At 44.2% G+C, this 142,186-nt stretch overlaps 8 protein-coding genes across 11 annotated transcripts in view; 5 read left to right on the top strand and 3 right to left on the bottom strand.

Annotated features, from left to right (window-relative positions):
- The window catches only part of srpx (sushi-repeat containing protein X-linked), a 25,084-nt gene extending 21,401 nt beyond the window's left edge, over positions 1-3,683 (bottom strand). The window contains exon 1 of the mRNA XM_061225871.1: positions 3,412-3,683. Within this exon, the coding sequence (XP_061081855.1) occupies positions 3,412-3,478 (67 nt within the window). The 5' untranslated portion in view covers positions 3,479-3,683. The remainder of the gene's footprint in view (positions 1-3,411) is intronic.
- A 27,011-nt stretch (positions 3,684-30,694) lies between these two features.
- LOC133116373 (X-linked retinitis pigmentosa GTPase regulator-like) lies at positions 30,695-47,129 on the bottom strand. Its single transcript, XM_061225844.1, has 14 exons — positions 47,023-47,129; positions 46,622-46,747; positions 46,250-46,342; positions 44,295-44,357; positions 43,705-43,863; positions 43,078-43,227; positions 42,646-42,804; positions 42,114-42,269; positions 41,742-41,866; positions 41,409-41,597; positions 39,932-40,082; positions 38,818-38,918; positions 36,502-36,567; positions 30,695-34,238 (listed from the first exon to the last, which is right to left on the bottom strand). The coding sequence occupies exons 1-14, from the start codon at positions 47,051-47,053 to the stop codon at positions 32,079-32,081; spliced, it is 3,729 nt and encodes a 1,242-aa protein (XP_061081828.1). The 5' UTR covers positions 47,054-47,129; the 3' UTR covers positions 30,695-32,078.
- Positions 47,130-48,078: 949 nt separating this feature from the next.
- Positions 48,079-55,527, top strand: otc (ornithine transcarbamylase). The gene is made up of 10 exons (XM_061225885.1): positions 48,079-48,298; positions 48,608-48,746; positions 48,933-49,014; positions 49,863-49,950; positions 51,289-51,442; positions 52,063-52,185; positions 52,592-52,645; positions 53,121-53,270; positions 53,745-53,882; positions 55,179-55,527. The coding sequence occupies exons 1-10, from the start codon at positions 48,228-48,230 to the stop codon at positions 55,236-55,238; spliced, it is 1,059 nt and encodes a 352-aa protein (XP_061081869.1). The 5' UTR covers positions 48,079-48,227; the 3' UTR covers positions 55,239-55,527.
- A 36-nt stretch (positions 55,528-55,563) lies between these two features.
- LOC133116401 (tetraspanin-7-like) lies at positions 55,564-79,247 on the top strand. The gene is made up of 8 exons (XM_061225892.1): positions 55,564-55,751; positions 73,768-73,956; positions 74,083-74,157; positions 74,289-74,384; positions 75,114-75,269; positions 75,825-75,908; positions 76,329-76,411; positions 77,185-79,247. Exons 1-7 carry the CDS (start codon positions 55,671-55,673, stop codon positions 76,395-76,397), a joined length of 750 nt encoding a protein of 249 aa, XP_061081876.1. The 5' UTR covers positions 55,564-55,670; the 3' UTR covers positions 76,398-76,411; positions 77,185-79,247.
- A 757-nt stretch (positions 79,248-80,004) lies between these two features.
- Positions 80,005-102,507, top strand: chd1l (chromodomain helicase DNA binding protein 1-like). Its single transcript, XM_061225850.1, has 25 exons — positions 80,005-80,168; positions 81,240-81,352; positions 81,838-81,944; positions 83,987-84,101; positions 84,517-84,548; positions 84,943-85,024; positions 85,206-85,368; positions 86,109-86,264; positions 86,839-86,931; positions 87,378-87,474; positions 88,517-88,590; positions 88,891-89,001; positions 91,811-91,925; positions 92,399-92,552; positions 92,972-93,146; positions 93,565-93,710; positions 94,567-94,730; positions 95,359-95,552; positions 96,115-96,213; positions 96,737-96,807; positions 98,357-98,471; positions 99,171-99,279; positions 100,118-100,367; positions 101,124-101,201; positions 101,778-102,507. Exons 1-25 carry the CDS (start codon positions 80,075-80,077, stop codon positions 101,898-101,900), a joined length of 3,030 nt encoding a protein of 1,009 aa, XP_061081834.1. The 5' UTR covers positions 80,005-80,074; the 3' UTR covers positions 101,901-102,507.
- Positions 102,508-102,632: 125 nt separating this feature from the next.
- LOC133116389 (E3 ubiquitin ligase TRAF3IP2-like) lies at positions 102,633-120,759 on the top strand. 3 transcript variants are annotated; one of them, XM_061225872.1, is made up of 10 exons: positions 102,633-104,997; positions 109,869-109,969; positions 113,838-114,499; positions 114,777-114,819; positions 115,345-115,412; positions 116,270-116,367; positions 117,749-117,817; positions 118,178-118,294; positions 119,418-119,492; positions 120,026-120,759. In XM_061225872.1, exons 2-10 carry the CDS (start codon positions 109,932-109,934, stop codon positions 120,170-120,172), a joined length of 1,317 nt encoding a protein of 438 aa, XP_061081856.1. In that variant the 5' UTR covers positions 102,633-104,997; positions 109,869-109,931; the 3' UTR covers positions 120,173-120,759. The 3 variants fall into 3 exon arrangements, with proteins under 3 accessions (XP_061081856.1, XP_061081857.1, XP_061081858.1); XM_061225873.1 differs by lacking the exon at positions 109,869-109,969; XM_061225874.1 differs by lacking the exons at positions 102,633-104,997; positions 109,869-109,969; positions 113,838-114,499; positions 114,777-114,819; positions 116,270-116,367 and having other exon boundaries at positions 115,370-115,412.
- A 4,924-nt stretch (positions 120,760-125,683) lies between these two features.
- Positions 125,684-135,671, bottom strand: clcn4 (chloride channel, voltage-sensitive 4). Of its 2 annotated transcripts, none has more exons than XM_061226463.1 (12): positions 135,627-135,671; positions 133,768-133,922; positions 133,205-133,304; positions 132,774-132,961; positions 132,195-132,317; positions 131,350-131,556; positions 130,866-130,946; positions 129,935-130,480; positions 129,221-129,407; positions 126,878-127,276; positions 126,210-126,426; positions 125,684-125,917 (listed from the first exon to the last, which is right to left on the bottom strand). In XM_061226463.1, the coding sequence occupies exons 2-12, from the start codon at positions 133,909-133,911 to the stop codon at positions 125,827-125,829; spliced, it is 2,283 nt and encodes a 760-aa protein (XP_061082447.1). In that variant the 5' UTR covers positions 133,912-133,922; positions 135,627-135,671; the 3' UTR covers positions 125,684-125,826. The 2 variants fall into 2 exon arrangements, with proteins under 2 accessions (XP_061082447.1, XP_061082446.1); XM_061226462.1 differs by lacking the exon at positions 135,627-135,671 and adding an exon at positions 135,254-135,433.
- Positions 135,672-141,979: 6,308 nt separating this feature from the next.
- The window catches only part of LOC133117032 (putative claudin-24), an 898-nt gene continuing 691 nt past the window's right edge, over positions 141,980-142,186 (top strand). Inside the window, exon 1 of the mRNA XM_061227102.1 lies at positions 141,980-142,186. This exon is cut by the window's right edge and continues 691 nt beyond it. Within this exon, the coding sequence (XP_061083086.1) occupies positions 141,980-142,186 (207 nt within the window).

The following is a 142,186-nucleotide window of genomic DNA, read 5'->3' as shown; positions in this document are numbered from 1 at the left end:
GTCCTGCCAAGAGCCTTCCACACACTTACTGTAAAGGGCTGCTGCCTATACCATCAAGAATTCAGCAGGAATAACACCATCATTGGTCATGCTGCTGAAAATGATAGCCAAGGAATCAGGTGGAGTTTTTTGTGAGGATCAAATTCAAATGATAACAAATGACACTGGGTATGTTTAAGAAAGCCCAAGGCTTCAGATGTTGTGCAAGTCTAAGATGTCTTTTTCATCCAATAATACAGTACCATACCCCACTGGAAACTCCACACAGAAGCCAAGAATCATATTTCTCTACTGCCATGTAGTTTCAGAACTGAGAGATGAACAACACAGAGGGGTAGCACTATGAGGGCTTAACTACTCCCAGCGTTCATATTCTTTGTATAGGCACTCGACTGCTGATGGTACATGTGATATACTGCACTGCTCATTAACAGAGGCTTGATAGTTAATAAGTAGTAGAGATAATGTCTGAACCACACTTAAAAACATGAAAATCCTACTTTTAAATGGACTAGCGGCTTTCATTTGCCACCGTTTGGCTCGTGACATTGCAAGCGGATTTTTTAAAAGTTTGTTTTAAACAAACTAGTTTAGCTAGGTCACTAAGCTAGCGCAGTAACTTGCCACCCAGGACGCCCAGGATGTAAATATTATGATACTAACTACAACACATGCTAGATGCTGAAAGCTGATTCAGTTAGTCTGTGTGTGTGTGTGTGTGTGTGTGTGTCTGTGTCTGTGTGGCAGCAGTTATTTCCAAAGGGTCAGTCGCAGTTGCTGTAGCTTTTCAAATCAATCACCTTTTAATATGACAATGTTGACCTCAAAATATCTGCTTGTTTGGAACGCAAATCTGCATTTTTGTTCTGCATATATTGCAGAATTATGCATTAGTGTGACCACGGATATGAAGATGTCTGTAGCCAGTAAATATAGTGTGTTACATACACCTGACTTGTTTGGCTTTTGCTAACCATTAACTCTTCTCAAAAACTTAGTTGTTGGCTTGAATTTCCAGTCTTTTTCAGCTTTTGCCAACCATATGACATTATCTCTCACTTTAAACATAGTTTTTGGGTTGAATAATAGATTTGTTTGTGATTCGCCCCTCTGCCATGCAGTACAAATGTGATTTTATGTTTCACAATATCTAAGGGGTGTCCATGAGCATGTGCATACAGTATGTGCAGGCATTTGTGAGCATGTAGCCAGGATTTTTGAACCAATCATATCAATAAAAGTGAAGGAGATGCCAACTTGAATGTAGAAATACAAACCGCTCAAATCACTCAGACAAACTGTCCTCTAAGAACCAGACCAATGTTTCAGATGGCTCATTCCTCAGGTGGCCATCACTGCAACAGTTAAATTGTGTCCCCAGACAGCAGTGTCCGGAAATCTTTCGACATCTGTTCACACGTTGTCCTACACAGCCTGCTCCATAATGCATGACCACCGCACTACCAAAACGCTGCCCTATCCATGTGCCTTCCTGTATAAATTGAGTCTGTCCCCCCTCCCTCACGGCTCACAAAGAGATAACCACCCTCACAGGGGCACCATGACTATCCATCCATCCACCAATTTATCCATTCCCTTTTGCAGTGCCGCTGTGTTTCCCTGGAGCGTTGAAGACAACGGAAATTGTGCATTTACCTTACATTACAGTTATTTAGCTGATGCTTTTATCCAAAACCCTGGAACAATGTGGGGTTAAGGGCCTGGCTCAAAGGCCCAATAGCAGCACTGTGGATGCACTTGAGCTTGAACCAACAACCTTCCTGGTCCCAGTCATGCACCTTAGCCAGCAGGCTACACGGTGCCCCTTGCAGCCTGCTGGCAGGTGATGCACGAGATGTCCCAGCAGTCTACATGTGGTCTACGTTCCCCCTGGACGCCAACCATATCCAACTCCATCAGCTGAGGCCCGACAAGATGACAACCCTTACTGAGCCCCCCTTATATCGAACTCCGCCAAAACTGGCATTCATGTCTCAACCCGTGTCTGAAGCTATTCCTCCATCTTCGGCCAAGATTTAGCACCTGCCCAACAGCCATGGTGGAATTTGAATGTTGGCTGCAAGCAGTGATTGTGCAGATATCGCCGATGGGAACTCATTCTGTTGGCATAGGCGGGTCCTTTCTTGCCAGCAAAGTAGAAAACACTTCATGATGCCATCAATGCGAGGTGCTTTTGAATATTTTCCAAACCAACATAAACAAATCTTTCAGGGCGTATGAGGATAAGCGGTTGATAATATTTACATGCATTATGAGTCCTTCAGGTGACTGGCCCCAGGGAACATCTAAATAACCTCAAATGCACTCATTTGGGCATTTGTGCCACTCCTTCTACTGCATCACTGGACAAGTTAATGTTCAGCTGTTTTTTGTTTGTTGTTGTTGTTCTTGCGACATCTGTTTCCCAAGAAAAAACCTGACTACAGGGAAACAGCATAAACTGCAAGCTCATTCCAATATGGCTGGCATTCTCTAGGTCACTCTTTTGTTACACACTCCAAACTGCAAGTGTTAATGTCGTTATGCAGAGAACACTTATTATTCATTTACATCTTGTCCCAAAACCATTTTCTGTCTCTCTTATGAAATTCAGCATCCGAACCTTACAGCAATCAAGGCAATGGTAGTACAGGAAGAATGCAACAGCCAAATAAGACACAGGTGAGAGACAGAGGCAGGTGCAAGATAATTGTATGAAAATCATGCATTCTTCACTATTGTATTGCAAAACTATTGGAGTACATTATTTAATACTGATCATAGTAGCCCCAGTCATTTTACACATCAAATGTTGTGTTGAAACAACTCTGGCAGTGTAGAGAGCATTTGATTATAGCTGGGCTCATAGTCTGTGTACTCTCCAAGTCTCATTCACAGAAGGGCTAATGCTTCATAGATCGACGTGAATGTAAATCGAAATAAATATATCAATAATGGTCTAACAGTAACAGTTGTGACATGAGTACTCTTATGCACTGACAATTGGAACGCTGCCAAATCCTATAGGTGTCCACGTGTTGATCCATCCGCAGTTTTCCAGTTTTCCAGCGAGTAGGGTGCGCTATGAATGCCCTGCTGTAAGACTTCTCGCGGCTACCCCAGCTGAAGTATATTCCACGTAAACAGTGCGAGCGTTGCACGTAGAAATCTGGCCATAGCTACAGATAAAGCCGGATTGTTTATAAATGGCAAATATTAAGTGAAAATTACCGTTCGCAAATGGGACGCCGTATCCGCTCGCAAAACATCCCGCCACGCGTAATTTTTAATAATATTAGACATGTATAAACGGGGAATTTATCTTTAAACCATGTATTTGAAGCGCACTAGAACAAACACACCGTGAATTATGTTGGCACTAACTCGTGAAAAGTATTTGACATTCCTTACCTTCATATCCAAAGCTGTAGGAAAACTGGGCACCAATGAACAGAAAAGCTATAAGCCAGGTGTCCATATCCAAATATGTAACTCTCGTCCACTTCTAAACGGAGTGGAAAAACCTCCAGAACTATCCTACTTTCCTTTGGCCCCGCCTATCCAACCACGAAACACGAGAACGTTCGCCTCCTGTTACTAATCGAATTTGGACACATCCATTGGCAAATTCACGCAATTTGGACGTTTCGTTGTAGCTGTAGGATGAGTATCTCTTGCCGTCTCACAAACACTGTAGAAGTATTGGACAATAGTACATCACTTTTTGGCAAACCGAAACATCCACTTCGCGTTTACCTTTGCAGTTCACAATCCTGCATTCAGCATGGCGCTCTGCAACAGGAAAGTTTGTTGACCCCTGTAGTAAATGACTGTTTACAAGCCGTCCTCACAAGATCCTCACACCCTTCTGATACATCTTGAGGGACTTAGATCCGATTTAGCTAGTCAGTTTAGGCAAGGGAAATATCATAACTTAACTTAGTTGGATAGTGAGTAGTTCACCATTATTCTAGCATATAAATTAGAAGGGACCAAGGATTTGTTCCAAGAACCAATGACTTGATTTTTTAAAGTTGATTCATTATTGTATCCAAATGTTCCAATTTTGAACAGTTTTCCATGTCCAGTTCAAGCAAGACCAGCTCCAGTAGAATATATATATATATATATATATATATATATATATATATATATATATATATATATATATATATATATACATATACTTTTTTTTATTTTTTAAACACAATGAATTTAGATTCCTGACCGATGCAGAGTAATGTTACAGTATGTGGCTGTAGTTATACACTCCGTGAGAACTTTATTAGGTCTTTATAGACTTCTACTGCTGTAGCTGATGCACCTAGAGTTATGATGCGTTATGTGTTCAGAAATGCTCTTCTGCACATTGTGTTGTAATGTGTGCTTATTTGTGTTACTGTCACCTTCCTGTCAGCTTTGACCAGTCTGGCCATTATCCTCTGACGTTTCTCATTAACAAGGCGTTTCTGTTTGCAGAACTGCTCCTGGCTAGGTTTTTTTTTGGTTGTTTTTTACACCATTCTTTCCAAAGTCAAGAGACTAGTGTATGTGAAAATCCCAGGAGATCAGCAGTTTCTGAGATACTCAAACCACCCTGTGTGCCACGAACAATCATTCCACGGTCAAAGTCACTTAGATCACATTTTCCCCCCATTCTGGTGGTTGATGTGAACATTAACTGAAGCTCCTGACCCGTATCTACATGATTGTATGCACTGCACTGCTGCCACACAATTGGCTGATTAGATAATCGCATGAATAAGTAGGTGAAATAAAGTAATTAAAAATTCCTGATAAAGTACTCGGTGACTGTATGTCCTGTTCAAGCAAGACCAGCTCCAGTAGAATATTGATTTAAAAAAGAAGAAAAAAACACAATGAATTTAGATTCCTGAACGATGCAGAGAGTAATGATATAGTATGTGGCTGTAGTTATATGTGTTAGTGCCTGTAACTAGCCCTGTACCACGAGTAGCCAGCAACAGGTGCAGCCTTCCTCATACACAATATCTGCCTTTACTTCACAAGCAGCTTATCTAGTGATTTACCCAGCTTACGTGTTTTTGAAACATGCACTTATACATGGATAATTTGCTGAAGTAGGTCAAATTAGGTACTTTATTCAGTGTCCTGGGAATCAAACTTGCAGTTAAATGCAGTCTCCCTCTCCAGATGATGATGGCCAGTGTGCAAAAAAATGGTACATTCCAACAGAACCAATCCAGATCCAAGTCAATCCACCAGACACAATATCACTATACACAATATACAGCACAATAACTGCTTCAGAGCACCAGGTTTCCTGTTCAGCAGAAACACACATTGTATCTCAAGGTTTAATTATGACATGACATCAATATTACATTTGTCATATCAATTTTTAGACTGTTGTCCAACAGGTGTCCTTCCCCTTTAATACATCAAAAATAATGCACAACCTGTACATGCACAAAAAAAATGTACATCTGACCCTAGTGCATGAGAGAAACCTCTGTATACCATGCAGAGTTCAGGGATTCAGTGGGGCACAGCAAATTCAATCACTGGATTTCTCACTCCACACATCCAAATTACTGACTCCTTCCTAAGGTGAACGATCCCCCACCCCCCCCACCCCCACCCGCTTTCCACGCACAAGCCTGCACTTGGAGATAAACAGGGGTCTTGTCTTCACAGGAAGTAGGAGAGTAGTGGGGTGGGAGGAGGGGGTGGGTGCTGTGCCTGACTGCTGGGCTTCAGTCCAAGATCCGCCCCTGGCCACTCCTCCAAACCACATGTTAAGACTGGCTTCACAAGGCCAGGTTCAGCTCAAACATACCAGCTCAGAAATAGCTTGTTCATCTGACTCCAAACTACACTGGCTTGTTTCTGCCAAGGCACAATATGAAAGAGATGTCCTCATGCATCAGCGCAGTCTTAATCAACGTAACAAAAAAAACCCAATTTTTAAAATGATGTTCCATCTGACCATTTTTGGAAAGGCAGTCACGCCGAGGGGTTAAAGGTACAATAGCTCATTTCAGAATTTTATCAGTCAAGAAAGGAATTGCAGCAACAAACTACCTCAAACCACAACACTGTTCATTCCTCCCCCTTCTCCGTGAACGTGCTGAAGTTGAACCAAAATCTGTTGTGAAACAAAAGTTTTATAAATTGTCAGTAACTTGCAAGAAACGTTATGCTATATTACAGATGAATGTATTTCAAATAGTTATCCAGGTTTGCAAGCTAATAAGATTGTCATCTGGGTGAGGCTGCAGTTCCATAGACTATTCATAGAGGAAGTGGGATTATTCCAGATTTTTATTTTAAAAAAGAAAACATTCACATCCAATTTCATCCATTATACGAGCCTTTCTCTTGAAAATATTTGCCACATCACTGGTACAGGCATATAGAATACAGATGTAATTTAAAGTATTACACATGAAAATATTATTTATGTAGACTATTTAACAGGTTCTTCATGCTTGTATTTTCATTTTCATGAAAGACATACATGATATTTGTTATAATATGGGGGTGGGGGGGGGTTAACAAAAGAGCAGAGAAAATGAGTGTCATTGATCCAATGGAGCCAGGCATTGTAGGCCTCTCTGCTGCCGCCTGGTGGCACCTGCATGTCAGTGCTGCTAATTTTGACATGTAATTTGCTGCTTCTCTTGAGTGATGCTATTATGGGTGGCTCAGTTCTACCCTTCATCTGCTTGCCTGACTCTGGGGAGGAAGTGGCGGTGGGAGGCACTGTCTCTGCTTTATCCCCATTCAAACATTTCAGGATCTTGTGATTACCACAGCAAATAATCTCACTTCCAAGACTTTACCCTTTAATTCTTTGTCTGATGAAATGAGTCAGGAAATACACCCAGTGAGCACTTTATTAGGTATTTATTAGACTTATCCCAACGTGACTTCTGCAATTGTCCAACTGCGGCTTTTTGGCTTTTGACCCATCCTTACCGTGGTCCAAGCTAGTACATCACATATCCAGTAGTTTTAATTTAGGATTTAAAGTAGATACGAGTATTTTCACGCATTTAGCGACGTTTTTATAGTCAGTGCCTGATTTATGAAGGCAAATACCTCATTGCCTCATTTAATTTGTGTGTACTCTGATCTTCCCCAATTTGATGGATGACTAGCATTATGCTGGCTGTACATAGTGCGATATCAGCCGTCTTTTACGATTGGTACACACCACACTGTGTGATGTACGGAGCCAGATTAGAGACTTTATATTTGTAAATGAAAAAACAAAAGAAAAGAATTGTAGTTGAAAGATAATATTTGCATGTTGACTGAAAAATAATAACTTGGTAAACCAAGTCGCGTTTGACCGTATTTTAAAATATTTTTATGATTTTCATTCTCGGTTTGTCATGCGCTTACAATGTTTTTTTCACCCTCGATCAAGTCAACTTTTCAACCGAAGTTTTGAAACTCATCTTGCGTGGAGGGCGGTGAGGAGAAGGGCACGCCTGTCTTTGAGTGACAGCATACTTTAAATCATGTCCGACAGCAACAGCAAATAACTTCCGCCTCTGTTGCCTACTATCATTGAAAAAAATGTATAGGAGCCATAGACTGTATAAAACATTATAGGAGCTGTCACAAAAAATTCTATCCCCCTTGCAAAACCTATCCCCTCCGGGGTCATGTTTCCGGTTCCGTTCCCCTCATGCGTAAGTTAGCGTAAGTTAACGTCAAGTCGCCAGCGTGGTTGCCAAGCTTTCTCTGTTGGTTACTATGATGCGATTTATAAGAAGCACTCACCAACTGCCAAAAATTTAACTCAAGAGTCAGAACAAGCACGTCAGCTTTGTCAGATTCAGGAGACCAGAAAACGGCTAAGCCCATTCTTTTATTTACTTTAATATTACTATTATATATTACATTATATATTATTATTATTATGTAATATTATTCACTGATTGATTTATTCCTTGATTTATTCCGTTTTCTATTACTGACTGATTGACCGATTAGTTAGCTAATTGATTTGACATATAGATATTACATATTTTATATCATTTTCATAACTGACTGACATTGTTGAGTCACTTAATGACATTTTCCTCTATCTCTCTCAGGGGACCTACGGAAAAGAGGTTTCCAGAAATCTCAGGCAGAGAATCCAGACGGCCTCTGCAAAATTCTAACTAACTTACTAACAAATCTCTGCACTCGTCTCAATACCAACACTAGTCTTTCACTGAAATGTTGTGTGTCCTGTTGTTTAGGTGAGTGCCTTTATGGAGACAGGAGGGTCATGCTGATGGAGGAGGAGAAAATGGCCCGCCTGACTGAGACAAATCTTTAAATTCACATGTAAATCACGTGTGGAGGGAAGTTAATTACCAAGTGCGTTCTCCCAGCATCCCAGAGGAGCCCGGGTATGATGCTGGCCTTGGCCGTCAGCGCTGACGGGCACGACCGGGCTGCGTTCGTGCTGCGGGAGAGGGACATCATCACCGTGTACGACCTGCAGGAGAAGAACCAGAGCCTGCGCGTCCTGAGCGAGGTGGACGCCTCCGTGTTCTCGCGTGACTGCGAATACCTCCTCGGCCAATCAGGAGCACCGGACTGGACACTGTTCTGTTGGAGTCTGTGCTCCCAGCCCATGAATCAGGTAAGTGTCAATCACAGGGCACAGGGAGAAACCTCACGCTATAGTTGTAGTTTTATCATGTGCGTTATAAAGAGGACTCCCCCAGCAGGGCGACCCACTCATGATTCATGAACAATGCAAGATTCTTGTCCAATGTCGCAGTTTGGATTTGAGTTGGGCTTGTGAAATAAAATGGAAAGGGGTTTTTAGCTGAGGCCTGCGATCGTACACGTAGACACAGTCTGTGAGAGCCCTCTCTCCGAAGGACAACACAAAGATCTGCTTGTCTGGGAATGGCCAGAATGGCTTCAACCAAAATGGCTAATTTTATTGATACGTTGTGGTGAAGAACATGCACCCTAAGAAAAAAAATGGAACCATTCTATTTCCTGAGAGTGTAGATCAATGCCATAAAGCAGCATCATACATTTTATACAAACGGCAAAGATATCAGTCAGTATCACAGAAATTCATATGTTTGGTTATTAATATATTTTTGAAAAAGTAAGGAAAAAGCGCAACACTGCTACTTTACAGAGTCACCTCAAAAGTTTTACCTCAAAAAAAGCTGCACCTGCAAAAAAAACTCTACCAAGGTGTGCAGGCCCTCTCTGGCTTTGTGGTTATTAATATATGCCTTTGTGTATATATTTCTCAGATCCCCTCAGACACCTACAGGCACGATCCCACTCAGGTTGTGGCCATGTATGTTAATCCATCAGAGGCCACCTCATCCACCTGCGCCGACCAAGGCCAGCTCTACAGCGCCAACCAAGGCCAGCTCTACAGCGCCGACCTGACCGATATAGAACTGAGGACGGACTGAGGTATAAGAACAAGGGTAATGCAGAATATGTGGTCTGCTTATGACGAAGTTTAATGTTGTAATGTTGTAATGATCTAGCTTTAAACTGTGACAGGTTCTTTCTACTGGTGATTGAAAGCAGTTCTAGTCCACTGACTTTGAAAATTATAAAAAATAAAATAAATAATATCCTCATTATTGGGTCAATAAAGAGCCTGCAGCTCTGCAGAACCAGCCCTCATTGACTTTAAATGAGTTATTTAGCTGATGCTTTCATCCAGGCCCCAGTCAAAACACCTTAGCCACGCGGCTATAAGCCGCCCCGTTAACACAGCTCTGAAGGAAAGCGGCTCTACAGCATTTGTAGGCTGAGCGTTTGTCTCGTGGTCATGCCACAGGAGCGCCCCTTCATCGGGAGTGCTGATGACTCCAGGCAGGTGTGGTACGGGACGGACGGCGTTTTGTACAGGTGGGACAGGCAGAGCGGGGAGCTGGAGTCCCAGTGCACGCACACGTGCTGCGTGTACACAAATCTCTGCGTTTCCCCCGATGAGACCATCTCCGCCATGGGGACAGGCTGCGCTCTCACAGAGATCCCAGACTGCCAGGTGTGTGAAAGACCTCCTTTCTTTGCTTTCATTTAGAGATTCTGTCTGTTGGGACAGATCTTGCTCCAAAACATGGTAACTTTTTTATTTTATCCAAAGCAACTTGTAGTTGATTAGGCTAAGCAGGGGCCAACCCCCTTGCTCAAGGGTCCAACAGCGCACAGATCTTATCGTGGCTACACCGGGGCTTGAACCACCAACCTTCCAGGTCCCGGTCATGTACTTTAGCCACTAGGCTACAGGCCGCCCCCCTGCTACACATTTCTATAGTCAACGGGACTTGCCTGAATAAATGGTTAAATAAGTTGAATAAATACTTTTAACTCCAATTTCATTTGCAGAGCCCTTTTCAGTGATGCATAATTCCATTGTGGTTTTAAATAAATTAATCTATCACGTTAAGTGTGCCTGATGTGGACTAAAACTACAGACTGTGGAAGTCACAAACCTTCACATGGAATAGTCACATGTCAATTCAGTCAGTCCAGGAGGCTAGCTCAGGAAGCACTCTTCAACATTACACATTCAATAAACATTCATATTTGTGTAGACATTTGATTTCTGTGTAAAATATTAACATTTAATTTTGATGCAAAATCTATAATGCAGCCATTTGATGTGAAGGTAAAAGGCACAATTGGGTGGAGATTAGTTATGGTGCCAGACCAGATGAAGGTCTTTCTGACCTGAATCTACGCCCTGCTTGTCTCGTTCCGGCCCCAGTGCGAGGACAAGGCGGAGCAGCAGAAGATGGAGTACGAGCTCATGATGAAGATGACAGCGGAGGATGGTGACAAAGAGATCATGGCCATACGATGCAAGGGGGTCATCCCTATGTTCCCACAGCCCTATGTTCCCACATTTCTAAGATTTCATTTTTTTTCAAAATTAAATGTTTATTATTGATTGTGTAAACTGAACTTTATATATTTAGATGTCAAAATAGTCCTCAAAGGACAGCACTTGCAGATGCCTGTTCCTGGCACATAAAAGGTTGAAAAGTACTGAAGTAGAGCCCTTTCCAGTTTTAAGTGAACTGCATAAATAGTGTATTTTTTTTTTTTCTTATTTCGCTTGTTTGCTTGTTCATTAAAACCTTATAGATAATTGAACGTGTACTGTGTCTAAATTGCAAGTACGAGGCCAAGTTAAAAATCGTGAGGGATGTGAGCGCCCAGTACAAGGATGAAGCCTGGATCATGAAGAAACGGGTATGGCAACCGAGCAAACCGCCTTTGCTTTGAGTGGTTAAGAAAAGTTATGGAACTTTAAAGGTTATGGAAGGTTGCTATCGTTTTATATGTACTGTAGATACATATGGGTTATGGGTGTTTGTGAAGCAAATGAGTACGTCTGTTTGGCTGCATCCTAGTTATCAGGTAATACTTGACTAGTGTGGCCAACTGACACAGAGATGAGGTGCGTTCAAGACAGCGAACGCGCACGGCGAAGTAAGTTTGCAGCAAACCCTGACTGTTGAACGATTTTAAATGGACATTACATTTAGTTCGACACCATTTTGAATACACATGAATGCGACGTAGATTTAACCATGCTAGCTAAGATATTCGTTGCTTAAGCTACCTGCGATTTATTTTTTAAGGCAAGAACAAATATTACATTGATTAAAGTGAGTTCAGCCAAATAATTGTCAACTTTTGTTCTCCCCGCGTCTTTCCCGTCGGCGCACTACCTTTTCAAATAGTTAGCTAACGTTCGCGGAGAATAAAAAAAGTTTTTAAATGTTTGTGAACATAATGTTTGCGATCATGAACACACCTCAGGTAATACCTGACTAGTGTGGCCAAGTGACACAGAGCTGTTTAAGACTTATGTTGCGTTCCAGGTCAATTCGGAAACTCATACTGTACCTCCCAACTTGGGAGGTAGGAGCGTTTCCATGGTTACTTCGTAGCAACCGTTAATAACATGACGGTTGGCCAGAAACTGTCACTAGCGCTGGTGCTTTCTGAACACTACAACCATCAGGCTACTTTTTAACATACACTGTTCCTTGGGATTAGAAAAATGATGTAGGAGTTTACTTTTTTTCCCCACTGTCATTGTGTAGCTATACTGTCAATCGAGCCGTTTTAAATGACGTCAGTGTCCTGTTACTTGGCAACTCAGAGCTGAGAAACGATACCCGACTATCCAACAATTCTGAATTAACGGGCTGTTCCAGTAATCTTTCCTGTTGGAAGGTCATGAATTGTTTCCGAGATATCTGGAAGGCAGCATAATAATCAACATTTATTCTTGTGAATGTTATTTCTCAGTAAAGCACCTTATAAATGTGGAGTGAATTTTGTCCCTGTAGTTTGAGTGCCTGGAGGAAAACAGTAGTGAAAAGAAAAACAAGGAGATTGAGAAACTTGAGGCACAGGTGAAGAAGAACCTGAATATCATTAGCAATCTGGAAAATGACGTCTTGGGCCTGAAACAACAGATTATGTTGAGGAATGAAAACATTGAGGAAAAAGTGAGTTTATTTTCAGAGGACATCCATCAAACTCCCATTCCATCTTCAAATAGAATCCAATAGCATACAATCAAACATATCTGAAAAGGTTTGTGTAGCAGAACAGCCCCCTTTTACATTGTGTGTCGAGGAATATAAAGGCCTTTCTCTCTGCAGGAAATTCAGATTTCTGAAATGAGGGAGAGCAACACTGACCTGCAAAGCATGACATTCATTCTGGACAACCACGTTAAAGAACTGACAATGCAGATCAATCCCAAAGAGAAAATAATCAAAGAGCTGAAGGAACAGATAGGAAAGGTAAAGACATCCGTCCGATTTGGTTTCCTTTTTTATTTTCCATTTTCGCAAAATAAAATATAGCTTGGCTACCGTAGGTTAGGGGTTAAACCCTCAGCGAATGGAGAACATATAGCTTCTTATTGTATAGCCTACAGTCAATGATTGTAACCAATGAGAAAACACATGCAGAGTTACGCTCAAATTTTCCTACAGCAAAGCACTTAACCTATGATAAACATCTAAGGGTTTATATGCAGCACCCTCAGGTAACTCTCTTAACTAAGAGGAAATCAACCCTGAAGTGTCAGAGTTAAGGGATACACTTAAGGTGTTTTATGCAACTGGGCAAAATACCTAATCTGTGCTTGTCTCAGAGAGAGGATGCTCTTGTTGCTTATGGATGTATACTTTCGAGATCCACGTTAAAATGACCTTTGCAAACTTTAGATGATTAAACGTATTTGATTTCTGGATGGAGGAGGAACTGATCGAGTCGCAGACCTCAAACTGAAGCTGAATGCCATGCGATACAAGAACTGTGGTGAAAAGATTCAAGGCTGACCTCCTTAGCTGTGTGGGCTTCATACAGGATCCCAAGAGGCTGAAAGAAAGTGTGCTTCAGATGCATGCGCGGTACATACAGCAGTCTGATGTGAGTATTACATTACAGGCCTTTAGCAGATGCTCTTATCCAGAGCGACATACAATGATAAGAGAAAGAGTAAGATGCATGTATCTGTAAGTGACACCTACTTAACCTCATATGTAAATGGGAAATGGTTGGCATTTATATAGCGCCTTTATCCAAAGCACTGTACAATTGATGCTTTTCATTCACCCATTCATATACACACTCACACACCATTTTGTATGATGACCAGGGTAGCCATTTTGTAGCAAAATGCTGTCAGCTGTGGTGCAGGGGGCAACTTGCTGTATATGCCTGAAACAAGCTGTTCTTTCCCTAGAGCCAGGGTCTACTTCATCCCCGCGTGGGCCACTCTCACCCGTAAGGAGTTAGCGCAGGGGTTGATTTGCCGGCAGCGTGCTTAGATCGAACGGCTCCAACAGATCCTCAACCCAACAGGGAAGTGTTCACCAATAACTATCCACAACACCCTCTCACCTACTAAAATACCCTCTTTTAGCCCACCAATACCTACCTACGGCACCCTCTCACCTACTAATAGACCCTCTTTTGTCCTGTAAGGTGGCTTTGGAGTCACCTTGATTCAGAAAGTCAGAAGTTTACATACACCTTAGCTAAATCCATTTAAACTCAGTTTTTCACAGTTCCTGACATTTAATCCTGGTAAACATTCCCTCTATTAGGTCAGTTAGGATCACAACTTTATTTTAAGAATGTGTAATGTCGAGTAGTAGTAATAATAGTCTAGACACCATCTCCCACCCACTCCTTCTGGAGCGCCTAGCAACCCAGGGGGTCACCGGTACTGTGCTAGCCTGGCTAACATCCTACCTTACGGGGAGACAACAGTTTGTCAAGCTAAAACACCATAGGTCCAGGTCAGCTGCAGTTACCCATGGTGTCCCTCAGGGGTCAGTGCTTGGTCCATTATTGTTCATCATTTACCTCCTCCCACTTGGCCGTATCATGCGTTATCATCACATCAACTTCCACTGTTAGGGGCGGTGTCCACAGAAAGCGTTTTTTTCATGGCAGAGCGCTTTGGACATCAAAATCAAAAAATTCCCAGAGCGCTTCCAAAGAGCGCTTTTTGTTGCTAGGTTACGGTCGTCATGTCATCTCGGTTATTAATACAATTAACCTAACCGAAATAACGACATAACGACATAACGGTAAACATGAATACCAGAAACAAAATCCTCGCAATTGCTCTAGCGGCGGATCTCAACGAAGATCCCGCTGTCAGGAGAAGGTGTAGAAGTGTGTGGGTGCACGACATCAATCGTGGTAGGAAGCAGTTTGGGGAGTATCACCGGCTCGTCCAAGAGTTGCGACTGGACGATGCCCGGTTCAAAGCGTACTCCAGACTGAACAAGCAGAAGTTTGAAGAGGTACTCCAGAAGATCAGGCCAAACATCACCAAAATCCAGACCAACTACAGGGAGACCATCAGCCCTGCGGAACAGCCCTGCATTTGTCTGAGGTGAGTAGCTAGCTAAAACGTGAACATTAATTGATGAACATGGTGATACAGTTTAGTGTCTAGCTAGGTAGGTAACGCTGCTATAATACTGCTTTATTGCCATGACTGCATTTGTTACAATGTTGCCAAAGCAAGTAACAGTGAAATTGTCCTATTGCCAGAGACTTTTTAAGTAATCCACAGATACAGTTCCCATGCCTAACAATTAGTTGTCCATCTATCTGTCTTGATAGATAAGTAGATAGATGTATTAGCTATTGATATTCTGTGTCTATGTCATGTCGGAGGAAGATTGCAGGGGACTACGAGAGGCTCTGGGCATTCCCCAACTGCCTTGGTGCCATGGACGGGAAGCATGTGGTGATCCAAGCCCCACCATCGAGCGGAAGCCAGTACTTCAATTATAAGAGGGCATTCTCTATCGTGCTTCTGGCGGTGGTGGATGCCCACTACCGGTTCACGGTGGTGGACGTGGGTGCATATAGCAGGAGCAGCGATGGAGGCACGCTGGCTTCCAGCCTTTGGCACTGCTCTGCGGCTTGGGAACCTTGACCTCCCCGAGGATCGACCTCTGCCTGGAGCAGACCATCTGGGACCCCAGCCGCACGTTCCTCTTCGGAGGAACCTCTTGAGGCCCAGTGGAGGCTCTACAGGAGGGTTCTTGGAGTATCCCCAGAGGTTGCGGAGTGCGTAGTGAAGGCCACCTGTATCCTCCACAACTTCCTGCGCTGGGATTGTGACGGAGAAGATGTCCCCCGCACTACAACCGTGCTAGCAGAGTCACAGGGTGCAGTGCAGAGCATCCCCAGGGTCGGCAGCAACAACGCCTCCAGAGAAGCAGCTGCAGTGAGAGAGACCTTCACCAGCTACTTCTCCTCTCCAGACATGTGCCTTGGCAGGACAGCATCCTCTGAGCCCTACAACTCCCCGCCCCCCTGCTCCTTACCATCGGCAGCAAACCAACTACTACACACATCCATACCCTATACATCTAGTGATAATAATAATCAAATCAAATATCTAAACTTATTTATTTTGTGCGTAGATAATTCAGGTGTTCATATAAAAAAGGTCAAATACAGTGTGGCAATACATTTTTTATTGTTGAACTGATTGTGAGTTCCAATGCAGCCAAGAAAGTAAAAACTGATGAAAACAAATGAAAAATGTTTTGTATTTGAAATATTACGATAGAGAAAAGAGTGTGTGTCTAGGTGAGTTAGCGAGGGTGTGGGTGAGGGTTAGTAGATGGGTTAGACTCTATGGATGGGTAGGACTGTATAGGGCTGTTCGTATTTTAACACCGCACACAATCTGGAGTGTCGGCCAGAACACTACTTCAAGGCCAGAATGTTCAGGGCAGGAGGGGCGCACGTGAGAGAGGACACAGAATGAGGAGACGGGATTGGATGCAATCACTTGTATTATCCACAAGATATCACATTGCAACAAGGTGTGTGTATATTCCAGTTCTTTCTCTACATGGAGTAGATGGCTAGTGTGTGGTTCTGAAAATAAAGAGAAATAATAATAAGCATAGGGCTACAACGTAGCACGCATGCATGTGTCATAGTTAACAAGCTAGTCAGCTTGCAGCATCACCGAGCAACAAGCAGGCAAATGACCAGCTAGATAATACCAGTAAACTATGTCCTTACACAGTACTAAGCAAACTAAGCATACAGATAAACCAAATAACACATTTGGCATATATGCGCCGGATAAAGGTCTGTGTGCTGGCACAATACGCGTAATTTAGCAGCTAATAATAACGTCAGCCAACACGGTAGTAAATGCTATAAGTGCGAACATTTTTCTCCCTCGCTTAAACTAGCAACAGGCAATTCACTTCTCCCAACACATTTCCTAGCTTAACATACAGCCTTAACTTCATTTTAGAAAACTTACTTCGTTCATAGACGCACACTTTAAGCTACCGGGTATACTTTGCTCAGACAACACGGAGAGCAATGAAGTTGCTACTTCAACAGCGCGCCAGCCAAAAGTAAACAATAGGTCTCGCGTCTTAACGTAGGTGCTGGGAATATCAAATTAAAGGTCCATAAGCATGAAAGGAGAAATAAACAGAATAGAAGTCCTGAGCCTTTTGTACAGCCGCCCCCAAATGTACAAGTTACATTTGCACCACTCAAAAGGCTACACTAACTTAAACAAGACTCAAAGGGGGTGGCTGCTGTCTTCAGCCGGAAGGGCAGGCAGGATAACCAGCCGGGCGACTGGCCGTGTGTACGTTCTGTCCTTGACCCTTACATCTGCTGACCTGATGTGGCCATCAGGACTAGGGTGAACCTTTACAATGTGCCCAGTCGGCCACAAGGCCCTCGGCAACTGGGGGTCCACGATCATTGCCACAGAGCCCTCTGTGACATCGGCTGGAGATGACTGCCACTTCGACCGGGCCTGTAGCCCAGGTAGATACAGTCGAATGAAACGGGCCCAGAAGTGGTCAGCAAGCACTTGTGCATGCCTCCACCGCCTACGACTGAGGAGCTCCTCCTTGGGGTAGACGACCTGAGGCAGGGACGCGTCAGGCCGCCCCATCAGTAGGCAGTTGGGTGTCACGGGGTCTGGATCGCTGACATCAGATGGAACGTAGCCCAATGGCTTGGCGTTCAGGATCCCTTCCACTTCGATGAGGACGGTGCGGAGGACCTCTTCCTGTAGGGGCTGTGCACCGACTGTGGTGTACAAGGCGGTCTTCACGGATCGGATCTCCCGCTCCCACACACCCCCAAAGTGGGGGGCAGCAGGAGGATTGAAGCGGAAGTCAATTTTCTGTGGGGCAAGGAGCAGCTGGAGGTCAGCGGACATTGCTGCAAATGCCTCGCTCAGCTCTCTCTCGCCACCTCTAAAGTTAGTGCCCTGGTCTGAGTAGAGCTCGGCAGGTCTTCCCCTCCTAGCAATAAACCGACGTAGGGCCATTAGAAAGGAGTCGGTGTCAATCGAGGTCAGGACGTCAAGGTGTACAGCCCTGACAGTGAGGCATTTAAATATTATTCCCCACCTCTTTTCTGTGCGCCGCCCCACTCTGACCTCAAACGGCCCGAAGCAGTCGACGCCTGTCGAGTGGAAAGCAGGCTTAAAGAGACGGAGGCGGGCTACAGGTAAGTCAGCCATTCTGGGGACTGTAGGCTTTGCTTTCCAGCGGCGGCATTCTGTACAAGTTCTTTGGAAGCGACGGACTGCCTCTCTTCCCCGCAGAATCCAGTACGTGCGTCGGATTTCAGCAAAGACACGTTCTGGTCCTGGGTGCTTCAGACGGCTGTCGAAGTCCTGTATGAGGAGGCAGGTTACTGGATGTGAGGGATCCAGCACCACCGGGTGTAGGCTGGTGTACGCCAGATTTTCGGACCGGCGGAGACGACCACCGACCCTGATGAGCTGTCCGGTGACGTCCAACTCTGGGGACAGGTTCAGGAGGCGGCTGCTGCGCTGAACAGGTTTCCCTGCTTTAAGGAGACGGAGTTCTTCAGGGAAGCTGTCTCGCTGTGCCCTGTTAAGGAGAAGTCTCTCAGCCTGGCGGTAATCCTCTGCATTAGCGCAGCTCTCCTCTGTAGCCGCCCCATGAAGCTCCTGGACAGTGGCTTGTAGCAGTTCCTTCCATGTGCTATGTTGGAGGAGGTCTGAGTCAGACTGATTTGCAGCTACAGATGTCACACCACAGAAAGTTAGTTTGCGCAACTCAGTGGTATCTGGAGGGTCTCCCACTGCATTGGTAGGGTCAGCAGGCCACTGGTTAGGATCCATAAGAAGAAAGGGGGGCCCTTGACTCCATCTGTTGGGCCTTACCAGGTCCTGCAGTGTTTTTCCACGGGTGATATCATCGGCAGGGTTCTGTGCCGAGTCGACGTATCGCCAGGTGTGCTGGTTGGTCATCTCTTGGATCTCCGCTACGCGAGTGCCAACAAAGACCTTGTAGCGGCAGGATTCAGATCGCAGCCAGGCCAGTACAGTTGTCGAGTCGGACCACATGACGGTCTTCTGAACCTCCAAAGTGAGCTCATCACTAAGGAGTTTGGAGAGCTGGGCTCCTGTGAGTGCACCACACAGCTCCAGCCGGGGCATTGAGTGCAGATGTCTTGGGGCTACCCGGGATCGGGCCATCACGAAGGCCAGGTGCGCGGTGCCATCGTTGTCCACCACTCTAAGATACGCCACCGCACCATAGGCCTGCTCAGATGCGTCACAAAAGATGTGCAGCTCTCTTTCTCTCACTGAGGCAGCGATGGCCTTAGGTGTGTACGGACGACTGAGGCTTACTTGAGGGAGGAAGCGTAGCTCTTCTTCCCAGTCTCTCCACTGCTGGACGAGGTCTGGAGGAAGCTGGGTGTCATCCCATCCTCTCTGCTTGTCCCACAGGCATCTCACCAGCATCTTGGCTCTCGTTGTATACGGCAGGATGAAGCCTAAGGGGTCGTATTGGCTGGCGAGCACCTTGTAGATGTTGCGCATGGTGGGCTCACCATACTGGACTGGACGATGTTTGTACCCCAGCATGTCAGTGGAGAAGTGCCAGCTGAGGCCTAGTGTGGACTCTGGACTGTCTGTGTTGTCTTGTGCAAGCCAGAGTTCTGCGCTGTTGGACCTAGCATCTTCGGGGAGGTGGCTAATGACGCTAGGTTCATTGCTGGCCCACTGCCGAAGCACAAAGCCAGCTGAGGACAGGAGGGCTCTCAGCTTGTCCACCAGGTCTCGTGCCGCTGTGGTGGAGGGAAGACTCTGGAGGCAATTGTCCACATAAAAGCATTTCTCAATGGAGTTTCTCACCTCATCTTCTGGCTGGCTGTTATCTCTTGTGTGGCGTTGCAAGGCAAATGTAGCACAGCACGGGCTACATGTGGTGCCAAACGGGAGTACCTGCCATTCATATACTGCCGCCGGCTCATCTTGGCGCAGGTCGCGCCACACAAAACGCAGGAGAGGGCGATCTTTGGGGAGCAGTCGAACTTGGTGGAACATGCTCTTTATGTCTCCACTTATGGCTACTGCGTGTTCCCGAAATCTGAGGAGAACTCCCAGCAGCGATGCCCCTAGGGTAGGCCCAGGTAAGAGGTAGTCATTCAGGTTGTACCCTCGATGTTGGAATGAGCAGTTGAAGACAAGGCGGTGCTTGCCATTATGGCTAACAAGGTGGTGGGGGATGTACCATGCCTCATCTCCCCGGTTCAGTTCTGATGGGTCAAGCCTGACAACTGACCCTGCCTGGATCAACTTTTCAATCTCTGCCCGGTACACCTTGGCCTTTTTAGGATCTCTCTGGAGTCTTCTCTCGACTCCCCTCAAGCTAGGGATGACGGCGTCAGGGGTAGCCTGGAGGCGTGGCATATCTTTGCGGCGCAGCAATGGAGTGGCATAGCGCAATATGCCATCAACCTCCCCACGGGTGGTGTTGTCTTCTAGGAGGCTGACGGCTAAGTTGTCTTGTTGCGAGCGCGTCACCACTTTGCTGCTCCTGAGGGGTATGACATCCGTCTGCCAGAGTTTCTCCACATGCTTCATTAGCTCGCTCACCTGAGGGGGGACAGAGGTCAACAGGCACTGCTGTGGGCTGTTCGATCGGCAGATGACACTGGAGGGGCCCTGTAGCGTCCAGCCCAGCCGGGTGTGGATGGCAGCAGGGCCGCCGGGGGGGCCCAGACGCACAGGCTCAGTGGGGGTGACGAGGTGTGGATGGTCACTGCCTATGAGCAGCAGTGGTTGGATCTTCTTGAATGGCTGGAGGGGTAGCCCGGACAGATGCTTATACTTTTTTTGGAGTGCTTCGATGGGGTAAGTATGATCTGCGAGGTCGATGTTAGCTGCTGTGAAGGCGTTGGTGATGCGATAGCGGGTCTTTGGCCAAGCCTTGGGTGAGATGAGGAAGGAGACACAGTTGCCCTGGAGGGTCTGCACGTCCTGTCTGATGGTGCGTAACGGCAGGTTTTCTGGTGTGCCTTGGAGGCCTAATTTCCGAGCAGCTGTTGGCAGCAGCATCGTTCTCTCCGACCCGTCGTCCAATACCGCATAGGTATGGAGGGTGCGGCTGCCGTGGTGCAGGGACACTGGGATGACTTTGAGCAGGATCCGGCTGCCCTCTGTTGGCCGGTCGAGGTAAAACACACTTGTTGACACCTCACCTCTATCCTGATTCACCACTGCCTGTGTTGTTCCCTTCTGCTGCCCCGTATTGACATCGTGTAGGACTTGAAGATGGCGACCATTGCACAGCTTGCAGGGCTTCTTCAAATTGCACTGGGCTGCTTGGTGTGGGCGAGCACAGCGCCAGCATCTTTTGTTGGACTTTATCCACTCCGTCAGCTGGTCTTTGTTGAGTTTACTTATGGCTGCACACTGGCTTAGGTGATGTTCACGGTTATCACAGAAGGCACAGTAAGGTGAAGGCTTACCATTGGTAGGAGAGCTACTGGGAGGTTTAATTTCCCTCTGTGTGTTCTCTGATCCATGCAGCACAGTGACAGGATGTTTTCCGAATTGCTTGTGAGGCTTCAGACTATTCTGGTTGTCTTTGCCTGCTGTGGAGGATAGCTGACCATCGAAATCTTGGCACCAGGACTCGTACTTCAGCCATTCGGCTAGGTCGTTGAGGGTGTAGGTATTGCCTGACTGACTGAACATGCATCTGCGGAACTCCGTTCGCTGCTCGGGTGGTAACTTGCTGAGCAGGCGAGCAACATGAGAACCACACTGCAGCTCCACTTCTCCATCAGCACCAAGTGTCTTTAACATACCCACCAGCGACTGGATCTGAAGAGAGAATCTTTCGAAGGCAGCCACATTTCCACGCCTGATGTCGGGTGAGTCCATTACTGTGGCAATTCGCTTCAGCGCTAACTGGTGTGGTTGGCCAAACTTCTCATTCAGAGCCATCATGGTGTCAGTAAAGGGTGTACGGGAGTGGAGGTAAGCGTCAGCAATCAGTTTGGCCTCCTCCAGCTTAAGGTGGTCTGTGAGCACTTGATACTTAAACACTTCTGAGCTGTAAGGGGGTAACAAGTTCTCTAAGGCAATCTTGAGGTGGGCGAACTCACCAGGGTCTCGATGTGAGAGGTTGGGAATGGTTGGACGAGGGCCACGGTACGCTGTGTCCAAACTGGGGCTCTGATAAGATGGCCTTGGGTACAAGGATGGCCAACTTGGTGTGTAGAGAGGGTGCTGAGGAGGCTGTTGGCGGCGTACTGGTGGGTTTACAGGCACTTCATATGGCGTGGAGGTGTACCTGTGTGGTGCTGAAGCCACACCGGACCAGGCAGGAGGCTGTAGCGGGATAGCCGCGGGAGCATACATGGGGTGGCTAGCCCTGGTGGGTCTCTGGGCTGGGCCTGCTGGCCGCAGCTGGTCTGGTGTTGACTGGTTCTGCTTGGCTGCTAAAGTTTCAGCTTTCATTTCTTGCAGTTCAATCATAAGTCTGTCGAGGCGTTCAATCTCAGGTTGGTTGCTAGTTGCATCTCCGTCGCATAGCGGCGGTGGCGGTAGGGGCCAGTCATCATCCTCATCGGCTTTCACTGGGTTCAGGTGGTTGTCAGACACTTCTTGTGACTGTTGGAGGCTGCGCGCAGCACTGACCAGCTGTTGCAGGTCTGCGCGGACTTCTTTTAGTTCTTCCAGGTCGGCTGACATACGCTGATGAGACTGCTGAAGCAGGCGCCGCTCATTCTGGATCTCCTCTAACTCTGTTGTGATGACTGCGGCTTGTTGGGTTTCGTGGCGCAGGCCATAACCGGGGGTAAGATGACCACGTGACCTCTCTTCTCCTCCGTCTTGATGTAGCTGGTGGGCTAGCTGTTCCTCCTGGTCATGCAGCAGACCTTTGAGTGCGTAGCATGCTTCGATTTTGAGGGCAGCATCCCGGTTCAGCGGCGGGCGTAGTGGAGTAGAATACTGAGAGGTGAGGGTGGTCTTCTCGGCCGCTCCCTTCATGTGAGTCATCTGTTCTCTGTCGTGTCTGCGCCAGTGCGATCCAAGGCCATGGAGATTGACCTCATAGTCTTCAAAACGAAGAGGGGGGCGTCTGGGGCGCGTACCATAGGCTTCATATCCATGAACATCCATATTGAGCTAGATTGAGTGCAATGTAGATCCGGCTCGAAGGACCATTAATGTGGGTGAGGGTTAGTAGATGGGTTAGACTCTATGGATGGGTAGGACTGTATAGGGCTGTTCGTATTTTAACACCGCACACAATCTGGAGTGTCGGCCAGAACACTACTTCAAGGCCAGAATGTTCAGGGCAGGAGGGGCGCACGTGAGAGAGGACACAGAATGAGGAGACGGGATTGGATGCAATCACTTGTATTATCCACAAGATATCACATTGCAACAAGGTGTGTGTATATTCCAGTTCTTTCTCTACATGGAGTAGATGGCTAGTGTGTGGTTCTGAAAATAAAGAGAAATAATAATAAGCATAGGGCTACAACGTAGCACGCATGCATGTGTCATAGTTAACAAGCTAGTCAGCTTGCAGCATCACCGAGCAACAAGCAGGCAAATGACCAGCTAGATAATACCAGTAAACTATGTCCTTACACAGTACTAAGCAAACTAAGCATACAGATAAACCAAATAACACATTTGGCATATATGCGCCGGATAAAGGTCTGTGTGCTGGCACAATACGCGTAATTTAGCAGCTAATAATAACGTCAGCCAACACGGTAGTAAATGCTATAAGTGCGAACATTTTTCTCCCTCGCTTAAACTAGCAACAGGCAATTCACTTCTCCCAACACATTTCCTAGCTTAACATACAGCCTTAACTTCATTTTAGAAAACTTACTTCGTTCATAGACGCACACTTTAAGCTACCGGGTATACTTTGCTCAGACAACACGGAGAGCAATGAAGTTGCTACTTCAACAGCGCGCCAGCCAAAAGTAAACAATAGGTCTCGCGTCTTAACGTAGGTGCTGGGAATATCAAATTAAAGGTCCATAAGCATGAAAGGAGAAATAAACAGAATAGAAGTCCTGAGCCTTTTGTACAGAGGGAGAATCTGAAGACCTCACAAAAGAGGATGAAAACTTGGTTTGATCGCACTGCAAAGATGCAAACCTTTTCGCCTGGCGATAAAGTCATGGTGCTTTTGCCTATCCCAGGGTCTGCCTTACAAGCGTGATTTAGTGGCCCATATTGTGTTGAGCGCAGGGTGAATGATCATGACTACCTCATAGCATAGCACTTTTCGCTTCTGCACAGATTACCGGAAGGTTAACACAGTCACTAAACCTGACTGCTACCCTCTCCCTAGAATGGACGACTGTGTAGATTGTGTGGGTTCTGCTATTTTCGTGAGTAAATTCGATTTGCTTAAAGGTTATTGGCAAGTTCCCCTGTCGGACCGTGCAAAAGAAATTTCCGCTTTTGTCACACCGGATAATTTCCTACAGTATTCGGTTATGCCTTTTGGGATGAGGAATGCTCCAGCCACCTTTCAGAGGTTAGTTAACCTTGTGGTATCTGGTTTGACAGGTTGTGAGGCATATTTAGATGATTTGGTGATTTACAGTACGACTTGGCACGAAAACGTAGGGCAGATAGAAGCACTTTTTCACCGCTTGACTGCTGCCAATCTAACAGTGAATTTGGCAAAGTGTCAGTTTGGCCAAGCGACTGTGACATACCTCGGTAAGGTTGTTGGCCGGGGGCAAGCTCGACCAGTTGACTCCAAGGTGGAGGCTGTTGTACAATTTCCAGTTCCCAGAAACCGCCGGGAGCTGCGGAGATTCTTGGGTATGGTAGGTCACTACCGTTATTTCTGTAGAAACTTCTCTGCTGTTGCCTCGCCGCTGACAGATCTTCTCAGCACTAAAACGGTGTTCAGTTGGACTGAGAAGAGTCAACAGGCATTTGAAAATGTAAAGGCCCTGTTGGTCAGTACGCCTGTTCTTGCTGCTCCCGATTTTACATGTCCATTTAAGCTTGCTGTGGATGCAAGCGATTGTGGTGCTGGTGCAGTTTTGCTCACAGAGGATGAACAAGGTATTGATCACCCTGTGTGTTATTTCTCAAAGAAGTTTAACCGACATCAGCGGTTGTATTCCACAATTAAGAAGGAAGCTCTTGCCCTGTTCCTTGCGTTACAGCACTTTAACGTGTATATAGGCTCTTCTTTTCGCCCCCTTGTTGTGCAAACTGACCACAACCCTCTAGTTTTTCTAAATCGCATGCGAAACAGTAATCAGCGCCTCATGCGATGGAGCTTGTTTTTACAAGCTTACGATTTAGACATTCGTCATGTCCGTGGACGGGATAACATTGTTGCTGATGCGTTGTCCAGGACGTACGAGTCTGACAATAAATAAGGTGGTATTTATTGTCTTAAGGGTGGGGGTGTTATGTCCTGGTGTATTAAGTTATTGTTATGCTTAGAACTGCCTGGTATTTTGGCCCCGCGCTGCTGTGTTTTGTTATTGTGTTCCCCTATACAGGTGAAGGTGAGGATGGGAAACCTGACCGGAAGATGCGGTGGAGATGGATGCATCAACAACTGTTGCGGGGGAGACACCTTGAAGGATGCGCCGACCGGAGGACGTTGTGATCGTCGCATGGAAACCGGACGAGAGAATGCGGTTACCGGGGACACCGGCACCATCATGGAATAGCATCTTTTAAAATTAATGCGGAACTATATAAGCGCCACACACCGTCATCGTAGAGAGACCTGCTGACTATCTGCGCTAGACTCCACGCCGCTCCGCTTCACTTTCAAGAAGGCCGCTCTATGCTAGATACTATTAACTGCATCCGATACGCAGACTGCCACCGACCATAGACTAAATAATATTCTGTGTGCTTCGAATAACCATTGTCAACTGCTGGGAGGTGAAACCACCGTCTCTCCGGATTTTGGACACACCAGATTAATCGGTGAGAAACTTGCATACTCAACGTATTAGTCTGAATACTTAGCAACATTCAGGCTTAACAATACTCTTGTAAATATTAAACTACTTTTCCTTTTCTAACTACCACTGTGTGCTCAACTCTTTCTGTGAGATCGTGATCGTGGCGGTCTAGTGTTACGACCCATTGATTCACTTTGTTGTCGAAACATTGGTGGAAATTCGGGACGTAACAGTCAGGTCTAGGCTCAGCAACGTTATGTGGCAATAAAATTAAGTCAGCTGAGTACCTGAAAGTACTGAATGACCGGGTTATCCCATCAATGGATTTTTTCTTCCCTGATGGCACGGGCATATTCCAGGACAACAGTGCCAGGATTCATCGGGCTCAAATTGTGAATGAGTGGTTCAGGGAACATGAGGAATCATTTTCACCCATGAATTTCACCCAAAAACACCATACAGGATGGGTGGATTTGGGGGAAAGCAGAAATGCAGCTTTTCTACATGCAGCAGTGCCGTCACTTACAACTACCACAGGTTTCATTGCCTTTGACTCGCATATCTTTTTATGTCACACTGAGAGATCCAAGATAGGCTCACAACGAAAGATTCTTCTACAATTTTAAAATTTTGTCTGGGACTGCAGAATTGTGGCAAAAATCGCACAGTGTATACCCAGCTTAAGGGATTTTGGTATGTTTGCACCCGAGTGAAACAGGAATTTATGACTCGGAGGATCTTAAAATAAGAAGACCTCTTTTGATTGTGCACTTCACAAAATTACACTAATAATTGTCTTTTGTTGGTTTTATTTGTCCAAATACTTTTGCTCCACTAAAATGGGGGGCATGTGTATAAAAATGGCTGTAATTTCTACAGAGATGACACAATATGGATGTGCATACCATCAAATTAAAGCAAAGTCTTCACATTAACCTCATATCCTTTCTTTTATTTTAAAACATTTTCACTTTTTATGTTAAAGTTAACTTTGTGGATCTGATTTTCTCTCTGTTCATTTTATGTTTCTCCAAATCCCTGTCCACATTATTCTGGCACGAGACAGAAGTGACACATGCACATGTTTTTCCAAACATAAACTGCTTCCTTTTGGCAAATAATGCAATGTAAGAACAAATTGTGTGCCATTTGACAATTGCATCGTAACACTGAGAAGAATCATATCTATTCCTTCTGCAAGGGTAGAAATATCACAGAGCAACACCATGTACAAGATGGGATTCCTCATGCTTCTAAGAGGCGTATTTATGAGGGCTCAGTGAAAAAGCCTTCACATCTCTGCGCATTACACCACCAGTGCAATGGGCAGCTTTGAACGCTGCCAGTGTTTACATTACCGACCGTGTTCATTCCTACTCATGTTCTGCAGCCTGCAGAGTAATCAGACGCTCCCCGTTCCCTCCTCAATGGGATGCTTGTCTGCCTGCTGGCTGCAAAAAGGCTCTCAGCCTGACGCTCACACGGCAAGCACAGCAGATTAACTATCAGGCCGGAGAGGGAACATTCCAGTTAATGCCCTGTTTATCAGGGAAAGGAATTCAGAAGGGGTTCTTCTTTCAAACAGGTTTACAGTAACATTCTCTCTTCATGAGATTATTATAATTATTCATTAAGCTCTCCCCTGACCAGCAGCTCTCGTTGCTATGGGTAACAGTCAGATTAAGTTGAAGAAGTGGTGCCGGCTGAAAAGGTGCGACCATTGGCACGAACTGAAAGCAAATGTTCTCTGTTAGAAAAACAGATCAGGAGTATAAAAAACTTCACTGTTCAAAACTCCCCCAGACATAGCCTTGACACACTCAAGTGCTTGTTGGCCCATCCTCTTGCCATAATGAGTTCCATAAATTTGGATGGGTATATTCAGGAGAGTCGTGATGTAACCCGGAAGTGGTGTATTTTAAACAGTCCCCGTACTACATTGCGCCTTGCAGTACATTGAAACCAAGACTTTTTAAACATTTTTGCACTCAGTTATGCAGGTAAATATCTCTGAAATCTTTATCTGGTTAATCATAATATTAATAAAAAACTGAAACCATCTATACAACAACTTTTACAAGGCTTTTTGCTGAGCCACCTGCCCGTTCATATCAGAAGCACTATTCGCGTTGCCGTCACACTTTTTAAAACACACCCGCGTTTTCCTAAAGCACTATACAGTTATACCTCGATTTACGAAAGTTCTATGTACAAATTTTCACATTCATGAACACAACATTTTAGGGACATTTTTTCATTTAACGAATGGAATGTTCACTTTAACAAAATCTAACAAGGATGATAGGTGAGTTTGTGATCATAGGTGAGGGTTGGGACGTAGATCGACCGCGACGGTCCGTTGCAACGCCCGCATTACTGCTGACGCTGCACCGATCCGCCTGTCGATCTCACGCTCCCTTCTACCCTCACTCATGAACAAGACCCCGAGATACTTGAACTCCTTCAATTGGGGCAATGGCTCATTCCCAACCCGGAGGGAACAATCCACCGTTTTCCAGCAGAGAACTTTGGACTTGGAGGTGCTGACTCTCATCCCGGCCGCTTCACACTCGGCTGCAAACCGCTCCAGTGCGTGCTGAAGGTCATGGTCCGATGAAGCCAGCAGAACCATGTAGTCAGGACCGGTGACAAGGGGCAACCTTGGCACACCCATTGGAAATGTGCTTGACTTTGTGCCGAGGATGGAGACACAGCTCTCACTTTGGTTATACAGGGACCGGATGGCTCGTAACAACGGCCCCGGTACCCCATACTCCCTCAGTACCCCCCACAGGGTTCCCCGGGGGGACACGGTTGAAAGCCTTCTCCAAGTCCACAAAGCACATGTGGGCTGGATGGGCAAACTCCCATGACCCCGCCAGGTAAAGCGCTGGTCCACTGGTCCAGGATGGAAGTCACATTGCTCCTCCTGAATCCGAGGTTCGACCGTCGGTCAGAGCCTCCTTTCCAGCACCCTAGAGTAAACTTTCCCGGTATAGAAAACACATTTAAAAGTAAATAACTAAATCACCACCAGAAGAAAGCTAAATTGACCAAATTTAACGTACTACCTTACCACTAGCTAAAATAATGTCCATGTCCATAAAATCGTGACTGCATCCTCCATCCTTACAATTAACTCTGGCATTTTAAATCCTGGATCGTTTATGTCTATATTTATGCAACAATAGTCCAAAAGGCACTGGTGACTTATTTAAACAGTAGGCCTTAACCCTCAAATCAGATTTGTGTTTCAAATTCAGTCTTTTTGGGAAGGATAAGCCCTACAGGGAAGAAACCAAAATTACAAATAACCTCTAACTAGGTTTGTATACAAAAATATTTCCTCAAGACCACTACTAGACTTGGAAGAAAAATAAAACTAAAATAAAAAGGGTGTGCTTTTCAGGGGGCTGTACATTGCCAACCACGCCATTCGCCATTCCCCTATTATAAACTTAAAAGGCAAGCTTATACACCCTATGGCCGATTAACAAATCAAACGGGCATTGGCCATTAATCAAGAAACCAAATATAGACTTTGGGAAACCAAATGCTGAGTTCGGGAAACAAAGTACTGACTTTGGGAAACAATAGACCGACAATAGGAAACCAAATATCACCTTTGAGAAACCAAATATTGACTTCGAGAAACCAAACAGCGACTACAGGAAACCAAACACCAACTTGAATAAATCAAATATTGACTTTGGGAAACCAAATATCAACTTCATAAAACCAAACACCGACTTCACAAAACCAAATACCGACTCCGCAAAACTAAATACCGAGTTTGAGAAACCAAATATTGACTTTGAGAAACCAGACACCGACTTTGGGAAACAAAATATTGGGTCTCATTTATCAAATGTGAGCCGAACGAAATTCACCGTAAATCCATCGGAAATGCATATCCACAAATAATGTGGGATTCATCAAAGTTTTCCGAACAAACTTCATGGGTAGTCTCAGCTGTTCACATCGTGCACGGTTGTAAAGCATGTTCTCTTATTCTTTTACATACTATATATCTTATCAATATAATATATAGATAATATTTCTTCATTTTAATATGCTGATTGGATATTATAATTATTCATATCATATAAAAACGATTCAACATTAAAATAGATGATGTTTCATTCCGGTAATCCTGATTAATCCTGAGTTGAATATAAATTCCATAAAACATGTATGGAGCATGGCGTAGCCTACTACGCCGACGAAGCAACGAACTATAATGGCGAGTTGAAGTTCAAGTTACACCTGCAAACAGGTTATGGAAGTGGCATGACATTTGGCTGATTTTTTTACGAGTTGTTTTTTTTGCCTCATGTTTAATGTCAGAGGTTGTTTTTCCCAGTCGGAAGGTGCTAATTTGTTCATTTTAATGATGTGAAAGCAGCATTAGGCTTTGTTGCTATGACATTTCATTTACAGCTTTATTAAAAGATTTGTAGCATGGCCACATAATCACTTGGTTTGAGGCTTGTGACACCTCCTTCTGGCTCTCTGCAAGGACAAGGAAAATGTAGCTATAGGCTATTGCTGTCACCCACTGGTGGGATTCCAGATAACGACGTCTCCTATGATTTGCCAATGCATTCCTTCAGCCCAGGGGTCGGCAACCTGTGGCTCTGGAGCCGCATGTGGCTCTTTTGCCCATCTCCAGTGGCTCCCTGTGGCTATGGAATATATGGAAATGAACGTTTTTGGGTATTTTTTACATTTTATGTATCGTGATTCTTACATTCTCCAATTGTAAAAATGTGTAGACTGTACACAGAATAATTAATCTTGAGGTTATAATAACATTAAAAATGCAAATCCAGATTTTAATATTTAAAGATTTATTTTAAAAACAGATTATTTTTTCCCCAAAATGCAATAAATCCATGACACCATTTTTTCCCAAACTGCTATAAATCCATTGCATCAATACAAAAGTTTTTTTTCAGATTGAAACTTCAAAAAACAATTACAAACAACAAAGTTGATCTACATGACAGCCTCTGAACTTGGAAAATACTTATCTAATTGTTTGGCCAAAAATACAGTCAATTACATCAATAAAACGTTGCTCATGTGCGGAAAAGTGCTAAATTTCATCATGAACAAGAAGAACATGAACAACAATATCACATATATTAGACCATAACATTTCCAAAATCACATTCCCCTTACATTCAACTTCCAAAATTGCATTCATCGTAGCCATGTTACATTTAGTTGTGTAGTGTATGCTATAAATACGCTGCATGTTTTTTTGTTTTTTTTAAGATTCATTTTGAACACATTGCATTAATTGTGTTGTCTTGTGCATTACACAAATCATTGCATTGATAAAAACAATATTTCTGTATACAATTGTGCAACAGTAGAAATATACTGTAAGAAAGAACACTAATACATGACGATATCCTTGTATTTCTTGTTAATCACTACTTATGTCGAGAAGTCTCTCGGATGCCGGCTGCATACAGGGCACCGCCATTACTGTTTAGACGAAGTGGAATGGCGCGCTGTGATTGGTTGAGTGGATCTGTTGCGTTCTGCAGAAAAGGGGGACTGGCGTTTGTCGCGGTTTGGAAAAAAGGGAGTAAACAGGACGGCGTAACACGGCGAATATGGCGTTTTGCGGAAAATTGAATGTGGGGTTATCAATAGTGACGAAATACAGTATTGATTTTGGCGGTAACTCAATTTTTTTTTTTAAATGGCGCTTATCGCGTTTTGGAACCAAACTCCTCATAGTTTAGTATTTCGTCAACTAAAATGGGCGTCATAGCCCACGTCTATCACCCGGCGCGTTTTCCTCTTATTAAATTTGCTGAACCTCGGGGAGGGCTGACACAGAGGCTCTATGCCTGTTGTGATGTAAAGCATTGTGAATCAGAAAAGCTTTTCCAGGCTGAAATTCCCCTTAAAGGCAGAACCCAAGAGAACTAGACATTTGAGATCAAGATCAAGATAAGATCAAGAGCTGAAATGACAGTTTTGCACTGATGCCATCTGGGTCATTTCTAGTTATGAAGAAAATTTTATATTTGCGATAATGTCATTCTAATTGGCAATAACAACAGCAGAAAAAAAACATAACCAAGACCAGTTTATTCCAATGTTTCTATTCTATTTGCATGGCATTCTAGTCTATTCTATTCCAGAACATTTCAGGTATGCTGGTCAAAGAAACAAATTATGCCTTGTAACACCTTTGCAGAGGAGTATTTTTTTTGCTTTAAAATACTGATACTGGAATGTTTGGGGTGTGGTCAGTGTACTGGAGAGGCTGGTCATTTGAGATTGAGGTACTGAGGCAGAACATCATCCCAGAACTCTTTGGTGTCCTGTGAAGAATTGGGTGCCTGCTTCCTTGATGTGCGCTGTTGTGCCTTGGTGGGGAGCTTTGTAACATTGCCGTCTTTTTTGTTGGTTGTTGCAGTGGATTTAGCTTTCTGTGTCTCTTTGCTTTTGGATTTCCCTGTTGCTGACGTGCTCTCCTCTTCTTCTTCCTCCTCCTCCTCCTCTTCTTCTTCGTCCTCTTCTTCATCTTCCTCTTTTTCCTCCTCAGCCTCCTCCTCCTCTTCTTCCCCCTCTTCTTTATCATCTTCCTCCTCTTCATCCTCATTTTCTTCTTCTTCCTCCTCTTCTTTTTCATCCCCTTCTTCCTCATCTTCATCCTCATTTTCCTTTTCTCCCTCTTCCTCCCCCTCATCTTCTTCCTCTTCTTTTCCCTCATCATCCTCCTCCTCCTCCTCCTCAGATTCTTTGTCATCATCTTCCTCCTCTGCTTCTTCCTTTTCTTCTCCACTCTCACCTGACTCCTCTTCTCCGTCCTCTTCTGCACCACTGTCCTCTTCCCCCTCTGCATCATTTTCATCCACTGAAGACTGTTCACCCTCTTCTTCATCTGATCCCTCCTTCCTGCTCTCCATCTCACTCTCAGATTCTTCTTTGCTCTTCTCATCCTCACTCACTTTGCTGTCTTCTCCTTCATCCTGTTCCTCATCGGCACTCTCTCCACCACTCTCCTCTTCTCCTTCCTCCTCTGCACTCTCCTCCTCTACTCCCTCTCCCTCAGCTTCACTCCCTTCTTCCAGTCCTCCCCCCTCACCCTCTTCAGCTGTCGTCTGATCACCATCCTCCAGGGACCTTGTGCTCACCGCTTCCTGACTTCCCTCCTCCCCTTCCTCTTCCTCGTCATCCTCCTCTGACACCCTCTCCTTCGCCCCTCTCTCGCTCTGTGCCTCCTCGCTGTGGTTGTCCTGACCCCCAGAGCTCTCATCTTTGCTTGTGCTTTCATTCTCACTTTCCCCACCGCTACTCTCTTGCCCCTCCCCCTCTTCCCTCCTGCTCTCCTCTTTTTCTTCTTCATCTGACAGCTGTCCATCATCACCGGATTCGGACCAGCCTCCCGACCTTTTCATTTCACCTCTCAGATGACCACCCACATCGCCATCGTTCAACGTGGCGATGGCTGACCGCTCTCCAGACTCCGGGCCACTGGACCCTGAGGACTGGCTCCAGGAGCGGCGTTGCCTTTGGGGGGTGGAGGGCGCTGCCCCGCCACCCAAGCCCGATACTGCCGTCCCTATTAACACACCCTGCAGCAGGGGCAAAGCACCTGCTACGGCAATGTCTGGCTGGAACGCAGCCACTTCCATGATGGTGGACTTCCTGCTTCCTGTTTCCCCTGCAGAGTCAGTGACCTTCTCAGTACCATCCGTTTTCATTCCCTTCTGAGAATCTCCACCAGGATGCTTTACTTTCTGTTTAAGGCTTGTGGCTGATTTGGACCTTTGCACAGGAGAATCCCATGTTGCCATTTGTTTTTCTGGTGCATCTTTAACCTCAGCATGTTCACTTTGCACTAATATGGGACTCTGAACTCTTACAGGTGTGGATTTCTGCTCTACCTTACGTTTGACTAACAAAGGTGTACTTTTGATCTCTGTGGCTTTATGTTGGTTTCCTGTTTCTGTAATTTTGGGTTTTACAGACGTACTCTTTATGTCACTAGGAGACTTTTCTGCTACTTGTGTCCTCATCTCCTTTTTTTCCCTTTCAACCTCTTTGCTTTTCCTCTCCACCTGTAAGAGCTGCCTTTTTGCTCCCACAGGCTCACATTTCACTGGTTTAGGCCCAGGCTCAGGGACCCCACCCAGAACCGGGACCTGGGCTACTGCTTTTGGTTTGCCACCGCTGCTTTTGGGGCCTGCAGGCTTCTTCCCCTTGCCTACTGTGAGTTTGTTCTCCTTGCCACTGTCAATCCTCCGGAGAGTTCCTCGCCTGGGGCTTTGTTTGAGTGGAGACCCTGGAGCCTGCAGCAATTGAGCAGGCAGTGCCTGTTGCGGCCTGAGGCCCATCTTTCTCCCTGGAGACGCCTGTTCTTCTGCAGGCAGCTTCATCCCACTCTCCACATTCTTACCACAGCTCCTCACAACCTCAGCTTTCTTCCTTTCCATCATACCATGAAAAAGCAGAGTACAAAGAGAGAAAATTAGACATGATGATACAGATGGGGAAAGTATTAGAGATGTGGACATGCAGAGGGATAAATCATTAGAGGTATAAGTATAATTTTAGAATACCTAATTACCTAACTATTATTTTTTTTGTCAAGTAACTGTCTTGTCAACACATATCTGTCTGACTTTAGACCAGGACCCAGCACCATCTCAGCTGCATCACTTTGACATTTAACATTCACTTTGTTGGGTCACTCAATAAAAAAACTGCATTGTGCCACCTTATTTTATAGATCTTTCCACAGCATTTTGATCGCTCTTTATGAATACAAATGCTGTTGGATTAGACCAGAATAGAGTAATACAGTAATTGTTTCCATCACTAACTTATAGATATGTCCAGTGTTCCCAGTCAAAATTAATTGAAGTAACTAAAGGACTTCCACAGGGGTCTATTCTCCGTCCAGTCCTGCTTAAATTGTATGATATTAGTTTTAATGTAAGCAACAGTAAACTTTATTTTTAAGCAGATGATACAGTGATATACACTGTATGCTTCTCATTCACCCATTCATACACACACTCACACACTAACGGCAATTGGCTGCCATGCAAGGCGCCGACCAGCTCGTCAGGAGCATTTGGGAGTTAGGTGATCAACATCATCATATCATTATCTTTTTAAGAAAGCAAAAACTAGCAAACCTGCTCATAAAACCAACTAAAACTACACTGAATTTGAAATCCAAATTGAAAACTAAATAGAATTAAGAACTTGTCAGAACAAATGAGTGTATTCAGATAGTTAATGTAGTTGCATTACATTAAATTACAGGCATTTAGCAGATGCTTATATACAGCAAAACTTAGACAATTTTTCCTTTTTTATTTTTTTTACACAGTACTGTTGGATATATAGTTTTTAGATTTTCACTTTTGAGAGGGAGCCAGTATATTGTAATTTGATATTGCAAACTTGCTTATAGTCCAGACAACATTACATTGTTATCAAATGATTCATTAAGTATGTATGGGCCAGGAGAAGAGGTTTCCCTCCCCTTCTTTCAACCACATAAAATGTGGGTCAGTCTTAGCGGATTGCATCAGGGGAATCCGAGTCTTGCATGTGGGTCTGATGTTTTTGTGTTCAATCTTGCATGGGGTCTGCTCATCTTGCACAGGGCCAAAAAAAATGTTTTGTACAATTAACTGTGGTAGGCGAAGGCGAGACATAGGGACAAGATGTGAACTTCGAAGCTGGAATTGAATGCAGCTGCTCTGTTCAGCCCTAAGTGAGCTGGGGACAAAAGAACCTTGGTTCAATCATTCGCTCAAAGTACTTAGACGGATGGTATCTTTGGAGTGCAAAAGCAAGTATTGTTGGAAGTGTTTTTCGATAATAGCTTTGTCTGGCTGGAGGAACCTTGAATTGTGTTTTGACCCTGGACTACCTGAGAAGAACAACAGGCAATTTGACCTTGGAAGTGCTATGTTTTATGAACTGTGGATTGAGGTTCGGTCACACAGTAGCAAAGCTTAGGGACTATATTAAAGTTTAGTTTGTGTCCTATGGCTAATTGTTTTGCCTCCCCTCTATTTTCCCTTTATTGTTTTCCCTCATGAATTCAACAATTGTTTTGCAACTGTTTTCCACCTCAATTTATTGCACAAGAACAAGTGAGCCTTCACCCTTCAACTTGGTGGAGAATCTGGGCATAGCCCCTCCGATAGGCAAGTGGTCTGTTGTGTAAAACACTGATACAAGTTGCTGTAGTTATCTTGGGAATATGCCACAAATTGCCCTGAAGTAATTCAATGGCTCTGCCTACAATGGCTACCAAAGAGATAGCTGTTCCCATTGTGTTGCTAAGTGAGAATTCCTCATGAGATCCTCACTGGAAAGCCAACTTGCCACATAACAAAGTGTTTCACAAAACAGAGGTGTAAAACCCAAGTCCTCCCCAGTATTTTGTTTTAATAACCTCGATTTGCTAATTATCGGATTTCTTCAGCCAGGAGGTAAAACTATTAGTGAAGTTGTGAGTCATGAGTGGAAGAAACACATGACGGGACTTTTTGCTTTCTGACCCCTGGACTTTCCACCTCAGCTGAAAACTTTGGGTAATTTTTTTCTAAAGCATTTCAAAAAAGCTTTCATTGCATTTCATCTTGCATGTTGATTTTGGACTTAAGCCCTGTCTATTGGCAGTATTTTGTAAAGCAGAAATGCATTCAGCCAGTGACCCACCTTCTCCTTATCAATAGGGGATAAGTTCAGAGTCTTCTCACACTGGTTCACCCTCATCACATGGGTCTGCAACGCAAGCACAGGAAACATCACGTTAAAGTCACTGAGAACACCACTATAGAGGATCAAGATAAAAACAACATTAACAAATACCCATCCACCATGTCACTGTCCCCATTTTATTTAATGTCCTCGCTCTGACCATCTATGACCCTCTATGCAATTATGTCTGAGGCTCTCTGTTCCACAGTATGCATAAGCTAGAGGTTATCCACCTCTTGTTTCATCTTGCCAATAGAGTATGAATTGGATGTATGGATGTACAAAATATAAAATGGTATAAACAGTATAAACTCACAAAGCATATCCTAATTTGAACGCTTTCAAGATTATTCTTACAATGTTCTTCAGAGTTGCTCATTTATTCCTTTGCACTCTCCTTGCAACCCTCTTGGTTTAGCGTAGGCTGTGTAACTTCTGTTCTCTAGAAAGTAGCCGTAACAAGACCACAGTGATTCAATATTGCTGGTGTTTCACTTAGCTGTTCTGGAAAGATCAATACGGCATGTGTCTGGACTGCAGCCCACTCTCTGCTGCCGACTGGCCACAAGCTCAGACGCCAGGCGGATTGGGACGGGGGGGGGGGGGGGAGTTTAGGGTGGAGTGGAACCATCATATGCCTTTTTACTCACGTCATGCCTTGCACGAAAATGCATCGACATCATTTTGGGTATTCTGTGACAGAATGTTATGGAAAATCCTCCCCCCACCCACCCCCAGTGGAAAACAAGGGAACTCAGACGAAAGTAAAGACAGTGGAAAAGTTCTGAAAAAGTAATACAAAATTGCATAAACTGCTGTGCTGCTGAAATCTGCGGCTTGTAGTGTATGGAGGTCCAAGCAGGAAAAGACGCACGACCTGGGAAGCGTGAGATGTCTCACATCACTCAGAACATTTTCCTGGAGTCCTACAGTGTTCCTGCAGTAGGTTTTGGTTTCCAGTTCCAGACAGCGTGGGCTTTCGGCAGGAACTCTTAACTCTTACAAACCGTTCATCAAGTGTGACATTAAACCAAGGTCCAGACTCAATGCGGACATTAGATCCTACTGGAATCTTCAAAAGATTAGGGATAGTAACCCAGAAAAACTATCTGCTTCTGGGTAATTATCATTAGTCATACCCCCTACCTCTGGCTAAAAAATACATTGCATTCCCTCCAGCCTTTGATTCCCAAATTTGTCATAAGCAAATACTACAGGAGTATTGAGTTCTCAATTGATCTACATCCTTAAATGAAGGTAAAACAATATGTGTCACACATAAAGACTATTGTTGTGTAAATGGACAGGATAACACTTATGTTTATGTTTGTGGTTGTGGTTTCCTGCCAAGGATTAATGTCAAACTCCTCTTACTGCTTTGAAGCTACAGTTTTATATAATAGGAAAGTAGCATTTGCTAGTCAAGCACATCCATTCATTTGCAGTGACATATCAGGTTTATATTGGTAACTGCAACGTAGACCACCAAGTGACAAGTGAATATAAGGCTAACTAATATAAGCAGTTTTGGAAACAGCAACTTTCATTATCTTAATTAATAGGCCTGACTTAATTGGAAGCATTTAATTTTGGCAAGACCAAGAAGGAATGTATGGTTTTAAGTAGAAAGTAAATGAAATGCTGTAACACTGTAAATGTTAGCCATGGTCAACCATGTGAGTGCACAGAGAGTCATGTTTCATGTTCCAAGGAGTGCATTCCAATCCAACAGCAGTTTGGTCAGATGTGGTCAGAACAGAATGATGTGAGAAGTCACACCTGACCGTTAAGTTTTAAATCCGAAGGCGACCAAAGATTACAAATATGAGCATGACCCAGGTGAGCCGGTTCTTGTCACCTTGAGTCTCAATATTCCCACTCTACACCTACATAACAAACAGTAGTGAGTAACCAGCACCTCCATCTTACGCATTCTGCTGACACACGTGAATTTTTATTTCACATGTGAATATTTGTATTGCAGTTCTAACAGCTTTATTTTGGTCTTAATGGGGTAAAACAGGATTATATTGTTTCCCCTATAATGGCCCTTAACTCAAACTTTAACTCTTCCTCTGTGTAACTAACTATACCAATTAATCATAAAGGAATCTGCTAAACATGATCTGAGTCTTGAATCCTAAGTCTTATGACTTCAATGTGCATTTTGTCAGTTTAATTCTGTTTAATTTGGCCTTGTGTGGGTGTGCGTGTGTGTGTGTGTGCGTTTGTGTGCGTGTATGTCTGCACAAAAAATAAATAAGATTTACCTACCAAGTTTAGCAGGTCAGAAGTATCCCCCAGATTATTCATGTTCTTGTCATCTTTCACGTTGGAGGATTTCCCATCCTTGAATCTTTCACGTTGCGTTCTTCCTGTGGTCAGAAGAGACTGCAGCTGACTGACCATGATTCACTGAATACAGTAACATCTGTGGGCCCTTCCTCCCCAACTCTACCCTTCCAGAGGTCCACTGGGAACCAAGAGAATTCAATCCGTATGATCTCTCTCAGTGGAAAAAAAATCAACCATACACATGCACAGTTTCACTCCCTTTATCGGAAGACTCATTGTTTCAGTTTAAAAGTACCATTTTTAAAAGCACTTATAAAGTATTTAAAAAGGGAAATGTTTGGTTTGTTACCCCTCCGTACACAGCAAGTAGCTCAGGGTGGCCTGTAGCATAGTGGTTAAGGCAAATGACTGGCACACACAAGGTTGGTGGTTCTAATCCCGGTGTAGCCACAATAAGATCCGCACAGCCGTTGGGCCCTTGAGCAAGGCCCTTAACCCTGCACTGCTCCAGGGGAGGATTATCTCCTGCTTAGTCTAATTAACTGTACGTCACTCTGGATAAGAGCGTCTGCCAAATGCCAGTAATGTAATGTAATGTCAAACATACATACTGTACCGTAATGATTATGCAGTGTACTGGTTACTTAACCTGAATTGCTTTAGCAAAAATATTTAATATAAGATGTATGTTACAAGGGCACACGTACAATTGTCACTAATGCGAAGCACCACTAGTTTTCAGCTGTTTGACTGCAAATAGCTCCTCGTGGAGAATCTTCAGCAGTGAGTGACTGACTGACTGACTGAGTGACTAACTTAATGACTGAGTGAGTGACTGAGTTACAAGCCAGCTCAATGAGGTGCTTCACCTCTAAAAACAATGTAAGCTGTACAGGTCACTCCGGTTAAGGGAAACTGCTAAACAAATAAGTTGAATTGTAATTTCAGGTAACTACATTAGTTTACTGCATAAGTGTCTGGTTGCTCGCACTCAGTACACAGGTCATAGAGTACATGGTGATAAAAACTTATAGTTTGTACATCGAGCTATAAGTGGCGTCTCTGTTTCAGGGGTCCGTTTAGCTGCCCGTACCTGTCCTCGGAGAGGCGTGTTTGTGTGTGTTCCTGGGCGGCCGTCTGGCAGGGAGAGTCTGGTTGGGAACCGGCAAGGAGGCGCTGAGGTAACCGCACGTCAAAGCGGGCAAGGTGCGGAACACCAGCCCAAACTGCTCGGGAGAGCGCTCCTGAAACCAGAGGTGTAAAACCCAAGTCCTCCCCAGTATTTTGTTTTCATAACCTCAATTTGCTAATTATCTATTATTCTTCAGCTAGGGGGTAAAACTATTTGTGAAGTTGTGAGTCATGAGTGGAAGAAACACATGACGGAACTTTTTGCTTTCTCAACCCTGGACTTTCCACCTCAGCTGAAAACCAGCAGTCGCTCACTGGAGTTTCTCACAGGGACTGGTGAGAGCTGTTACAGTATTGAGTTTAATGAGTAAGCTAGTGAGCATGAATTAGCCTCTTTATGCTAGCCAGGAGAACAGCCTCCTGTGTGTAAGACGTGCAGCAGTGCCAGACCTGGAATCTGAAGCCACAGGACTGCATTTGTGTTAGAACACTGACCCCTAGTGGAACAATAATGCAATTACTGTTTATCCTACACAGCCTGCCAAATGGAAGCATTTTCTTTAAGTTTCTCAATTCATAGGAGTATGAGTTATACAATAAGCAATAGGCTAAATTCTTAATAAACTCAACAAGAAACATAATCTATCTATAATCTATAATTGGCAAAAGCTAAAAAAAGAAAAGAAATGCTTGCCCAGGGTTAATTAAAACCTGTCCCCATCTCCATAGGCTCTCAGTGCAGGAATGCTGATTTAGGATCAGGTTTCTCCTGTCCACATCTTAACCTTATTCATTAAGGGCTAAAAGGGAAACATGAGCCGAGGTCAGCATTCCTACTCTGAGATGCTTTGTGAATATAGGCCCTGACCTCAGTAGCTGGGAAGGAGGGTCAGCTTCGGTCTGCGGTGTTTAAAATGGCGGGTGAGACAGAGACAGCTGTTCTCACCCTCTCTCTGTGTCTCAGCCGGGCAGACAGGCTCCAGTGGAGGGGTGTGGGGAGAGAGACAGCGTACTCACCCTCTCTCTGCGTCTCAGCCGGGCAGACAGGCTCCAGTGGAGGGGTGTGGGGAGAGAGACAGTGTACTCACCTTCTCTGCGTCTCAGCCGGGCAGACAGGCCCCAGTGGAGGGGTGTGGGGAGAGAGACAGCGTACTCACCCTCTCTCTGCGTCTCAGCCGGGCAGACAGGCTCCAGTGGAGGGGTGTGGGGAGAGAGACAGCGTACTCACCCTCTCTCTGCATCTCAGCCGGGCAGACAGGCTCCAGTGGAGGGGTGTGGGGAGAGAGACAGTGTACTCACCTTCTCTGCGTCTCAGCCGGGCAGACAGGCTCCAGTGGAGGGGTGTGGGGAGAGAGACAGCGTACTCACCCTCTCTCTGTGTCTCAGCCTGGCAGACAGGCTCCAGTGGAGGGGTGTGGGGAGAGAGACAGCGTACTCACCCTCTCTCTGCGTCTCAGCCGGGCAGACAGGCTCCTTTGCAGGGGGGCTGAGACGGAGTTGCTTCCCAGGAGCTCCAGGTAGGACCTCTCCAGGAAGTTTTCTGTGACATCATCATCCTCCAGTGACAAGTCCTCCCCTTCAGACCTGGGTATGGCCAGCACCAGCATGTGGCAGCCTCCACAAGCCACCTGGAACACATTTATGTTACCATGGTTACTCGGTTAACTGATGACTGGCACAGCCCTAACTCACACACACACACACACACACACACACACAGGATCTCCATGGCAACACAGACCGTCGGAGGCCCACAGGGGCTGTGGACTCACAGACTGCACACGGTACTTGAGGAAGCGTGGACTCAGTGTGGGCTTGAACAGGTTGGTGAAATTCTCCTCCCCCTGGCCCAGTTTCCCATGTCGGCCATCTCCAAACGTGTACAGAAGGCCCGTGTCTGGGACAGAACAAGCAGGGGGCAGCAGTTAGCCAGGCTCCGGTACCGCTGCACTCGCGATGCCAGGGGACTGAGAGAAGTGCACCAGACACATGTCACCTGTGCCCTCAGTTTCAAATCTAGTTACTAAACTGATATTTATTTATACTAAATTCCAGCCCAAAACTAAAGGAAGGCATAATCAATGTGAGCTGTGAGTTGGAAACAAGGCACACACATTAATTTGTGCAGCATTGTGACCTCTGACCTGTGATCACGGCTGTGTGGTTCTCTCCGCACGCCGCGTGGGTGACTCTCCCCCTCCGGAAGTGCTCCACCACTTTGGGGATGGGGGACTGGAAGATAAAGGTCCCGTGGCCCAGCTGTCCAAACTGACCCAGCCCAAACGCATAGAGCTCATCCTCTGAAACAGCGCAGATGGTGGTTCACACACACGTTCAGAAATGTGACAGGTTTTACAGGTTTAACACTAGCTAAACAGGTGGAGACATTGTCCACATCATTAAAAACCCAGTTTAGGAGCATTGAACACAGGGAATCTTTTTTCTTCATCATCAAAAGCACATGGACGAGAATCTTAGAACACTATTCTGAGAAGAATCCTACTTTATACAGCCTGCTGGCAAAGGGGAAAGATTTTCATGTGAATAAGATTCATGCCAGCGATCAGGCTGCAAATGCCTTGACGAGAGTTTGAGTGAAGTGGGAGAGAGCCATCGTGGAGAATTCAGGTGCCGAAAGGGGCCAGCGTTCTTTGGATCCCCCCTCTGCACTCCTACCTGTGAGTGCCACGGTGTGGCCCCCGCCACAGGCCACCTGGATGACCCGGTCCGGTCCGGTCCGCACCGGCTGAGGGACCCTGTGGTCGGCCAGCTGCTCGGGGGCGAGGCCCAGCTTCCCCCCATCACACTCCCCAAAGGTGAACAGGGCCCCGTCCACTGCAGGCAGCGGAGAAATGCGACACAGATTAATGAGAGCAGAGAGAGGTTTCACATTCGCAAAGACAATTTACTGTAACAACAAAAACTATTTACTGCATGTGTGTGTGTGTGTGTGAATGTATTTGTGTTTGTGCGTGAGTGTATATGTGAGTGTATATGTGTGAGTGTGTGTGTGGGTGAGTGAGTGTATGTGCGTGTGAGTGTATATGTGTGAGTGTGTGTGTGTTTGTGTGTGAGAGAGAGAGTAAGTGAGTGTGTGTGTGTTTTTACCTGTGACAAAAGCAGAGTGGTAGTAACCACAGGAGACTGAAGCGATGGGCCTGCCCACGGTCACCTCCTGAGGGTGCAGTGTGTTATGCTCATCCCCCAGTCCGATCTGCCCCTCTGAGTTGTCCCCCCACATAAACAACCTCCCGTCCTCTGAAAACAAACCACAGAGCAAGAAGTCATGCTACGCAAAAGCACAGTCACTGCAGTGTGAGGATCTGATGTGACTGTCCCTGAGCAATCAGGAAATGCAGATTTTCAGCCCAAAATGTCTCTGATGCCAGGAGAACATTCTCTCCTCATATTGCGTGTCAAAGAATGTAAAAGCGTGCGATATTATGAAAAGCCCAAGCCTTATGCCACATTTACGGTTTTACAATCGGAATGTTTGCGCGCGTGTGTGTGTGTGTGTGTGTGCATGCTGCATACATGTGCATGTGTGGCTATACAGTACTCTACAGGTGTGAATGTGTCTGAGACTGAGAACATCATACAAAAATAGTCCATGAATTGCCCCTCACTGCAAGGCTTGTCTTTAGTTTCTCCACACATTGGTCAAAATTCCACATGTGATGCCTTTGGGCCTATCACAGATGAGTAAACAGGTGAAGGTGAGAGTGTCAGACAGACCAGTGAGAGCAGCGGAGATGTTGCAGCCTGCAGCCAGCATTCTGATTGGGCCGCGGTGGCTGAAGAAGCCCACCAGCTGGAAGGACGTCCTCTGTTCATAGTCTCCAAGGCCCAGCTGACCCTCGCTGTTTCCACCAGCTGCGTACACGTTCCCTCCAGCTGGGAAGCAGCCATTATCATTCACTGCGTAGCCCCCATACTCAAGTCTCAAACACAACACTCAGAAACTGTGTGGTCAGTAGTCCAGTGTCATTAAATAAAATCCGGTCACCAATGTGACTTAATGATGGTAAATTCACAGAAACCGCAAGCCTCAAACAGCAGGTCTCAAACACAACACTCAAAAACTTCGGTCAATGGTCCAGTGAGATCTGGTTGCCAATGTTAATTCACAGAAACAGTAAGCCATCTCAATCTGCTCTGACATTTAGACTTTTATTGCATTTTATTTCAGGGATTTATAGCACATTCACTGAATTGTGCCAGTCAGTGTCAAAAAGGAGTATAGGGACTGTAGCATATACAATGTATACACAGTATATCTATCAAAATCAATGTTTCATAAATGATTAGATGATGTGTAAACTTACATGTGCACACTATTGTGTGATTCCGTCCACAGGCAGCTAGAGTCACTCTTTCTGGCTTTAAGGCTTCAAACAAAACAAAGAATGAGTATCTTTTTTGGAATATGAATTTCAATAACAATGATTATTTAGCACTGCAAAAGAAATCATGAAAAATGCCATACTAGTACTTCTGCTATTAATACAGAGGCAGATATGATTATTATTCAAGGTGATATTTTAGTCAGATGCAAGTGAAGGGTTGCTGTGAAATGGATAGAAAGCCTTTTCAGCAACAGAAAAGGTATCCACAAGAGATGAAATGTTAGCACAACCTCAAACCTGGTCCTGAAGATCTATGGGGGCATTTGTTCATTGTTGCTCAGCACTTAATTAGCTGATTAAAGTATTTTAAAAAGTATTTTAAAGATAAAAACAAAGAACCTTGAGTTGCAGACCTACCAGTGGCAAATATCTGGAATGGATACACAACTGCACTATCACTATGAATTGTCACATGCATGTGAAAAGTGTGTCTGTTACGTAATGTGTGATACCGTGGTGTCACTGCTGTGTCAAGGAACCTGAATTTGCACTTTATTTGCACTTGCAAAACAACACCTATGGCATGTGTTGATTGGACCTCCTGAGACCATTGCCTGATTTCCAGAACACATCTACATTTCAAACATTGGGAAGCAGAAAGTCTTAGAGTAGGCATACATAAAACCACACTGCATGTACTGGAGTACATGAAATAACATAACATTTATATTGTATTTAGAACTTGATATGGACAGGCAACTCTGTACATCTAGGTCAGGAATTTTGTCTGCCGAAGTCCAGACTTGTGTAAAATTCTTTCACTCATTACAAACCAGGAAGGCTACTTATTTTAAACCTATTTTAACAAATATGTTTCTGTCAGTATCATATTCAATCAAATATTTATAGGAATAAGCTGAAGTATTTTCTATCTGACCTGAATCTATAGAATGAAAGCATTTCCAATATTTATTTGACCAGGATCTGCTACAGCACAAGTTCACTCATTTATATTCAGGATATTATATTGTACAGCTCATTGTAAAAAGCAAAACAGTGTTGTAGCAAGCTCATGTCTAACAAGCTCTTAATGCTCGTGGTACTATTAACCCAATTCTTTTTTAATGTATGTGTGTTTGTGTGTGCATATACAAAATTGACAGGAAGCACACGGAAAGCAATCAAACTAGGGCTCAAAGTGTAAGGAAAATAATATATATTTTAATAATACCATAGTTTTCTCTCAGGGTTGGTCTAGCACACCGCCCAAAGTTTAATAAACGCTGCTCACAGGGGAGTGTTGCTGAGAATTATTACCAAACAGTGCATTGTAACCCTGGCTGTAAACCAGTAATGCCATGTGCACAGCACAGAAAAAACCGGATAGGAGGAAAGTTGCTCTAACACTGTATTCACACAGAATGAACACCAGATTGGATGACTATGGATTTACCCATGTCACACCATGTGCTTCTGCTGTTTTGGAGATTACGGAAGATTACAGACTGGGGATTACAGCTGCAGAGCAGAAACAAGTCCAAGTCTGTGTCTTTGTAGAAACCCCTCCCTCCCTTCCGTGGCCCTGTTTGAGTCCTGTATCCTCACCGTGTAGCGTGTAAACAACAGGATTAGGAGTCAAAAACGCAAGTGACCCACACTTTACAACATGTTATGCAAGTTGGAACATGCTACCTGTTTCTGCAGCGATAGAACAAGGGCAAACTTGCACACTTCACCTACAGTTTACCTTTCTGAACCTGAGGCTTGTTTGTGTTTATGTCTCCAGCAGGAAGTGCCTTTCAGCAAAAAAAAAAGTAGAAAAAAAAGAAAACAGCTGCAAATCTGTAAGCAAAGAACAGCAGAATGTTCTTGTTGCCCTTGGCAACAGAGAACACTTGGCCCTGGCATCACAGGCAGAAATCAGGGTGACTAACCTTTCACACACGTGGGCTTGTTCACCGCGGTCTTTGTTCCCAAGCCTAGCTGCCCCCAGTTATTACTGCCAAACATATACAGTTTTCCATTACCTGCACAGACACAAACAATCAGAAAACAGCACGCAGCAAAGGAGTGCACCATACCCAGCAAAACATTTAGCCTCTATTCCATATCTACATGCACTCGATTACATTCTTAAGATTGGCACTTATTCTCAATAGATACTGCAATAAAAAATTGATTGTTCTTGAAAGCATATACAGTGATGACAAAGCAGTGAAGAGAAATTACATGTAGAAGAGAGGAAGGGAACAGTTAAATAATTTACTCAACAATAAATAAATAAATAAATAAATCTCTTTCAACACCTGTGATTAAAGCCGTGTGTTCATCCCCGCAACAGATTCCCACAGGTCTGTCATTTCTCAGCCAGAATCTGCTGGGTACATTATCTGCAAACTTGCTTTTTCCAAAAGTGAACACTGCTCCAGATTCTATATTGGGGAGAAAAAAAACTGTTTAACTTGTACACAGTATACAGGCTTGGCAGTTGGCTAAATTATAGATTATCTGAATGAGCTGCGAGCGACAGGCTGTCAAACAAAGCAAAATGCTGACCAGCTGTTGATTACCATCATGACTGCCTGCAGCTAGAACTAAGATATTTAGCATACGCAGTTAGAGAAGATGGGTAAAGTTAGATGGCTTGACAGATTGTCTGTAAAATATAATTAGCTCTCAGTTGAGGAAATTAAGTCAACCACTTTACCAGGTATCTCCTGCACTGTCTCTCCCGTCATTGTAATAATTAGCTCTACAACTGTCGCAGCGTGGTGCGCTCCAAGGCTCAACAGGTTATCAGGTTTAAGCTGCGATATATTGTGGCAAAGATGGTTGAAGGAAGTAACAAGATGTACACAAGATGTTATAATAGAAGTAAAGGGAAAACGGCCCGTGCAGTTTGAAGTCAAGACTGCGGTCCGCTGGATGATTTAACGGATGAGCACTGAAAAAGAATGGTATGATATGTAAATTTATATGCCACGTAAATAATCGACATTGCCAATCAATTATTTCAAAATTATACTAATTTATTTTGTGAGTAAAATAACTGACATTTTTGGGGAAATCCCAATTGATTGTCAGACAAACCAGAGTACACTACTCGCGCGGACAGAAAACCCAGCGAGTTATATCTCTCGTTTCTTCTCTGGTTGTTGTCCTGAAAGACTGGGAGAACATTTTGTTTGTAGTAGCACGCTAACTAGAGGAACAACAAATAATAACACGTGTTAAGCAACACGAATATGGTTCTAGTACGTATTTATAATTCGACCAAATAAAAAATATAGCCTACACTTAGGCTTCGCATTATCTGCCCATTTTCTGTTCGCTTGTAATGTAATTGTACAGATGGGGTAGCTGCGGGTGAGAACGGAACTCTTCCTCTCCAATCGTGGGACTGATATGAGTGACAGGGATGTCAACATGGACAGGTTATGACAGGGGGCACATGCGTTTCCATATAGTAATAATTGTGTGTTATTTTATTATATTTTATTGGACAACTGGATGATGTTGCAAGAAGAATTTAACACAGAAATCTCAAACGTCAAAAAAGTAGGCATGCCTATTTTTGTGCAGTGGACAACACGCTGGCCTAGGCTACTTAAATGAATATATATTTAAGACATGGTAGCACACATTTTTAATAACAGATATTATATATTACACATTTTAGGTTCATTTTGTCTTTTTCTTCTGGGGCTGGATAAGACCATATGGTTGTCCAGCCCCAGCCACCGTAGTCTGAACTATACGAACGTGCCAAAGCCGGGTTTATTTTACATGGGTTGTTGAAATGCGAGTAGTCAGGGTATTCGATGCACTGAGATTTGCTGTGCTGGAGGCAACCCATTTGAATTTCATTAAAACGAGTTATTTTGAGTTGCAAGTTAGCAGCAGTCAGTCAAAATGTTTAGTGTCAAGAAGTCGTTTTTTTGTGTTCTGAAAATTCTGCCAAACATCAGTGTCAGGAATTTTTGGTAAGACAATCCCCACCAACTGACACAACCTAAGAAAATCTTATGCAGCATGCATGATGCAATGGCATATAGATAGCACGTGCTGGATGTATCACTGACATTTTATTGCTGGACATGCTGCTGTAACTTGTAAGGTGTTTTGACAGTAACATCTAATTATTTTATCTTTAATGTTTAAATATCGTTTACTGAAAACGAAATGCAACCAAGTTAGTGGAAAAATGTTTTTCTTGGGCACAGACATCTTTCACTTGTGCAGAGAAATGTAGGCCAATGTCATATGTTTTTGAATAATGTGATTTTTAACAGCACCGGACACACGGCCTTGGACAAAGTAAATCTCATGGGTCGCAGTTTGCTGACACTGAGAGATTTCGGCTCCGATGAAATCAAACGGTTGCTTTGGATATCACGAGATCTGAAGCACAGAATTAAGCATGAAGGACAGGTTTTGCTTATTAATTCATTCATTTTGTCCATTTTATAGAATTAATATAATTACCGAAAGACATGTCTTAACTCATTAAGTACTGTATGATCATTCGTTAATTCGTATATAGCAATATAGTAAATATGACTGAATGAATGAATGAATGAATGAGGATAGCCTACTGACACATGTGTTTATTTGCAGTACCTCCCTCTTCTTCAAGGGAAGTCGATTGCGATGATATTTGAGAAGAGGAGCACCAGAACGCGCATGTCCACAGAAACAGGTGTTACTTTAGGCAACAAAAAAAAAAAGCAAGCTTTTACCAGCTGTTGCATGACATCTTGGTTATGATATCAAATTTTGCCATACATGGGGAACAATCGTGGTTTTTATAGTTGGCACACAGCACGTTAATAACTATTTCTAATATATAAGTTAGATATGAAGGCCACTGTTACGGTCATTTTTCCTTCCTCGACCCGGTGAAGTAATGTTGTGCTTGTCGTAGTATGGAAATGAACACGTGCTTATGAGTTTTAACGCATTTCCATGACCCCCTAAGGAATACACGTGCTCCTAAATTGAACAATTTTGTAGCACACTAATGTATGCCAATTAGATGCTCTCCGAAATTATTTTGCAGTTGGCACAGCACACATTTTTCAGGAGCAAATGCTCATAAAGTGTAGTGTAGAGCCCTGCTGTCCTGTGTGTATTCAGCGGAAAGTGGTGAATAGTGAGGGTCAAGGTTGAGCCTGCGCACAATAAAAACTGTGGAGTGTGCGGGTTGCTGGCCGCTCTGTCTGCCAGCAGTTGTGGTCTCCCAGTTAAAACTGTACACCCACTATCCTCATTAAGTGGTCCACCTCTAATGCCATTGTATGACTGACTAGACAGCATGGCTTACTAGACAGCATGGATGTTTCAGCCAAACTGGCTATATGGCCATTGATCATGCGCCAGTTTTTGGGATTGAAAAGCCAACTGCCATTTTTGTTTGTGTGGCTTTTTCATAAAATCATGTCAACTTTCTAAACATGCACATTCAGAGTTTGAATTGTATGCTGGAGCAATTTCTGACCTGCAAGAAATGATCATAAAGCTATGTACGTTCTCTTTTAATGTAAACAGGATTTGCATTGCTAGGAGGGCACCCTTGCTTCCTGACCAGTCAAGACATTCACCTGGGGACCAATGAGAGCACCACTGACACTGCCAGGTCAGTCCACAGTTTTTTGTTTTGTTTTGATTATTTGTTTTTTTGTTATTTTTGATGACTTATTTTGTTTATTTTATTGTATGCTTTCCCTTTGTTTTATTCCCTTCCAGCTAGAGTTTTAGTTTTTAGAAGCTTTATTTGAGCTTTTCTTCCCTGTGTTTTGTCTTGTATTTTGTTTTTGCATTCTGTGAGGCCTTTTTTGCCCAGTGTTTGTCTTTGTCATATGCTGTTGAAAATGTTGAAAAACAAAGCATACCATATATTTTCATGATGCTGGGAATGGAATATTAGCAGCAAGGGTGCTGCTTGGAAAAATTGGTAAGGTATTTAAAAAATAGCCATCTAGTTTTGTTATTTGACCCTTTGCGGTTTCATTTCTCAATGGCGGCAAACCGTTCGGAAGTGTGGAACAGATGTGTCAGGTGAGCATATCGTGTCTTTTAAATATTTGCTCAACACCCTCTTGACACCTGCCAGCCTCAGCAGATTTGAGTAGCCCCATGGGGGGTGAGGGAAGGGAGAATCTGTGGCATGGCCGCTGGCTGTGCGAACAGCTGTGTGAGGAGATTGGAGCCATGTGCACAGTTGCTGTGCGAAACGCTGGCCGCAGACAGATGCATTGTGGGTGGCTCCGTCTGGAGATTGGCTCCCGGAGAACAGCACCTGTGAGTTGCTCAATTTTTAGCATCTCATGCGTGCTCACACTGTTCCTGTTGCCAAGCAGCCAGTCACTCTGACTCTCACTTCTAGAAGGCTGCAGTCACAAGCTGTGAAATCTGCTCAACCTTTTGTCTAAACACTTATGACTTTATTCTTTTGCCATATATGGTAAACTTGTGTTGATAATAACATTAATATTTTTCATTAGAATTCATCGTATTAAATTCATTTAAGAAATTAAATGGGAACTGCAGTGTGAAACTGTGGGGAAATTATACCTCGGTGGAATTGAATACCCTGGTATAGGGTATTTCCGGTGTACCTCCCAAGCCTAGTTCGAGCCTCAGAAAATAACTTGTATTTAGCTGTACTACCAGTTCTTACCACTTGAGGGCATTCCTACTGAACAAGGGTCTTGTGTTTCCTTTTTGTCTACTTTAATCTAAAATTAAATTAGTGAACAGAAATTAGATGTAGAGGGAACGCAATTCTTGCTGGTTGAATTTCGTGTCTGAAGGTCCATGGTTCCAACTTCATTTGTCAGATTTTTTGCAAATTAGCAAATTTACTTTCTCTCTCAATCTAATATTAAACACTGCCAGGAGGATTGGTGTCATTCTGGACTGATAGAGTGGTTCTGGTATACAGTGTCCTAACTGCCGTGCGTGTGTTTTAAAGGGTCCTGTCTGGGCTGACGGATCTCATCCTGGCTCGGGTGTACAGCCACTCTACTCTGGAGGAGCTGCAGAAAGACTCCTCGGTCCCCGTCATCAACGGGCTGTCCGACCTCTATCACCCCATCCAGATCCTGGCCGATTTCCTCACTCTGCAGGTGCACAGGGACGCACCACAACCACTTCACCTGTACACCTGTTGTGAGGTTTTCACATTTTGGCAAAATATAGCTTTTATAGTTTTGCAGTATTTCGATATGTTTTAAAAGTCACATTTGCATGGAGTTCATATGTAAGGCAGGTTGCTCAGACTGTATGGTTTCTACAACTGTGCCTCCTGCAAAGCAACCTGGCCTCAAACATTTTGATGATATTAGAACAAAGATAATATTTTTGGAACAAAATACAGTTGGCTGAATTTTTCCCCCATCCATGAGGTTAGCACTATTTCATTGATGATGAATTGCTGAAAGCAATTCACAAAAAAAGGTGTTTGTGGATTATTTTCACGGCTGTCGACTCATTAGGGTTGTTCTTGGGTTAGAATCTGTACCTTTTTGAATGAATGACTGAAATTGTGTTTCATGTGAGAGGTCAGAAAATGGGCCTTTTATAGGATCTGTGCTTTCAGTGCTTTGATGGTTAGCACAGTCTGTTTGCTGTGTTAAATGACCTGGAAGTGCTGCCTGTATGCGTGTCTGTCTAGCGTAGATGTGCATGTAATGAGTGTGAATGCTAATTTGCAGTAGTTTTCCTATCTCTGATGTTTTTCCTGCAGGAGCATTATGGGTGCTTGAGCGGGCTGACGGTGTCGTGGATCGGAGACGGCAACAACGTGCTCCACTCCTTCATGATGACCGCAGCCAAGCTGGGCGTGCACCTGAGAGTGGCTACTCCAAAGGTCCGGTCCCCCCCGAGCCAGGAGTTCACCAGCCCTACTAATACTCACCCTGCATACTTTCATATTTTAGGTCTATCCGTGCTGGTTTCAGGGAATTTCCAGTGGACCGTGTTGTTAAACTAACCTGATTTTGCTATCAAATGAAGAAAGAATTTTGGTTTGGTATATTGATGATTGCCAGTAATCTGCAGGATTTTACAGATATCTAATGCAGGTATTTCATATAAAGTCTTTGACCTGGATGTACGTTAAATGCTAGACCACACTGACGATAGGACACATTACATTTGTGTTTTGGTTTCTTTCGTTTTTAGATGCTGTTCACTGCAACCAGGTTAGGTGTTTTTTTTTGGGTTTTTTTCTGATTCAGTTTTCTGAAATATGATATCATCCTTTTTCTTAACAGGGTTATGAGCCTGATGGTGGAATTGTTCAAGAGGCCAAAATCTTGTCAAAGCAGGTGAGGTAAAGGTGAGACCTGGCCTAAACAATATGAAACCTCACCTGGACTAAAGAACATCTCTGATCTGGAACCTCAAACGCCAGTCTGAGAGGGCTCAAGTTTCTAGGTTTCTTTGTTCTTCTTCAATCAACAACCAATTTAAGACTGAGAAACAAGTGGTGGAGTTTCTTAGGCCAATGACTGACTGAAATGAAGCGCTTAGTGCTGAGGTGTATCAAAAACCACCAGGCTCTCCCAAATTTTAGTTTTAAATTCCTGTCTTTGATGAAGCACTGAGGGAGAAGAATGTGTTTATCTTTGTAAATGAAGGAATCTTACAATGGAGTATGGAAATAGAATTTTGCATTGGAAATGTCTGTATCGGTTAGCATGCTAGTAGATCTGTAAAGATGTGTATGATTGCAGTGCTGGGGAAGGGGGTAACCGAACGCTCACACATGCCCTGCCCCACACTGTCTCCTCTGTGGCCCAGTTTGGGACCCAACTCTTCCTGACCTCCGACCCCATGGAGGCGGCCCATGGTAGCAACGTCCTGGTGACTGACACCTGGGTCAGTATGGGCCAGGAGGAGGAGAAGGTTCAACGGCTGAAGGATTTCCATGGTTACCAGATCACCATGCAGGTACAGTAACCCTGGAGATTTTTGACGCCAGACATCAGATGCAAAATTATTCTCTCTCTTTCTCAATCACTCCCTCCCTCCGCCTCTCTCCCCCTCCCTCCAGCTCTCTCTCCCTGCATCCCTCTCCCTCTCCCTCTGCCTCTATGCTCTATTGAACTAATATTGGCCTAGACGCAGTACACATTTGTTGGCTGTAACTACAGTGACAGAAGTGATAATGGAGGTGTCCCTCAATCACTCACTCACTGAGATGTGATGTACAGTCACAGGTCTTAGGGTTTCTCGTCATACTAACAGATGGGCTTTCATTGCTGTTAGCGTGCAGTTCATCACACTTTGTGAAGCTGGATTTATTGAGTAGGTGTACCTGTTCATCTGTGGATTGTCTTACAATGCAGTACTGGCCTACACCGTATTCACCCTGGCCCTCAGTGACAGCCCAGCTGATCCAGGGCTTGTACCTCTGCTCTCCAGACAGGCGCCGTGGCCTCTCCAGACTGGACCTTCCTCCACTGTCTCCCTCGTAAGCAGGAGGAAGTGGACGACCAGGTCTTCTACTCCCCGCGCTCGCTGGTCTTTCTCGAGGCGGAGAACAGGAAGTGGACCATCATGGTAAACCTCACCTGTGACGTTTCTTTTTAATTTTATTAGACTACATTTCACACAGGTAAGGACCACAAGCGTTTGCCTTAAGAACGCAGTCATGGATGACATGCTGTCCTGAACAATTAACCAAAGAGGCACAGCAGAGCCTTTCAAACTTGACCCTTTGACTTCTCCAAAACTAGAATATCTTGAAATGGGATAACGTATACACTCACTGAGCAGTTTTTTAGGTAAACCTGTACACAGGCTTGTTAATGTAAATATTTAGTCAGCCAATCATCCGGGAGTAACTAAATGCACATTACTGCAGGGTTCAAGCTGGTTCATGAAATGCAGTACATGAAATTCAGATCATAGCTTGGCACCAAATCTTTAACAGCACCTAAGGCTGTTTGAAATACCAGCTTAACAGCCTTATGTTTTTTATTTAACTTGTACTGCTATTTGAAATTTATTTTTGGGGGTGTTTCAGAAAAGGCAATGAGCATTCTGTTGGGAAATGAAGCCTGGGGAGAGTGTTTTATTGATTATTTAAATGGTTTTATTGATTTTTGAATAACTGGCACATCCATGCCAGCACTATACACACATTTCATTGTCCATTGATGCCTTTTAGAGATGGGGCAGTCACTGTCCTAAATTTAGTTATGTTGTCTCTGTGTTGCCTGTCACACACACACATCATTCGTTTAATTACTTCATATTATGCGAATATTTAAAATAATTAAATGTTTGAGGAAAAAGGTCACCTCTACAGACACCCAGCTTTTTAAATAAGTTCATCTTACCTGTAAATATTCACAATACTTTGCATATTGAGCCTTATATTGGACACTAGCGTGCAGAATTCAGAGCCAGGCCGTGAAATGCCATCACACCTCATGAACACAGAGCTACTCATTTAAAATATGGTCAGTCAGTTACACTCAATATGAGAACTATGTTAGTTATGCTACACTCAAATATCTCTGTTTATTTTTGCAGTGAAAACCTAGTTTACTGTGCTTATGTTCAATCAGAGTGTTCACAATGCCCTATTCCATTTAAAAGAAAAAAAAATGAATCACTAAACATACTGTATCATTTTTACATGCCCTTCCAGATGTTTGTTTTTACTGTGAAGGCAGTCCCTGGTAAACTGATACGTGCTCGTGTATGCCTGTCCTGTAAGGTTGAATGAATAATATGGGCTATGACTAATAAACACTAAGATCTTGGAGAATATTGACCTTTTTTAGATTGTCTTTGGAAATTATATTTTCCATAATCTGAAATGTTGTATTACTTTTTGCTTGCTTCTAGGGACTGATGGTTGCTCTGCTGACAGACTACAAACCAAAGATGCCAATGTTGAAGTTCTGAAGTGCTGAAATAAAATATATTCCATCGGGATCCACAATTCTAAGTGTTTATATTAAAATAAAATGAGAACGAATAGACAACAATTTGGTTTAATACTTGTTTATATCGGAGTGTAACAATTTTGCTTAATACTTGCATCTTTTGGAGTATTGTATAAGTCAGGGGCGAAAAGTAGTGTTTTTATTTATCTATTTTGGTGAGGGCGAAAGAGTGTAATTTCCTAATTGCTATTGTACTATCTGCGCTCAATTAAATTAAACTGTGTCCTGTAGAGGGTGTCTCTGAGGGGGAGGGCAGTTTGTGTCTTTATTGGCCAGAGGGCCGAGGGCGGCTGCGCTGTGTGAGACTGCGGAGGACCAGTTTAGCGAAGCCCAGTGGAGAATCGTAGCAACGCAACTCCTCCAAAAGCTGTGCGCTTCGCTTTACTGTATTATGGCATCTAGGAGAATGGAGACGAAACCAGTGATAACCTGCCTCAAAACCCTCCTCCTCGTCTATTCCTTTGTGTTCTGGGTAAGTAAATCCCCCATCTGAAATTATTTTATCGCTACGAATGTATTTTTGTGACCGTAATCTACTTTTGAAACGATGCGATAGTGTTCTTTAAAAAAATAATATGCCCATGTTTTGCACTGGCACTACTAGAAAGCAAGTGCATGTAGCGCCTATGTAATTCCAACGAGGGCGGCATCATTTTGTCACCAGTCGAATTGTGTCGTCTATTTGTTCTTTTTGTTTATTTGAATGCCCTTATTTACCGTTTTGAATGATTTCATGTAATCGCAAGTATGGCATGCATTGTTATGCAGTGTTCTGAACATATGGGGAGTAGAATCATTTCCTCTTCGTAAAAAAACTCGTATTATATTCCGAATAATAGCTGCATGTTAATGTGGGGTTTGTTCGCTGGTTTATGACCTAATAAGCGTGAAAAAAAGATATTTAGCCAAAAGCATGCAAACATGATGCGCTGATAGCCTATTGTTCGTGCATAGCATCATTGATAGACTTCGGCACTGTTTAACCTCATGGAGTAAAATCAATGTAGCTCGAATATTGTTGAGCGGTAGCCTAACTATTTGATGTCTGCTTCTTTGGCACCGCCCTTGCTGTTCAGTGCTTTCTTCTTACCTCCCGTTCACGAAGTAGGCTGCTGTGTTCAATCATGCGATCATGATGTGCGTCCGGATCACTGATGTCATGATTCAAGCTTACTTTCACGGATTGTTGAGCTCCTGTATTTACATGAAGCGACTACTGTCCGTCCACAGTCTAGCATATATGTTTGCCAAAGATAAATAAATTGTGCATCGGCTGTAATTTACTGCTCTGGAAATAGAGAGGCTACAACTCGCAATACGACAGTAAGTGCATGTATAGCCTAGGTCTGCAAAACGTGATGATTCGGAAGAGGGGGGCGACGACAGCAACCATAATAATTTGAGTAGGAGGGTTATTTCCTTAATGTTATGTGTTACGCAATATTAAACCAACACCCAAATCGCGTTTGCAGTCTTGGGTAGGCGTAGCCTATCTTGTTGGAGTGCTGTGGTGCAGTAGCCTAGAGTACATCAAGAAAGTTATGTAGGGCTAATTAAAATAAGCATTGGAATTCAGATGTTCCAAAGTCAGCTGAATTAAAAAATAAATAAAGTTGTTGATTTCCGACTGATTCAAGGTTCTGCTGAAGGAAAAAAGAACGATCAATTCTGCGGCATGAATGTATTTAAAGTAAATATAGATCTGAAGTGAGAAGGCATTTATGAAGCCATTCTTGGGACTACAAACTCGCGGAACGTTCAAGATCTGGCTTGGCAGAGTTAGGCTACTGCGTTTTCCTAAAAATTGCAATACCAGATAGCCTGTTCCTGAGGAGTAAAGAACATCCCGGGTTATTGTGTTCTAGCCAGTGGATTTACTAGTGCAAAGATTGGAACCTTTTTAAAATAATTAACTTGTTTGCAACTTGAATATTTACTACTAATTTGTTGATTGGTGTGGCCACCCATCTGTGAACATAGCACCCCAAGTTTCTTTTTTTAATTTAATTTTTTTTCGAGTCGTCTCATTTCTCAGTAGTCAACCCAACAAGACTGCACCCATGACCCCGATGGCAATCGTTTTGCTGCTCTTCTTAAAATAGATCTGTCCCTCACACCTCCTGTGGGGACAGGGTATCATTAATTCATTTATTCATTCATTCTTTCATTTCAAGGGCAGGGGCAGAGCAGTGACTCATATTTATGGCTCTTTGAATCAGGGCCTTGCTGTCAGCTTGTCTCCTGATTCTCAATAGAGGCATAATGAGCATGTATCTAGGATGCGGCCCCATGACTCTGTTCAGATTGTATGCAAGGATGACGCCAGTACTTGTGATTAAAAAATATATACTTTTGGCCATTTATTGCATTTATCTTTTCAAGTGTCCCTCTTTTTTTTTTTGTCCTGAAACTTTAAAAAATGTTTTTTTTTTGTCATTTAGCAGATGCTTTTAATCCAAAGCAAATTACAAGTGCACAGATTCTTCAACAAGTTAAAAACATCACATCCATAAATAGGAAAACACGCATGAACACCTATTCTAAACAAAATGCATCTTGTGGCCAGTTCTTCATATGCTCAAGGCTCAGCATGGTCAGTTTGGACCGTAGAGGCCTTATCTGTTGTGGACACCTTGTGTGTAACTCTCAGGAAGTAATTGGGGCCCAGTGCCAGAATGAGTCAGGCTCATTGCTGATACAGAGCCATCTGTCAGAACAGAACCACAGAACCTGGGCGGTTCGGCCTGCTCGGAAGTCCGATCTGGTCCAGATGGAGAGACAACAGAGCAAAGCTGACAACACGAAAATGTGATTCTGTCTGGGGAAAAAAAAGCAACATTTTCAGGTCTTGCAAATAAAAACAAAAAAAACAAAAAAACAAAGCCTATTGATTAAATATGAGTTCTGTGCATTGTACACCCAGCTGGGCTTTTTGTAGCCTTGAAAAATGGAGAATGGAGTCTGTCACTCCTGAACTTCCCCTCTTTAAGGGAAACCACAAAACCACCCAGCCGATCCGCTTAGGAGAACTTGTGCCTTTTCCTCCTCGAGTGAGAGTGTACATAAGGTCATCACTTTATGTTAAGAATTCCACCACATAGCACTTCAAGCAGTAGCCATGCTAATTCTAACCATCACACACGTGTCTCAATTTAACTCGTGAACCTCCTTGGGATAGAGACCGTCTGTAGCCCGATGAGCGCAATGAGTGTTCTCGTGTTCACTAGTGACCCCGGGATGGATTATCAGCTCTATTTCCAGAATTAAAATGCTTCAGAGAGTGGGCCAGACACGCCCTCGTGCTTCCATGCCTGCCTAGGAGAGGTAGAGAGAATTTGATGGTGAAACTGTTATCAAATGAAAGGAGAAGACCGTGGGAGAGTGAGGTGGTACACCGTGTTTAAGAGCTGACTTACTGTACCTCTCCTGGGGTAACGGGTCAGGATGATATTAGCTCTGTGGGTCGGAATCATTGAAAGCTCAGCACCCTGGCTTCCGGGGTCTGCCCACTGTCCTGGCTTCACCCTCTATTGCCGTAATGAGACAGTTTTTCGAGAGACAGACTTGGCAGATGCCCGCCCTTGAGGCACAGGCAGGATGTGTGGTTCCGTTTCCCCTTCCGTGCCGAAATGCAGACACATTCTGCCCCAGGTGAGCAGTAAGTCAGAGCTGACTCGAGAGAACAACAGAGGCGAGTGAGTGGTTTTAGCACCAGCGACCAATGAGGCAGTCTCACCCATAAAACTACCCTTCCCCCCCCCCAAAACCTGAAAGACATTTTGATAATTTCAGCAAATTTCTTCAGGTACTAATTGTGAACTAATTATTGGTACTAATGAACATGGAAAAAATACACTTGCCGTTGAGGTTGTTGTTTTTTTTGTAAAGTACTTCTATGAAGCATACAATGTCAGAAAAATTAGAATGTGGTTCAATATTGTTATTTTAAAACTATTTTTACATTTTATTCCTCGTATTCACTTACATGACAGGATCTTCTTCTATATTTTGATTGTAGGTCAGATATTTTTCTGTGAGGTTCAGTGCCCCATCTGAACTTACCCTATTTCAAATTAACTGACTGTGAGGGCTGTTCTTAGTAGTGTGTCTAAGGTGCACCTGCTTCTTGGTTTCAAGTCTTTAATTTTAATATGTCTAAATAATAGCAAATGATTGCATTCAAGCTGAAGGACATGCAGGTTAGGGACTACAGATGAAAATGAGCTCATTAGCTAACTCTGGTACATGTACGTTGATGTGGAAGCCGATTTATTAATGTGCACTTTTCCTGGCAAATAAATACAACAAATATTGCAAACTAATGCCAATGCCTCTATCATGGTTCTTAAAATAAAAACAGGGACCAGGACCCTGTACTTTTCAGGGTGAGAAGAAATGAAAGTTAATTCTTGTGTGACTGGGGGCACAAGTCAAACAAGCTTCTGCCAGCATGCTCTGTGTGGCTTGCAGCACTGTGGTCTGCAAAATCTTTTCACACAGCGTTGAAAGTTTACCTCCCCATGCCCCCCTCCTCCTTCGCCTCCAACACAGCACAGCCTGCTTCCTGTCTGTATTAAATGTGACTCTGCCCTAGATTAGATTGCCATTAATCATCAACTTTGTCATGCAAGACATTATTACATTCTTTAATTATGGAGAACATGCATGTACTTGTTTATTTATTTCACTGACTCTATTAAATTAAATGGCTTACAGTTTCACAGGATTTTAAGTCAGGTTTCAGTGACTGTTGGGAATTGCAGAGACCAACATCTCAGAGACCTTTAAAATTGTCTTCTAGACTGTTCTTTTCAGTACAGCATCTGAAGGATACTTCTGGGTTATTTGGGTTATTGTTAGGTTTTATTTTTATGTTTGCTTAGTCTTTTGAGATACTACTACTACTACTACTACTACTGACTGTATCCTACAGTTGGTTTCTGTGTGAAAGATGTAATGCGATAATTTGGTTTGAAAGTAGTTGTTTCTTTTACCATGATCAGTTATGATGCAGGGACTATACATGCTACAGCTGTCCTTCCCCTGATCTCTATAGGGTGTTTGACCCCTTTCTTTCAGTCTCTCATGTCTTTGTTTGTCCTTATTGGTTGCCAGCAGAGGTCAGTCAATTTGTTGTCGGTTTACCTGACCTGCAGTTCTGGGTCAAGTCTATGCAGCTCTGTGATTGGTGCCAATTGAGGGTTATAGTGTCATGGTGATGCTCACCACCACCTCCCATCTTCTGCATGCTTCTAGCATCTGACATAAGTGAATAACTCTGAAGCTCACAGATTTTCAGCCTTTATTGCAAACAGACTGCAGTCATTTTGACACACTGTGTCTTCATCCGTGTCAAATGGCCTCTCAGTACTGTATGTCATTTCCTCATGTTAATGTTGCTCTGGGAGCATGAAGAATGGGTGATGTAAAAGGTCAGGGGTCACACAGTGGGGCATTGCAGATGAAAGCTAATCCATGGATGGAAAGGACGCAGGCCTCTGTGTTCCCAGATGTGTTGGTATATTGCCAGGGGATGCTGGCCTGCTTTGTACTATGCGGGGTGCTAGCTGTGTCCAGAGCATCAGGGAAGGTTCTGGAAAGGTGTGGGTTCAACCCACTGGGTTGCTGTATTGACACTTTTATTTCTGCATCTATTGCAGTCAAGGGTTCACTCGCTGTTTATCTCTAGGGCCAGGTGTTGAGATATTTCATGAATGTTCCTTTTTATAAAATGGTTAAACACAGTCATTTTGAAAGCAGTGCTGGTAGACTATAATGTGTTAATATAAAGTACTGGACATGAGCTGTACTGTAAGTCTTAAGATGACATTTTGTGCTGCTGAATTGCTTCAAATTAGATTTGAATTCAAAGACAAAGCAATGTTATGTGCCTGTTATGGGATGCCATGTACGAATGCTCTCGTGGTTAATCTCTTTTTGTGCAGTTACTATCCTCTGACACAGCAGTTTCAGGGGTATTTTTTATTTCCGTTTCGGTTTGTTGTTTCAGTATCACAGAGAAGTGTCTGCTAAGAGTGTGCTTTGAGTTATTTCTGTCAATTCTATTCTTTAACATTTAGGTGAAGAAATGTATTTATCTTTCATGCAGCCAAATGCTTGATGAAAGGTGCCTTTGATATGTTTAATTATAGAAAGCTTATTAGAGAAAATTATATATATAATTATATATTATATATAATAAACGTAAAAGCCTTTTACAGAAAGAAGAAGATCCACCAGCTGTAATTTTAATGCTAATAGTGGCTGTAGAGAGGGCATGTCTGCTGCAGTCCATTTCACTTTGTGATTATCGGGCTTGCACTTGCTCTCATCAAAAGCAAAATACTAATATTCTCAAAATACCCATTCTTAAAGCAGAACATAAAAAAGCATATTTATTTAGTCACAGCACCAAATCTGCAGTGTGTCTAGGCCAGTGTAATCAACTGTGCAACTGCACTCATCAACCCAGTATGGCTAATATGTGCTAATCGTTGTCATCTTTCACAGTAGATTTCTCATTTACTCCTGCCTTTAAAGTGGCAAATGGACACTATCGTGGCATCAGGTGGAGAAAGTTATTTTGCGAGTCATTGATTTAGCAATAACATGAACAGGGCCAAAGGGTGCAGCAGTTTGTGACAGTGTTATTTCTCTGGACTGTTGTTGACAAAAAAAAGAGCTAAGAATTGTGGTGTAGAAAACACAAGGAGAGAACCATAGCTTACACAGCCCTACATGGAATTGTAAAACAAACGTAGCTAGGGTTGCCCGCTGGCTGTGTTCCGATAGACCTGTCTCCAGCTCTGGCTTACTCTACACGTCCGAGGATAGCAGTGAGCAGCGGCAGACCTGGGGCAGATGGTATTTAAGAACACTCCTGCAGTTCTGTGGCAATTGTGGGTGTGACACATTACTGACCAAAATATACTGTGTAAAGATGTAATAATATTATTTTTCTGAATATTGGTGAAAATATTCAGTGTTGTATGTACAGCCTATCGCCATTGGTGTATGAGTGTGTGCATGAATGAGAGGCATTAATTGTAAAGTGCTTTGGATAAAAGTTCCATATAAATGCAGTCCATTTACCATTTGCTTTGGCCATGTTGATTAAACATAATGGGCTGCTTAAGAGGTTTGCTGTGTTTCTCAAGCCACAGCCATTACTACCCACATGGGATTGTAACAATTTGATAGCAAAAGATGCGGAAGACAATGGAACTTATCCCTTTAGCAGTGTGATTTCACCTCCTGGGACTGGCATGTGTATTTTTTCCACACTTCCGCAACTTACAGTACCATTTTATTGTACATTTAGGAATTCAAATGGAGTTAAATTAGAGCCAAATCTCTTCTGAGAAGGGTACTAGCCTGCGATAGGGCCACACCTGTCCCAGGCACCGGAGAAGCACACTGTGACAGCATGCAGAGGCACTATCATTTGGGTAAAGTGCAGATTAGTGACATGCAGGGGCTAAGCCTCTGGCTTATGGCTTCATGCCGAACACATGATTAAATAAGAGTGGGAATGATCTGGGTGGTGGAAATAACAGTTCATTCAGTCCAAGAAAGAAATTGCAGATACCACCCAGAGTAGCTTCTTAGGAAAATGGAGTGGCATGCTTCATTTTTTTTGTCTTTATTTCCCAGTAAAACTCATAATAAAATACAAAAATAGATTTATATTTTTATATTTTTCTAGAAGTGTGGTTTTGAAAATAATGCCTAGGGGAAAAGGCTGTACAGTAATTACATTATCAAGCACAGGCAGGTTTGAGGTGCTGGCTCATACTATGCTTTTTCATGTCCAAACTAGAACACAAGGGTTTCATTTTCTGAAATAACAAAAATGTGTTATTTCTTTACAAATCAAATGGCGAAATGAAGGGAAAAGGGAAATTTGTTTATTATAACATGCATTTATAAATGGTTGGCATTTATATAGCACCTTTATCCAAAGCGCTGTACAATTGATGCTTCTCATTCACCCATTCATCCACACACTCGCACACCAACGGCGATTGGCTGCCATGCAAGGTGCCAACCAGCTCATCAGGAGCATTTGGGGGTTAGGTGTCTTGCTCAGGGACACTTCGACACACCCCGGGCGGGGGAATCGAACCGGCAACCCTCCGACTACCAGACGACTGCTCTTACTGCCTGAGCCATGTCGCCAGTGGGTGGGTTGCTAAGGCATTAACAGACAATTTAGGCCTTGGGACACAATCACTGGCTTAAATTAAGCATGTAAGTGGTGAAGAACCAGCAGACACCTTGGCCCTGCGGGGCTGAAGTCTGAGGATCCAGCTGGCAGGGTGTAAATGTGATCAGAGGAGAGAGAGTGAGGTCCCTAGCAGTGTGATTAGGGACATGTGTATACTGGTGATTAGGTTGTTTGAAATGTTCACCCTCCATTAAACATCATTAGAGGACCTGTATCCCCAAAACATTTTCCACCAGCATCATTATGACTATGCAGTCATTCCGCTTCATTTTCCAGTGTGGTAGTGTGTGTGCGTGGTGCTTGACTCTGCCATTTTGCTGATGGAAATCTGTTGGTTCAAAGGTTGGGTCTTTTAGTGACATTAGCTCTCTAACCAAAGACTTCAGTGCTGTCTCTTAAGTACGATAAGATGGAGTCCTTATCCATGATCTGACAAAATGGTGTCTCTCCACAACTGGAGAGACTTGATTTGGGTTGTTTATGTACTGTACGAATATGAGCAATGTTTGATCAGGGAAGCAAATTTACTGCTAAATCTGGTTAAATAATCCATGCATGTTAAATAATCCATCCATGTCTCTCCATGTGAAAAAAAGCATTCCCAATATCACAGTGCAAATCTCTGAATATGATACACTTTGGCCCTCCTGCTCTGCACACTGAACTGTAAAATAGCCAAAAATATGGAAATTGTTTATGGAATTAGTTAATTACTAACAAGTGATATTTAAATACCTTGATAAATCCTATACTCATCTTATACTGTTATGATTTAGCCCTGCTCTTATTGGAAATGAGCTATTCTTTCTTATGTGAGCATTCTAGCATGGCTGGTCAGGGATTATGTCCACGATTCAGCAAGAGACCATGGTCTAGTCATGGATTCTAAGTAGTGCCAATAGCCAATATGTGGGAGTCACTGCTTGGGACAGCCCTGACCTACAGGGTGTTTCCCAGCAAACCCAGTGCACAGTAATTTGAATTTCAGGTTGTTACAGTGACTGTATCTGGCTTCATCTGTCGAATTAATTATATTTTAGTGTGTATTTCTGCAGTTAATTATTTTGTGAATAATAGACTCAGATGCAGTCTTTTGGCTGTGCTTTATCTTAGTGAAAAATATGTCTGTGTGGTTGTTCCACACCCATGTTTGTTCCATTCCTCTGGTCCCAAAGGATCAAGGAGATGCTACAGTTCACATGGGTAAAGCCAAGAGAAACACAATTGGCTTCTCAGCAGCGAATCACATTTGTCACTTGGATGCCAAGATCTTGGAACACCTTCCCAGTATGACCTTTTCTTGAACTGTTCCAAAACTGTGATGTGTTACAAGTTCCCAGATACAGCTCCACACGCCCCATTTGGCACTACATTTTCAGATATTTCACTTATTGTTCATAAAACAGTGGTGTACATGGTGCAGCTAATGCCTAAGATCATTTTTAAATCCGTATACATAGTGGTCGGCGGGTGTGGTAGCATTATATGGCTCGCACTGTGGCAGAGCTGGTGTGGCCCCAGTGTGTGTTATCCAGGCAGGACAAGCAATTAGCCTGTGAGTGTGGAATTTAAATGTGGCTGAGAAGTGGGTCAGTGGGTTTGGAATGCGCCACGCCCCCTGTAGACTCCAGTGACTTTCGTGTCCAGCTTACATCGGTGTGCTAATGAAAGTTGTTCTATAATTAAACTGCAGCTACGGGAAAGGGGGGGCGGGGGGTTGAGGGGCACTAGCAGCAGTTAGCACTGCTTGTACGGTGTCACAAGGACATGGTTTAAACCACGTTGCCTGAGCGCAATCAGACACCCTGCTGAGCCACCACTCAGGGTCCAGAATGATCTATAACTGCTGTGGCCTTAGTAACAGTAACATATAATAGATCCTGTTGCAGTAATAAGTATTCCTTGTTATTTTTCTTCTTTATATTTTTTATTTTATTTTTGCTGTTATGTGGTCTGTCACTATGCTTTCATTTTGCAGAGTTGATATTATCAAACCCACGTCCCCCAAGGTAGAGGATCATGCATTCTTGTACATAAAAGCACTCAATACCAAATTGATCTTTGATGTAAATTGGTTAATACATTTTGGTTAGTGACATGACATTTGCTAATATTTCTCATGGATCTGCTGAAGTTGGACTGTTCAGGGGCTGGAAATAGTTGAAATAATGATAAGTGATCACAGAGCGATGTATCCACTACACAGCCTCCAGATATCTATTCAAATAAATATTAATTATAATCACACACATTTTAAGTCCGACTTAAAATCTGTATTGACTCATCCCAAAATGCACCAGCCTCAAGTGAATTGTACTGGAGAAGGAGGGAGACTGAGAATCTGGGATAAGGTTGGTAGTGGGTTTAAGATCGGAAAAATAGCTAAATATAAATTCCACACAGAAAGACCCTGGTCGGGATTGGAACCCAGGACGTTTTTATTTTGAGGTGATGGTCTTCTCCACTGCACTACATATCTCTCTATAAAAAAATCTCTATACACATCTCATATGAGAGGATATGCAACGAGACTAAAACATTTAAAATATTCCCCACAAAGGAACAGATGGACATTTGTAGACTGATGTAAGTCAATATTACAATACCTCATTTTGCAGATGCTTAATACTTACCATTATAGCCACAATGTAGTCTGAATCCATTCGTGGATTTACCATTACAGTCACTTTAAGATATTGCTGGCCCGGTGAGCATTTTAAATGGTAAATGGTTGGCATTTATATTGCGCCTTTATCCAAAGCGCTGTACAATTGATGCTTCTCATTCACCCATTCATACACACACTCACGCACCGACGGCGATTGGCTGCCATGCAAGGCACCAACCAGCTCGTCTTGCTCAGGGACACTTCGACACGGCCCGGGCGGGGGATCGGCAACCCTCCAACTGCCAGACGACTGCTCTTACTGCCTGAGCCATGTCGCCCCCATGCTTTGGGGCTCCATTTTGTCTCCTTCCCATGACCTTACTGTGTTTTTCCTCTTATCATGTTTGCACACTGATTACAGAAGCAGATAAATCCTCCTGATTTTACTTTAAGGTGACCTACAGTTACACTGACAGTTTCAACTACTTTCAAAAATTGAACTTGTACAGTATGCGAAGGTTTAAAGCGTCTGGAATTGCTATATTATTGGATAGTTCTAGGACTGCGGAAAATATGAAAGTGGTGGTGTATAGGCTCGGAACTCAGGCAATTTGTCTGTACACGTGCGTCAGGAGGTGACGGCTGTGCCAGCCAAGGTTAGTCTTGAGAACGAATCGCACCGCAGGCTGGGGTATTGGCCAGGGCATTGACCTGTCTGTGCGGTCCAGTGGGATTTATGGCTGAGGAGCTTCCTTTCAGCAGGGCCCTGCAAGAGAGATTCGACCCGTCGTGACTTTGATTTATGAGAGGCCAACGTGCAGCAAGATTTACTCTGTCACCATTAAACGGCTCGTTTCATCACTGTTGTAAAAATTGCCCTTTCTGCAGAACAATGGGCAGGGACCGGGCTGGGAGAGCTCTGCTCTGCGCGGAGTGTAGATCTCTTACACAAACAGCAATACCAGCTCCCTGTCGGCACTGTCTACTGGTTCAGTCTCAAAGAAGGAGGCTTATTGTTGCAAGCGTGTAATTAAAGATCAGTGGTCGAGGCTTTGATTAGATTTCAGCCCTGATCTCATCTCTGGCGTGTGTACCTCGTTACATGAATGGGTCAAGTTGTGTTTCTCAATTAGCTCACAGAGTAGTTTGCCAGACTCTGGACCTGTTGGATGAGGGGAGCTTGCCCCACACATGTTCTATGGTAATATTTTTATAGAATATTGGCCCACAAACCTGCAGAAACCTTCAGTCATGGGTCTACAGCAGGGACTTTCAGTCGGGTTTGACCCAGGCTCAAAGGCTTCCTAAAAGGTTATATTTTTCAGAAATGGTTGATAGAACATCACTAACCAGGGGGCTTCAGAGTGCAATTGCGGACCCCTGCAGTACCTTTTTGGACTCCCTGTTGAAAATCCACGCCCGAGGACTTCTTTATGACAACTTCAATAAATGAATTTGGAAGCAAGCACAGCAGTGTGCTGAGCCTGGGGGTAGTGCACAGACGCATATGCTCTTCAGTCACAGGAAGGCAGGAAGGAAGGAAGGAACTGAACATCTGTAAAGTGCATAAAGGCTCTGTGTCAGGACGGCACTTTGCACACAGAAACACTTTGCTGGTGATTTCATAGCGAACATTTGTAGGTCATGCAGAAATCTGCCCTTTAGACCTTGGTTTTTAGGCATCTATATCCTAAAAATCCATAAAAATCACATCACAATTATGCTGACAGAAGTTTACTTGAAAAATCTTCTGTACTTTTCTTTTTAAATCCATTTTATGAATGTAAAAACCTCAATTTAATCTTCTGGTTAAGGGTGCCAATTCAATGAGATGGTTATGGGATTCCAATTTTACATACATACAGTAATTTAAGTGTTACACATAGGCTACGTAGTATAGGCTATAATCCCTTTACACAGGTGGATAATTTACTGAAGCAATTCAGATTTCTCAAGAGTATAAACATGACTGGGACTCTGAAGGTTGGTGCACAGCTGTTGGGCCCTTGAGCAAGGCCCTTAACCCTGCATTGCTCCTGCAGGGATTGTCCCCTGCTTAGTCTAAACAACGTAAGTTGCTTTGGATAAAAGCATCAGAAAAACAACAAATTATTATTATTATATGTTACACTGCATTTGAGGATGTGACTTTGAAAGAGACAAAGGTATAAGGAGAGATAAGTAGGTGCCAACCCACAAACCGCATAGGGTCTAACGTCGAACTGCAATGCCTGGTTTCTTCTGTCTCCTGACTGCTTTGATAGTCCTTCCTTCCTTCCTCAATGAAGCAGAGTGAAAAGGGTTCTTTGGAGAATTTCACGATGTTTCAGTCGGCTATACATCATCTTAACGATGTCTGGTAATGAATGGGGCAGACATCTCTTGAGACCTTGAGGAGTGCTTCCTAACAAAATGTCCTCAGGTTTTGTAGCTAGCCTCAAAGCGTTCTGTCTCACACGAGGCTCGTCAAAGGCATCAGGAGTATTCATGCTGTCACAGGTGGAAAGTCACAGGCATACTACTGTCACTCATCTTTAGTACCTCAGAGACAAAATTCACTCGCATTTCATAGTCCTTTACACTGCAAAATCTCTGTCTTAACTGTTTTAGTCTTGTAAAAAGACCTGTATAAAATAAAATCTATTGTAAATTCTTAGTGTTTCTCTGAAGTAGATTTAGCTTGTTTTAAATGACTTGCTTGACATGTGAAAGTTTTTTTACCTCATTAGCTCATGTTGAAAAGAGCCAAACCCTGTCACCTCATTGGCAATGTTTTTGTCTTATTTAGCAAAATAAAGTAATAGAAATAGGATTCTACGTCTAAATATAAAACTAAAATACCTGTTTAGATAGATAGATAGTTAGATAGATAACATTTATTAAATGTTTTTGGCAGTGTCAGGATTGTCAGGAATTTTCAAATTGGGCTGTTATTAATAAATAAAAATACATTATAGTTTTTTATCTATTCATATTATTCCATATAGGGCTAATAATTACCCTGGAGAGAGTGACAGATCTATGGTACTGTCATTATCTTTGCGGAAATTTCTAGCACTTCTCCAGCTTGGCCAATGATCTCTGTGCAAGATTTTAAAAAGGGTCTAAAATGTGGGGCTCTCTTATCCTGTTGTTTTCCTGGTTTATGTGTCCTGGGCTCGATAGACTGGTCTGGGTGGTGTGCTGTTCAGAATTACTGCAGGCACTGAAAAAAGCATAGCCATTATCCCTTTGTGTGTGTTTTTAGGCAAAGATACATACAATACAGATACAAGTCATTCAAATCTTGTCATTCCCCTTGTTATTTTTCGAAGAATAGAGAATAGGTTTTTGTGACTTTCCAGTCCCCTGACTGACTAAATAGTCAACCAAGAAAACACATGGTCATGTATTCAATGCACTGAAGATCATTTTAATTGTGCCGCATCAAATATAGGCAGCCATTTTGGCTCTTTATTTCGGCCACTCTTGCCATCATCTTTAGTCCCAATCTGGTGATTCTGAAATGGAGCAAGTATGCCCCTTGAAGAGTAACATGTTGAAAGAAGACAAGGTTTTGCTCCCAGGACCGGTTCTAAACTATTAGAGGCCACATTTTCTTTGGAGGCCCCCTTTGGAGTTCCTATGCAGGCACAGAGGGGTTTGCAATTTGTGGACCTGTGGGCCCCTCCAGACCTGTGGGCCCCTCCAGACAGATGAACCTGCTCTGGTTGCTTCACGCACCACACCACCTGCTCACAGGAAGCAGCCTCTGCAGCTGTGGAGGGAGGCGAGGGTCTCAGTGCCCAGGGCCATGACCCTGACCCAGCCTGAAGAGCAGCTCAACGTTTTAAGAGCTCAAAATGGGGGTGCCAAAAAAGAGGCGCTCCCGAGCATTGTGGCCTATGCACGGACTGCACAATAGAGACTTTATGAGGCTCGGCCGTCGGCTATTCTCGGAAGATGAGGGGGGAAGGAGGGCGCCGTCTCTGAATGAGAAGAGGTCCTTTTAATGTATGCTGTTTTCATATTCATTGTCAGGACCCTGGGAGTCGCCCAAGTGCACAGGCTGGACTGTGTGTGACCCCTCTCCCCATAACGACTGTGTTCATCCATTCCACACACACACACACACACACACACACACACACACACACACACGCACACTACAGTCTCATCAACAAATACAGCTGTCTAAACATGACAGCTGTGGTGTCAGGGAAGAGGTACATGAGGGGAGGATACATTAATTAATTTGGTAATCTGTCTCATGGTATCGTGGTGTAGTTTATCCCAGCCCTCAGAGTCCAGTAAATGGATACGAGTGTCTTCAGCACCACAGGACCTTGCTCCCCCTCTGTAAATGAACATCCTGTGAGTGCCAGTGCATTAATGCAGTATTAATAGAAAGGGTGAGGTCAGCAAGAAGTAATGAGTGAATGTGCATGTGACTGTGCGTTTGATATGTATATGTGAAATATGTCTGTGCATGCAGGATTTTGTTATGTGTAGGAATGTTGGCGTGTACGTGCTGGTATGGTTGTGTGTATGTGTGATTGTATATCTGTGTGTATGTGTGATTGTATATCTGTGTGTATGTGTGCTTCTTGACTCACTCTGCTCTTGTCTGTACTGCCGTGTAGGAGGACATTGGTAGGACTGTGCTCATGCAGAGAGAATGGTTTAGCACCTCACTTCTGTTGTTTACATGCGACTGAAGTGAGGTGTGAAAGTGACATTATCATCCTCCTGTGCGCTCACACACACACACACACACACACACACACATTTCTGCGGCTGGCAAGAAAAACATGAAAGGAACATGCTGTACACTTATGTCTCACCCCCCCCCCCCGATTGTACTTCATGACTCTACACCCTATTGAGCCCCCAATACTGTGGAATGTACCTCTTTGATCAGTACCTTCGTGTTATCTGCTCTACCCCCCTTCCTCAGTCCAATTTCCCACAACTTGTTCCTCCCTCCGCCAGATGTAATCACCCCCCTCCCTACTTCATGCGATGTGTATGGCAATGGCCATTTGGTCCATTGTTTCCATTGTGGAACAGGGTATAAGTGTTTACATTTTCCCTCAGTTGTTAGTTCTTGTTAATCTGTACTTGGGGAACAGAACCACTAGTTCCTTTACTATATTAAACTACCTATTTCAAACAAAGACGTACCTGCATTTATTTTTCTACTGACAATCGTACGGAGGAATACATTTAACTCTTTAAAGATTCTACAGACCCCTTTCCATTGTAGTGCCTATGAATTTCACAATAGATATTTTCAGTGAACAGCACTGTATATGTGCTGAACACTAAACGGACCTGAACATTGAATAAAATGACAGTCATTTAGCAGAACCTCTCCTCCCAAGTAACTTACTACAATATTCCTGGAAACTCATTCTTAGAACTGAACCATCTCCATCAGGAAAAGCGTCAACAGGTGAACTTTAGGGCCGTCTGATTCGTCCCCCGCACTCCTAGTCTCAACACACTGAGAGGAGTCTGGCTCACAGACACGAATGGTGTTAGTCACGCCGTGGGCGGTGACCCCCCCAATACTGTCTATTTCAATCAGATTAATCAGTATTTACAGGGCACAGAGAGAGAGAGAGTGGGTTTTCACAAAATTATTATTCCACTGTCCCTAATGGTTACTTAATCCCGTCATCAAATGCGGTCCATCTACCATCAGATACTCAGCTCTTAAAAGTCCATCCATATCCTTTCTAGCCCGCCATCATGACTTTTCCATGAACATAAAGCATCGATGTGGCTTGGAAAGGGGGCTGATATAGCACAACATTCTTTCTCCAGTCTGGTTGCCAAAAGAGGAATGGTCATTAGTAGGGACGTGTTCTGGAAAGTCACCATCGTCACAGAGCGTTGTGGAATTTAGGGCTTTGTTATAAGATGGTGTCACCTGCTTGCATATAATCATAACATTAATGAGCTCTGATCAGCAAATGAGAGAGATCAGTATTTGAAATACTTAATTATTAGATATTGTCTGTAGATAACTGCTAATTTTAAAAGAAAATTGATATTGAGAACACACTTATGCATATGATGTTTACTGGAATACCTGGCTTGATTATTGGACTGAAATAAACGACGATTCTCATTATCCCTGGGTCTGCGCTTGGGCCTCTGTACGGACATTGCACATTGTCTCGGCACTGAGTTATATTCCTTTCTACATTTCTGGGCCAATGAATCGTATGGCATCTCAGAGTAGGAGTGCTGACCTAGGTCCAGGGGTCCCCTGTCCACATCCTAACCTTGTCCATTACAAACTAAAGGGGAAAACTGATCCTGGATCAGCGCTTTTACTCTGGTAAAGACTGGGCTCCCCACCATTACTCACGCTCTCGCTGTAATTACAGGCAGAAGCAGCAGATGAATAAAATATGTGGGGTTTGTGTTAGGGATTAATAAGCAGCTGCCCAGATGGAGGGGAGTGGAGAGTTATACTGACTGCACACCACCGCGGGCAGACCACGTTTAATTGAGTCGGTCTCCTCTTTAATGCTCCTCTCGGTGTGGAAGCCCGGGGCTGTTTAACACTCAGGGTAAGCAGATATTATAAGCTTCTCAGGATGCTTCACCAAGTTTATATATTTTTGTGCAGTCAGATATCCCAAGCTCATGGAAGAGCCTGGGCACTCCATGTCCGTATTTCCTGTATGATTGTGGGTTTCGAAAAGGCTATAGGCTGGTCAACAGCCATAAACTGTATTGTTTGGTCTGAAGAAAAGATCCCTTCTCTTTTTCAGTGTTTCTGTGCCAAAGCTCACAGGGTGCCTGTGTATTCAGTTGACAGCAAAGTAGCAGTCGGCTGAAGTAGATTGTAGAGCCCTCTGCTGGTGGCAGGGAGTACTGATGCTTTTGCAAAAGCAGGTTCGTTGAGTTCAGTGCTTTTAACTCAGTAGCTAGGGACATGCAGACTCAACAATATTGCCTTCGACAGGATCACCCGCTCCCTGCACTTATTGATTGCAATGGCCACTCCTTAATGGCATAGCGTCCAACTCATTAAAGCAGAAGGATTTGTAACACTTTGCCAAAGCTTGTGACAGCAGGAATTAGCTTCCTTTGACATGGAAAATTTTCCTTTGTTTGTAAAATCAGCCAGTGCACTGCCAGACACACACACACACACACACACACACACACACATGCATGCACATGGCTTTTCTATCAGGAATTGTTTCTCTTTTTCATTTATATTGTCATTACTGTATTGGCACAATCTTCTTTCTTCGGGCAGTCTCTACGGCTAGGAAATGCTCCCTGAGTCTGTACTTTGTAAAGATGTCTCTCAGTTTCTTGTCACTGTCCTCAGGTAGTTTGCTCATTTTCTACAGTGTACTGTCTCATTAAGGCCCAGATAATATTTCATTTTACTTTGTTTGGGTTTCCAAATAAGTGATTTATTTCCAATAAGAGATATCATTTTCTTTCAGTGGTCTTGCAATTTGGTCAATTCTAATTAGGTTTGTAGTTTTGTGATCCTGAGCCAGTGTGGTGTTTCTGTGTGTGTGAAGAACTGAGGACTAGTTGGGTGAGGGGGTTGTTTTCGTGTCACAGGAAACCAGGTGCTGCAGATTTTGAACGTGTTTCCCTCATTCCTCCCTGTCCTCTCCCTGTCTCTGTGTGCAGATCACAGGGTTGATCCTCCTGGCGGTGGGAATATGGGGAAAGCTAATGCTGGGGCCGTACATCTCCCTGATCGCGGACAACTCCACCAACGCGCCCTACGTGCTGATGGGCACGGGCACGGCCATCGTGGTGTTCGGTCTGTTCGGCTGCTTCGCCACCTGCCGCGGCAGCCCCTGGATGCTGAAACTGGTGAGAAACCGCTGTAGCACATATAGATGTTTACAAAATGAAGAGAGAATGAAACACAAACAAGCAGGAAGTGTGCACCATGTCAGCATCGCGTCAGGTGATGTCATATCCGCTTTCCCTCTACAGTACGCCATGTTCCTGTCCCTGGTCTTCCTGGCCGAGCTGGTGGCGGGCATCTCGGGCTTCGTCTTTCGCCATGAGGTGAGTGCTCCTGCCTTAGGGCCTCACACTGAGTCATGGCCACTGAGGATGTGAGTGTCCATACTAACGGCAGCTCATTCGGCCCTGCGCCAACTGCTCGTGTAAAGCTGCAGGTTTGTGTCTCTCCCCAGATTAAAGGCACCTTTCTGAGGACATACAGCGATGCTGTGCAGAACTACAACGGCCAGGACGAGAAGAGCCAAGCCGTGGACCACGTCCAGCGCAACGTGAGTCCCGCAGAGAGGGGCAGGGGGAGGGGGTGGGCCACTGTGGGTCCCACAGAGAGGGGCAGGGAGAGGGGGTGGGCCACTGTGGGTCCCACAGAGAGAGGGGCAGGGAGAGGGGGTGGGCCATTGTGGGTCCCACAGAGAGAGGGGCAGGGAGAGGGGGTGGGCCACTGTGGGTCCCACAGAGAGAGGGGCAGGGAGAGGGGGTGGGCCAGTGTGGGTCCCACAGAGAGGGGGGGGGGGAGGGAGAGGGGGTGGGCCACTGTGGGTCCCACAGAGAGAGGGGGAGGGGCGGGGGGGTTGGCCAGTTTGGTCCCACAGAGAGGGGCAGGGAGAGGAGATGGGCCAGTGTAGGTCTCCCAGAGAGGGGGGGTGAGGGATTTATGTGGGTCTCAACTGCATATGGTGAGTTCTTCTGGGGACCTTGGGTTTAATTTGTGTATGGTTTTTCTGCCCTGAGATATTCAGCTTTTCCTTGGTATATAACATGTCTGTCACTCCTTCAGTCCATCTTCTTCCCTTCCTTTCTCCTTTCTTCCCTCTTTCACCCCCCCCCCCCCCCTTAAAATTTCCAAAAGCAAATTCAAGGTGCTTATTAGCAGGAAATGCATCTGTAATTACTGTACAGGAATATCTTCACAGCAAAACAAGCAACCGGAAAACACTATAACAAGGGTAACCTGTAAAAGATAAAATAGATTTATGAGAATGATCTCTCCGCCTCCCCAGTTGCGCTGCTGCGGGGTGCTGAACTACACCAGCTGGTTCAGCAGCGTGTTCTTCCACGACAGCGGCATCCCTGCCAGCTGCTGCACAGACATGTCGGACTGTAGCGCTTTGGACCTCCGCAACGCCACCATCGCCCCCAGCAAGGTGTACCAGCAGGTGCGTAAGAGCAGCCGCGGCGCCCCGGGCTTTTTACAGGGACGGCCCGTTCACACCTGACCCCTCTTTTTATTCTTATTTTTACATCTAAATGTAACACTGCCAAGCTGAAACGACGTGAGCTGAACCAAACTGAGGCTACAGTCGGCATAAACCGACTCATTTCCATCATTCAGATCAGATGTATCATGATTGTGTATAACAAACCTTTTTTCTTCAGCTCACTGATCGATACAGTTGTGTCTTTTCGATCTGTTTAATCCTCAACCACGTGACAATGTTGGGTAATGTCTTGGGTAATACGAAACACAGGCTGGAAGGACTTTGTCTGTTTCTTTGTCGATTTACATACAGGTTCTACTACCAAACAAAAAACAAGAATAGCAGAGCTATACACTTAGCAGAGCTATACACTTTTCAGAACTCTCCAAAAATGCACCATTGTAACAATGCTAGTATCAGGGAAGCCAGCTATTGGACATTGCATCATCTCCAGTGCTCCTTCTCAGTTGCCCACGGTGGAGTTTATTTACCCCTCCTACTCCTTTCTCACAGGGCTGTTACAAGCTGGTCACCGCCTTCATCGAGACCAACATGGGCATCATCGCAAGTGTGACATTTGGAATAGCCTTCTCGCAGGTACCGTACACCGCAGGCACAGTCTTCCTCTTCTTATCATTATTATTTAAGGCCTTTATTCTTCCCATTTACTCAAAACGGGAGATTAGCACCGTCCCCATCCCCCTCAACTCCAACGTTGATTTCATTATAACTGCAATATAGCGTCTGCCAGGGATCACTTTTAAGTAGGGTCCTCATTTTTATGAACCTGTTTTGCCATTGGTTTTACTGTCATCCCGCAGCTATTTGTTTTATGTGTGATTAATAGTGTTTAGCATTTCAGTTTTTTTTTTATCCGTCCTTCATACTGTGTGACTCTGTCTCTCTATGCCATAGCTAACTTCCCTCTCTGTCCCTCCCTCCCTCTCTCTCTCTCTCCCTCCCTCTCCCTCCCCCCCTCTTTCTCCTTCCCTCTCTGCATCTCTCCGGTGTACACAGCTGATCGGCATGCTCCTGGCCTGCTGTCTGTCGAGGTTCATCACTGCCAATCAGTATGAGATGGTGTAGCAGTGAAGCAAAGCGTGAGTTTGCAGTGGATATGTAAATAAACTTGTTTAACGTAGCATGGCGTAAAAACGGAAGATGAAGACATTAAATGTTTGAGTAGTGACAGATCCTGTCATGCTTTGCTAAACGTGAGAGACATTACAAGATTATATAATATAATTGCATGCTCGCCTTGAGAATAAAGATGTAGAATGGCCATACTAAGAAGGATGCTAAAATACTGCCCAGTTTAGTTTTTAGCAGTTGCGTCCTGTTCTTATCTCTGTTGCCTAGAAATTAAAATAGCAAAAATCACAAAATTGGATGAAATCACTTATTTCTTTCAGATTTAGGCAGTAACTATTCATCTGGTTGTTATGCTTTGATACACAGCATGACTGACTTTATTCAGGTTCTGACAGGCCAGTCCTGGACTTGGGATTTTCATGGTTCTCTCAGTCTTTAAATATTGGGAAAAAAGATGTCGCAAAATGTATGTCCATATTCCAAAGTAGATATGACTGTTGCAACAAAAAAATAAAGGATTGCATGTAATCATAATGCCAATGCACCAATGCATTGTTGCTGGCATAAGCGCAGTTTATTTATGTTGATTTCATTTCTCCAATAAATTATTTGAAAAGTTGTGTAAAATACAAACTACATTTGGGTGGGAATCTGTCTATGACACCCTATTAGGGGAATGAGATTAATATGTCATGCCCAGTCAAAATAACAGCCCATTGGTGTTCAGGTGGTTTGTGGGATAACCAGCTGTCATCTAATCCTGGTTCTTCTCCCTCCTCAGGCAGATGAGGAGCAAACCCCACGATGGAAGGCCGGGGGGAGGGGGGAGGAGTGCTAGCACATGACATTCTTATTTCTCTTTTCCTCTTTCTCGCTATGCCTCCCTCTCTCCCACACTTCTTTGTATCTTATTCTAGTCCATCATTCCACACATCCAATCTCCTTTCAGGACCTTATCTCCACTAAAAATCAACTGACGGGAATAGGTCCACTTCTGTGGCCACCAAGGCATTGTTCTCTTATGCTAGCGGGGCCATGGATGTGCATGTAGAACTGCAGAACAGTCATTGGTAGAGCACTAACCACATTTCTATGAGACTAAGTAAACAAAAAACTACTAGTAATTATAAATTAAAGATAATTTTGTGAGATACTTGAAAATAAAAAGAAATAAACTTCATATGAAAAATTCCCAGATGAGTCCCAGATGTGAAACAGCCTTTAATTTGTTTTTGTTTTTTCCAACACATACTGTACCACATATCTGCTTTTTGCTGCTATATGGAGTACATTTCATCATCCTGGTTCAAAGTAAATACTGCTCAAACTGAAGCTGTGCGTGGACGTGTCCGTGTTGCTTTTTGAAACCTCTTTGATTGGGCTGTGTTCAGTTGGGTCCAGCCCTCAGTGATCTCTGCCTGTTCTGTCCCACTCCATCTGAGGTACGGTATTATTCAGCAAAGGGCCTTTGCTAAAATAACTTTGGTGAGTTCACACTGTTCATTTAGTGTTCTCGGTGCTGCTGACTTCCTGGTTCTAGCTTCAATCTGCTATGACAGGGTGAGACAAAATGCTCATTTCAGTCATCAGGCACCACCATAACCATATGTTTGTGACTGATCGGGCACCAGAGTGATTCTACCATGGCAATCAACATCACTGTTAATGATGAAGAGTCAAATCAAATCAAAGAAGAGAAGTAAGGGAAGAGTGCCATCTTTTTCTGTACTGGTGCTGATGTGCTGATGCCAGTCTCACATTCTCAATTGAGAAACTGTGGGGATGGGATAGCTTTACAGTCCATCCAAGTTATCTCATTTTTCAGCTTCAAGTCTCTGGAGTCAGATAATATTTCTGAGAATTTCTGAATCATCCATATTCCTACGCTTAAGGTCCACAGTGTGCCTCAGGTCTGCAAAATTGACCCATTCCCTTGCAGAGTGGGCTACACCAACAGGAAGGAGCGTCACAAACACTGAGCAAAATAACCACGGTCTCATGGTGTCCTACTGCGATTGGCTGAGTGGGCCTTTTATTTGGTCACCAGCGAGGCCAGGTGTAGTGATAATGAAAACCACATTGCCCATCATTCACCACTGCCGGGCTCTCTTTTAATGGCCTTTTTAGTCTGTTAATCATCAGAGCAACAAGCTAGGTGATAATAGTCTTTATAAGTAAAAGTGAGTGAAGGCAAGCAGAAGGATCCAGAGGCAAAAAGGGACGTTTACCTCTTGCAGCCATTGTATAATCTGTTTGAAGTTTATAAAATGTACTCCCATATGAAGTAACTGGAGGGGGCAACATCACTCCTGAAATCTCCACACCCTGACAAGCAAAGGTAGGCCGGTAGGAGCAGAGTGAATTCCCTCCCTATTACAGTCCTGTTAAAGGGGTGGCAGTGGGTGGGGCTGATGGGAATTGGAGTCCTGGCAAAGGGCTGGCAGTGGGTGGGGCTGAAGGGGCTGAGAACACTGAGTCACTGGTGATGTAATTTATTTAATAAAGCTGTGATGTAACTCAGGCTGGGGGAGATTCACTATGCCGACCTTTGTATCTGTGTATGTGTTTATTCTTGCCACATTATGAAGTTGTCATGGCAGCTGTAGCTGCCTAGTGTGTTGTGGGTGGATCAGTAATAAAAGTATAAGCAAGCCCTAGAAAAACACAATGTAGAGGGTAGATTTATCACACAATCTTGTGTGACAAAACCACACTGGACTTGCAAAATAACAAGACTTTGTATAAAAACTTTTTAAACTGTCATCACCAGCTAGCATGCCAACAAACTATGTTGATATTGTAAAAGATTGTGATGTCTGTATTAATAAAAGGATCATAACTTTGCACCTGTTTTGATCTTGAGTTTTGTGTATGCTGTATATAAGGGGTGTATTATGGAAACATATTTAACTAACCACTGTCTTCAATCAACATTTTTATTTTTTAAACCAGGTGACATAATGCTGGACAAGAACTAAAACCAGCACACACAGCGGCCTTCTTGAATACATATACATGTAGTCTGAACGTAGACCTGCAGTGTAATGTTAAGTGCTATAGATGGTACAACATGAAGTATGAAGTATCACGTTGAGTGGCAACTGGATTTAAGGGTATAGGATTGAATGTTGCTGGAGTAGGATTACTCAACCCAGATTGGACACTTCAGATATTCCTCTAAGCAAGATTCTACACACATGGTGTACACATATCATATACACAACCTATTTAATGTTGTGTATATGATAGGTTAATGTCATTGGGTTGCATGCATGCCTGTATTATTAATCATTGAGCCCCAGGGAGTCTACTTCACATAAAGGGCAAAAGCCGATGTTATTTAATTACAGATGGTGACCAACCTGCAAAAATGACCATGTGGCTATATGGTTTCACAATAACACTTCAATATACATATTTAAACAAGCCTATTCTTTCATTTGTTCAAGAGGCTCACAAGGAACAAGTTTACTATTTTAATTCACAAAGTATTCTATAGTTTTTTTTTTCCTGTTTGATTCCATAGTGCTTTTATTTTGAAACATGGTTCGTAACCTTCACCGGAAATGGAACTGCGATTACCAAGACCCGCGGTATTTGGCGCAGCTTTCCAAGCCTCCTTGAACGCTTCCGCAAACATTTCTATATTACAGAAAACAAACTCCAGCATCATGTCGAGCTTCCCATGGAATACTACACGAAGTACACCAGATAAAGACAACATAGAACTAACGGAGAATGATTTGATAAAGTGGGGACTCACAGGTTTGTTCGCTAGCTAACTTACTGATGCCTTATGTCATGTTAGGACATGTCGCTGCAGCTGTCCCATCGTAGAAATGGCTCTGCTATTTGCATGTTAGCCGCTGCTTCGAATTAAACACTGGTCAACACCACGCCTTGACCGGTAATATTACAGTTGCCATTCATAAAGCATCTCTTGTCACAGCAGTTGTTACTGTCTGCTGAAACCTGTCACTCTGCCAGACAACACCGACGAGCTAGAATAGGCAATTTCCACTTCCCAACGTTACAGTAAACTTGGGGCATTGTACATTGTACAGGCTTATTGTACATGCCGGGTCCACTAGCTATGTCCACCAACATTATTCTCGCATTTACAATTATGTGATAAACAAGTGAAACGAAATAAATGTTAAAAAACCAGGCTATAGATTTAAATGTAATATTAAAGGCTAAGTTAGTTGTCATGTAAATTACTTTTAAGGATAACTTTTTTTAAATTTTTTTTTTTTTACTAAAGGTACAATAGGTAATTTCGGACTTGCAACAACAAACACGCTCAAGCCACAACACTGTTTATCCCACCTCTTCTCTGTGAACGCGCTGACCTTGAAATGCCATTGGCCTTGGCAATTAGAACCAATTTTCAACCAATGAGCTTGAATTATTGTACAGCTATACGATGTTTTGCCACAGAGTGCCGGCCCGTCAAATGCATGTTTTGAAATTCGAATTTACGGACTATAAACACAGACAGAGGATGAGGCAACATGTCAGTGAGCCCTTTTGAATGATAGGAAGGGATTTACAATGGTCTTGTAATAATGTTTTAAGGCAAAAATCTTACCTATTGTACCTTTAAGGATAATTTTGTATGTAGCTTGGTGTCAGTAATAGCTTGGGCACAATTTGGTGCTTCGCTGTTATTGTCACCAGCTATGATCGATGGGCGATCTGTCGAATCAAAGCCATGTTGCCTCAGGTAACTAAATTAATTGAAAATAAGCATGGTAATCTGTACCTTATTTTGGAGCCATAGTTAGGCTATGTTAATTTTCCTTGCGATAACATGCCAAAGCCCTGTTCCAACAGGCATCCAGCTTAGACGCTACCAGCTGGATGGGGTGAAGTGGCTGGCAGAGTGCTTGGAGACTCAAGAGGGGTGCATTCTGGGGGATGAAATGGGCCTGGGAAAGACCTGCCAGGTCAGTCTTCATCATCATCATCATCATCATTAGACTGGCCACAGTCGCTTTCTATTTTCAGACTCTTCAGACTCTTGTTGTCAGTTGTCAGATGTTTGTGATTATTACTGAACTGTATACATTTTAATAAATGTATTTTGGCACAAATTGTACACAGTACACAGGGCAGGCAGACCTCAATGACCATACACCCTCCCAGTCCTCCCTCTTTTCAGCATCTCTCTGGCCTCATCAGTGAGTTGTGCTGAAAGTAAAAACTACAATATTTTTTCCTGTAACAGCCCGACCAGCTGAAGTAAATGCTAAAATTTCAGATTCTGGGTGTTCTGTATTAAAGAGACGTTGCCATGACACAGTCACTGCAGATGAGAGGGTCTGCTGAATTGAAGCAGATTAATGTTGTGTGGGCCTGATGTTTGTTATGGAGCAAGTCACAGTCCTGTGTGCTTTCCCCCGATGAGCTGAAATAGTTCTCCTCTCCTCAGACCATCTCTCTGCTGGTGTACAGCCGTGGGGCTCTGGGGTATGAGGGGCCCTTCCTGATTCTGTGCCCCCTGTCTGTCATGGAGAACTGGAGAGAGGAGATGGAGCGGTAAGCGGTCATCTTATACATCAAACACTCAAGGTTCATTTTTGTACAGAGCCATTTGAAAACTGCTTCACAGTCAGTATCTTTTTAGTGGGACAAAATTAGAAGTATTAAAAACAATCCAGTTGAGGAAGTTTTGAGAAAAGGGAAAGTAAAATTGGACCTGGAGCCATTAAAATGCATCGTTAGAGAGCACATAGACAGCTGCTAATCTTGGGCCTGCAGGATGAGGCTCTGCTGAGTTGACACTAATCTCAAATTGAATCTACTCTAATTATAGGTCTGCCACTGCAATTGTGGGCTTTTCTAGGCTCCTCTATTGGACAGTTGGTTGGCTTGTTCTCCTTGCAGACTGCATGCAATTTCACACTTCTGCCACTAGGTGAAGATATTGGATGCTGTTGGAAAAACAGCATAAATGTACAAGCTCAAAGGTCATTCAGGAGAATTTTAGGCCATTTTATGAGAGTTGATACTTCACAATTTATAGTTTACTGTGCTATACTTAAGTCTATTATATGTACTGCCTGTGCTAATGAGTAAATCCTTAAATTACTAGATGATGGAAATTAAACGCCACACATTTACAATGTCTTTGAAATATATATGTATTTTTAAATTCTGTTTGGTTGTATTTTTCTGTTGTGAATTGACGTTGTTACTGTGTGGGTCAGCTGCAGACTACCAAAACATGAACTGTTAATAATTAATAAGCCATTCATGCAACAATGATTCCTGATTACTCTCTAAATGGGATACTCAATATTTCTCGGTGTGGGTACAGGCTTTTGTTCCAACAAAGCAGTTACACACCTGATTCTACCAATCAACCTTGATTAGCAGAATCAGGCATTACATTACATTACATTATTGGCATTTGGCAGACGCTCTTATCCAGAGCGATGTACAACAAACACCCATAACCAGGGATAAGTTCGCTGAAAGACCCTAGAGGTAAGTACAATTTCAACTGCTACCTGTACAACAAAGATAAGGACAAGGGCCAATTTTTTTTTTTTTTTTTTTGAACAAACAAACAAACAGAGCAAAAGTCACCAAAGTTAACTATCCAAACACTGCTTACCTAGCCAACTAAAAATACCGATACACAAAGCAAGTCACAGAGACAACAATTAAGGTTCACAGGGAGGTAGGGAGGGATGGGGAGAGGTGCTGCTTGAAGAGGTGTGTCTTCAGCTTGCGCTTGAAGGTGGGGAGAGATTCTATAGTTCTGACCTCAACGGGGAGTTCGTTCCACCACCGTGGAGCCAGAACAGACAGTAGTCGTGAGCGTGAGGTGGAGGTTCTGAGAGGGGGAGGTGCCAAGCGGCCTGTGGAGGCTGAACGAAGAGGTCTGGCAGGGGTGTAGGGTCTGATGATTTTTTGCAGATAAGCTGGGGAAGACCCTTTAACTGCTTGGAAGGCTAGCACCAATGTTTTGAATTTGATGCGAGCCATGACAGGCAGCCAGTGGAGGGAAGTAAGCAGGGGGGTGACATGTGAGTATTTGGGAAGGTTGAAGACCAGACGAGCTGCTGCATTCTGGATGAGTTGGAGGGGTCTGATGGCGGACGCTGGGAGGCCAGCCAAGAGGGAATTGCAGTAGTCCAGGCGGGACAGAACCATCGCTTGGACCAGGAGCTGGGTCGAGTAGGGGGTGAGAAAGGGGCGGATTCTCCGTATGTTGTATAGGAAGAACCTGCAAGACCGGGTCACCGCCGCAATGTTCTCGGAAAGGGACAGTCTGCTGTCCATCACCACGCCGAGGTTCCTTGCACTGGGTGACGGCGTGAGTGTGGTATCCCCGAGGGAAATGGAGAGATCCAGATGGGATGTAACTGCTTTGTCAGAAAACAAAAGTCTGCACCCACAGTGGCCCTCTCTGTGTTCGATTGAGTATCCCTGGTGTACATGATAACTAAAGCCCCCTCTCTGGGTTAGATTGGGTATCCCTGGTGTAAATGATAACTAAAGCCCCCTCTCTGGGTTAGATTGAGTATCCCTGGTGTAAATGATAACTGTAATAGTGAGGCCGACTCCCCTAGGTTTGCACCCGGCCTATCAGTGCTGTGTTACAAAGGGGACAAGGAGAAACGGGCGGAGCTTCAGAGGGACCTGAACGCAGGTCACCGCTTCCATGTGCTGCTCACGACCTACGAGGTGGGCGCCACCGACACAGGGGCTGTTTTGTCACTTACACACACATGCACACACACACACACACACACACACGTATGTGCACTGTTAAAAGCTATGTGTGGTTTCTGTGGGTACAAATGGTTTTGGGGTAGCAGTGTGGTACAGGTACAATGGTTAGGGAGCTGGGCTTGTAACTCAGTGGTTTCAGGTTCAGTCCCCAGGTAGAACACTGATGTTGTGCCCGTAAGCATGGTACTTCACCTGGGTTTCCTTTTGCATATCCATCTGTATGCATAGACACTATCTAAAAAGTCGCTCTGGATATGAGTCTCGTAATTACCAGTAATGTAATATCATGTTTTCTGTGTGGAACCTGAATTTTATGGTGTGATGAAAAACATAGTGATTTTGTGCGCTTTTGGTTTGCGTTTTACAGTTGTGTCTCAATGACGCCTCGTTCTTAAAAAGGTAAGGTCCTTTGTGGCTGTGGATTCTCTACATGGTATACATGTGCCAGGGTACAACTCAGATCTCTGAACATGAGTGACACAGCTCAGATTTCTGAACATGAATGACACAGCACATATCTCTGAACATGAGTGACACATCACAGGGGAGCTGTGGCTGTAGAGAGGTGATTGGCAGGCTGTCTCTGGTGACGGCAGCAGTGTACAACAATGATGAGGGAACTGGTTCTGTATCTCAGAGATGTCTGTGTTGATAGTGGGTATATAAAATAGTTAAGGACACATTTACTAAACCTTGCTTCAGTAAGTATCATCTGTAGATAGAATAGATTTGTTCTGAATATCTGCTCTGGATGTCTGGGTGAAGCATCATCACTCACTGTAATGTGTTGTAGGTGGAAGTGGAAGGTCCTGGTGGTGGATGAGGCCCACAGACTGAAGAACCAAAACTCCCTTCTCCGCAGGGCCCTGACGGAGGTGAACACCACACCCTGCCGTTCCCCACCCTACCGGGCCCCTACAGTGGCACACCCTTTCCCCTCCGTGCCACACTCCTCACCCTTACACCCTCTGCCATCCCACTTCTGTCCAGTCTGGGCCTGATAGAGCTGTGGTCATGACCTTTGTACTCCAACCTAAACCGCACTTCCCCTTGCAGTTTTCGGTCCGCTTCAGAGTGCTCCTGACCGGAACCCCTGTTCAGAACAGCCTGCAGGAAGTCTACTCTCTCCTCAGCTTCATCCAGCCCCCCGTCTTTCCTGAGGACAGGGCCGAAGACTTTGTCTCCACCTACGCAAACGTTCAAAACGAACCCGCTCTAGGTAACGACCTTCTGACCCAACTGGGAAACCCTCCCAGACACATTTCATAGTACACTCATTATAGTAATGATTTAATTGCCAACCAGTCAGTTTTGCTCTGGGCTCATACACAGGTGCTAGTTTTGTGAATTACACCATATTTTAAGTTAGACTTAAACCTTGGTAACCTTGACCTTTGATACAGTGCGAGTGTGACTAATGGGCTTTTGCTGAACTGTGTTTGTCTGGATTGTCAAAATAAGAAAGCAAAGACTTTGCTAGGACTGAGTAGATTGAGAACAGGTCTTGCCAGGTCTGCTCCAGTGTTGTGTAGTCTCATAGAGAAAGAATGTTAACTGGTGTGTAAGATTCCACGGCAGTCGCCCTGTAATCGGCCAGACATGTTCATTTTGGAATCTTTGTACTTTGTACAATCTGTTCTGTCTGTGTTCCTGGGGTGTCATAGATCTGGAGGGGGGGGGGCCTTTGTTCCAGCCAGTTATCTTGGGCTGAAATGTCTGAATCACAGGGTAAACAAGCACGCGTGTGCTCTGCAGCTGTCGTTAATCAGATTAGCAAAAACATCCGATGAGCTACGTTTGGCTGATCATATAGCAGCATGAAATCCCGAAAAATGGGTTGGTCCTCTTTCCTGCTCTATTCCACACGTAGCCCAACGGTTCCCTTCTTTGTACTGAGCACACTGGTCCCGGTTCTGTGAGCGCTGCCGGTGAAGTCAGCCCGGTTGGTCTGTCCCCCAGCTACAGAGCTGCACGGCGTCCTGCAGCCCTTCCTGCTGCGCCGGGTGAAGGCGGAGGTGGCCCTGGAGCTGCCCCGAAAAACAGAGCTCCTGGTGTACCACGGCCTGTCCGCCCTGCAGAAGAGATACTACAAGGCCATCCTGATGAAGGACCTGGGTGAGCAGGCCTGCTACGCTCGCTTAGCTATATATTTGCCCTCAACAGCACCCTGGGGGTGTCTCGTGCCTGCGTGTTTGCTCATCATTTTTTTAAAAGACAGCAGCCTCGTGCAGCGAAAAGAGGCTCGGTTCTCTTCAGTTCTGGCTGCCAGTAGATTTTGTGTTGTGGTGCAAAAGTGTCTCATGCAGGAGAGCAGGGTTAAAGGTTAACCAGTTCCCTTTTTGCCCTATTTGTTTCATTCACTTAAAAAAAAATGGTACAATAACAAATTAGGTTTTTCAACCCTGTCCAGGGGGTTTGGGGAAAGGCCATCTTAAGTGACACAGAACAGACTTTGCTTTGGTAGTAACGTCAAGCGAAACATCGCTGTCTGCCCGCAGGGTGCTGTTGAGGGCAAGAGAAACGCATCGAGCGCTGTACTATACTCCATGCAGATCTGTGAGCAAAGAGTAAAATGGGAATATAATTTCACTCATGTATTTAAATACGCTTCTGTGATGGTGTGTGTGTGTGCTCACATAACGAGTGTGTTTGTGTATGTCTACCATTACTTGTGTATCTTGGTTCTCAGATGCCTTTGAGAGTGAGCAGGGCAGCAGAACGAGGCTCTTGAACATCTTGATGCAGCTGCGGAAGTGTGTCAACCACCCTTACCTGTTTGACGGTAAGTAGGCTGACGTATAAACAGCATCACATTCCGGGTTTCTGTAGATGAAGGCAGTACCTGAAGTCAAATTCTCATTTCTGACATTACTTTTTACATTACTGGCATTTAGCAGACACTCTTATCCAGAGCGACGTACAGTTGATTAGACTAAGCAGGGCACAATCCTCCCCTGGAGCAATGCAGGGTTAAGGGCCTTGCTCAAGGGCCCAACGGCTGTGCGGATCTTATAATGGCTACACAGGGATTAGAACCACCGACCTTGCTTGTCCCAGTCATTTACCTTAACCACTACGCTACAGGTCGCCTTTGATATTCCAAATTGATATGGTATGGTATGTCCAACCAAACACTTTCCCCAGGTTTATTGTTTCTCTGAGTTCATGTAGTTTAGGTGTAGTTTTAGGAGTAACCTCTCAGCGCTTACTCCTGACCCCTCCTCCCAGGGGTGGAGCCCGAGCCGTTTGAAATGGGGGAGCACCTGGTGGAGGCCAGCGGCAAACTCCGGCTCCTGGACAGCATGCTGGAGGTCCTGCACAAAGGGTCAGTCCCTGCCGTCTCCTCCACCGTGTCCCTGCCGTCTCCTCCTCCGTGTCCCTGCTGTCTCCTCCTCCGTGTCCCTGCCGTCTCCTCCTCCGTGTCCCTGCCGCCTCCTCCACCGTCCGGAAAGGGTCTTCATCGCGGACGTGTCACACACCTTTCTGACATTTTTATGCCATGATGTGATATGATGTGATTTTTTTGTACAAGTGGAAAGTTCCGTTCATGGCAAGTACGGCCGGTGTGGTTTTCAGTGGAGACGGAACACAGCCGCGCCATAGTCAGAGATCACACGAATGCCCCAGTTTCCTCTGTGCGTTAATTATACATGGCCTAGTTATTAGCTATGTCTTCAAACGACAGTTTGAACCTGTCATTTATGCACATACATATGCACACACACACACACACACACACACACACGCACACACGCGTACACACACGTTTTGGAAACTGGTACATTTATGCCGGAGCTAGAAAAATAAGAAAACATACAGTACTGTGCAAAAATCTATATTTTTTATGACCACCCTTCGGCGTTTAAACTGCATCACTTCTCTGAGATAGCCAACACTGTCCTGCAGTTCTATAAGACAGTCAGCAGGGAGGTTGTTCCAAGCATGTTGGAGAACTTGCCACAGTTCTTCTGCAGACTTTGGTTGGCTCCTTGCTTCTGATCACAGCCTTGATCAAGTTTTTATGTAAAAAGTAGTCAGTTGCTTACAGTAATATGTTACTTTTTAAAATTGAATACAAAAATGTCAGAGTAAAATTAAATCTTTTGGAAAATGAATATTTGGAAATCTCAAATGTGTTCTTTTATACTAACACACACAAAACAAACAAAACATGTATATAATAAAGTCTAGGGTCCCTAAGATTTCTGCACAGTACTGTATAAACAGTGATAATAATTGTCTCCTTTCCATGTTCTGTTGAGGAATAGATCAGGAAAAGACCAAGAAAGCTTTAGGAAACCACGTTTTAAAGCTTGTTTTTCAAGTATTAATGATGATGCTGATGACGTAATATCTGTTTGTTGAAGGGGCCATCGGGTGCTGCTGTTCTCTCAGATGACCAGAGTGTTGGATATCCTGCAGGACTACATGGAGTACAGAGGTACCATAGAGGCTGGGGACTGCAAAAGCACCATAGATATCTGTTAATCCTCTGGGCCTCCACGTCCTGCCATTCACACTGCACTCTGTCCTTTAAGATGTGGCCTATATTATTTGAGATTCATGTCGTGGGGATTCATGTCGTGGGGACTCATGTCGTGGCGATTCATGTTGTGGGGATTCAAGTTGTGGGGATTCATGTTGTGTGGATTCATGTCGTGGGGATTCATGTCGTGTGGATTCATGTCGTGTGGATTCATGTCCTGTGGATTCATGTCGTGGGGACTCATGTTGTGGGCAGGCTACAGCTATGAGCGGCTGGACGGCTCGGTCAGAGGAGAGGAACGGAACCTGGCCATCAAGAACTTCAGCAGCAAGGACGTGTTCATCTTTCTCCTCAGCACTAAAGCCGGTACGCCCAGCTGTCTGTCTCCTGCTCTCCAATGCAATGCAAACATTTATCCATTAAAAGGAAAACCGTGTTTGACTTGCGCAACTGTCACTCTGACTGTCAACACTATGTCAACTACTAGGTCTTTTATACATTTACATTTACATTTTAGTCATTTGGCAGACGCTTTTAATCCAAAGCGACTTACAAGTGCATAGGTTCTACCATAAGTCAGAGCATCACATCCAGAAACTAGCAAAATATACAGGGGGGGGGGGTTCGACAAGGATAGGGATATCAGAAAGGAGGGGCAGGGGAAATCAGGAGGGAGGACTAAGGTAGAGTTTGAAAAGGTGGGTTTTGAGTCTGCGTCGAAATAGGGGGAGGGATTCTGCTGTTCTGACAGTGGTAGGCAGGTCATTCCACCACTGAGGAACCAGAACGGAAAACAGGCGTGAACGTGCAGCTCGACCGCCAGGTGCACGTAGAGAGGGAACCGTAAGGCGACCAGAGCTGGCAGACCGGAGTGGTCTAGCTGGGGAGTAGGGAGTGATCAGGGATTGTATGTAAGTTGGGGCAGTCCCCTTAGCAGCCTGAAGTGCCAACACTAGGGCCTTGAAACAGATGCGTGCGGCGATGGGAAGCCAGTGGAGGCCAATGAGAAGTGGGGTGACATGAGCCGACCTGGGCTGATTGGTGATCAGGCGGGCTGCAGCATTCTGGACCAGCTCTAGGGGCTTGATGGCACACGCTGGGAGACCGGCTAGGAGGGAGTTGCAGTAATCCAGGCGGGAAATGACGACCGCCTGGACTAGGAGCTGGGTGGCTTTCTCAGTCAGGAGATGACGGATACGGCGTATATTATACAGAAAGAACCTGCAGGTTCTGGCAGTGGAGGATACTTGTGGAGCCAGGGTGAGGCAGTTATCAAGAGTCACCCCAAGATTCTTTGCCGTACAGGAGGAGGAAACTACAAAGTCCTCTACAGTCAATGAGAGGTCGATTGACGGAGAGGACTTAGCAGGGATGTAGAGAAGCTCAGTTTTGGCAAGGTTGAGCTTCAGGTGATGGGAAGTCATCCACGCAGAGATAACAGCCAAGCAGGCAGAGATCCGTGTGGTGATTTGGGTGTCGGGGGGGAAGGAAATGAAGAGTTGGGTGTCATCAGCGTAGGAATGATAAGAAAAGCCGTGGGAAGAGATAACAGAACCAAGAGACATGGTGTATAGCGAGAAGAGGAGAGGCCCAAGAACCGAGCCCTGCGGGACTCCAGTTCGTAGGGGTTGAGGGTCGGAGACTGCGCCCCTCCAAGTCACCTGGTAGGAGCGACCAGAGAGGTAGGAGGAAAACCAAGCGAGTGCAGAACCTGTGACACCCATCCCAGACAGCGATGAGAGCAGAATCTCATGGTTGACTGTATCGAAGGCGGCTGATAGGTCGAGGAAGATGAGGACAGAGGAGAGGGATTTTGCTTTAGCAGAGTGGAGTGCCTCAGTGACCGCGAGCAGGGCGGTTTCAGTGGAGTGGCCACTCTTGAAGCCAGACTGGTTGGGGTCATGGAGATTGTTGTGGAGAAGATAAGTGGACAGTTGGGAGCAGACCGCCCGTTCCAGGGTTTTAGCGAGAAAGGGAAGAAGAGAGACAGGCCGGTAGTTGTTCAGGGCAGAGGGGTCAAGGGTAGGTTTTTTGAGGAGGGGAGTGACTCTGGCCCTCTTCAGGGAAGAGGGCATGGTGCCGGAGGAGAGGGAGGTGTTGATTAGAGAGGAGAGAAAAGGGAGAATGTCCTCAGATATAGATTGTAGGAGGGGAGAGGGGATGGGGTCAAGAGGACAGGTGGTTGGGCGGTGGGAAGTAAGGAGTTTCAGTGTGTCAGCGTCAGAGAGGGGAGAAAAGGAGGTTAGGGAGTTGGGGAGGGTAGGAGGGTCAGCAGGGGTGGAGGGTTGGGAGAAGGAATTGCGAATAGCATCGACCTTCTTTTCAAAGAAGGAGACGAAGTCATCAGGTGTGAGTGATGAGGGGGGTGGGGGGGGAGGGGGGGCCAGAAGAGAGGAGAAAGTTGAAAACAGTTTGCGGGGATTAGAGGCGGCCGCGTTAATTTTCGAGTGGAAGAAGGAAGATTTAGCTAGAGAGACAGAGGAATGGAAAGATGATAAGAGGGCATGGAAGGAAGCCATATCACTGGGGAGACAGGACCTTTTCCATTTTCTCTCCGCCGCCCGCAGTTCGGTTCGGACAGCTCGTAGAGCATCAGAAAGCCAAGGACTGGGGGGGAGGCCCGAGCTAGTTTGGTGGTGAGGGGACACAGAGAGTCAAAGGAAGATGAGAGGGAGGACATGAGAGTTGTAGCCGCATCATCGGGAGACAGTCGAGAGAAAGACTCCGCAGATGGTAGGGAGGAGAGGATTGTAGATGAGAGGGTGGAGGAAGACAGGTGGCGTAGGTTCCGTCGACAGGTGACAGTGGATGGTGGGAGAGATGGATGGGTGTTAGAGGAGAGTGGAAGAGAGAAAGAGATGAAGGAGTGGTCAGATATATGGAGTGATGTTACAGAGAGGTTGGTTGTTGTGCAGCTCCTTGTGAAGATGAGGTCAAGAAGGTTGCCTGCTTTGTGGGTGGGAGGGGAAAGAGTGAGGGTAAGGTCAAAAGGGAGAGAATTATACAGCTGGGTACTTATTAGCAGACTTTTACTGCAGCATTACTTTATGAAGTATTTTCACCTTTTAGACACACAAAGTTTGTTTTTTGAAGTACATTTTCCAAACGTACTGCAGTCAGGTCCTGTCCTTCAGCGTCTGTGTAAACTCCTTACGATGCTGTGGTCCGCCTCCAGGGGGCGTTGGAATGAATCTGACAGCTGCTGACACTGTCATCTTCATGGACAGCGACTTCAACCCCCAGAATGACCTCCAGGCTGCGGCCCGCGCCCACAGGATTGGACAAACAAGGTACCCTTCCCTCAAAGGCAGGTCGCCCAGGACAGGTTAACTGGGGTAATTCTCTCCCTCACCACCCTGTCTAATTTGTGATTAACTCTCTGGTGTGAAATGGTAGCCTTGAATCGACGTGCTGTATCAGGTGGTAAGAGCAGGGGGCTCAGGCGGTAAGAGCTGTTGTCTGGCAGTCGGGGGGTTGCCAGTTCAATCCCGCCCTGGGTGTGTCCCTAACCCCCAAATGCTCCTGACGAGCTGGTTGGTGCCTTACATTTACCATTTACCAACCATTTAGGACATAGTGTTACTATTTTAACACCGTCATAATTTCCCTCTAAAAAACTGTTGACATCAGTATTACGGACCTTCTCCTCGATGCATGCGATTCTAACCTCTGGCTGAGAGAACTAACCTCTGGCTGAGAGAGCTGCTCACCTCCCAGAATCGCCATGGAGACGGGGAGTAGCTGGCCTCTGTGTGTGTTGCAGGGCAGTGAAGGTGATCCGGCTGCTAGGGAGGGATACGGTGGAGGAGATTGTGTACCGGCGCGCTGCATCCAAGCTGCGGCTGACCAACACGGTGATAGAGGAGGGCCGCTTTTCTCTGCTGGACCAGGCCCAGTCCGCTGCTGCTGGCCTCCAGGTACGAGGCTTCTTCTGCCTTATACCCGCTTAACCTGTACCTCTCATCACTACTTATACCTGCTTACCTGTACCTCTCATCACTACTTATACCTGCTTACCTGTACCTCTCATCACTACTTATACCTGTCTGCTCCCATATACCGCTCTCACACCATCTTACCCCTACCTCCTACCTTGTGTCCGCCTGTTAACCTGTTAGCTCTTTTGTCCTTTCTTCCGCCTTATACTTTCTACTGCCACATTACACCTCCCTACCTCTCTACCCCATTCTTCATTTTTTATATTCTCTCCTTGATCTCCTCCTCATACGTCTGATTACTGTCCTTACCTTTACACCTCCCTCTGTCACTCCACACCTCCCTCCATCCCCCCCATCTCTCTCTCTCCCTCCCTCTCTCTCTCCCGGGGTCCCTGCAGCTGAGTGAGATCCTGAAGTTTGGGGTGGACAAGCTGCTGGCGTCGGAGGAGAGTTCCGTGCAGGACGTGGACCTGGGGCTGATCCTGGGCCAGAGCCGGGACGGGCGGTGGCTGACCGAGGAAGACCCCGCGCCCCCCGCGGAGGAAGAGGAGGACCCCGACACCGACGACCAAAGTCAGCGTGCACCGAGTGGGAGGCGTCGGCCAACCCAAAATACCCAACATATCAAAATGATCCACATACCCGGTTACTCAATGACAAACAAATACCTGTGTGTAATCCATATTCTATGGGTGTTACTCCGTTTTTTCAGCTTGCTTTTCGCTTGCCTTTTGTGTAGTGGTGTGAACCAATTTTGCACACAAAGCCAAAAATTACAGCATGACTTGCTCTATGTAGTTTGTCATTTCAAGTTAATAAGTAACTTGTAAGTCGCTTTGGATTAACAGCGTCTGCCAAAAAGCGTCTGCCAAATGAAAAAAAGAAAAAAAATGTAAATAAAAGAAAAAAGGACAAAAAAAAGATGGATGCTCCCGTGCAGTAGAGACCTTTTGCTGTTGCATCCTGGGTAATGCTGTTTGTTCTCCCTCAGCGCACATGTACCTGTTCGAGGGCAGAGACTACTCCAAGGACCCCAGCTCCGAGGACGAGAGCCGCTTCCGTCAGCTGCTGGAGGAGCAGCTGGGCCAGCGCGCGGGCGGGGGGAAAGAGGGCCCTGCCCTGAGGCACAAAGCCGGGGTGAGTGCCCTGTTCCCCCGCGGAGGAGACGGATAACCCCTTCAGCCCCTACGCCCACATCCCCCAGGGCTTTGTCTTTGGTTGAGAAAGTTGAGAAATTGATGAAGTTGAGAAAATCTAGTTGGGTTTTAATGGGGGCTCAAAGCAATAGTATAGCAGACGTTTTGATTGGTTGAAAAGGCAGAGAGTGCCATATGACACCCTTGGGATTTTACAGTAGTTGTGCTTGAGACTAAAAGTTGTGCTGGAGACTGAATAAAAGGGTTTACCAAGCTCCTCTCTCACCAAGGCCATCAGAGATGGCTAAGAGCGTTAACTCCAGTCTCCCCATCGAATACCCGCAACGCTGGCTCTCTGGATCGGCCTGGTCACCTGATCCATCCAGCGTACCTCCCTCAGGCTCAGAGTAACCTCCACTCCCGTGACCTCCGTACGGGGTCGGGAATGGCCGCTTGTCAATCACAATTCTGACTGCTTAAATGAGGTTTTAGCACTTTCCCCTTTACCCGTTATATTGCCCACCGCATGCCGCAGAACCCCCTGAATGAGTCATCTGGTATCTCGGTTCTGCGTTGTCTGTCAGCACTAACTACCTGCAGGCTGTGAACACAACGTGCTTTCTCAGGCACCGAATGTCTGAATCAGAGGCAGGGAACCGTCATAATGGCAACACAGCAAGGATTATTGCTGTTGAAAAGGCCACATAATTTTCATCAGGCGGTTGATGGAGAGGATCAATTGCACCTCGGCTAATGGCAAGAGAGAATGTTGGGCAATAAAACCAAGCACCGGTGGCCCACATTTAGGGTTCCTTCATTAATCCCCTGTAAACCCTGTTTGTACTGCTGCCCCTCAGGTGTCCCTCTGTGGGCCCCTGGCCACTCCCGGTCGCAGGAAGCGGCCCCTGAGCGAGGAGGAGCTGGAGCTGAGGAAGGAGAGGAGGCGGGAGGCGGCCGCCAAGAGGGCGAAGCTGCAGGAGGAGCGCAGGAGGGCGAAGGAGGAGGCGCAGCACCAGAAGAAGTAAGAGTGGCTCTGGGCACGGTGCCGTCTCTCTGGCTGGCACTGTGCTAGCGCTCTGACTGGCACAGTCATGCCCAGCCCTCCAGCGTGGGTCAGGAGTGGTGACTGAGGGCTGACGGGTGGAAACGCTCTCTGGGCACAATGCCCTCTGTGCCTCGGGAAAGTAAATGACGGGTGGAATGATTGGCATGGGTACAGGTACTGACTGCTTTGGAAACTGTTTGTGCTTTAGTTTGTTTGCTGCCTTTTGGCAAAGACTCTTCCTGAGTCACTTAAAGTGCCGACACCCGTGAGTTTGCTGCCAGTGCTTCCTGAGCGGCGTGAAGCTCAGCATGTATCCCACAATGCTGAGCGTTCAGAGCCACACTGCTGTGAAAGTGTACCCAAGTTGGCTCTTTTGAAAAGTACATATGCCAGATGTAACCCAACTAAAGTGCTTGTTTGGGCATGTTGGATGTGCCTGAGACATCCAACCAGGCTTTTATTTTATACCTCTCATGAGTGCCGCTTTTATAACTGCATTATTTGTTATATGTATGTTATTTTTAACGGTTAGTATGTCTTAGGACACTGGACATGCTCTCATGGTCAGTTGTTTTATCTGTGTGTTTGTGCGTGTGTGTTACAGGATGGCCTGGTGGGACTCTCGTGGGTATCGGTCCCTGTGCGTGCCTTCAGAGGGGAGTGAGGAGGAGGAGGAAGAGGATGATGACCTCAGTGTGAGCTCCACAGACTCGGACCACACCGCCATTCGCTACGTCCTGGGCGATGTGACCCACCCTCAGGCGGCACGAGAGGACGCCATCATCGTGCACTGTGTTGGTATGGCAACCTAGTCACCTGCCCACCTCCCTCCTCTCTCGCCCCGCTGTCATCCTTTCCTGCTTTCGCACCTTTATCCATATGTAACACAACCCACACAAGAGTCAGCGTCGTCAGTTTGCATTCCAGTTACACCTTGTTGTTTTTCATTGTGTGACTGTGTGTGTGTGTGTGCATTTGTGTAAGCACGTGCGTGCGTGCCCATTTGTGTGGGTGTGTGCATGTGTTTGCGTGGGTGTGCGTGTGTGTGTGTGTGTGTGTGTGTATATGCATGTGTACGTGTGTGTATGTGTGCACGTACGTGTGTGTGTGTATATGCGTGTGTACATGTACGTGTGTGTGCACGTACGTGTGTGTGTGTATATGCGTGTGTACATGTACGTGTGTGTGTGCGTGTGTGTGTATATGCGTGTGTACGTGTGTGTGTGTGTGTGTGTGTGTGTACGTGTGTGTGTGTGTGTGCACGTACGTGTACATATATGTGTGTGTATGTGTACGTGTGTGTGTGTGTATATGCATGCATACGTGTGTGTGTGTGTGTGCGTGCGTGTGTGTGATGTAGATGACTCTGGACGATGGGGTCGAGGCGGGTTGTTCACTGCGCTGGAGGTGAGAACCGACGAGGCGCGTAAACAGTATGAGCTGGCAGGAAAGATGGAAGGTGAGCGGAGTCCTGAGCTGCACACATTCAGACCACGACGCGAGTGTCCATTCATTTCACACAAATTTGGGGTCAAGTGCCTATAGAATCACAGTGGAGCTTCCTGAACTAGGAGTGCTTTTGAAGTATGAGCACTTTTCCAGTGCAGAATAGTGAGCCTGTGAACCAGGCAGCCTGTGAAGCAGACTACGGGCCTTGGAGCACTACAGCAGGAGAAAGCCATTTAGGCTTTATTTCCCAACAGAAAAAAGCAAGATAGTGTTTCCTTTTTTTCAAAACTGGGAACTGAAACTGGGCTATTTATTTATAAGTTTATTTTGAAATTGGGATGAAGTTTATTGTAATTGGGTTCAAGTTTACTGGGGTCCCATGGAACTAATCTGAAAAGAAACTAATCAGGTGGATATTGGCTTTCAGTGAGCAGAGCAAGGGATCCTGTTCCCCAGTGGACCACAGACCCTTCACGCATCGGAACATTATGAGACGGATGTGATGTCCTCACTTTCCCTCTCTTCCCTCTCAGACCTGGACCTCGGGCACGTGCTCCTGTTTCCCATTGACGACAAGCAGTCCAGGCTGGATGGAAGAGACTTTGTGAGTATCTGAATCCGTTCAAACAGACTGTGTGAGTGTCTGAGTCTGTTCAAACAGACTATGTGAGTGTCTGAGTCTGTTTAAACACACTATGTGAGTATCTGAGTCTGTTCAAACACACTATGTAAGTATCTGAGTCTGTTCAAACACACTATGTGAGTATCTGAGTCTGTTCAAACACACTATGCGAGTATCTGAGTCTGTTCAAACACACTATGTGAGTATCTTAGTCTGTTTAAACACACTATGTGAGTATCTGAGTCTGTTCAAACACACTATGCGAGTATCTGAGTCTGTTCAAACACACTATGTGAGTATCTTAGTCTGTTTAAACACACTATGTGAGTATCTGAGTCTGTTCAAACACACTATGTGAGTATCTGAGTCTGTTCAAACACACTATGTAAGTATCTGAGTCTGTTCAAACACACTGTGAGTATCTGAGTCTGTTCAAACACACTGTGAGTATCTGAGTCTGTTCAAACACACTATGTAAGTATCTGAGTCTGTTCAAACACACTATGTAAGTATCTGAGTCTGTTCAAACACACTATGTGAGTTACGCCCTCTCAGACTTCCTCTTTGCTCTGAGCATTCTACAGTTTCATTCTATCAGCTGATGAAACAGCGGTTTCTTGTGACTGAACAAATTTCAAAACAAAGTGAGCACTGACTGCAACTGTACTGTTTGGATACTTTCATCATAGCTGTCCTGTCCAAGCACAAAAAAAGAAGAAGTGGCCAATTTGATGACGGAGAAACTGAAAGCTTTTAACCAAGAATACCTCTAGAAGGTTAGCCAACACAGGACCAACTGCAGAGAGGAATGGCTCTTGTCATGCCAAAAACCACTTCTGACAACACAGCTCAGCTTCTGTTTCTGTTTAAAATACTGTTAGTTAATAGCTGCATCTGCCGGCATGTTGACAAACGCATTGAAATGCGTTTTATTTGGAACCAGAGTATTCGGATTTGGATATACACCTACGGGCAGCCGTTTCACTCATGGCCAATCGATGTTAACTAAAAAACCGTCCAACATATGCCAGCTTTTGCTTCTGCTTTTGTGTTATCTGTGTATGAGTCTGTAGGGCATCTGACCCAAACTGTACCAGGAACAAAGCAAAACATGACAGACTGTGCCCTTATGGCAGACTGTCAATCTCTTTTAAAAAAAATGCACCCACACGAACACACACACACTGTTTAAACATGGATGTGATTCCCAGAAACATGTCGAGTCTTTGGCTCTAGTTTTCCAGGAAATTTCTCAAAATGGTACCAACAGCATAATGATGATCTAACCATAACCGTTAAGCCGACTCATATAACAGGTAGGCAGAACAGTCATGCTGTGAACACCCTGCTGGCGCAGTATGTTGCAATGTTGATTTATCTGCCGTGGTTCAGACACTGCATTGACAGATCGTTTCACGGTCTGTGATAAATAACGTAACGTGATCATTCAGCACCCCCCGTATCAATGAGGGAGGGAGGGAGGGAACGTAACCCAGGGCATGTTCCCACCCGTCCCCGTCCTGTGTCCTAGCTGGCCCTGGTCGTGGCGCAGCAGAGGGACCATTCTAACAGGCTGTCGGGAATCAAGCTGTCTGCTCTGGAGGAGGGCCTGAAGAAGATCCACAGGGCTGCGAAGAAGAGGAAAGGTGAGAGCGAGCGTGCGATGGCAGGGTTTCAGACTGCGTGTGAAGGATCGGTTTCGTCCTGTTGGCACGCCGCCCCGGGGCCAGGGCAGTGCCCTGTTTCTGTTCCCCACACCCGGGGGGGGAGGCTGGCCTGTTTGTTCTGCGTAAGCAGTATAAACTGGTGACTGTCCCTTCTGACCTCGCTTTTGAGTGGCAACGCCTCGGTGGAGGAAGTGCACGGCTCCAAGACTGGTTGTGTTGAGAGTTCACGTGGTGAAGTGTGTTTTTTTTAGGATTGTGAACATTAAGGCGTCAGCAAGTTTGGCCGTCATGTGACCAAAGGAGATAAATTGGGACACTTTATCAAATTTGTTTTCAACTGAATTGGGTTGAAAGCTGTTTTTTTGCACAGGTACTTGTACTTTCCTCTAGGGTCTTTCAGCGCACTTGTCCCTGATCATGGTTATGCACTTTGTTATACATTACTCTGGATACGAGTGTCTGCCAAATGCCTGTAATGTAATGTAATGTAATGTAATGTAATGTAGAAAAACAAATCTCAGTTCAGCCTTTTCACAGAATGCTTTGACTGCTCCATAATTTCCCCCTGCAGAAAGGGAGACCTAAAAGTCTGTGTTGCCTACATGTGTTACATTGCGCATTATGGAAACCGTGGCATTGTATTGAAAGTTCCTCTCCCTGTGTCAATCCCACGCCCAGCGAGTGTGCACCTCCCAAGAATCGGTCACGCCACAAAAGGGTTCAACTGGTACGGAACCGAGAGGCTCATCCGCAAGCACCTGGCCTCCCGAGGGATCCCCACCTCCATGTGTCCTTCCCCTGGGCCAGGCCCTTCTCATCAGGACAAAACATGAGCTGCGTGCCACAGATGTGATGTGCGTGCGTCCACCAGGGAAAGAAGTCAGACATTGCTTACACTCCCAATTTGAAATTCCCACATAATTAGCTTTCTGCAATTGCCCTGAATTCCTATGTCGACACTATAAAATGTAAAATGAATAAGTGTCTCTGTAGGTAAGGGCAGTTACCACGAACACAGGTCTTACTGCTACAGCCTTAAGATTGACATGACTGGGACCCGCAAGGTCGGTGGTTCGATCCCCGGTGAAGCCACAATAGGATCCGCACAGCCGTTGTGCCCGTGAGCAAGGCCCTTAACCCTGCATGTTCCAGGGGAGGATTGTCTCCTGCTTAGTCTAATCAACTGTATGTCGCTCTGGATAAGAGTGTCTGCCAAATGCCATTAATGTAATGTAATGTATAACACAGGTGTGTGTTCACCTGTCTGGGGTGGAATGTAGGATGTGGGACGCACCTGCATTGGTTTCACTTCACGATCCAATACGTTGGATTGACTTCACCATGAGTTAGAGGGCCAGGGATCCCAACGATTACCACTAGATTAGCTCCTCGTTAGCAGACTTTAAACTCATCAGTTGAAACTGTGAGAAACAACCATTAACTGATCAATGTGGGCCCAATGTACATGTGGTCAATGTGGTGACCGCAATGTAGTCCCTCTTACCCTGTCCGTCTTGCACCCACTGTGGTACTCAATGTAGTAGGCATTTATAACAATGTATAACAGGGTGTGTGTGCGTGAATGTTTTTGGTGTGTGTGGCTTTCTCCTTGACTCTGGTGTCAGATACTACTACTCCAGCAAGGCAGCTTCCTCGCGTTCCTCCACATCGGCTGCGTCTGGCTCAGGGGGCTCCACCAGGGGAGCGGGGGCCGGTTCGAGCGGCGGAGGGGCCGGTACGCGCGGCGGAGGGCCCGGCGTTTCGGCCGAGTCCAGCGGCCCCTCCCTGGCCAGCTTCATGAGCGCGGTCCACGTCTTCTTCTACAACATGGCTGCCTCAGAGAGGAAGAGCCTGGCCCGCTACCTCATCACATATCCTTTTAAGACCGAAGCCGTGATCCACGCCCCAAACTTTGAGAGAATGCAAAATGGCAGCAGCGAGCAGAATTTATACACAGAACTTGAGGGCAGCCATCGAGAGCTCCACAGTGTTCGTGGAGTCCCGTGTGGGGGCTTCCACCATACATACTTATTAACACACCTTGTGTTGTTGTTGGCGGCCCCTCCAGACAGTCCCTAATAGTTCATGTGTGACTCTGAAAGGGAAAGCTCCCTCTTTAAGGGTGGAGAAAACTTTCGCCACTGGCTGACATGGCCAGCCATGTTTCATTGATAAGATGTTCCATCACCATTACAAAGGTTCAACAAAGGTTAATATAACCCCGTTGAGAGCTATGCGTCTGTGTGTGCGAGACTGGGAGTTAAATAGTAGTGCAGAAGAGTGAGCTAAAAGAAAGTGGAAGGTAGGGAAATTAACCAACTAACCAACTAATAAATAAATGCCAACAATTTGAACTGCACTTCACAGACAATCGTCTCTCAGGAGGCGATCAAATGATTGGCTACACAGCAAACCTGAGTTACATAATAAAAACAGAACTTCCTCTGTTTAAGGACTGTTTTTCATACTAGGGCTGTTGAATAGAATACAGAAAATAACTGAAAGTGGACTGCAATTTGTCCAATTACCCTTTTTACCTGAGAAGCGTTGATTGAGCAGGTGCTATTTGCTTCAGCCAAAGGGTTGGAGGCCTCCCTGTCTGTCACTCCTCCTTAACAAGGGGCCACGTATGACGGGGATGAAGAGGAGCTGATGAGTGCAGATGTCACACATATCGTGGCAGAAGTGGAGAGCCCCATTCACACACAGGTCAGGTGATCTATTTAACAGCCTGGAAGTCCAATCCAGGATTTACTCTTTCCAACCCCCACGGGCTCCCATTTTCTAGCAAATGTTCTATGGCCAACTCAACAAATATTCTTATCGTAAATGTCCCAAGGAGAGACCAAGAACTTTGTTTATCATAAGCACGCACAGCAAGAACACCCTGATAGCTGATAATGGGAGAATGAAGGGACTCCATCCAGCTAAAGCACCCTCTCTCTAGTGGCTACGTAACATGACTGGGACTGTTGGTAGATTGGAGCAGTGATTTTCTGCACACGTTTTGCAGGATACACATGCCCGTTTAACCTGATAGACAATGTTGTTGTGATATGAATCTGTTCAATGGAATTTGAATCATGTTCATGATTGCGAAGAGAAAAAGACAAGGCAATGTTCGTGAATTGTGATTCTGGAGCATCTTTTATCGCACAGATCAAGGGTGTTTTTGTTTGAAAAGTGGATACTGGTCCAGCATAAGTGCATGAAGGCCGAATCTTATCTACTGCCTGTGATTTAGACATTTAGTCCATTGAGGTGTACTCTGTCCTTTCCTAATAGGAGCTGAAGGACCTCCTGCGTGGGTATCCTCAGGTTCTGCCTGTCCAGAAGGCCTGGTTGGAAGCCTGTTTCTCCAAGCAGCGCAAAGTTGACACGACCAAATACCTGCTCGACCTTAACTGACCCGATGGAACGTCCTTCTCCAGCGATCATTACTCTTTACTACATTATCGCTGTTCAGAGGAGAGAAGGGCCTTCTACAGAAGCCAGGCCAACAGCCTCTCCGGGATACTGATCTGCTTTAATAACCCAATGAGTACATATCCGCAACGTCAATTAAAGCATTCAAAGGGCCGGTTTCAGGGACACATATTAAGCTTTGTCCTGGACTAAACTGAGTATGGAGAATTTCCTTTCAAATTTTTTATTTACTCTAGGACTAGGTGTAATCTGTGTCTGGGAAACTGGCCCTAACTTTTTTATCTACAATCAAAATAATGTGTCTTCCTCAGTCATACCCGGTGAATGGGACTGGAACTAAATTTGGTTTAAAAAAAAAAAAATGTAAAAAAAATTTTTTTTAAAGCCAGGGATGTGGGTCCTAGTGCAGCTAGTGGTGTGCTGCAGTGCCATCTGATCTGAAGCAAGACTTCGACTTCGGTGGTGCTTTTTGATTCATTGCTTTTGGCTCAGGTTTAAAAATACACAAGAAACCGAAAGGAGCTTGAAAGCTTGGAACAGGTCTCTCTCCAGAAATAAAACAAATAATAAAAAAATTCCCGATACAGAATCCAGCCATCTCATTACAGACTTGCCGAGTTAAACGGCTCTGATCCAGTGCTCCTCCGTTTCTTTCAGTGCCTTTATCTTTCAGCAGTTACCTCTATTACCCCATGCCTATACAGCACGAGTTTGGCTCTTTTCACACATTAACACAGTGAAGCATTAGGTATGAGCTAATTTATGTTATGTTACTTATGTGTGTTCCCCATCTTCTCCATGTCTGCAGGCCATCATTGGACTACATCTGCAGTAGTGTGCAAAACTTTGGGCACCCCTGGTCAAAAAGCCTTTTACAATCAATATCTTGGTGAACAGAAATTAACCTGACCTCTGAATGGTACAATGTTAAACGTGACACATTTATTCAAATTTTAAAGCAAGATTATTACAGTTTTTACAGTCAGTAAGTACTTTGTAACTCCTCGGGCAACTATAACAGCTTCCTGTAGTCAGCTAAGAGTCTTTCAATTCTCGCTTTTGGATTTTTTTCCCCATTCCTAGCAGAACACCTCTAACTCAGAAATATTCTTTGGTCTCCTTGCATGTACAGCATGTTTGAGATCTCTCCACAGATTTTCAGTATTATTGAAGTCTGGGGACTGTGGTGGCCTTCGTTCCTGGAGGTACTTCATGGTTGATTTCGAGGTATGCTTTGGATCATTGTCTTGCTGGCATATCTGGACTGACCTTTGTACTTTAGCCTTCCTTCCACTTGCACAGTATTTCCTGTGCCCCCAGCTGCCACACAACCCCAAAGCATAATGGATCCACTGACATTCTCCACAGTTGGCAAGGTGTTCTTCTCTGCAAAGGCTTCATCCTTTTTTCTATAAATGTACCTTCGCTCGTGGTTGCCAAAAAGATTCATTTTTGTTTTGTCATTCTTCCAAAAGGCTTCAGGCTTCTCAATGTTTTCTTATGCATACTTCAGACGCTTAATTTTATGTTGAGGTTGTTCTTTCTGGCAACTCTCCCATGTAGGTCTTTGTTGTTTTGTTCTGTTCTGTTCTGTTGCCCTGTGAATGGCTATACCTGTGTTGGCTACTTTTGCAGTGATGTGTGGGTTCTTCTGGGCATTTCTCACCAGGTCTCCAGCCATTCTATCTGAAATCTTTCTTGGTCTTCCAGACCTTGCCTTGACTTGACTTCAACTGTTCCATTTATCTTACATTTTCTAATAAAGTTTGGAACTGTGGAAATAGGTTGTTTGAAACATTGAGAGAGTTTTTGTAGCCTTCTCCTTCTTGGTGGAAATGAGCCATCTTCATTCTGAAATCCTTGGACAACCGTTTAGAAGAAGCCATGGTTGTTAACACCAGACAGAACAGCCACAGTTGGCTAGTTTAGAAGGCATGGAGTTACTTCAGAATAAAAAATTCAGTCCTGGAATTATACTCATCTGACTCATTGAAGCCCTAATGTGTAAATCACCTGGGTCTGGGCCTTAGTAATCTTTTTTTCTTTTTTTTCCTTTTTTTAACAGAATAATACAAAAGGGTTTGCAAACTTTTCCAATCATCAAGAATGGTGGTGGAGGGGTGATGATTTGGGGCTGATTTCACACCACATCTTTGAGTCCTCCATGAATTCCTGAATTTAGAACAGTTATCCTAGGGGTGTCTCAGTGGCGCAGCCTGCAGAGCACTGACCGCATGCTCATTGTGAGCCGCGACGTCAACGGTTCGAATCCGACCATCTGACAATGTCTTTCCCTCTCTCTCGCCCCCATTCTTCCTGTCTCTATATACTGTCCAATAAAGCTGAAAAAGGCCTAAAAAAATATCTTTAAAAAAAAAAAGAGCAGTTATCCTAAGTACACCTGTAAATCAGCTGAATGACTGAAAAAGAATCAAGTCAGTGTTTTGTCAAGTCAGTTGTAAGTTGAGGCACAAACCTCAACCTACGCAATGTGAAGAGTGCTTTGAGAAGGTGGTTTACTGACTCAAAGTGCTCTACTGATGATGCTTTTGTTTGCTCCTCTAATTATAAAAATTTAATATATTCTTGGAAAGCGTAAAAGTAATGTCTTCTGGAAGGTACAGCATATAGGTTAGGGCCTGGTGGGTCTATTAATGATGATATTAGCCTATTTATTTTTCTCTGGTCTCTTGTGTATATTTATTGTAGCTTCATCTATAGATGTCTTATAAGGACAACAAAATGTTCCTTTCGCTATTAATAAATTATGTATATATTTATCTGCAAATAAAATGTCTCAAATTGACTGCCGCCTTCGCTAAACACTTGCACCAGAGCCAGGGTTTAGGGTTTTACCCAATGGAACAACTTTCAGTAAACTGGTATTTTGAAAGTTCCGGTCGACAAGGGGCGTTGTGCATGTACGGTAGTAGCACCGCCTCCATGTGAAAAAGTCAGGCGCCTCAAAGTCCGAAAGGTGGCAAGAGCTGGAAAGACTTTATACGCTCCAAACAAGCCGCCTTTACCCTTATGCGTGCGACATTTGGATTTTTCTCCATGTTGACTCCTATACGATGAAGTAAGTTTAATTATTCATATTTCATTCGTGTTCAATATTGTTTTTTGTACATACTATCCACAAAACGTAAAACGGAAGCTACTGTAAAGGTGTTTTTAGGCTACCTGTGCGCTTGATGGCAACAGCATATTGCAACGTCGTGAAAATCGCAAACACGCAGTAAAAATAACTCCGTTAAAATGACCGTCTTTAAAAATTTTCTTTTACTAGCTTTGATTGGATCTCCTCTTACGCGAATCTGTTGTCGATAGTTATTGAAAAAATATATTTAGGTTGTCGGTCTAGGTTCCTGCATTTCTGTTCTGACAGATGATTGACATTCCACATTTATGAGACGGGCCACTGTGGTAAAGAACGAAAACCATTTTCTAGAAGACATACTGGTAAATGATTGTGTGTGTGTGTGTGTGTGTGTTAGGGGGTTGTGATGGGAAAGACGCTAGCCCACCTCCCTACATTTCAGGGAAAACAATTGTAACAGTAAAGGGTCATCTTCACCGATGAAAGTATTTGACACAGTAAAATGTACATTTAAAATATTTTTATCAACTGCATGTTAAAATGGGTGTTGTTGACACTTATCACTAAGTATCTTGTTTTACATAAAAATTTTGTGGCTACGTCAATGCACTTATATTAAGCTATGCCAAATGAGAAAGTTAAAATTACAGTTAAGGAACATTTGAAATATAAATTGTATTTGTTCATGGGCTTCTGTAACTGAATTTTAACTGTTCATTTCATAATGTTCACATATTAAAATAAATCTAAAAGCAGTATTCTGGGTCAAAATATAAATTCATCCTAACATTTAAAATATCTGCCACCTGTTGTCTTTCAGTTATGATGTTTTTGTATTTTTACTTGACTCATGGCTGTATCAAAATGTACCAAAATGCAAAGTAAAATGTACAGTGTTAATTCAGCTCTTATTGAGCACATACAAGTCCAATACAGACAGATGACATGAAAGTAAGACCCTGAATAACAAATGTAGATGCTTCTATACTGGTGTACTGCATGATACAATTAAGCAGATCCTATCATGATCTGTGGCATGTATAAAAATGCTAAGTGGGTCCAGTTGACCTCGATTTTGGATCAAGATGGTAAAAGGAAAAGATCTATTTGTGACTTTGGAAGAGGGTTCACTATTGTAGCACAAACAGCAGGAGCTTCAGATACAAAGACTGCTGAGCTGGCCAGTGTTTGAATAGGAACAGTGACTAAACTGACACCTGCATTTTGATCTATGGGAAATGCACCAGTAAATGGGGTCGGAAATTGTGGTGGAAAGCGCACATTCGATGGCCGTGATGCTCGTGCATTAGTACTCTCCCTTGGGTGACTGAGAATGTTCAGAAAAAACAGTGCGTCGACAACTACACAGTTGTACTTGTCTAGAAATTGAGGGGTCTTATAGTAGGGTTGTTGTGCATAAAGCCCTCATTTCAAAGCAATACACATTTGAGAGTTCAGTGGTGCAAAACCCATCGGCACTGGTGATGGTCTACAGAGAGGTGGAAAAAAAAATGATATGGTCAGATCAGTCATCCTTCACCATTCTCCACAAAGGGGCAAAAGGTGCAGGCCTTAAGGTTGGACCCCTACAGTGAGGGGTCTGGTGGCTCTGTTATGCTGTGGAGGGCATTGTTCTGACATGGTTTGGGTCCACTTGGCCCCAGAGAGGGAAGGGTCACCTTTATTCCATGAGGGGTCACTGAATGGTTAGATACTAACCATTGAAATTATATGAATCATATGCTATGGCCTTTGCAGTCACCAGATCTCGATCTGATTGGATACTTGTAATGTATTATTTTTTTCATGGAATATTATTATTTTAATTATGAGCACTTAATCGCTGTATGTGTGTATCTATGACTAAATGAAAATGCATGATTAAGCCTATGTATGTACGTACTGTATAACCAAAGTAAATAGAAGGATAGGCCTACAGATATCTGCCATTTTCCCCAGTTAGGCATGTTCGGTTGTTCCAGCTCATTTACATGACAGCCTGTTCCTCCAGATTCCCCCAATCTCCTGGGGCATTAATTAAGTCAATTGTAATAGCTAAATAATACAATAATACAACGATAATAAAGTGTAAATGTAAACTAGTAAGCAGGCTTTTCATAAGTGTAGTAGTATACAGTTTGGTTTGACAAAGTATGGCCCTCAGATTTTCCCTGCCCTGCGGGACAAATCCGTACAGCCGATTAAGTCGTAATCCTCGGGCTAGTTATCATTCAGTATTTTAACATTTGAGCCTGAAATCCGACAGGCTTTGGGAGGTGTCTCGTCTCTCACAATTAAGAACAGATAAAGTACATAAACCTGTGGATGATGCTGTAAACCTTCCAGCACTCAGGCCAACAATGTACAATTACAAGCAGAGCTGAAATGATGTACAGTACTGTGCAGAAGTCTTAGGCACCCTAGATATTATTATATGTATGTTTATTTTTTTGTGTGTGTGTTAGTATTACACATTTGAGATTTCCAAATATTCATTTTCCAAAAGATTTAATTTTACAGAGACATTTTTGTATTTAATAATTGATCAAGGCTGTCTGAGATTAGAAGAAAGGAGCCAGCCAAAGTCTGCAGAAGAACTGTGGCAGGTTCTTCAACATGCTTGGAATAACCTCCCTGCTGATTGTCTTATAGAACTGCAGAACAGCACTGGCTATCTCAGAGAAGTGATGCAGTTTTAACACCGAAGGGTGGTCACAAAAAATATTGATTTGATTCAACTATTCTATCAAATTGCTAAAATGTAATGTGAAATGTATAGTACGTTTATTTGGGACCTCTCATTGAATTATTTTGGAAAGAATCTGTACAGAATGTTATACAGATGCCTAAGACTTTTGCACAGTACTGTATTTCTTTGAAATGCAGAAACATTCAGCTGCTTTTTTTATTTTTTAAACTAGACTTTTTGCAGTGCAGAGTTGACAGTTGACAGCCTCCAGGAGTTTGTGTGTTTGTGTGCGGCTCATTCGCCCTGTGCTGTGCGCTTGATAACATCTCACAGGCACTTTACCGATGCAGCTGATTTCAGAGGCAGATAAGGTCACAGGGGAGTAAACATATTAATTAAGTGTGTTCATCATGCAGAAACAGGCCATTGCGGAGCTAAAAAGCATATTGTCTCCCTGTCTTTTGAGATGAGCCATCTAGTAAGCAATTAGATTGGTTGCCAGTGACATCGCAGGCAATGAACTATGAAGTTTTACATCAATAGTGGTGGTTTTTTTCACGAAGACGAGTGAACTTTCATACAGACAAGATGCAGCCAGTGCTTTGATAAGAGAATATGCAGCCAGCCTGCATATCCTTGAAAATACCCTCTGAGACATCTGGGCAGCTATATAATTCTTTAATTTAATAAATAAAACTCCATCCCCAATGGTTTATAGATCATATCCCATATTTTAGTGCATATTGCCACCCCTACCTATTAGAGTCCCCCGAGACTAAAATTGGCTTATGCTTCTGTTCAAAGACTAAAGACAAAAATATCCTGTTTATGATTTGCAGGAAGACTAGTGTGTTTTAAGTGAAAGTGACCATTTTTTTAAAGAGCTTAGTGAAAGTGAAATTGTTCTGAATGCGCAAACTGGGGAAAATATGTGCCATGATTTGTAGCTTTAGGCGGAAGGAATGAATCTCAGGAAAAGACTGAAAGTCTTGAGTTTTTACATTTGTGACAAGCTTTTTGTACTTTTTTGTAAAAAAAAGGGGGTGATTTGCATATTTGTATGGATGTCTCTTAGAATCAGCAACTCCGCACTTTACTTACTCCCCCACCTCAACCTCGTTCACCTCAAGCCTGCCAATGTAGGTCACACATGTTGAAGATGAGTGGATAGATGCATGCATTCAGTTATGACTCCTTCACCTGCACAAGCCAACCGTTCATTGTGTTCTTTTCCAGTTCCAGTCTTGCTTGGTAGATAAACAAGAAAAATCCCCCCAAAAAAATGTGTGGGGTGACCGGGCATTTGACACGTGAGGATGTGCTTTCCCCTTTTGGCAGCAGTTTGCATTGAGTGTTAACATATTGTAGGTCAGTAACTTTGTGACCTAAGCACATATAAAATATTTTTGTTTGATTACCAGTGTGGATATTTCTGTACAATACGCTGATGGCTGACAAGACTGCAAGAGCCACATTGGAGGTATCTACTATAGATTGCAGTCTCTGAATTTCAGTCATTAAAAAATATCCTTAGAACAATTCAGTTAGTGTGATGCATCACACTCCCTATAATTTTCATAAACAGTTGGCTCCAGAATTACTGACATACTATAATTTTGGTTGGTTCCATTAAAATATTGATAGATTTATAGACTACAATATTTTTCTTATGTTGGCATTGTGTTCAGAGATGCTTCTGCATACCACTGTTGTAACATATGGTTACTGTCATATTCCTATCAGCTTGAATCAATCTGGTCCTTCTCCTCTGACCTCTCTCATTAGCAAGGAGTTTTCACCCACAGAACTGCTGCTCGCTGGATGTTGTTCGTTTTTTGTACCATTCTCTGTAAACCCTAGAAACTGTTGTGCTTGAAAATACCTGGAGATCAGCAGTTTCTGAGATACTCAAACCATCCCGTCTGGCACCAACAATCAATCCGCGGTTAAAGTCACCATGTTTCTTCCCAATTCTGATGAACCACAAATCCTGATCATGTCTGCATGTTTTTATGCATTGATTTTTTGATGTATATTTTGACGAGGGAATTCAATAATCGTCTGATATATTTGAAAAAAGCACTTACTGTACTTGACATGTAGTGAGATGTTTTCCCCGTTAACCTGTGGCAGTAATTGCTTTTGATGGCATCTCTCACAGGTTCTTGCATGTTCCCTTGACTTGACTGATCCGGAGCTTCTACTGTATCTATGAGACACAGTGATGTTTCCGTCTTTGAGCGGTTCAACAATGACACAAAGGTAACTGTCAGATGGCTGTTGGCACACATTTACAGTATAAAACCTTAACTGACATAAATGTACAGCTGTTATGAAAATTGATTACAAATAACATGTCAGGGGGACATGTTATTGTTTAACAGAATGCATTCACTTAAATATCTGTTGATCTCTATCTAATAAATGATAAGCACAGAGTTTGCATTACATCCGCAATGCACTGGCTAAACAGGATATAAACTATTGTCCAATCTTACATGATATACAGTCAGGTCCATAAATATTGGGACATCGACACAATTCTCAACTTTTTGGCTCTGTACACCACCACACGTTGAAATGAAACGAACAAGATGTGCTTTAACTGCAGACTTTCAGCTTTAATTTGAGCGTATTTACATCCAAATCAGGTGAACGGTGTACGAATTACAACAGTTTGTATATGTGCCTCCCACTTTTTAAGGGACCAAAAGTAATGGGACAAACTAACAATCATAGATCAAACTTTCACTTTTTAATACTTGGTTTGCAAAGCTGGGTTTCATCCCTGGTGATGCTCTGCCAGGCCTCTACTGCAACTGTCTTCAGTTCCTGCTTGTTCTTGGGGCATTTTCCCTTCAGTTTTATCTTCAGCAAGTGAAATGCATGTTCAATCGGATTCAGGTCAGGTGATTGACTTGGCCATTGCATAACATTCCACTTCTTTGCCTTAAAAAACTCGTTGGTTGCTTTCGCAGTATGCTTCATTGTCCATCTGCACTGTGAAGCACCGTCCAATGAGTTCTGAAGCATTTGGCGGAATATGAGCAGATAATATTGCCCGAAACACTTCAGAATTCATCCTGCTGCTTTTGTCAGCAGTCACATCATCAATAAATACAAGGGAACCAGTTCCATTGGCAGCCATACATGCCCACGCCATGACACTACCACCACCATGCTTCACTGATGAGGTGGTATGTTTTGGATCATGAGCAGTTCCTTTCCTTCTCCATACACTTCTCTTCCCATCATTCTGGTACAAGTTGATCTTTGTCTCATCTGTCCACAGGATGTTGTTCCAGAACTGTAAAGGCTTTTTTTAGATGTTGTTTGGCAAACTAATCTGGTCTTCCTGTTTTTGAGGCTCACCAATGGTTTACATCTTGTGGTGAACCCTCTGTATTCAATCTGGTGGTCTTCTCTTGATTGTTGACTTTGACACACATACACCTACCTCCTAGAGAGTGTTCTTGATCTGTTGTGAAGGGGTTTTTCTTCACCAGGGAAAGAATTCTTCTGTCATCCACCACAGTTGTTTTCTGTGGTCTTCCAGGTCTTTTGGTGTTGCTGAGCTCACCGGTGCGTTCTTTCTTTTTAAGAATGTTCCAAACAGTTGATTTGGCCACACCTAATGTTTTTGCTATCTCTCTGATGGGTTTGTTTTGATTTTTCAGCCTAATGATGGCTTGGTTCACTGATAGTGACAGCTCTTTGGATCTCATATTGAGAGTTGACAGCAACAGATTCCAAATGCAAATAGCACACTTGAAATGAACTCTAGACCTTTTATCTGCTCCTTGTAAATGAGATAATGAGGGAATAACACACACCTGGCCATGGAACAGCTGAGAAACCAATTGTCCCATTACTTTTGGTCCCTTAAAAAGTGGGGGGCACATATATAAACTGTTGTAATTCCTACACCGTTCACCTGATTGGGATGTAAATACCCTCAAATTAAAGCTGAAAGTCTGCAGTTAAAGCACATCTTGTTCATTTCATTTCAAATCCAGTGTGGTGGTGTATAGAGCCAAAAAGAGAATTGTGTCGATGTCCCAATATTTATGGACCTGACTGTAACTTGGGGTGGTGGGGGTCATTTCACTGTCAAATTAAAGAAATTGAAGGCTGGGGACATGGGCACTCTAAAGTCTCTGCCATGGTACTATGGAGAACAGTGACACTTTGATAGAAAATAGCTTCTTTTGTTGCACAATTGAATTCAATGCTGAATGTTGTGACAATTGAATTGTTATTTTTTCCATTTCATTTTGACAGTGCCTAATCCTGACACAATACACTGAACTTGCAAAATCTTGTTGTATGTAAATGGTTGGCATTTATATAGCGCCTTTATCCAAAGCGCTGTACAATTGATGCTTCTCATTCACCCATTCATACACCAACGGTGGTCGGCTGCCATTCAAGGCACTGACCAGCTCGTCAGGAGCAAATGGGGGTTAGGTGTCTTGCTCAGGGACACTTCGACACAGCCCGGGCTCGAACCGGCAACCCTCCGACTGCCAGACGACTGCTCTTACTGCCTGAGCCATGTCGCCCCCATATTCCCCGTGTTCCCCGTATTCCCTCCATAGTTTAAGCCTAAAACACTGCCCAATGCTGAGCGCTGGATAATATTGGGATATGTCACTTAAACTTGACAGATGCAGTGTGGCTCAGCACGGTAATCCCACCTACTTTCAGAGCTATAACACATATTTTCTAATGTATCACATCAGTTCAGAAAAGGCAGGTCCACTGTGAAAGCAGGAATTCAAACGTAAACTATACAACGGGAAGTGGCAGAATAGCAAAGTGAATCTTGTGCCAAATGCAGGGCATTTCCACCAAACGCCTTCTGAGAGTCTGACCAGGTGTCTAAACTGCCTTTTCCCCGACGTGCCTGTCACTGCAGCAGTAAACGCGGTTCTTAGAAGATAAGATTAGTGATTTTGTTTCTCAAGATCTGGGTTCCTTTGTGGTCGGAAGCCTCTTAGTGACCTGATAATGTTTCCTTGCATCTCCCTGGTGATGAGCGAAAAGGCTTTGTCATACCTTGTGCCTGTCACAAGCTGAAAAGCAATGAACAATTCCAACGAATGACATGCCAATGACATAATTCCCTGTCCTTGCATTACAACATAGCATGTGGCCTTGAATGCAAATTGTCTGTGATTAAATGTAACAGACAGTGATTGCTTCTTGTGCCACAGTGCCACAGTTACAATACGGAAAAGAAAGGTGCATGGATATTTGTCTCTTCTGTCATTTGAAGTTCCTGGATAACTAATTTAACATTTGATGTTCTTGGACACATTCGTCCTTAAGGAAAGATTCATCCAATTTAGTTGTGATATATATATGCTGTTACTTATGGAGTAATGTAACCAAATAGCTTGATTCGCTTTTGTGAGATCAAACATAAAAACAAAATTGAAAATATAAAACTGTTCTTCCATATCTCATAATCCTCATAGCAGGTGATGACATTGAAATTAATTATGTGAAGTGAACAAATTATTATTATTATTATTACTAATTATTAAGTGAATCATTACTGTGAAGAACTGACAGAGGACATGATGTGCATACTACATATACGTTGCAGTCCGTAAGTATTTGGACATTGGTACATTTTCTGTTATTCTGGCTCTGTACACAAGCACAATGGATTTGAAACAAACCAATGACTATGACATTAAAGTGCAGGATGTCAGCTTTAAGTTGAGGATATTCACTATATCCATATTAGACATAGTTTTAGACGTAGTCCCCCCCCAGAGGGACCAAATTACTTTTGGTTTTAGGGGACCAAAAGTATTTTGACAGTTGGTTTCTTGGCTGTTTCTGATTAGGCAGGTGTATTCAGTTGCTTCCTTAGTCCAGGTATAAGAAAGCTTTTAAGTATCTAGTCTTGATTCTAGGCTTTTGATTGCCTTTGTAGTAATTATTGGTAATTGTTAAGGCCCACAATTGTGCCAATGACTGTCAAGGAAGACATTATGAGACTGTGCAATGAGAAACAAACTCAGAGATATAGGTCAAACAATAAGCCATATATACCAAGATAAATGTTTGGATCTTCATCATAGTTTGGAAGAGCTTTACTCTTCTCTTTTCCCTCCAGATCGGGCTTGCGGCTGGACAGCTTGGAACCCAAGTCCTTCAACTGTCCTGAGGAGAATGATGAGACGGTGAGCGAGGACAGTCTTCTCAGCATGCCCTCGTCGAGGCCGCAGTCCAGCAGCCCTTCGGACCTGCACTCCTCCTTCGGTGCTTTGAGCAGAATGGTGGCTGGGCTCCCGCATGCAGGAGACCTGGGCCAATCCCTGCCTAGCAGCGGCGTTTACCAGCTGCCCCGCATGCCACACGCCGGCTACGAACCCACCACACCCTTCCCCAGCTGGGGGGGCTGCACCAGCACCCTGGATCCACACAAGGGCGCCTGGCTGCACCCCAGCTTGGCCAGCAGCTTCTCCGGGTACCCCAGCAGCCTGCCAGCTGGCCTTCCTTCTGAGGAGTATCCCAGCTTCCCTGCGGCAGACCCGTACTACTTGAGGGGGTCGCGCTCCTTGCCGGGCCGGTGCAGTCCTAGCCTGGATCAGCCCGGCTCTCTGCACTCCGACCCCTTGAACACTGCGCTCCCACGTGGCTACTACCTGCCCCCCTTCATCTGTCCACCTCCCGGGCCCACCTGCTGCTCCAGGTATCCTGCGCAGGGTTGCAGGGTGGGTCCTCCACCCCATCACAGTCCCTGGCTGGGCTACAACCAGCCACACCGACCCTCGGGTGAGTTTTCATGGCAGCATAACATATGGCCATCTGGGTCAGTGGTCCAGGCAGGTTTTAGTGGTCCAACGTGTCATTTGTCCTCCTTGGGTTGGGTTGGGATGGGATAATAATCTTCCAAACAGTGAGAAGATTAATGTAATGTTAGGTCCCCAAGGTTATGTGTCAATGCTAAAGCACACTTGACCTGACCTGGGGAGTGACTGTCACTGCTGTCACTTAGCAATGTGCTCCATCTCTTTGTGATCTGAAGACTGTCCTGTCGCACTCCTTCCAGGTCCATATCATTGTGGAAGTCCAGAAGCCGGGTCCTACCAGAGGTGAGTGCACCAGCACCCATGCCATGATGATCATTCTCATGGGGAAATATTCCCCATGCTAGCCGCTGAATTCTCCACTAAATACAATACAAAGAAGGATATCCATCAGCAGTCCAAGTACAGTGGACAGATGGACCTCTTCCCTTATAAGAGCAGGATGTAGATACAGTGCCAAAGTATGAGGGAAACAAGAAAGTACGGAACCACAAGAGCTGAATGTATGCCATAAGTTATCAGACCACCTTGCCTCTTCAGACTTAGTGTAAGCTTTACAACTTCTTATGATCTCCGTCTTACCTGCCTCAGTGGCTCTGTCCATGGCGAGGTAATCATACCCTGGCCCTTGTGTGCCTGGGTACAGGACAGCCTGCCAAATGGATTTGAGAGAAAAGAGGAAGGGCACTAGAGAGGGAGTTATGGGCCCTATAGGGAGATTGAAGCGGTGGGGGAGAGGGGTAAGGACACTGGAGGGGAAACAAGGGTACGGAGGGGAATTTTAATTGGGGTGTCTTGTGTATCCTACAGTGGGCATCCCCATCCACACCTGAAAAAGAAGACCCCCCCATGCAGTGCATCCCTATCTTTGGAACACCGTGAGTAGCATCCATTCCAGTTTGAGTCTAGCTCAGAAGATTAGGTACTGTACTTTAGATGTAGACGAGGTGGAGGTGCTGTGGTGTATGTATAGATTAGGTGCTGTAGTTTATGTGTAGGTTACTTGCTGCAGTTTAGATTATGTAGAATAGGTTCTGTAGTATATAGGTCAATGAGGGTCTTTAATTTATATTTAGATTACAGTAGATGCTTATTTATGGTTAGGTGCTGTTATTTAATTATTCCAGCTGGTTCAGATCATACAGTACAGTCATCAGCTGAACAAGTGCTTTTAGAAATGTTTTCCATACATATTTGTGCAGTACTGAGATTTAGAATGCCTACTGCCATCTCATAGGACATTTCACGTCTTGGTCCCAGAGGTAAAAGGCATGGCAGATCTGCTCAACCAAGGCATACTCATTGCTATTGAAACAGTGGCTTAGCTTATCACCTGCCCGTTTTATATGGACTTTGTTGTGTTTACTCTCTAAACATTAAACTCATCGGTCTCATGTCGTCTCTGCTCGAATTTCAATCTGATCGCACGTCAGAACTTTCTTTGTGTACTGTCTCATCCTTGCTTTATAGAGGAACTCTATGCAATTGTGTCCTATGTGTAATTGGAACAGTAGCATCTTTTTTGCAGCAAGCATTGGTCTGTGCTGGATCAGCATTAGTCGATACCTAGAGGTATTAGTAACAATAACTCCTTGTTCCATAAAAGTTATTACTCTTCGCTACAAGGTCTGTGTGTGCCATGCTAAAGTAGATTGCCGTACTTGAAGAAGGAGCGTTCTGTACACACTCTCTCTCCCTCTCCCCCTCTCTCTCTACGTGGCCTTCATTTTCTCAGGGAAGGTATTTGTCACCTACGAGGCCGACAGCGATGGGCATGTCAATGAGATCATCAAGTTTGTGGCCTTGCTACGTCACAATGGCTTTAACACCCGAGTAAGTTACCTGCCGGGGTGGTTTCTCTGAGATCTGCAGTTCTGTCCCTGACACTGACTTTTGCTAAGTTCGGTTCCTGTACCAGGGTGGGTTTGGTGAGTTAGGCAGACTGCAGGGCTTGCTGGCACACCATAACACCGGGACAATCGAGCACGCTCACACCCTCCCTCCCAGGGTGACAGCCAATCATAGCACCCCGCTTTGCTGAGATATTGTGCCAGAAGACTGAGGAGTTTGTGACCAAACATCAATATCGCTGATGGGGTGGGGAATTCCCTGTCTACTGAAGTCCTCCCACCTGCTTCTGGCAGTTATGTATCACAACACAGACCCCTGACGTCAGTTATCAATGCTGGGGCCAAGATTAGATTCCAGATCAAAGTTACAGCGCTTCAACAGAATGTACCACCTGGTGCATTAGTTACACTGACTAAATAATGGACACATTATAACATGCTTCAGATATACATTATTAGTCTTTGCCTTGCCAAAATGATAAAATAAAACTGAATTCTGAAGAGAACAGCTTCCACAGCCAACAGCTTTTGACACCTTAATGGTTTGGTTACATTGTTGGCTATTTCCTGTACATTCAGCTGGATGAGGAGACAGCCTTGTGTTAAAAAGTATATTTGTAAAATATTTGAATGCTTGTATTGGTTTCCAGTGTACAGTTTGAAATATATTTTATGTATTACCATATATTGGCATCAGGGTTCTCCCCAGAAGTATTCAGCAGAGTGGTGCTCAGGCCCTCGTGTGTTCAAAACGGACACGTAGGCAAGGGGGATTTGGGAGGCCGGGTGGGGGGGTTGTATGTATGTAGCTGATTAAGCTCTTTCACTTATGTCATTTCCTGCTTTCTGGGTCATTAAAACCACCCAAAAAAACCTTCAAACAATAAGGGTTAAGAAGCAGAAATCATTTAGGCTCTATCTTTAATAGAATTTTCTCTGAAGAGGAAATAAAAAGGACTACAAATAATATATTGACCTAGATTTATGAAAATGAACTCCAAAAGAAAATAAATATTACTGAAAGTGAAAGTTTAATCTATCTTCAAGATGTATGAATTTATTTATAAACTTGAAGAAATATTATGAAATAATATTTTTCCTTCATCTCCAGACTGGGTTTAATGAGTGACCAGTAGGGGTGTAATGGTACACAAAACTCTTTGTTTGGTACGTGCCTCCATTTTGACTTCTTGGTTCAGTGCATTATCAGTAGAGCAGAGAAAATGTAAAGAGTGGCGTAGTGAGTAAGGACACAGAGTGGCCTTCACCACATGTTCACTTCTCCATAAGGATTCTAGAAGACTTTTTAACATTAAATACAGTGGGACCCCCTCACTGTCTTTGTCAAACTTTGTGTTTTGCAGATCGATGTGTTTGAACAGCAGTTCCGAAGCATTAGCAAAATTGACTTCATGGAGGAGTTCATCAGCGAGGTGAGATTGAACCCAGCCTGTCTGCAAGGCATGGATTCTTCACCTCCGCTACAGGACGCTTTGGGGCGACATGGCTCAGGCAGTAAGAGCAGTCGTCTGGTAGTCGGAGGGTTGCCAGTTCGATCCCCCGCCCAGGCTGTGCCGAAGTGTCCTTGAGCAAGACACCTAACCCCCGAATGCTCCTGACGGGCTGGTCGGCGCCTTGCATGGCAGCCAATTGCCGTTGGTGTGTGAGTGTGTGTATGAATGGGTGAATGAGAAGCATATATTCTACTGCGCTTTGGATAAAGGCGCTATATAAATTTATATATTTGGGCTATTAAAATTTTACATTTACCCTGTGACCCCTCACTCTAACAGAAAGACTATCTGATCATCATCGTCATCAGCCCCAAGTACTACGAGACGGTGACAGGTGCACACGTCAGCATGGAGAACGATGAGAGGACCCTGAACACCGTCTACATCCACAAGCAGGTGGGTTCTGTTCTATTCTGCCATGGGCATCATGAAATCTCATGCTGTATGATTCATGGAATTATGAAAACAATTACCCCTTTAGCTATCAGTGAAATTCCTGCAGATTAGTGACAATTTAAAACAGATTTGTACATTTAGCAGACACTCTTATCCTGAACTACTTGATTTTATTATAATAAACGTATAATAGTTGATTAACAGATGGGTACAATACAGATTTACCTAGTTCTAATTTCATGTCAGAAAAAAGTATGCTTTTGCAGCTGTAGGCTATTTGCACTTAAACTGATGGAATGCAATAAACAAGGCGGTCTTGACATTCAAAACTAAGACCAGCATTATTGCATATTCCTGCCAGTACTTGATGAAATGCCTCAAGTTTTTATTCTTAAAATGACTTTCTTGGAACTATTTGAAGTGTTCATGTAATGTACAGCACCTATATGGTAAAGGGTGTTTCATATTTGAAGCATTTACATACTTATGGAACAGTGCTTTTTAAATGCTGTTTTGTTCAAATGATTGAAGTATGATTTTGTCAGAAGGGCATAGTTTCATTTTTAGTGAAACGAATCTAACCCTGACGATCTGGTGATTGTATCAATGCTTTAACTCATGTCATGTTAGCTCAGGGAGGATGAGGGACACTACCCTTAATGCCATCGTTCCTTTGTGCAGATCATTTTCTGTCAGTGTTTTGTATTGCTACTTCCCTGCTGCTTGGGTAACCTTTCCTTCAGCAGGCTCTTGTCTTTGAAGGTAAAAATTTTGGTTGCATCCACAACAAACACCACACATCCCATTTACTGCAAACTTCATCAGAGAAAGAAAACTACTTTGTTTTTCATTGGGTAAATTTGTACAACAGCAATAATTGTTTTTAATCAAAGCCTGGGAAAACAAAGCAACAGTTAATCACTTTCATTGCCACAATGTGTGTTCACATTCAAGCATATGTTACCTTATGTTACCTTTTGCTTCTGTTTTCCTTTAAGTTTCAGACTGCTTGGTTCATGTGGTTTGCATTCATTTCCTAGGAAGAGCACACCTGAGTATTTATTGGTAGAACCCCCAAGGCATGGAATGATGCCATTTTGTATCTATCACTCTCTCATTCCAGCTTCAGAATGAGTTCATTCAAAATGGCAGCCGAAACTTCAGGTTCATCCCTGTCCTCTTTCCTGGTGCCAAAAAGGTATGCTTTTAATAATATTGGCCATTCAGACCAGTTGTATCATTTACACCTAAGACGCACAATGGAATTAGACACAAGGGCAAGAATCTGGTAAACGTTTATATAATGTTGTGGTTTTCTGGGAAACAGTGGTTGTTTCCTGTTGTCAGCAGGGCCACATACTTTCTCAAGTGAAACTCTTCTTTTTCTTGCATATTCGCGCACTCACTGAGACTAATAAGGCTACTTGGGCTCTAGCAACCTGTTTCAACAGAGCTAGTCATTCTTGGGCACTTTTTATAATGTTCAGTGAGCTTACAGTAATTGCAATACCTGACCAATTTATTACAGCCCAAGGCAGACCCAGTAAAATGAATGTGATAAATGTATTTGTAATTTGCCTTGACAATTGCGGGGCCAGTGGGTACTGGAATTTGTCTTGTCTTGAGGACATATGATTGGAAGATGAGGTAGAGGGTGGGGAATGTGGTTGGTGGGGCGGGGTGGAGGGTAACCAGGGTGGAGAGAGGTTCACTCTTGGCTGTGCTCCTCAGTGCCATGTGCCAACCTGGCTCCAGAACACGCATGTCTACAGCTGGCCCAGAGACCGGGACGATGTCCTCCGCCGGCTGATGAGGGTGGAGAAGTACAACCCTCCTCCTATTGGGGAGCTGCCCACCATCGTCTCCATCCCTCTATAGCTGTAGCGCCCCCTGGCTGAACACCAGAACTGCAGGCAGCCTGACTTCTGACCAAGGAGGGTCAGATGAAGGAAAATACTGTTACTCCTGTGTGGGGGAGGATTTGTCTCAATTAACGGCAAGCAGAAATATAAGAATTGAGAGCTAATAATGAATATTGCAAATAAACAAAACTTACAGAAAGCGAAATATGAGTGCAAAAGTTTTGAAAAAATAAAACTGGGAAGCAAACATGTAACTTGGTTGTTTAAATTAGAGTTCCGCCTCTCATTAAACATCAGACCGACCCTGAATGTGTGGATTTCTTCAAAGCAATGGCAACTCTCAGATGATCCCTGGAGTAAAAAAGAAATATATATATATATATATCTTTTTTTTTACTCACTTTTAAAAATATATATCTGGATTTTATTTTTGTCATAAATAACTTTTTTAAATCTGGAGCTTTGTTTCTTCTTGTTTCAGGCCTTGTTTTCCAGTGCTCAAATAAGCAGATGTTCATTTGTATTTTAGTCCAGTTGGCTGTAAAACGCTTTGAAAATGAATAAAATGTACAGTGATGCTGTACAGCGTTTGTTGTGGAGACACATCTTTGTTCGGTGACATATTTTTCAAATGTCGGACTAACCACCTGTCACCCACACACTCATTGTAAGCGCAGTGTGCTATAGAGGTTAACGAGCGGACTTCTGACTCAAAGGTTAAGCGTTTGATTCCTAGTTTGAGGTGCTGCTGTTGTACCCTTGAGTAATGAAGTCTAACCTGAACAGTTTTTGCAAAATATCCAGCTGTTCGGGTAATATGTATAAATACAATATGTGTAAGTCACGCTAACACACATTGTGTTACACATGCTGGAAAAGTGTCTGCTAAATGCCAAAATGTATTTGTATGTGTGCATTTAAAAATTACTTAAACCAAAGCAGTCATGTCAGTCCAATTCCTGAAGCATGTCTGAGGGCACAGGCCCCCTCCTTTGCCCCTGGGCTTACCAGCTCCATCAGAACTGGGGAGGGAAGCAAACAAGGTTCAATCCGACAAGTGGTGAATTGGGTGGTTGGATAACTTTAATCTGAAATGAAATTGGGAAAACCTGCTGGCAGACACTTTGGCCCTTCAGGCACTACGGAAAACCTGCCGTGCAACTGTGCTGCAGGTCATACTGACAATGGAGTCAGCTGAGAGTTTTATATCAATAAATATATATATATTTCATGTAGATAGACACAAATCTGTGAACTGTACTCAGTAGGCCTATGTTACTTTGTGAATAGTTTAAAATAATGTAATTAAAGGGTGTACATTTTTTAATGAATACAAATTAGTCCTTTTATTCTTTATTCTTTCGAAAAGATTTTTTCCTCAAATGCTCATAACAATGGCTCAGCCAGGGGAACTGGACCTTTCACTCGATCTGAGTCGAGCAAAGGTAAGAAAAAGGAAAAAAAATCAGAAATTCTAGTGACACTTCCATTCGTGAATAACATAGGACTTATCTAAATTACTCAAAATCAGGAAAAACTCAAAAAGACTACACTGTAGGAAAATGTAAACATAAAAAATGAAGGCGTTTCTGTGCAGTTGTCATGCATAGCTCAATGTCCTGAGTAACTTCCATTGCTGATGCACTGGATTGACAAGCAGAGGCAATATGAGCAGGTCCCCTTTCCTCTGTCATGTATTAATGAGCAGGAATAGTTCAGACTGTCAGGAAGTGAAAACTGAACTGAAAGAGAAGTCTTTGTGCTATGACCGTTCTGTGAGGTCCTGCAGGCTTGTTGTGTTGTGTCAACACTGCCTGCTCCTCACGTTGTTCTGGTTGGACAGCATTCTTCTTGTGCTATCATCTCTTTTGAAGAAATGTGTCATTTGTGGTGTTGTGTTGGCAGCACTTTCAGGTTGTAAAACACCCAGACACATCAAAAATAAATCACAAATAGCCAATTTGGATAACTTAGAGAAATGTTGTATGTGAATAGCTTTCATCTGAGAAGGATTTTCGTAATAAGATCACTAACTTCTGTCAGGGATGGTCTGGTTTCAGAGTGATATTTAAAAATCAACAGCCAGCTAACTACAAAAAGAAGTTAATGGCAGCAACTGGCAACCACCTTAAATTGGCTGCTGTTTTACACTCAAGCAAATGATTGAACTTTTTAAAACTTCAAAAGAAAATATTTGATAATATTAACCAATATTCAGAACAAAATACTACTTCAATGAAATTACACTTCATGGCAAGTACCATTTTGTCGAAATGTATATAAACGCAATAAAATTGGGATCACACAGAAGTTTAGGTAGTCTATGCTGATTTTTTATTACACATTATTAACGATATAATGGCAGATCTCACAGCTCTACCTTATGATACAGCACAGGAATAGGGAACATAGCAAACACTGTGCAGCGTTACCTTTGAGACATCAAAAGCATGACCCTCTAAACGGCTAAAAATCAAGTTACACAAAGCAGCCTCAAACTGACTAAGAACCCCTCCATATGAAGTTGACAAACTGCAGCAGGGGCCAACCTTAAAATAATGAGACACTGAAGCTGAATTAGCCACAGCTTTCATCAAGTCATGGGGTGACTTTTTGCCTGATTCCATTTTGTAGAACAGTACGTTTTTGACATTGAAAATATTTGAGGGGTCGATAGAAAAAGGCGTATATGTAAAGATTAGGTACAATTATAATGAACTGCCTGCAATGAACAACTATATTGTACCAAGGTAATAAAGCAAAAAACTAAACTGTATAGCAACAAAACAAAAATATCTGAACCAAAATTACCACAATAAATATACCTTCCACTGCATTCAAAATGTATAAATGTGATGTACTTAGTTGTAAATGTAAATTGGCAGAAGTAATTTTCTTCTGCCATTGTCATAACAGTTGAGATTAACATAACCTTAGATTGTCCGTAGCTTAGCAATGCTACAGCAATTTATGCAGAAGCAACATCCTAGCGTTCCATAGCATTTACTTGGAAAACTGTACCAACATCTTGTAAAACTACAAGAAATAAACAGAATGATTCATTTATAGAATCGCAGAAATAAAAACAACTGACAAAATTTCCCTTTTTAATCTTTAAAGTTCTATTCAGTTCAGTAATTTTAGTGCAAACCATGTAAGTTACTGTACATTTACTGGATTTTGAGGTGTAACATGATGTAACAATGAACAATGTCAGGAAATTACACAAAACAAAAAAGCCAAAAAAACAAAACAAAAAAAGTACAATTTTAAAGAAATTAGTGTATCAACATAAATGTGCAAAATTATCAACAAATATAAATAAATGGCAGTCATTATCAACATGCTGTTAAAGATTTAGGGAGGGAATATTTACAATGGCAATGTCACGGATGGAAAACAACCCCAGGCTTTGAACCAAAGCCTGCTAAACAAAATAATTCATAGAATAGCTGTACCAAAAAACAGGAACAAAAAAAAAAAAAAAGGCTTTCATTTTTACAATAACCAGAGCCCTTCTTGACCTTCAATGAATATAAAGACCTTAAAAGGAGTGTGACATTTTTTAGATATTCCGAGACCTGAACACATTCAGACTTCAGTAAAACTTCAAACATAACGTGGGACAGACCAGCAGCTCAAATCTTTCAGTAAGAAAACTGAAAAACGCAGGAGAAGAATCCGTTTTGACATCCTAAAAAGTGCTTTCACACTGGCCAGTCATTTGAGCTTAGACTGTGGTTTCTGCAGCTTGCAAGGAAGTGGAGTGGAGAGGAGGTGTTTACATTATAATTCCAGAAAACTGCTAACGCATTATGAGCAGGAGGTGCAGGTAGCAGACATCTTGCATTTCAGATCCAAAAAAACAAAACAATTCTGAACATAATATAGATACTGAACACATTCTTGTGGTTTTACCAGTACCTATATACTAATGTTAAAATAACATTTGATTATGATAAAATAGGTCAAAAGCTGTTCTACACTGAATGGAAATCCTGTGGCATTTTAAAATGCACGGTAATGAAGAAGCATGTGATGATTTCTGATATTTGGCACCAGCTATGAGGGGCTGCAGAGTGACTTTGCAGCATTATGCGTAGCCTCAGTCATACAGAACGGCACACACAGACCATTTCAGAGAAATACACACAGTCATTGTGGGTGCAGAAGTATTTTTACATTGCTTGGCAGGGAGATGACTATTGACGCTGGCAAACATTGTAGCATTTCAACGGACGTGAAACAGGGCACGTTTTTCTCGCCTTGTTTCACACCCAGGTTATATCCTCAGAAGGTGATAACTTCAGTTCCAATGGAATAAGTGAAAACACTGTAGACTTCCACGCCAGTGTGCACACAAAATGTACACTTTCTTTGGGTTTTCTAACTGCAGTCCTGGAGAGCCGCAATGTCGACAGCTTCTCTGGTTTCCTTTCATTATCCAGTTTAAACTTTGGATACCAGACCTTGGCCGGGTGCAGGCACTCTGTCATGGACTGTTTTGCAAACAATTACTTAAATTAAGCACTCAAGTCATTATGACCTTCCAGGACTAGAGTTCGATATTTTCCCATGAATTTCATTACACTTCATTCTATACATTAGAATCAATGTCAAGGTCTGTTTAGAAGGACATCCCAGATGATGGTTAAAAGTATAAATATTTCACAGAAAAGAATTCTAGCTTTCTTTTTTAAAGAGATTATCTGCAACACGTACACTGGGCATAAGTACAATACCAAGTAATTCCCATAATTCAGATAGGTACTTAACAGAATTGCTGTAGGTATTTATTTTTTGTTTAAATTTGGCATCTCCAATCCTACCCGAACTTGGGAGTGTCCAATTGGTAAAATAAGTACAAGGATATACACCCCCTGCTGCTGGCTCAGGAGAGTGCAGAATTGAGGGTGGTGCCAGCAAACGCCTTCTTTTCCTGTCACAGCCACAAGCTGTGCACAGGTAGAGTAGGGGTGGAGGAGGCCCAATCGTATGTGTGCGCAGACAACAAGCCACGGTGCAGGGAAACTTTGAGACCTAAGAGGGCTACACAGCTTATTTTTCTTCCAGTTTATCTCAAGATCCTTCAGACACAAAGCCGCAAGAATAATCTAGAATCTAGAAAGTAAGCGATTAACCTGCCCGTCCTTGCCTTAAACAATATCCAGTTCTAGAGACGTGTCAGACGCGTAGGAGGACGAAGCCCTGCTCAAACATCCATCAGCTCCCCTTACACTGATGTTCTTCTGCTTTGGCCCCATTAGTTAGCCTTTAATTCCAGTAAAATCCCCATGAATGGCACAGTTGTTTGTGTAGCTACAAAAAAATGCTGTTGTGACAGGCAGCAGATGGAGATGATGAGAGATAGGCCTCTGTTGGGCACAGCCTGGAGCTCATGGTCAAATTTTAGTACCAAAAAAACGAAAGTTCAGCGTGACAGACATGACAGCAACACTGCCTGGAGGTCGAGCAACCACCCCCCCCCCCCCCCACCTTCCCCCCTCCACCCCCCTACAGGGGCGACAGTCTGTCACTCTGACAGCAGGCTCCAGGGAGTGCAGCTACGGCCTATGAGAAGAGATGCTTTGTGGGTAACAGTAGTGTGGCACCATTCACATGCTCCTGGGTCTGGATTAAGGGGTCGGGAAGGAGGGAGAGGAGGGGGGTTCAGTTGAACATGATGGACTCGGGGTCCTGGTTCATCATCTGGGCCATGTGTCGCAGAACGTCCTTCTTGGTGATGATGCCCAGGAGACGCCTGCAGAAACGCAGCAACAATTACACATTTATAAACCACATATTTCAAAGATATTAAATATTATATAACTGGGGTATTTTCCAGGGTAAGTAAAATAAACTGGGCTATAACTTACTACTGTAAAGTGCATAATTATTTTGAGTTGTATTACTTTCTGTTGTTATACACACTCCAGTGAGCACTGGTTAATGTACAAAACAAGCTGTCCAATTTGTTAGCACAATGCATAGTACTGATATTGATATTGAGATTGATATTTGCACCATGTTCCGGTGTGTTCCACGGCTCTCACCCGCTGCGCGTCACCAGGCACTGCCGGAGACCCAGCTTGCGGAAGATGTCCACCACCGTCTCCATGGGCGTGTGGTCGGTGACGGTGAAGGGGCTGAGGTTCAGGATGCGGCGGAGCTTCAGGGGCTGGGGGTTGCTGGCGGGCAGCTGGGGCGCGTCCTCAGTGAAATACACCACCGAGTTACTCACCACCCCGTCCTGCTTCTGCCGAGCTGTCTCTGAGAGAGGCACAGGCCCAGAGACACAGGCTTAGAGAGTGTGTGTGTGTGTGTATGTGTGTGTGTGTGTGTGTGTGTGTGTTTGTCTGAGTGTGTGTGTGTGTGTATGTGTGAGTGTGTGAGAGTGTATGTGTGAGTGTGTGTGTGTGTGTGTGTGTGTTTGTCTGAGTGTGTGTGTGTGTGTGTGTATGTGTGAGTGTGTGAGAGTGTATGTGTGAGTGTGTGTGTATGTGTGAGTGTGTGAGAGTGTAGGTGTGAGTGTGTGTGTGTGTGTGTTTGTCTGAGTGTGTGTGTGAGTGTGTGTGTGTGTCTGTGCGCGTTGTGCTCAGTGAGTGTGCTCGTGTCTACGTGTGTACCAGTGTGTGTTTGTGCATGTGTATGTGTGCGAGAGAGTGTATGTGAGCGTGCAAGAGAGTGAGTTCTTGTACATGCGTGTGTGTATCAGACTCACTGATGGCCACGGTCAGGTCCCTGCGCTGCACGAAGCCGATGAGCCTCTCGGACTCGCGGGACACCACCACGGGGAAGCCGTTGTAGTCGGTGTCTTTGATGAGCGCCTCCACGTCCTCCACCGTGGTGCCCTCCTGCGTGAGCACGGCCAGCGGAGGCTCCCCGCGCCGCGGCCTCATCACGTCCGTGGCCAGCGTGCGGTGCGTGAACTCGTCCTTCACGTCCAGGAAGGGGTATCCGTTCAGCTGGATGTGCGCCTCGTAGATGCCCTCCTTCCCGAACGCGTCCGCCACCCACTTACTGGTGACCGCGGCCGCCATCAGGGGCACGATGTACTCCAGCCCGCCCGTCAGCTCGAACATGATGACCACCAACGACACGGTCATCCGCGTCACCCCGCCTGATGACATCACAGTTCATTTTTACTAAATGTTACCAACCGAAATCTTCAATCACATGAAAGAATCATTTTCCATTCAAATAGTCATGAAAATATCTCTATTTTAAATTTGGCCATAATCCAAAATAAGTGTTACCAACTCAACCTATTGGATTTGATTGATTGATTTTTTCTGTCAATCATTTTTCACTGTCAATCAACGATGTTGGAACATTAACATCTACAATAAATTAACCGAATTTCCCAATTCAAACGTTTCCATTTGCACCAGCTTTATATTTGCACTTCCATCCGCATATCCGCTAGATAACCTACTAGTAATATCATTATTAATTCAACAGAACTTTCTTCAGCCTGCCCAAACCTGTTCCCTGATATACCATCCTATAGGTTCTCTCTCCAACCCAAACAAAGCACACCTCATACAACCTCATCTTGTTTGAGTTGCTAAATAGTAGGATCAGGTGAGCCAAATTACAGTTTGTGAAAACCTACTGGACCAGAAATGCTTCAGGAACATGGTTGGCCAGGCCTGGTTTCAATTAACTGGCTGTATAATAACATACAGTGGGAGCAATAATTATTTGATCCCTTGCTGATTTTGTAGGTTTGCCCACTTACAAAGAATGGAACTGTGTAGAATTTTAATCATAGGTACATTTTAACATTGAGAGACAGAATATCACAAAATAATCCACAATAACAACATCATATAAATTTTATAACTAATCAGCAATAATTCTGGCTCCCACAGACCAGTTAGTTTTCCATTAAGAAGCACTCCTAATCTCAACTCATTACCCAAAACACCTGTCAACTCGTTACATCGTTATGTCGCTGTATAAAAGACACCTGTCCACACAATCAATCAGATTCCAACGTTTCCACCATGGGCAAGACAAAGGAGCTGTCTAAGGACATCAGGGACAAAATTGTAGACCTGCATAAGGCTGGGATGGGCTACAAGAAAATAAGCAAGCAGCTTGGTGAGAACTCCATCTGTTGGAGCAATTATTAGAAAATCCTGCTGTGCGCGCAAGGTTCCTCTGCTGAAGAAGGCACATGTACAGGCCCGTCTGAAGTTTGCCAAAGAACACCTGGATGATCCAGAGGAGGCTTGGGGGAAGGTGATGTGGTCAGATGAGACCAAAATAGAGCTATTTGGCATCAACTCGACTCGCCCTGTTTGGAGGAAGAGAAATGCTGAGTACAACCCCAAGAACACCATCCCCACTGTGAAGCATGGAGGTGGAAACCTTATGCCTTGGGGGTGTTTCTCAGCTAAGGGGACAGGATGACTTCACCGTATCGAGGGGAGGATGAATGGGGCCATGTACCAGGAAATTTTGGGCGACAACCTCCTTCCCTCAGTGAGAGCACTGAAAATGGGTCATGGATGGGTCTTCCAACATGACAATGACCCAAAACATACGGCCAAGGCAACAAAGGAGTCGCTCAAAAAGAAGCATATTAAGGTCCTGGAGTGGCCTAGCCAGAGACCTAAATCCCATCGAAAATCTGTGGAGGGAGCTGAAACTTCGAGTTGCCAAGCGACAGCCTCGGAACCTTAAGGATTTGGAGAGAAAAACTACAAGAAACGTCTGACCTCTGTGCTTGCCAACAAAGGTTTCTCCACCAAGTATTAAGTCCTATTGTTCTATGGATCAAATACTTATTTTATGTGAAAATATGATATTCAATTTATAAAATGTATATGATGTTGTTATTGTGGAATATTTTGTGATATTCTGTCTCTCAATGTAAAAATGTACCTATTATTAAAATTCTACACAGTTCCATTCTTTGTAAGTGGGCAAACCTTGAAAATCAGCAAGGGATCAAATAATTATTGCTCCCACTGTAAATCTGTCTGTGACAGAAATATCACCTTCGCATTGGGCTGAAAAGACCCAGGGAATGAGTATGGCTGTTCCAGGCTCTTACCCAAACAGGCGGCAGCCCCCACCATGGCGTACAGGCCCGGGGTGACGCAGTCTGCCCCTGGCCGGCACCAGTTCTTAAATATGATCCAGTCGTGGTGGTGATAGGCCATCTGCTCCACCGCAATGCCCACAATGCGCCCGGCTATCGCCCCCACCGCCATGCTGGGGATGAACAGCCCCGAGGGGATCTGGAGGAAGCACAGGATCACAGGATCTCAACAGAGCAGATATCACAGCGGATCTCAACAGAGCAGGAGATCCCAGAAGATCTGAACAGGGCAGAGATTACGGGGGGATCTGAACAGATCACAAGATCAAAGGGGATCTGGACAGGGTAGAGGTCACAGGAGATTTGACAGCACAGGAGATCTGAACAGAGCAGAGATTACAGGGGATCTGAACATGGCAGGAGATTCACTATTAGACAGTTTGTAACATTACATTAATGTAAACCGTTATTTAGCTCACACTTTTATCCAAAGCAAATTACAATTGATTAAACAAAGGAGCCCCCCCCCCCCCCCCCCCCCGGAGCAATATAGGGTTAAGGGCCTTGCTGAAGCGCCCAACAGCTGCACTGATCTTATTGTGGATACACTAGGGCTTGAACCACCAACCTTCCGGGTCCCAGTCAAGCACCTTAGCCCCTAGGCTATAGACCGCCCCATAGCCAACATAAAACTCCACCCCTTTTACCCACGATGCCCCGGCTGACCTTCATGCCAAAGGTGAAGATGGTGATGACGATCTTGAAGACGAGGGCGAGGGCCAGCTGCCACAGGGCGGTGTAGACCCCGGGCCCTGCCGGCCGGTCGGGGATGTCGTCCAGGGGCCGCGTCATGTTGGCGTCGTTGATGTAGTCGCAGAGCTGGGAGGACTCCAGGGCCCCGCAGTCGTTGAAGAGTTCGGAGATGAGCTCGCTGGTGCTGCGGCGCGTGTAGGGGTTGGGGAAGGCCAAGATGGCCGTGATGCCCGTCACCGCCATCACCTCCAGCACCGGGTAGCGGCCCAGGCGCGTGGTCTTCCTCCGCCGGCACCAGGCGATGTTGCCCCGGATGAAGAGGGTGCCCCACAGGCCCCCGAAAACCCCCAGCAGGATGAAGGGCACCAGCTCGGCCATGTACCACGGGGTGTGGTACTCCACGTAGAACAGCACCAGCCGGCTGTTGCCGAACGGGTTGATGGAGCGCAGAGTGAAAGCCGCCACCAGGGCGGCGAAGAAGGACCGCCACAGAGTCTTCAGCGGGAAGTAGTAGCTCACCTGCCAGAAAAGCGCACAGGGCACCACAATTCACCACCAGCATCACGCAAGCGCACAGTGATTACAGGGAATCAAACAATCCAATGGCCTGATCGAAGGGTTGCTTTCCAACACTTTACTAGGCATATCCGGATAATTATCCAGAACAGAAATCTCACTTAAGGTGTTGAAATACAGACAGAGAAGGCCCTACATCACTGGCAGTGACAGAGCAGCCGGGCGCAGTGACAGAGCAGCCAGGCGCAGTGACAGAGCAACCAAGTGCGTGCCCCAGTCCAAATAGCCTCACTGCTCCCCGATATGTCTCCTCTGAGAACAGCCCAACCCACCTGTTGGCACACAAGGCACAGAATGCATGACCGCCGCAGTGTGGGAACGCCCGTACCTCCTCCAAGCTGAAGAGGACCCCGCCGATCGGAGCCCCAAAGGCGACAGACACCCCTGCGGCCGCTGCAGCGGACAGCACCTGTCAATCACAGAGTCCCAGCCTCAGAATGATCTCAACCCGCAACCCGTTTCAGCATGGGAATCAGATGACCGTTGACCGTTATAGTGCATGCGCCAAATAAAACGGAAGGTAATGTAACATGAAACTGAAAAAACAGGCTTTCAACATGCAAATTTGATGACGTTGATAATAAGTGATTGTAAATATTATTACCACCTAACCAATCATTACGAAGTATATTCATCTCTGTCTAAAATCGAAATATCTTCACTGATAGTCACAGTTGGTCAATTGCAGTCAGTCATGCTCAGTTATATTCATGACCGGTCGTGGTTACAGTCACGGTCGTGGTTACAGTCACGGTCACGGTCACAGTCACAGTCACGGTCACAGTCACAGTCACAGTCACGGTCAGGCTGACCTCTCTGCGCTTGCCCTCGTTCTTGCTGTACTTGGAGAACAGGCTGCTGAAGAGGTTTCCACAGCAGCAGGCCACGTGCACCAGTGGGCCCTCCTTGCCCAGGCTGAGCCCAGAGGACACGGCCAGCACCAGGGTGACCGTCTTAATCAGCAGGGTCCACTTCCCCAGGTAGCCGCGGATGATGAAGCCACTCAGGATCGTCTTTATCTGCGAGAGGCAGGGGCAGAAACACAACTCCTGGGTCACCTGTTGAGCGATAGGGCCAATGGCTGGCACTGACGCTGGCAAAAAGCCTTCCAGTTCTCAGCTCCTTTAGCGTGGAATGAGCTCCAGAAAGAACAGGATTTACTGACATTTACAGGAGTATCACAGAATGATTTTAAAGCCAGGTTTAATGTTATGGAGGAACGTGAAATTTGTCATTGTTTTGACCCTTAATTAATTTATGAATTTATGTTAAATGTTGTAGTTTGGTTGTGTGTGCAATAGATTGCTACTTTCTTGGCCAGGGTCCCTTCTGAACAAGACATTTATAATCTAAATGAGACCAACCTGGTTAAATAAAGGATAAATAAAAATATATAAATAAAACAGTGGAGGAAACCCCATTCAAACAGCTGTATGCAGGGTGTGAAAATGTACAACCTCTCCTGTTTCTTAGCAAAAAGAAAATAACGTAAATATTTCCCGTTTCATGAAACAGTCACAGCATAGACACGCGCCTATTTCATGAGAAAATCATTGCACAGAAACACAGGCATATTGTATGGAGCATGAAGACACAGGCCATGTTTCAGTCCGAAAGGGAAGATGCTACACACTGCAGGAGCAGCTCTGATACCCACCTCAGGGATCCCCGAGCCACAGGCGTACGGAGCGAACACCCGCACCAGAGTCACCGCCAGGAAGGAGAAGAACAGCGCCCACATAACGTACAGGAAGTAGTTCAGCACATACGCGCCGCCACCCTTCAAAAAGACAAGACTTCATTAGAGGGCACACTCGACCTCAGAGGACACAAACAGCTATCTGACTTCCCCATGGGAGAGGACACAGGTCTTTCCCCCCCCGCAAACGGTCAGAAGACAATTGTGTGTTATTGCCTCGGGACAGCAATAACATAGTAGTGTTAACGCGCGTACTGCTAGCATAAATGTTGGTCTGATTCTCAAGAGAGCAGTTCACAGAATTCTGACGTATCCGACACACGCCCCCACTCGCTGTTCAACTCTGGCCCTTGCTGCACCCATAGTTTGCCCAAAGCAACACCTTCACCTTCAGCCTGCCTTTTCCCGAACCAAAGTGATTGAGGAAGGAGGTCCCAGAAGAGGGCTCATTTCTGTAACGGACACTGCTTTCACCAGGCTTTATAATGCACAGGCGAAAGCTTGGTCTGATACGCCCACTCCGACACGGGGCTTTACCAGCGCATGGCCAGTCATGAGCTCGGACCACTTCTGCCACTGCGGGCACTTGTCGCGGTCGTCGAAGGTGGTCTCGTTGGAGGTCCAGCAGCACTGCTCGTGGCTGTACCAGAACGCAGACAGGCAAACCCCCTCCTTCAGATCCGTCATCCAGTCCACCGCCAGGTCGATAACACCCGCCAACGTCCCTGCGTGCAGGGGAGACGAGCTCAAGTCCAACGAGGAAACAAAACCCAGGGAAAGAGTATGGTTGGGCATACACTACCAACTATTTATTAGCCAGGTCTTTCTGGGAAAATATTTAACAAATAGACTCTTTATGCTTTTTTTGTTTGAGTGTGTCAAATCCCCATGCAGTCAGTGGCATGTAGTACAGGGACATGTCTGTGCAGTACTGGTGTGGGCACAAGAGGTCAGATCTCTAACGTTACCTGACAGGAGACCAATCAGCAGCATCACCACCCATCCTGACCAAGCATCCAGCAGACTCTTAATGAACTCCCAGATTGACTCCTTACTCTTGCTGGTGATCTAAGCAGGCAGCAAGAAAACAAACACACTCAGTCTTCCAGGGGAGGACAGAGGGAAGCCACCTCAGACTGACACCTGGGTTCCAACTGGAATTCCACATCCAGATTCATAAACATTTTTGAAGAAAAAAAAAACATTCAAAAGGAAAGATAAGATGACAGGCTTATGGTCCACGTATAAATAGTGGATTGTGAGCAGCCTAAGTGGTCTGTATGGCTGCGTCCTTGTCATCGGACATTATGTTGTTATGACCTGTGTTAGCACAGCTGAGGACATTACTTCACATTACAATCACATGGCAGCCTGTAGAGTAGAGGAGAATGCTGTCTACTACACCAGATACATGCTGATGCACTGTCCAAAGCCTCCGGTGGCATTAATAAAGTATGGAATCAAGTCACAGTGTGCATATTTTTTTCTCTCTTCAGTATTGGAGAATGACATGGCTGAGTCTGGTGACTACCTTTCTGTGCCGGTCTGTGTCACGTGACTTCTCCCGAAGCCAATCAATGGTGTGGAAATCCTCGTATGTGCCCACATCTGGCATGGGCTCGTCCAGGAAGTCCATGAGGTTCCCAGACCCATTCATCTCCTCTGTGGGAGTCATACTGGTTTCCGCTGAAGGGAACGCAGGACGATTTTATTAAAAGCACAATCATGAAACCCAGAATGACACTTATACTTAGTGTCATACTAATAGCTAGACATATGAAGTAATATGGACATTTTTTTGCCCTTGAAACAAGACGTGCTTCTGCCAGGGAAACCTTCACAAGTCAGTAACAGTTTTGTTTTACTACTTACGTAAAAAAAAAATCTGACAACTTTGAAAGAAGCCGAAAGGATTAATTCATTCATTCATTATCCTAATCCGCTTATCCTGAACAGGGTCACAGGGGGGCTGGAGCCTATCCCAGCATGCATTGGGCAAAAGGCAGGAATACACCCTGGACAGGTCGCCAGTCCATCGCAGGGCACACACACCATTCACTCACACACTCATACCTATGGGCAATTTAGACTCTCCAATCAGCCTAACCTGCATGTCTTTGGACTGTGGAAGGAAACCGGAGTTCCTGGAGGAAACCCACGCGCACACAGGGAGAACATGCAAACTCTACACAGAGAGGCCCCGGTCGACCGGGATTCGAACCCAGGACCCCCTTGCTGTGAGGCGCCAGTGCTACCCAAGGATGTTTGAAATAATTATATTGAGCACCATCTCGATAGTAATCGATTGTCAATTGCCCAGCAGATAAGATCTCACCATTGCCATTTTGCATCTTCTATAAACACAAGACATACAGTATTTAGGCTACTTCATCTATACGTGCACCAGCGATGTTCTGCAGTGTTTTCCTACTGACTCCAGCGTAGATACTGAACAGTGTACCTCATACTGGACTGCAGGTTAAACCGGTTGACTACTGTCAATCCACCCAGACAATGAATCAGGGAAAATTAGCCCAACCAGCTAGGTTTACTGCAAGTTACAGTAGCGTCATGAAGAAGGATATGTTTTGCGTCCGTTCTAGCAACATGCTACATTTACATGTACAATCTCAATAACACTGTACACACCTGCCAATATATCAATGTGTTGTTATGAAATGCCGCTGTATCTTTCCAAACTAACGTTATGCGCATTGTTTCAGGATATTAGGTAACTGCATGGATTAAAACGTCAGGGACATTCACAGATTGTCTGACAGGTTGCTAGCAAAGGTTAGCAACATTCAGTAGGATTCAGCACTAAGCTCGCACCTTACCCGCATATGATTTTTATGCAAAACATAGCTAGCATCTGAATAAAGACAGCATTTTTACATTAAGTTGCATCAGTGTTGCAGCAAGCTCACATGACTGCATCAGTCCATTATTATAGCTAGCCAGTTTGCTTAGCTAGGTAATGTTAGCTAACTTGTAGCAATATGCAAACAATTTCTTACCTTCGGCAGCAATGATTCTCGGTATATTTATACTATTTTAAAAGAAATGTATTCCTTGATATCGCTTAACCGCCCAAAAAGCGCTCATTTTAGGTTGCTTTTGCAAAATGTATCAAAATCTTTAGAGAAGAAGGCGTCAGTGATTTCAATTCTGGTTGAGCGATTCCACAATGCACAGCTCTCCGCTGTCATGGCGTCTCGAATTTTTTCTCGCAGAAACCAGTTGGCATCAGTTACTGTGTCATGATGTCTCTCCCTGTAACGTAGTCTAAACATTTTTTTTTAAAAACATAGGAGAAACGTTATTGGTATAAGTTACAACAGTTGGTTTGGTAATCATCGTAATTATCGTTAGTAATAATAAATAGCCTACCAGTGAAATCCAAATGTTGCTGTTGGCAATAGCCAGAGGCGTCTAGGAGCTGAGCTTGCTTTCAGTGTCTATTAAAAAAGTGCATTATTTTAAAGTGAGCTACCTATACAAAATGAATGGTATCATGCTTTAATTATGGTTTGCATTAAAACTTCTGTGAAATAACACGGTTTTTGCTTTGCAGAAAGCTTTTGAAGTGGTATTCCTAATATGAATAGATTGCATTTACAGTTAATGGACTAAAAACAAACAATGAAACCGTGTCAAGTACACTATGTTAATGGTCTTCACAAAATCAGTGCTTTTCATAAAATGTGTATACAAGATTCATAAAAATCATTCCTTACTGAATTCTGACCTGGTTAGGGCCGACAGAGTAGCTCATGATTGGCCTAAGAATTAGAGAAGGAGCACATCAATATAACAACTATGTTGGGCTTTGGTGACATGCTGAAGTCATGTATGTCCCAATCAGCGCTACTGTCAGCAGAGGCTCTTCTTGGACACAGCCTCACCCTGATCTTCTGTGTGTTCTCCTTGTCTACCTCCCATCTGCTCCCAGCTCCTGTCCCACCTCCTCTAGATGCCACTGGAAGCGGCATGGAGAGCAGGGCCAAGACCAGAGCGGCATGCAAGATGGGGGAAAAAATGTTTCAACTTTTTAACTGAAACAGCCACAGCATGAATGCTCTGGCCGCTGACATGATGATTTTGTACAGTGTGATGCTGTGAGTGTGATTTTGGTTACAGCAGTGGTTAAATAAAAATTGGAGTGGACACAAGATTGTGAACTTTTACAACGGTTTAGAGTAAATTAGCATTTAAGCTAACTATAGCTATACATTATGCGTATTCAGTGCGCCCTTTGTAGTGGGTCTGTGAGAATGCGTGTGAAAGACCTAAGACTGCCAGGAGAGAGCATTTTTCAAAGCCCTCTTGGTAAATGCTACTGCCAAAGGTCCATATCCATCCAGCTGGTCCTGACACATTACTATAAGTAGCCTAAATATTTCAGGCACAGGCTATTAACTGAATGATTAAGCTGCCTGCTGCAAATTCCAGAAACATATTGTGGCTGCCAAGTATCATGACATTACATTACTGTACATGTAACAACTGAGTGGAAAGGTATGATGAGAGTAAAAACAATTATTGGGAGCCATTGAACACACAGTAGACCTTTTTGTGATCACAAAAGAGATTATGTGAATTATTTGAAAATGCCCAGCTGAATGATTAACCTCTTCTCTTTACCAGTCTCAGAAAGCTGTGAAGTAGAGCTTCTCAACCTGTGCGCCGTGGGCCATCTTTGCTTGTCTTGTAAACTTCAGGTATTCAAAAGGCCAAAGGCAGGAAGAGCTTGTATGACATTCATGGCAACTGAGAAGTAGAGACTTGAAGTACTTGAAGTCTCCAGGGGTATCTGCTCCTCTTCCCCATTCTGAATTCAAAGATTGTATTGTTTTACACCAGGGGTCGGCAACCCTGGTCCTGGAGAGCCGCAGGGTGTGCTGGCTTTCATTGATACTTGGCATTAATTGATCAGTGAAAGCCGTTGATCACACAGTTAACTCACCTCACCTGGTTTCTTGGGTCTGAATCGGTTGCTTATTTTAAAGTGGAGACGAAAGCCAGCACACCCTGCGGCTCTCCAGGACCAGGGTTGCCGACCCCTGTTTTACACCATCATTTTCACATTTGGAACAACGTTGTGCAAAATCTAGACCTAATTAGCCTAATTTCTGCAGACTTTGTTGGCACAATCATTACACAGTTAAATCTAGCTATATGTTTCTTCTTTATTTCTTTGCTTTCTATTTTCTGCTGCTACAACTCTCGTGTCCAAACTTACAGTAGCCTTGGTCCTGCAACATCATTATTTACTTCAGTGGTTTCATTGTCAAGAACTAGATTAAACAAAAAGGACAATGAAACCACTGAAGTAAATAATGGCAATTAATAATTTGATTATGGTAATGCCAGTTAATAACTACATTAACAGAGAAGGACTCCACTGACTCTACAGAAGAGAGATGGCACCCAAGCTGCTAGTCTTAATCAGGTCAGTTCCCGACACCTTGCAAGGGTGCCAGCCAGGCCATAGGCATATGACCTGTGCCTGCATGTTTCCCAGGGCCTGTGACCAAAACATATGGCCCTACACCTTTGTCTGCAAGGTGCATTTCAGAGCTACAGTACTGATATACAACAGCACTTCTCATTGCCTAAAGTATTTGAGCTAGCTTTTTATTATGCGGAGACTGCCCCACACATAAATGTCAAACATAAAGCTAAGCATGTGATTAACGTGAATAACCTGACTGTTGCAAAAGCATTAGTCATTGATCTTACAAAGCACATCCAAAACATGAGGTAAGATCTTCATAGTGTGAGAAGGCTCAGAGCTACCTATTCATCAATGCCCAGAGAAATTACAGGTCTGGAATCCTACTTACTGTCATGCTTTTACCACATGTCAGTGCATGCTGGGAATTAGAAAAGGCTGCTCTGTCTTCACTCCTAGTGGGTTCTGTCTGACTGTAACAGTTTATAGTCCTACTGAAAACTGTGGTGAGTCATATCTGTTGCATTAGATATGGACAACTAGATATAATCTACAGTGCATGGATACCTCAACAAGATTCCTAATAATATGTATTCTGGCATATTCTTGTATAATCTTGCATTCTAGAAGTGGTGAAATTGGAACTCCCTATCAATTGCTTTAACCACATTATTAAATACTTTCTTTCTTGAATTGACTGACATCTATCATGCATTCTTACTTTTATCCAGCAGGTGGTGATACCAGCCTAGAGCTGAGGGTTGTGCTGTTATGGGTGAGGCACAGGGAAGAGCTGTGTGGACAACACCATCCTGGCCAGAAAAGTGTCACACAGATTCAAAGGAAAGAATTAACAGAGATATTGAAGGGGGAGTACAAACAGATGTTATGAGCAAATAAGAGAGAAAAAAAGTCTGAATGTATTCCAAGTGACTACTGGGACAGAAAGAAAAACTGCATACTGTATGTCAACATTTACTATAAGGCCAGAACAAGTGTTATCTGCGATATTGCCACAAGGGGGCACAGCAGTGAACAGTGAACTAAACAAAAAGTAACATTTTTACAAACTTTTATATACAGTCCTGTGCACATAGGCATATGTAACAAAATTACAGAAAGCAAATATGCTTTCAAAAATAATGAAAAGCTGTTCCTAAATGTCTAGAACATTAATATAAGCTAAATCAAATCAATATTTGTTGTGTCTATTAAGTACACAGTTTTATAAGAAAATCAGCTGGCAGGTTGTTCCGAACATATTCGAGAATTTGCCACGGTTCTTCTGCAGACTGGCTGTCTCGCCTACTTCTGGATATCCATGTAATCCCATACAACCTATTTTTATCCAAAAAGTCTTTTAAATAATGTTTAGGTTCTGGTTGGTTGCAGGAGTTAATGGTGCCTTATTGGAGATTAGAATGCACATTGCTGCTGCCTCTGGTCCTTGGCCATGCCCCTTGATGACTCACATTGTGACGATGTGGCTTCATCGGTAGGGTGGCAAGAACAGAGCTGAGTATCTGTACATCTATAAAATCTGTAGCATTACTACACAGACTGCCTGAACTTGTTGTTGTTAGGAAATACTTTCTAGTGATGTCATTGCCAGACACACATAAAAATTAAAGCAACATATTTCAGTAAATATATTACTACTGATCTTCTGTGATTTTCATGCACAACAGTTTCTAGAGTTTGCAGGGAATGGTGCAAAAAAAAACATCCAGCGAGCAGCAGTACAGCGGGCAAAAACTTATTGTTAATGAGAGAGGTCAGAGAAGGGCCAGACTGGTCAAAGCTGACAGGAAGGTGACAGTAACGCAGATAACCACATGTTACGTCTCTTCTGAAAGACAGCAAACACCATCTCCGACAGCACAGTCTCACAGTGGTATGCAGAAGAGCATCTCTGAACACCCAATATGTCAAACCTCTTTAGTGGACAGACTACAGCAGCAGAAGACCAATACGTCCAAAAGTCTAGTACATATCTCATAAAGTGCTGACTGAGTGTACACCTCGATAAAAGACTGCAGTCTGCTCAGCTGAAGAGTTGGATAGAAATTTGAGACCAAAATTGAGTGTGTGTGTTTGTTCATAGTTGTGTGTAATTGGAAAGATTTCTCTGTGCATCTTTGGTTTCATCCGTGCTATGTTTGATATATAAACTTGCATAGTTAATACATTTTTATTTTTAATGGGTCAGTAGCAGTTTGCAAAAATTGTTTGTAAAGATTTTGTCACATTTCATGTTTGCATGTCATGTTTTATGTTTAGTCATTGTCTTAGTTACATTATTGTCATGTCACATATTATGTTAGTCTAGCCTCGCCACGTTTTTATGTTTTATTTCTTGTTACGTTTCATTGTCATGTCATGTTATGTTTCATGTTTAGTTCTTGTTACCATTTATTTCTTAGTCTTGCCATGTCATGTTATATAGTTTATTGTCATTGTTTTGCAAATATTATGTCAATTTATGTTCCATGTTATGTTGTACTGTTCATAGGTTTAGCATACACTTTTTCGTGTCTTTCTGCAAACCTTGCATTGCATGCTTTCTTTCTCTCCCTTTCTGTCACTCACACCCTAATTGTTTCAATTTCCCTTGTCTATTTACTAAATCTACTAATGCTAGATCAGGATTGGGTAATACTAACATACTAATCATGTGTTCATGTTACCTTACGTTTCTTGTGCATGTCATTTACTAATTTACTAATACTAGGGCAGGATAGGTTTATTACTAACGATTACTAATTACCTTGTTAACTTGTCAATCCTCCACACCTGATTTCCATTCTCTTGCTGCTCTCAAGATAATTGTCTACACCTGTCTACACCTGTCTACACCTGCCTACACCTGCATAAAAGCTCAGTTTCATATCATGTCTGTGTGAAATTGCCGGGTTTTTTTTTTTTTTTTTTTTTTTTTTTTTTTTTTTTTTTTTTTGGGGGGTAGGGGGGAAACCATTGTTTAGTGATTGCTGGTTCGGTGACCGGCGCCTCTTTTTGACTATGTCCTTGCCTACTGTTATTGTACCTTTGCCTCTCTGCTCTGTTTACGGTTACGACTTCCGCATCGCCCTCGACTACGACCCTGCCTGCCGCCCGCCTGTACTTCTGCCCCGCTGACCGCTCTCCTGCTACCGGACCTCCCTGCACGTCTACCGACTACGAATTTGCCTCTTCCCTCGGCACTGTGTTTTCGGAGTATTTATTGTTTTATTGGCTGTATCTACGTGTATGGACTTTGCTTGTATGACTACGCTCCTGGGATTCGTCCCGAATAAAGCCCTGACGGGACTTTATATTACCATTGTTTCTGAGTCGTGCATTTTGGGTCCAACCCCCACGCACCCATCTCAGATTTTACATTTTTGAATTAATTTTTAGCTTGTATTTTAAAATAAGATGCCCTTTAACCTCCTATTAATACTCCTGTTAATACAATACATTTTTGTTAATGTATATTTTGATTTGAAATTTACAAATATTGAAAGAGTGAACTTGTGAACTGCACCACAAGTAGACAAAATCATTGCGCTTGAATAACAGAATATACAGTACAACAGAAATAAATCTGAACCTCTTTTAAAGGCATGAAGACAAACTACATGCTTGGCAGGCAAGAGATTAGAGAGCCTGGTCACTTTAAAATATAGCTGTTACCATTGTTACCCTCAATCTCTCACCACATCTATTTTTATTCTATTTTTATATGTACTTGTAATTATAATTCATTACTGCATTTGAGTAATATGGCACAGAATGTCCCTCACATTCCCAAGCAGGAGAAACCACGGAAAAAGCAAAATCAGGCGAGTGGTAAAAAACAAAAGAAAAAAAAACAACAATGAAATGAAATGAGAGCTTCTTGACCAGAGTCCAGAAATGACGAAGATCTGCATATTAATAACATCCTGTCTGCGTTTTAGCAGCGTCCCGCGCCCTGCCGTGAGTGTGAATGAGCTTGTTGTTTTGTGGACGTAGCCTTCGCCTCTTACATTAGCTACGGCGCTCCAGCCCTCAGCACTGTGGCCGAGCTGTCTCACTCGCAGACGATGTGCTCTTCCGATCGCAGCGGGGACCGATTCTGATGGTGGCCGTCCCAACCTAGAGCTGAAGCAGCATCGCCGCAGACAACATCCACCGCAGCGCTAGGAGAAAGAGCTCACCGGCCCACGAGAGACGTAGACATTTTGGAGAGGGGGGCAGAGGGAGGGGGAGGCAGTGGGGCTCCTGCAGGGTGGGAGAGAGGGCGGTTTGCGGGCGCCGGAGCGGGATGGACCGGGGCGCGCGGGCCCTGGAGCTGGCGGGGACGTTCCTCTCCACGGTGGCCTGGCTGTGCACGTTAGCCTCCACCGTCACGTCGCAGTGGCTGACTCTCTCCACCAGCCTGCTGCCCACCGAGAGCTACGAGCTGGGCCTGTGGGAGACCTGCGTGGTGCAGGAGCTGGGGGCCACGCAGTGCAGGCCCTACAGCAGCCAG

The sequence above is a fragment of the Conger conger genome, chromosome 17 (assembly GCF_963514075.1).
Source record: "Conger conger chromosome 17, fConCon1.1, whole genome shotgun sequence".
Lineage (NCBI taxonomy): Eukaryota > Metazoa > Chordata > Actinopteri > Anguilliformes > Congridae > Conger > Conger conger.
The sequence above is the reverse complement of the archived record's forward strand: the minus strand, read 5'-3'. Positions and strand labels throughout refer to the sequence as shown.

What these genes read in the sequence shown, in the direction of transcription:
- LOC133116373 (XM_061225844.1), bottom strand. Translation starts at nt 47,053, where the DNA reads ATGACGGGAGAGACAGTGCAGGAGATACCTG. An exon ending in GGCTGAGACGCAGAGAGAGG is followed by an intron (nt 40,083 to 41,408) that starts GTGAGTACGCTG and finishes CTCTGGTTTCAG; the next exon opens with GAGCGCTCTCCCGAGCAGTT. An exon ending in ACACGCCTCTCCGAGGACAG is followed by an intron (nt 38,919 to 39,931) that starts GTACGGGCAGCT and finishes TTCTGACCACAG; the next exon opens with GAAGAACGCAACGTGAAAGA.
- clcn4 (XM_061226463.1), bottom strand. Translation starts at nt 133,911, where the DNA reads ATGACTCCCACAGAGGAGATGAATGGGTCTGGGAACCTCATGGACTTC. An exon ending in GGACCTGACCGTGGCCATCA is followed by an intron (nt 126,427 to 126,877) that starts GTGAGTCTGATA and finishes TGCCTCTCTCAG; the next exon opens with AGACAGCTCGGCAGAAGCAG. An exon ending in TGCCTGGTGACGCGCAGCGG is followed by an intron (nt 125,918 to 126,209) that starts GTGAGAGCCGTG and finishes GCGTTTCTGCAG; the next exon opens with GCGTCTCCTGGGCATCATCA.
- LOC133116401 (XM_061225892.1), top strand. Translation starts at nt 55,671, where the DNA reads ATGGCATCTAGGAGAATGGAGACGAAACCAGTGATAACCTGCCTCAAA. An exon ending in TGGACCACGTCCAGCGCAAC is followed by an intron (nt 74,385 to 75,113) that starts GTGAGTCCCGCA and finishes CCGCCTCCCCAG; the next exon opens with TTGCGCTGCTGCGGGGTGCT. An exon ending in TTGGAATAGCCTTCTCGCAG is followed by an intron (nt 75,909 to 76,328) that starts GTACCGTACACC and finishes CGGTGTACACAG; the next exon opens with CTGATCGGCATGCTCCTGGC.
- LOC133116389 (XM_061225872.1), top strand. Translation starts at nt 109,932, where the DNA reads ATGTTTCCGTCTTTGAGCGGTTCAACAATGACACAAAG. An exon ending in CCAGCCACACCGACCCTCGG is followed by an intron (nt 114,500 to 114,776) that starts GTGAGTTTTCAT and finishes CACTCCTTCCAG; the next exon opens with GTCCATATCATTGTGGAAGT. An exon ending in ACAATGGCTTTAACACCCGA is followed by an intron (nt 116,368 to 117,748) that starts GTAAGTTACCTG and finishes TGTGTTTTGCAG; the next exon opens with ATCGATGTGTTTGAACAGCA.
- chd1l (XM_061225850.1), top strand. Translation starts at nt 80,075, where the DNA reads ATGTCGAGCTTCCCATGGAATACTACACGAAGTACACCAGATAAAGAC. An exon ending in GCCTGGGAAAGACCTGCCAG is followed by an intron (nt 81,353 to 81,837) that starts GTCAGTCTTCAT and finishes TCCTCTCCTCAG; the next exon opens with ACCATCTCTCTGCTGGTGTA. An exon ending in CCGCTGCTGCTGGCCTCCAG is followed by an intron (nt 92,553 to 92,971) that starts GTACGAGGCTTC and finishes GGGTCCCTGCAG; the next exon opens with CTGAGTGAGATCCTGAAGTT.
- otc (XM_061225885.1), top strand. Translation starts at nt 48,228, where the DNA reads ATGTTTAGTGTCAAGAAGTCGTTTTTTTGTGTTCTGAAAATTCTGCCA. An exon ending in ATCAGTGTCAGGAATTTTTG is followed by an intron (nt 48,299 to 48,607) that starts GTAAGACAATCC and finishes GATTTTTAACAG; the next exon opens with CACCGGACACACGGCCTTGG. An exon ending in GAATTAAGCATGAAGGACAG is followed by an intron (nt 48,747 to 48,932) that starts GTTTTGCTTATT and finishes GTTTATTTGCAG; the next exon opens with TACCTCCCTCTTCTTCAAGG.